Genomic DNA, 122,884 nt, shown 5'->3' on the forward strand with positions numbered 1-122,884 from the left:
GTGAATCAATTATCAACTGAATTAATCAGTGCCAAGTTCACCATCAAATCACCCACTTCAACCATTTGATATGTCATGGTGAGTAAATATTTGTGTGGATGCATATCATTATAGAATATTAAGTAAAATCATTATCTGTTAATTTTACTCTGTGGTTGACTGTCTTAGTGAGGCAAATAGAGAGCTGTTATCTTGTTACAGTCATGCAACTTAAATTTCAAAAATATTTAAAACCTTTATAGCAGCCCAACTTAGAAGGACATCATATTATGTATGTATGCATTGATATTATAATGGGAAAACAGTTATGGCTTATTTGCTCAAGTTGTCAATGTCCTAAAAGAAATAGTAGTAAATAGTTTTCAAACAACCTGGTTTCAATGGCTGTGCTTTTAAATCTAACAATAACATTTATATTTAATAGTATAAAACTTTTTTTTTTTCAGGAGATAACCAAAAAACTATTTTGGGGTTACAACAGAGTGATTTATAGTTTGTTATAATAGAACATGAGATTCTTTTATTTACACTGTGTTGGCATGACAGACACAGTTTTGGAACGGTTTAAATCATATTTAGAAAACAGAACTTTCTCGGTCCATATATTGTTAAGGTCCATCTGCTATTGAAACGGCACAAGTTTCTCTTATTGTGCCGATATCATTTTATCCTCTATTTGGTCTTTTACAAAGTTAAAGACCAACCTTGGTGAAGATCGGCCTTCTAGAAAAAAAGGCCAACCTTCTAATTTACATAGAAGGTAGATCAGGTGGTCAGGAGGGACATCAAGGGAACCAATGAAATACAATTATTGCACAAACATCTACAGTATAAAAGTGACAATCCGATAGTTTTACACTAAACATCCAGAATCAACATCCAAGGTAAGACATGACAAACTTTACATAGTGGGACAGTTTTGAGGTATGATCTCACAAACAAAATGGTCTATGATTCTCTACGAGAATTTTTATGACTTATTCAAGCGGAAAGCTTGAATTATTATTTTATTATTTTATTATTATTTTATTATTTTTGCCAACTACTGCAAGTATCATCACTGTTCATTTCTGGACCTTTTTTTTGTTTTGTTCTTTGTATCAGATGCTGTTCTTTCTGCTGTTGGTGACATCATGTGCTGCCATTCCTCAAAGTAAAAAACAAAAAAACATTTTTGTTGCTTTCTTAAAATAATACACATTAAAGGTTTATATGAGAGCAAGTTTCTCGGATGAGGCTTGCTCTAACTCCTATGTGGGTATAAGACGACACATGAAGACATTTCTAAACCTTTTGAAAAACAAATGGTAAAATTGTGTCTTGCCTGTTCAGTAACAAAAACATTTAGGTTTTATGTTTCAGATTTGCCCTGTGAGCTAACATTTAGGTCAGCTAGCTGGTTGACTTGACCATTCCAGCATGGAGTTGATTTAAAAAAAAAATCCTGAAATAAACTCATGAGATAACGTCATATGAAATCACTCACATGATTCTTTTCCATCTAACCAGAGGTAGTTTCTGGTTTGGACTTTGGTTTGGTTTTTGATCCATAATAAACGCAAAAGGTTTGTGCTTCCAATCTAATAAAATGCTTGATTAGAAGTAAAGTTGACTGTCCAGATGTTTTATATCATCTATAGCAAAGTTTAAGTAGGTCAGTACATTGCTAGGATCTGTTGTCACTAGTTATTTCCCACTGGGAAAGTCAGAAAATACATTTCAGACTAAGTTCTGTTCAGTTAAACATCACTTTTATGTGATGTTTAGCAATATTGCTCTGAAAGTTGTGCTTAACTTTTGCTTTTCAAAGGACTGCCACAGAAAATCATTAAGTCATTTCAAATATCTTACTTATAGTTTATATTTTCTCTTTTATTTTCACACCATGTCAATGAGAAGATAGGTTTAGCAGTCTTGATGTAATCACAAATTTATATTTTCTGGTAAAAAATACTTTTTTGGCAAAAAATAAATGAAATAGTTAAACATATGTTTTCAGAGTGTTAGAAGAAGATAAATGCTGATGAGAAAATGTAAATGGTTCCAGTTCAAAGGGGTTAAACTGCTGTATAGCTTTCAATGCAACTCACACAAGTTAGTATCATTAAAATGAAAATATTTAAAAGGTAAACAAATCTACAACAAGATGGATTTAACAAATATCAGGAGATGTTGTCACTTCAGCTATGAGCTTAAAAAATAATTTTCAGGAGAAAAATAAGTTAATCGGAACCATAAACTTTTATTTTGGAAAGTATTCATCACTTTAAATACATTTTGAAAAACATTGTATTTATTTAAATGTATTCATTATATCATTTGTTTTAAAGATCTTCAAGGGAAGATGTTCACCTTCCCAGAAGAATCCAACACAGCAAATGTCAGGTTGACGACATCAAAACAAGATTTCAATGCTGTGACTGTCTGTTTCAGGTGATTATCGAAATAAAACTATCTACAGAGAGCATGAATGTCTAGAACTTAAACAAAATTCTTCATGTCTTTTGCCTCAATGCAGGTTCCTCACAGACCTCTCAAGAGAATTTACTTTTTTCTCTTTGAGCGTACCCTCTTTTTACAATGGTGTTATATTTAAAAATGAAGTAGGTTCATTTCAAATGTGTGTCAACGGCAAACAAGCATATTTTAGAGGACTGGACTTCAAGCTGAACAAATGGCAGTCGCTCTGTGGAACATGGGAAGCTGCATCAGGTTTGGCACAACTGTGGCTGAATGGACAGCCTTCAAGCAGGAGGTTAAGCAGTAAATCCAATATCAGCGGACCAATTACAATCACTCTAGGACAGGTGCGTTTTTAACGTTTTAGATTTTAAAGACTAAAAAGGTTTTGCTGATTATACACCCTGCACTGGATGCTTCCAATTATTTTGCTGCTTTTTCATATTCAATTGACTGTAAAGACAAAGACTGAAATCCATCCCTTCCTTATACTTCAATGAAAATCAAAAATATTTTGGTCAGGATAGAGAGTCTTGATATGTATATCCTACACAACTTGTATGTTTGTAGAATACCCAATTTCTGTAATTGTGCTGTTTGACTATTGTGTTTATTTTTCTTACAGTATCCCGAACCATATAGAGGTGGTTTTTTTAACGGAATACAATTTGTCGGCATGATGTCAGATCTCCACATGTGGGATTCCAAGCTTCTGCCCTGTGAGATCCAGAAATACATGAATCAAGGTGGCTTCACAACAGGAAATGTGTTGGACTGGAGTTCACTGGAATTCGAGATTACAGGAATGGTGCTGATCGAGAATAAACTGGAAACTTGTCAGTCATCTCTTCTTTGAATTTATATAACACACAATAATTGGTAAATTGTGTGTTATGTTCAAGAAATATGTTATGAAGCAAAAAAATTATATTCTGTTGATAGAATAATTTAATCATCATAATTAGACTAATTCTTACCTTTCTGATCATTAATTCAATCAGTTTATTTCCTTGATTTAACAAATTTCATCATTAATTTATAAATACATTCTCTTACGATTCTTACTCTACATGAGTGGAAAGGGAGCGGGGAGAAAAAAAAAATCTTGCAGAAACCTGCCCCTTTCTCAATCATTACAAAATAAATGTTCATATTAACTAATGGATAAATTGTTGCCACTTCTTTCTTAGATCTTTTCTTAGATTGGTTATTTCCTTTTAACTTCTTCCAGTTTCTTTTTAAAGTCTGTTTGGCTGTGAAAACAACAGTTTGACCTCAGTCACAATAAATAAGTATAGATTTTGCTATAATTTTTATTTTCTTGGGATTTGTGTAATACTGTTTTCAAATTTTACCCCAGAATCAACGCTGAACCATTTTACAAGAAAGTACTTTGGGATTAAACTTGTAACTCAGTACTATATAACATTTTAAGCTCATGGTGTATTTGTGTAATTGTACTAACTTAGAAGATGGATGTTCAAAATGCTGATCATTTTCATTTAAAAAAAATAAATCTTCCGACTAAATAATAATAAAACAATACATTTGTTGCTTCTTTCTTGAATGACAAGTTTCCCCTGAAACCTAAAATATAGTATACACTTGAATTATGACACGGCTTAGGATTGAATACCTAAATATTAAGACACCTTTATACTTAATAAAGACAAACTGGAAAAGGTGCTCACATCAGTATTATTTGATAGTAATTCTGTATTTAGAAAATATATATTTAAAAAAATATATTAGGAATTGTAATACTCACAAACTAAAAATATATTTTCTGTCAGTATGTAAAACATTTACTAGAGAAAAGATACAATGTAATTCACATATATCCATAAAGTTCATTCTAAAGTAGCAGCGTTTCATTTGCCCCAACATCATCTGGAGTTCCCCCACAACTTTTCCTTTTAGTCTCTTTATAATTAGCAGCCTCTCCTTCTTGTTGCCTGGTTCAAATGTTCTTTATCGTGACTTTAACTTAATAAAGCCATTCTTCCCATTTGGTAAAGCAACTTTGTCTAAATACGGCAGGACAGCTATACACAATAAAATGAAATGAGCTGTACCAACTTAATTGAATTGCTTCAATTGGTAAAAAGTAATTCAATTAAGTTTTTCAAACTTAATTTATTCATTTTAACCAACTCAAGTTAACTTACTAAACTGCGTTCCACCTAACTCAATTTATTATGACCATCCAGTTCAATTCATTAAGTTCATCCAACTCAATTTATTAAGTTTTTTTTAACTGAATTTATCAAGTTTATCCAAATATATACATACAGTGCCTTGCAAAAGTATATGACTTCCTTGAACTTTTTAACCTGTTGCAGCTTTTCAGGCTTCAAACATAAAGATCTAAAATTTTAATAATTTTTTTATATTTTTTTTAAATTATAAAAAAATACATAAAAATATTTTTAAAGAATCAAATTATTTTGTGAAGAATCAACAACAAGTGGGACACAATGGTGAGGTGGAATGAAATTTATTGGACATTTTAAACTTATACCAAATAAAAAACTGCAAAGTGGAGCGTGCAATATTATTTGGGCCCTATACTTTCAGGGTTATAACCCTAAACCACATAAAGCACGCTGGACAATACAGGATCTGTCCCTGCTCAAGCTTGTCCAATAATCCAATGTTTATTTATTTTTTCTCCCTTACAGGAACAGGACAGGCATGGTGGATTCTTTGAGAGCAGGCAGTCTTTTGTCGGCACGATGACCGACGTCCACATGTGGGACTCTGTCCTTTCTCCCTGTGAGATTAAGAGCTAAATGGATAATCTGAATTTCAATCCAGGGAATGTGCTGAACTGGAAGGCATTGGAATTTAATACTACTGGAAAAGCACTGATAGAAGATAACCAAATGAAACAAAACACTGTCAAAGATGTACTTCAAACTGGAAAATGTTTATTCTAAATAAATGCAGCTTGCAAAATTACATTTTCTGGTCCCTTTTTTCTTCCTTTGGATAAAACTAGATAAACTAGATTTCAAGCTATTTGAACAGGGCAAATGGTAATCATTTACAATGAGAAATAAATGCTCTTATCTAAGGGCAATTTATACGGAAGCGCATTGCTATCACGCAGGAAAAAAAAAATTCGAGCGCTATCACGTTATAACGTGATACGTATCTAAACGTGATAGTATCTCGTTATAACGTGTTATGTATGTTAAAACGTGATATTTATCTTGTTAAAACGTGATATGTATCTCGTTAAAACATGATAATTTTATGACCAGGAAGTGGCGGTATTATGCTAGGCTAGTACAGTGGCTTACATGAATTGGTCAGGTTTCCTTTCATGTTTGGTCTACAACATGTAGAGATACGGATGCTGCTTTGCACTGTGGTTAAAACCATTAACAGCATGCCTACTCTGAGCAGGATCCTAAACAGAACGGGACTGCACAGAAGGAAACGTCAGTCCGGTCCTCTAGCTGTAGCGGCGTTCCTGACTGTCTGGATCGAAGCTCAAATTGGCTTCCGATTGTAGCTTCTGATTCGGTAAATGGCTAAAGGGAGATTATAACGGAGGCTCAGACGTATTTGATGAACAGTTTCTGTTCAGATTTTTTTTAACAGTACACTTGCTGAACAACGGCAACGGCTGTTCGTAACCAAGCAACCGAAATCAACAGAAGGCTCGATAGTGGCAAAAGACAAAACTAGATCCTGTTAAGCATTCTTCAAAATAAAAGACTTCCTCTCTCCAAAATAAATCATAAATCAGCAAAAGCTGAATGTCCTCCTTTAAGCGTCCTGAGAAACAATCACCTAATGATCCTGATTCATAAATCTCTACTCAGCTTGGCTCCAGCATACTTAAACTTTCTTTTACATAGATCTGTTAATTCCCATTCTTTACGTTTTAACAATATTTTTCTTTTGAATGTCCCACTTTTCTGAACTGAAAAAGGGAAGCAAGCTTTAGTGTGATTGCTCCTACAGCCTGGAATCAGCTCCAGTCTGAAATAAAGATGTCAAAACTGGTTCCACTGGACTTATTTCGAGCAATTCTTAAAAACAGACGAGATTCTATTAAACAGTGTCACTGTTTTTAAATTCTTTTCTACTGTTTTACACTTCTGCATATGTATTAATTAATTTTATTTTGTAACCAGGTTGCTGTGTGTTGCAGACTTCTACCCAGGTCCCTCTTGAAAATAAGATAAGATGTGTATCTCAACGGGGTTTACCTGGAAAAAATAAAAGAAATAAAATAAAAAATAAATTATAATATTTGTCAAATATTGGTCAAAGATTTTTAATATTTGTCGACAAACAAGGAGCAAAGAAGAGACACCTCTCCTTTACCATATAGGTGACTTAAAATAATGTCTTCTAATGAAGACAAAGAGGGTAGATAAAGATTATTGTGTTGCTTTGATAAAATAAAACTCTGAACTTGAAGATAGTTATAGAAATATTTTGTAGGAATATCATGTTTGTTTTTAATTTCTTCAAGTTACATAAATACCTTCCCTGGAAAAAGATCAGACACTTTAGCTATATCCTTAGCAGTTTAAATCCTGCTCTACATGGATGAACATTACATCAGATAGTTGTTGCATTTCTCCCAAATAATCAAGTGTTTTTTGCCAGATCATCATTGTATTTTTCAGAAATGGGTATTTTGTTTGCTTAATTAACCTTTTCCTGCCTGATGAGTACATGTACAAGTCTATAGCAATAGAGATCCAGTGGGACACAATAGTAACCCATGCTGGGGGCTGTCTGGCAGTAAAGTAAAACATTGCTGCCCTGATCTGGGTTGAAATAACATAATAGGTTTGATAATTGTTAACACCCTCTGTCATATGGCAGATATAAGAGAAACAGTTTCAATCTCGGGCGTTTACCATTTAAGTGAAGTTGGAAAAAGTTATATTTAGCTCCTTAAAGAAGAAGGGGAGTGTGGAAATTGAAACTGATTGGAAAACATATAAGAATTTTGGCAATATTGTAATTTTTATAATATTGATGTGACCAATTAAGGAGATGGGCATCTTTAACTATTAAACTTTTAAAGCTAACATACTTAGACACTTCTGACCTGGAATAGATTATTCATCTCTGATGCTACGTTGCATCACTATAAATCGGAATCTGAAAAGTTGTTGGCATTATTATCCCAGCTGATGGATCCTTGTAAGCCACACAAAAAGGCAGGTGCTCTAGGACAAAAAAGTGAAAGAAAACAGAAGGTTAAAATAATAACAAATATTGTAAATGTGATAGGAGTTTATTTCTAATGCACTCCAGATGCAAAAATATTTTTAAATCTCTCATTACTGAGGTTTCAATTCAGATAAAGATTTCACAAATCACAAACTAGGTTTGAAATATTCTGCCATTAGCGTAGATTAGAATAATCTACTCCAGATCTGAAGTGTCAATGTATGTTCGTTTTTAAAGCAGAATAAATGATTTCTCAACATTTATATGTTAAATATAATTTCCATGATTAGTTATTTATTTACAATCATATGTCAAGTCATATGTTAAGTATAATTTACATGATTATTATTCACCGAATTTAACTTGACTGTACACAATTCCAAAAGGTGACGTGAAAAATAATTAAATTCAAAGCTTTATGTATGATTTATTTTGGAGAGAGGAAGTATTTTATTTTGACGAATGCTTAACAGGATCTAGTTTTGTCTTTTGCCACTATCGAGCCTTCTGTTGATTTCGGTTGCTTGGTTACGAACAGCCGTTGCCGTTGTTCAGCAAGTGTACCGTTAAAAAAAATCTGAACAGAAACTGTTCATCAAATACGTCTGAGCCTCCGTTATAATCTCCCTTTAGCCATTTCCCGAATCAGAAGCTACAATCGGAAGCCAACTTGAGCTTCGATCCAGACAGTCAGGAACGCCGCTACAGCTAGAGGACGGGACTGACGTTTCCTTCGGTGCAGTCCCGTTCTGTTTAGGATCCTGCTCAGAGTAGGCATGCTGTTAATGGTTTTAACCACAGTGCAAAGCAGCATCCGTATCTCTACATGTTGTAGACCAAACATGAAAGGAAACCTGACCAATTCATGTAAGCCACTGTACTAGCCTAGCATAATACCGCCACTTCCTGGTCATAAAATTATCATGTTTTAACGAGATACATAACACATTTTAACGAGATACATAACACATTTTAACGAGATACGTATCACGTTTTAACGAGATACGTATCACGTTTTAACGAGATACTATCACGTTTTCACGAGATACTATCACGTTTTAACAAGATACGTATCACGTTATAACGTGATAGCGCTAGAATTTTTTTCCCCCTGCGTGATAGCAATGCGCTTCCGTAAATTTAAGATGTTAACCTAACAGTCGTGTTTTGGGAATATGGGAAGAAGGCAGAAGATGAGTGAACCCGCACATGCAGCCACATTTAAAACATTTAAAATTCATGAATTTAGACCTTTGGCTGACTGAAAATCAAATCAGAGTCATTGCTGCAAAGTAACGATGCTGACTGTCGGTCCACCAGGTGCAGTAAAAGTTTTAAACATGACTAAGCAACATCTGGTCAGATAGTAAATTTAAATACATTTTCTTTGGTAAAGAAAAAAAAAACAACAAATAAAGAAAAACACAGGAATCACAGTGGTCAAAGATATTTGGATGATGACATTCAACAATAAGAAATAATTGAATTAACAGAAGGAATAAATCAGAACAAGAAGATGAAATAAATACAAAATGCAAAGAACAAGTCCAAAATTCAAATAAGAAACTGAACTAGCAGAGGTAATAAAGTAGAACAAGGAAAAATAATGAAAATAAGAAATCAATACAAGGAAACAAAAGAGGCAAAAGTCCAAATTGATAAGGCATCACAACAAAACAAGAAAGTAATTGCTGCATCTCTTCCATTAAACTGGAAAAAAGATAACTCTGCAATTCATTAACTTAGATAAGCAAAATGAGTAAAAACAATGCGACAAAAAACAACAACAACAAAAAATAAAACTGAAATATTCAGACATATGAGAAATATGACATGTAATTCCTTTGGTAAAATGCTATTTAATTTAACTGATGTTGTTCACAAGGTCTTTCTAAATAAATTAAATAATATCCTCTATGTACTGCTAACTTACATAGAAGGTAGGTCAGATAGGGCGGGGATACCAAGGAAAGCAATAAAATATGATTATTCTACCAACAGCTACAGTATAAAAGTGACAGTCGGATAGTTTCACACACATCAAGAATCAGGATCCAAGGTAAGAATTGACGAAATTTACATAGCTACAAAAAGGACTAAGGATTCATGACAACTATGGTGAGTGGACAGCTTGAATAAGTCATTATTTTTATTGAGAGTATCATCACTGTTAATATTTTATGACCTGTATGGTGTTTTCTTGTATCAGATGCTGCTCTTTCTGCTGTTGGTGGCATCATGTGCTGCCATTCCTCAAAGTAAGAAAAAACACTTGTTGCTTTTTGACAATATAATAATATAGATTAAAGGTTTATATGATAGCAAATTAAGTAGTTTTTCTAACTCCTATGCACATATACAATGGAACATGAAGACTTTTTTTTATTATTTTCTATCCCTAATAAATAAAAAAATAAAATAAAACAATTGTTGGTAAAATTGTGTTGCTGTCTCTTCAGTTAACAAGATTTAGCTTTTATGTTTCAGATTTGCCAGTAAGCAAACATGTAGGTCATCTAGCTGGTTGACTTGATCATTCCAGCTAAGAGTACATATTTTTTACAAACCTGAAATAAAATTGTGAGTTAATTTCATATGAAAACACTCACAGGAGTCTTTTCCATCTAAACAGTGCTAGTGCCTGGTTTGGACTTTGGCTGAGTTTTTGATCTGTAATAAACTAGAATAATAAAATAATGGTGTGCTTTGACTGTAATAAAATGCTGGATTAGCCATAGAAAAACAAAGGCTGACTGTCCTGACCTTCTTGCTGTGTATCATGATATCACGTGAGTTCAAGTAGGTCATGAGTTGATAAGAACTGTGGTCACAACTGATTATTTCCCACTGGATCCATAAACAACATTTCACACTCAGTTCTTCAAACACTGTTAGGTGCTGTTCAACAATTTGGTCTGAAAGTTGTGCTTCGCTTTTTTAACTTTAGAGTTAAGCAAATTAGGATTGTTAAGTGATTTCAACTATGTTGTCTTAGGCTCACTGCAAAGTCTGGTGTACTCTTAGAGTGATATTGTCTTTCTCTGTTTCTCAAATATTTTCTCTAAAATATTTTGAGTTCACATTGTGTCTCATTGAAATAATGTGAGTGATCTGCCTTCTCCTTAACATCATGTCAATGAGAAGGCAGATCTTGACAAAACTGCATTGATTTAATCTAGTTGATGAAATAACAGATTTGTATGTTATGGTATTTCTTTTTTTTTTTTTTCAAAAATAAATGAAATAGTAAAATAGATGTTTTCAGAGTGAATTGTCAAAGGGTTAAAGTGCTGTGTAACTTTCAGTGTGACTCACACAAGTTACTATAATTTAAAAAATAAAAAATGAAAGGTTAACAAATCTACAAGTTAAATTTACTCAGTGTAACATCATAGCAAATATGAGGAGATGTTGTCAGAAACAAGTTCAGCAATGATATTAAAGCCTAATTTCCAAGTGGAAACTAATTTAAACAGAACTATGAATATTTTATTTTTGAAAGTATTCATAACTTTAAATGTTTTTAAAATAATGTTTTTAAATTTCTTTAATAACTCCTTCGTTTAAAAGATCTTTCAGGAAAGATGTTCACCTTCCCGCAAGAAACCAACACAGCACATGTTAGGTTGACATCAAGTCAAAATTTACAGGCTGTAACTGTCTGTTTGAGGTAAGAACTAACCTTGGAAATGCACTAAAACAAATAAAACTATCTACAGAGTGCATGAATGTCTACAGCTAAAACTAAATTCTTCATGTCTTTTGCCTCAAAACAGGTTCTTTACAGACCTCAAAAGACATCACTCTCTTTTCTCGTTGGCTCTACCCTCTTTTGATAACGCCTTTTTGTTGTTCAAATCGGCCAACTTAGATTCTTTTCAAATGTATGTAAGGAGCACGGCCGCAAATTTTGAAGGACTGGACTTCAAGCTGAACAAGTGGCAATCAGTTTGTGCAACATGGGATGCTGCATCAGGTTTGGCCCAACTGTGGGTGGATGGAAAGCCTTCAAGCAGGAAATTTACCAGCTCTGGATCCAATATCAATGGACCAATTATTATTGCTTTGGGACAGGTGCGTTTTTAAACACTGTAAATATAGAAATATTAATACATTATGAAAAATATCCCAAATTGTATCAAGTTTATGATTCAATCAAAGTTAGTCACATATTAAAATTGGTGGTGGCTTAGCTTAAACTAACCTAAGAGTGAGCTTGAAGGCGGCTGTGTGCAAACTTGTTAAGCAGAGATTTATGGAAACAAACTCTGGGAAAAACAGTTTCAATCTGAAATACCCAACTTAATTAGGTACACATAGTTTTTAATAACTCATACAATAAGCAAAGGCATACTTGAGCTAATCTGCCCCACTTAAAAAATGTTGTGTCAGAATTTTATATTCATGGCTTATTGGAGACGTGCAGCATAACTAAAACCTGCTCAGCCAACTGTAGCTTCATTGCTGCATCGAAGTCGCTACAACTTCATTGTAGTAATATTTTGAATTACATATCATCTTTAATCTATTCTTATTACTTTAATTTTCTGATTTTAGGGCTTCAAATATTTTCTGTTTCATCAATGATGGATGAATCTATTCCTTATTCTACTTTAGTCAGGGCACAAAGTATTGACATGTATGTTTAATTAAACCTGTGAATCACATTAATTCCCCCGAAAATGTTTATAGAATGCCGTCTCTTGCAGCTTGCAGGGCTGTAGGTGCTTGTGAGTTTACAGTTTGATTATTGTGTTTTCTTCTCTGATTACAGGAACAAGATTCACATGGTGGTGGTTTTGATGCCAAACAATCATTTGTCGGCATGATGTCAGATCTCCATATGTGGGATTACAAGCTTTCACCCTGTGAGATCCGGAAATACACGAATGGCCGTGGCTACGCAAATGGAAATGTGTTGAACTGGAATTCACTGGAATTCCAGATTATAGGAAGGGTGCTGATCGAGAATCAACAGAATACTTGTCAGTAAATCCTAATTTCTACAAATTTATATAGTGCACAATAATTGGTCACTTGTATGACATGAACACAATTTACTCTGTTCTTTATATTCCAACATCATAAATATGTTTAATTCATTACACTAATCATTTTGTCATATGTTGTCAAAAACTTGAATACTGTTTTTTTTATTATTATTATTTTACGCTAGATTCAATGCTGAACATTTTACAAAAAAAAACTTTTCGATTAAACTTGTAACTGAATATAGAATCATTAAGAGCTGATGATGTCTTGTTTTGTTTTGTTCTAAATACTTCCAAGACAGGTGTTCAAAAATCTGATAATTTTCATTAAAATAGTCCAACTATAAAAGAATTAAGAACTGTGAGTTTGAGAACTGAACTACGAATGTCTAGATATATGTTTTTTGTCAGTATGTAAAACGTGAAGTAGAGAAAAAATAAATGCAATTCTCAGATATCCATGAAGTTAGTAGGAGGGTTTCATATGAGAGGCCCCAACATTAGCTGGGGCCATTGTTCCCCTTTTGTAACAGTTTTTATACATATATATATACATATTATGTATTATATGGGGGAGAAAATCATGACTTCTTTACAAGTTGTCAATGTCCGAAAAGGCACAGATGTAAATAGTTTTCAAGAAACCTGCTTTCAATGTCTGTTTTTTAATCTGACAATAAAACTCATAAAAACTCCGGAAATCCCCGTGTAGTGACTTGTGGCATCGGTCAGGTTTTTTGTGGTGGTGCACTATTTGACCTGTAGTGCTGCAGAGACAACTGGATCACTTCCAGATTTGGATGGCGAGCCCAGCCCAAAGGATCGAATGCGCCCGTATTTTGTGACCCGGTGACAGGAAGGACTAAAAATATTGGGTTATTTTCTTTTCTTTTTTTCTTTTTTTTTTTTTTCCAAATGCGTGCAAATTTGGTTTATTTGTGAACGTGGATGGACAGTGTTATATTAAGTTCTGCTCTTTCCTCGTAGACACTGTGTGCTCTCCTCTGTTTTTGCTCACACCTGGGCTGCCACAAATTCAGAATCTTCTGATCAAGCCCAACATCCCTTATAAGTGTGTAGTGTTAGTATTAGTGATTGAAGTAACTTAACCTTCCTGCCATACCCTAACTATCAAGGGTATTTGAAGTAACCTTTCTTGTGGGTTACACATAGGATGCTTCAAATTGACTTTCTGCTTTTTAATATTCAATTCACCAAAAATACAAGGCTTGAAATCCTCATCTCTATACTTGAATGGAAAACAAAATCATTCTGGTGAGAATACAAAGTTTTTATAGGTATGGCCAATAAAACTTGTATGTTTGTAGAAAACCCAGTTTCTGTTATTGTGCTGTTTGATTATTGTATCTATTTTACAACAGTGTTTATTTTTTGTACAAGATCAAGATTCATATGCTGGTGGTTTTGATGCCAAACAATCACTTGTCGGCATGATGTCAGATCTCCATATGTGGGATTACAAGCTTTCACCCTGTGAGATCCAGAAATACACAAATGACGGTGACTACACAAAAGGAAATGTGTTGAACTGGAATTCACTGGAATTCCAGATTATAGAAACGGTGCTCATAGAGAACAACCTGAAAATTGTCAATAAATCAGATTTTTTTTATTTATATATCACACAATAGCTGATAAAATATATGTTGTTTAATTCATAACTCTAATTCATACCTTTCTGATAATACAATCAATCAATCAATCAATCAATCAATCAATCAATCAATCAATCAATCAATCAATCAGTTTATTCACTTGATTTAACACATTTCATCATTAATTTACAAATACATTCTTTTACAACGCTTACTGTACTCGAGTTGAAAGGGAGCAGGAAGAAGAAAAATCTTGTATTAACCTGCATCTCTTTCAATAATTACAAAATAAACTTTCATTCTGTCACTTGTAGTCAAAAACTTGAATACCATTTTCAAATTTTACCCCAGAATCAACGTTGAACCGTTTTACAAGAAAGTACTTTTTGATAAAACTTGCAACTAAGAATTATAGGTCATTTTCAGCTCATGATGTATTTGTTTGTGTTACTATACTAACTTTGAAGATGATGCTGATCATTTTCATTTAAAAAAATTAATCTTCCCACTACGTAATTAAGAATTGTGTTGCAGGTTTGACTCCAGTCTACTGACCTTGGCTGCATGGTTTCTTTGAAAAACTAAAATAACATGTTAAAGATGCATTTAATATAATTTAATTTCCAGCTATATTTTAAGTACATTGTGAGTGATAATATAATTTTGGATATTTCAATTTTTTAGTTTGGAACTGGTTAGTTTGAGCTGGTTTACTGTAGAATTAAGTCAAAGAGATTTGAATTATTTATAATACAAAGATAAATGATTAAAGTAAGAGTGACTTAAATGTGTCATGTTAAACACAGTTAATGAATGAAATTTTTAAAACTCAGTAAATTGAGATGGATAAACTTAATTAATTGATTTGGATAATCATAATATACTGCATTGAGTAGGTCAGATGTAGGATACAAAACTGGCATTGAACTCAATTGTTAAATAAAGTCAAAATGAAAAGTTCCTTTAGGTTAAAGATTTGAAAGTTTTGAGTTAAATGAACACAAAAAAGTAAGTAAGTTTGTTCTGGGGCCACACCATTAACATACACGAGGCTCAGTTTTAGGCCCTATTTGTTTATTTTACAGTCATTGCCTCCTAGTCAGATTTTTGTGAAACTCAATCTTTGTTTCATTGCTTTGCATATTTATATGCCCCTAAAGATGCTAAATGAAGAAAAAAAATATCTGGACAGGTTCATGGATGGAAATATGTTTTTCTACCCATGAACTGAATCATGGATGGATCTAAATTTCCTTCACCTACATAATAAAACTTAAGTCATAATATTTGGTCAAAACATTCTTACTGAAAATCTAAATTAGACTCTTAGGCATTTAGCTCCATTCTGTCTGACTTTTGTTAGGAATCTTAGTGTTATTTTTGATTGCTGTTTAAAATTATACAAACAAGTTAATTCAGTTGTTAAATCAAGTTTTTTTTTCCACCTCTGGCTTTTAGCAAATGTAAAGTCTTATTTTTGTTTTAATGATTTCAAAGTAATCATTTATGCCTTTATTACAAGTACTTTATTGACTGGATTATTGCTATGCCTTCATTATTTAGGATTAATCATTAATACAGTGTCTTCAAGTTATCCAAAATACAGCAGCTCAAATTCTTACGGTATAAGGCCAAAACTGGTCTCTTTACATTGTCTGCCAGTTTTGTATTGGATAGATTTTAATAAGACCATTTTAACAGTTTAAATCACTTCTTAAAATGTAATTTGCTTTTTCATTGGCATTCATTAGAAGTCTGGCACCATTACTTTTCTGTTATAATGTACACCGACTACATAGGGGGCACATGTCCTGGATCTTACTGCTGACTGAAGAACTGTATCTTTGAAGAAAGTTTGAGGCCTCAGAGCTTCAGCTGCACTGAGGCACTGAGGAAAACCAGATGATAGAAAACAAGATATTTATTCATTGGAAAAGTGATAAGAACTTTTCCAGTGTCTATTCACCTGCAGGAATGTGAATAGACACTGGAAAAGTACTGGCACTCAATGAAACTACAAACATTGGGAAAGGAGTAAAACAGATCAAATAACAAAATCCAAAAACACAAAGAGCAGAAGACAAGACCAAGGAACCGTAGAACAGATCAACACATTTCTGTTAAGCAGTAATCAGAAACACAAGCATAAATAACAATGCATATAAAACTTGACACTCAGATAGATACCCAGGACATTAAACAGAATATGGCAGAGATCTTCTCTGTCTGTTTTTGAAGATGATAAGATAGCACCTTAAAACTACCATGAGCCATTGCTTATAAATGGCAAATACACATGTACATCAGGTGTATTTGCCTGACGTACAGGTATACCTTCCTAAAGACGTTTAATGGTCTTGCTGAAAATGTGCTATCTAAATAAAATTCCCTTACCTTACCTGGTTCTTACATGCAATTTGCTCAATATACATTTTCTTCTGTTGCAGTGGAATTGTGTGCCCTGTCTTTATTTGATTTATTTCTCATTTTCTGCATACACATGGAAAGGAGAAACATTTCTAGCTCCTGACTTTATAGCAGTTAGATTTTGCAACTCATATCAAGTTGAATACTAAACCAAGCAGCAAGAAAACACTTCAAGCTCTTTTTATTGGGAGCTAAAAGTGCACTTTCAAAGTGATGTATCTTCATGTGCTAAATGGCTAGACATGCAAAACTTTACAATTCTTACATCTAATCGAATGACTTAATGATCCAGATTTTACCATAATGTCCATTCATGTATTTTATTTTTATTTTTTTCTGAGATCCCAATTAGCATCAGCAGCATGCTGCATCCGCTAGGTCAGTTTACATAAAAAGACAGATTACATTTACAAAGAAATCATATTGAAATGAAGTATTAAAATAACACATTTTGTCTTATGCTATGATGCTGTCATACGTACGGCTCATACATTTATTATCCCATCTCTAACTTCAATAAACACATATGTATCAGTCTAATAAAAGTATTTACATACATCATGTGCATGCTGTACAATTTCATCTGATGTCATTGACAAGCTCAGTCTGAATTATAATAGTGAATATGTAGGTTTGCTGAATATATATTAACTCCCTTTTTACTGTATCCTTGGTATCTTCAAATAATTAAAGTCACTTAAAGAAGTCTGTCCTGGCAGTGATTGCGCTCCTCCTTATGGCTGCTGAGTCCAATTGTAGCGCTATAGTAAAACATCAACATCAGCACACATGTTCAGTAAGAAAACAGACGTTGGATACTTCAGTGGCAACTTTATACAAAAGTATAAAGTTTCTCAAAATAGTTTCTCAGTCCCTGTGAACAATCATATCAGAAAAAAGATATTTCTTATATATGTTGGTGCAATGACAAGATTTACATATGAGTCCTCTGAACTTTAGCAGTGCAACTGAGTTAACCTTCTGGTTAAGTTAATAAAAGCAATTCTGTAACTGATCCATGAGTGTAGCTGCCTACAGCTAAAGTGAGGAATTCGAGTATTTGATTTTTGAAATGAATTATGTTCATGAATCTTCAGACGATTCAATTGTCTTGTGATTGGCTTCAGCCCTAAGAAATAAGCATTTTTCTTATTTATTTTGTTGTTAAAAGTATCAAGTTGATTTTTTTTTTGTATCTACAAGTCTGATTTCACCCACGACTTGGTAACATTAACCTTTGTGAAAGACACATTGAGTGCAACTACATCAACAACAAAATCATGCAGTTAAAGAAAATGGGATCAGTTGGATCCTCAGAAGGTCAATGCTGGTATGAGTGGGTGTTTTTGAATGATCACACAGAAGGATCTCTCAGCAAATAGTTCATCTTGAATATATGCATTGGAAATTGTTGCTCTTCTCATCTCAACATTAAAAGTTAACTCCATTTTACAGTTTCTTTTTTTTTCGTTTGTGCTGAACACAGTCACAACTGAAGGGGTTGTGATATTCTACTATAAATTTGTCAATGCATTTGTCTGCCCATTTCTGTGTATCACTGAAAAACACACTTTCACAAAATACCCAGAGGGAATTTCTTTAAATCTAGTTCACTCTTGCTCACAGATGAGCTGATTAGAATTGCTGGTCAAGAGTCAAATTCACTGACAGGTTTCTGGGCTATTCAAGACTTTACATGGTAATTATGACAAGATTTTCCTCACAAGGGCCTAATAAGGTGCTAAAATGAAGTGAGCAGGAGATGTATCTCAGCAGGAGACAACGTGCTTAGCATGTAAAGAGCTTGAAATTCCTGATTCCAGCAACCTCTTTGTCAGAAACATGGCTCAAACAGAAGACATGTCGTTAAGTTTGTTTTGCGTGGGACATTTACCTTGAGCCATAGAGCAGTACTTTGATGGGAAATGTTTGGTTTGGATGTAATATTCAGCAGACTATTACAGTATAAAGAAACTGTGCTAATAGTCCTAAAATACCAAAAGATAGGCATAGACTTTCAAAGATTATTTCAGACTAATACTCCAATATATATCTCCAATTGGAAAAAAAACTTGATAGCTGGCTGCAACGTAATTAGATATGATCTGTGGGGGAAAAAAACACAAGATCTACTGGAAAAGTCAAAGAACAAGTTTTGATAATATCAAAGAAGTTTTGAATGGGTGTGGCAGTGGGTGTAGGGTAAAACACATGACCCATGTACAAAGAGAGACCTCAGTCCTCAACGCGGACATCATGGGTTCAAGTCTGACCCTGTTGACTTTTGCAACGTGTGTTCGCCCTTAAATAAGCCACTATTTTAAACTAGAGGCCTAGTGTCAAATAAAGGTCACTAGAGCCACAAAAATAGAAAAAAGAAAGATGTTTTGATAAAAAACAGTTCGTTTGGATCTTAAGATAATCAGCCTTGGTGCTCGTCACCGCCTGTCAAAAGAAAGCAGAGAAAATAAGTGAATGCCTAATATAATTGTTTAAGCAGGCACCGAGTTATTACACCTTATCTGATGCACCAAGTATCAGTTCTTAAATAGCCGTGTCAGAAGAAACATTCTGTGGTTGTAGAAAATATATTAATCTATTTCAGGGATATATCAAGCAAAGAAAATGCCCAAGAAGATTTCTGATACGGCTGAAGTTAGATTAAGAACAGGCAGACATTATTATCAGAGCTTTTCCGGTCTCTACAAACCATCTCTTCAATGTGATGTGTGCAGCTGCAACAGAGAAACGTTAGAGGAGTTTGAAAGAGCTTGAAAATAATTTCAGGTCATAAACAAACTCCCAGGCTGTAGGAAATGTAGGGTGGGTAAATAATCTGGAGCAGTTCTTCAACAGGTTTGATCAGACGCTCACACATTCTCCAGCCCAGTTCCCCTGGATACAAACTCTCCAATCCTCCACTGCAGCATGACTGGAAGCCCAGTCGTTCAAAACTCGTGTCAGTGTGGTAATCCAACAATATCCATTCCAATCTAGCATGTTTTTAGACTGTGGTGGACTGGCAACCTGTCTGAGGTGCATACTCGGCTTCTTGACCGCAGTGACAGCTGGATAAGGACACCAGCCCCATCTGCTTACTACCAGGGTAACCAGGTACAGATGCTGGCTGGCAAGATGGATGGATGGATGGATGGATGGATGGATGGATGGATGGATGGATGGATGGATGGATGGATGGATGGATGGATGGATGGATGGATGGATGGATGGATGGATGGATGGATGGATGGATGGATGGATGGATGGATGGATGGATGAGCACCATGCTTGCCTAAGCTGTAAATGCCTGAAGAGAAAAGTCTAATTCTTTTGAAGTTATCTAGATTCTTATTTTTGCTGCCAGCCCAACTACGTTGGACTACAGACTCAGTCAATAAATTAGATTATTTAAGATTTATTTCAGAAGCTCAGTTCAAATATGTTTAAAAGCTACTCTCAATCTGACAAACGAGCCACATCAGGACACATATTGTAACTTATTGCATGTGACTGTGGCAGTTATTTAAAATAACGCATTTCTCAACAGACTGAACTCTTCAATGTTGGATGTGTAACCTTGCACAAACTACTGCTCCGGCAACAGTGTAGCCTACTTGCAAGTTTCAAGGGACCTTCACGATAAATTAGGCTGCCCAGAGAGGGGCTGCAGCAGTAACACTTCTCACCTCACACACCTCTCTTTTGACATTCCCGCTGAATCAATTAAGCACCCTGTGCTGCCTGGGAACTCAGAAAAAGCCCCTTGTGATCATGAAACAGCTTCCTGATGTAATGGAGGGCAACATTTATCTCAGCTGACTGAGATTGAGACTACTGTAGGTCTATTTCAGCAGACACCAAGAAGCACTTTCTTGAGATTCAGTTTGCATACAATGATATTCTGGGCCATAATGCATTAAATCCTGCAATAAACTGAAAACCCTCAAAATGCACGGCTGAAGCTTTGTTCTGAATACTAAGGTTACCCATTTGTTTCAGAACATCTTGCATACTTTCTATGTTTGTTTAAATGTTGTTTGAAAAAACAGAAACAGAAATCGTCTCTGTACAAACCCAAAGTTTTTTCTTGAAGACTTTCTTTCTTTCTAAAATCTACTAATTCACAGCTAACCCAGTCATGGTTGTTCAGCGTGTTGAAAGAAAACATTTTTGAAGCACAAGAATGTGGAGTTGAAAAATTGTTTGGTTATATTATCACCTTACTCTTACATTTGAACCTTGTTTACAAAAAATTTAACAAAAATAAGTGTTTGGTGCTTTGCTCACAATGTTCTAAACTAAGTTCATCAATTAAGATTTGCTGCTAGTTTACTTTACATGTGCAATTTTGTGCTAAAATAACTATTTTAATAAAAATTATGTAACTAGTTTCATCAAAAAATCTCAAATGATTTTACAAAACTTTCACTTTTGCTTTTGACACTTTTAGTCAACATATATTTTCACATTTCACAGACATATCTTCATTAACCCTTCATTAAATGTTGTCCATGCTGCTTAAATTCATACAGAGCTGAATATGAATGTTCCTTGAAGGTTTTACAAATTTGTCAGGCTTCTAACATACACACATTATAAAAATAACGTGTGTATGTGAGCTTGTGTCACAGTGTTTCTGCATGTCGCCACATTGTAATTCTTTCCCAAGGACATATTAGAAGACTTTATCTAAGGCGCTGACACACACATACTCACTCGCGCACAAACGAAGCAGATAGCTTCCTGACACCAGGAAGTAGGCCAATATCAACAGCAGTTTCCTCGGTAATGAGAGAATAAAACAATGTGAGAGGGTGTGAGGGACTACAGATTGTGTGCACTGATAATATTTTCTAGATGCAAGATAACAAGATGTCTGAGTAAAAGGGGTGCTGTGGGCATAAATGAAGAGGAAAAATTCTTCTTACTCCAGACTTTGCACCCTTAACAACAGATACTCTCTGTTCCTGCCTCTCCTCTTCTACCTCTGAGTCATTAGCCTTGGACCAACTCTCGTCTACAAGCCATGTTGTACTTTTTTTTATCAGTCGATAATCTTTCGTTTATCCGGTCCCAAGACTCCCCCTCCTCTCCAACACACACACACGATGTGCCCCACTACATCTATTTCTGTCAACTTGAATGCGCTAGGCCAGTGGTGTCCAAAGTCGATCCAAGTTCAGCATCCTGCATGTTTTAGCTCTGTACCAGCTGGTAGTAACAACCTAGAACATGTCAGTGATCTACTGAGGCCTTTAAATTAGCCATCATTTGATCCAAGTGTGTTGAACCAGGGAGAGAACTGAAACATGCATGACGACCCTCAAGGATCGTCTTTGGACACCACTGCAGTTGGTGCAAAGTGTAGGTAGACAGAGCAGCGCAGCACCGCAAGCATCATGTCTTCTTTCCACTCCTTCATCAGACAGACCTCTGCCCTGGTGACGAGGCAGGTAGCCATCCAGGTAGCCATCCAGGTAACAAGCAAAAGCAGTGTGTTTTTCCTCCCACACCTTGCATGTGTTGGAGTTCATTCAATTTTGTCTCTGTGCTCCACCAGGTTCGTTAACCAGTTTCAGCACCCGACCAGAATTTACCCTTCAGTGTAAATTACCTTAAGAAATAATGAGATTTGGTTATATTTAAAAACAGGCTTTAATGATCAAATATTACAAGCCATGCATGTCATTCAAATGGAACAGATACAGAGTTACATTCACCATCCAGCGCTGGGTGTCACTTAGCAAACCTTAGGGATGCGACCAAGTGAGGCTGAGATTGAAGCGCAAGTTTATTCTTCTCTGCAATCTGTACCCTGCCTAAAGGGTAGTATAATCATTTTCATCTGTTTACGTATGACTGGCAGCAGTCACACATAAACATGGTTATGGAAGCTGCAGCGGTTGAGTGTAAGCAGATAGAAGATGATAAGAGAGACAGAGGAAAAGACAGAATCCATAACAGATGCAAAAGTCAAAACTTTACTTGTCTCAATTTTGTCTAATCAAAGCAGCCAATCAATAACACATTAACTACTAAAACACCTGGTGTTGGATATAAATATGTATATTTATTTAGAGAAGAATGCTTAAAGTAAAAGAGGAAACAAACAGTTCTGCTTGTTCATGACAGCACTACCTACTTTTTTGTAATACTTATCTTTCTTATTCTCTTTTTTTTTCCAAAGCGGATAAACGATACACTGCCCAAGTAAATGAAAATAACCAATTTTGTTTTGTTTGTCTAACATCTCACTATGGTAATTTATTACATGTTGTCACCCAAAATATATAACTGTTTACACATTGAAAACATTTTCCAGCAGTTACTATATGTGGTTAATTGAATATGTAAATTAAATAATAAAAAAAGTATCTTGTGCATACTCTGCCTTTTGAGAACAAAGTTCAGAGGTTTGTGGTTTTTATTTCATCCATCTCCTTTGGCTGAGTCCGTTCCCAGCCTTGTCGAATTCGGGTGAGGGCGCGGTCCACACAAGGAAGGAGAAGAAGTAACTTGAGCACCAACACCACAGAAGGTACGATCAGACAGAGCATGTAGCCTGGAGGCGTGTACCATTTGTAGGTTGAGGGGCGAAGAAATTTATTCCAGCCATAGACGTAGCCGTGAGCCGTGCAAATGAACAGAGTGAGATGTCCTAGTTTAGACTGGAAAAATGGCACATGTAAAGGTTTTATTTAAAACATTGCAAGAAGAGAAGGACATTTCAGAATACAGATGTTTTCACTGACATGATGACAGAGAGACCACAGCAATCAAAAGTGTAAGGTTACATGCATGAAGCTGGTGACTGGGTTAAAGGGCTTAAAAATAAACTTCATATTAAAGTTGCTACAAAACAGGTCTGCAAAATGTCTACAATTAGCACACTTTTAAAATGAAATTTATTATGAAACACTTAGATCAGAAAAAAAAATCATTTTAACATGCTTTGCTTTTGCTTTTATTTTTTATCCCTAGTCGACATAATCTCTATTGATTTAATGTAATTAATTCCATTTTGTGATATTATTTTCTGACAAGTTTTTTTTTTTATATGATTTTCCTGAGCAACAAGTCACTGATATTTAATTGACCTAAGATAAAAATATCCCCATAAGCTCTCCTAATGACCATCACACAAACATCAGACATGAATTTGCACTAGGAGTTGATTCTCAAACCAGATTCCTCCGTGTTTTTCCCAACTCTGGGTTATCCTGCTAAAATAAGTGCTTGTGCTAAGACTTAAAAAAAAAAAAAAATTGGAGCCATTTGTGTTACAAGGTATGTGGGATTTTTTGCTCAAGTCAAAAGTTACACTTGGGATTTGTAAAGTTCTTGTGTTAGAAATATGTACAAAAATCTACACCACAAGATACAAACCTTTTTAACATCACTATTTCTCATTTTCTGGTTACTTTAACAGTAGTTTTACTTCTACAACAGCCTGCTTTAGATGAAAACAGTATAACTTATAGATTTATGGATCAATAGAAGCCCAGAAAGCAAAAAGAAATGTTCTTGCAATTCTAGAGACAATTTATTTTTAAAAATGTCAGATTTATTTTTTATATTTTTGCAGAGTTGCATTTGTCTTTGTTCACCCATTTCCTCTATTCAAGAAAAATATATTTCATTGTCACATTCTGAAATTTACTAAGGTTAACATGTTTCCTGAATGCATTTATTATACCAGCTGCATGCCTGTTAAAAGTATGTATCGAACCCGAAACTGTCCCTTAGAACATCATCTAATATTTACTCATCCAAATGTTAACCAGCACACTATTGCAAATCTTGCACCAATTATGTCTACATCTCAAAAGGCTCCATAGCATAAGTGTCACAACTTAAATATTTCATTTATACTTCATGCTATACACTTTACGTGTACCACTGCTAAAGAAGAAATACTGAAGTGCTCCACAAATGCAGCAGTAACCCAGTAATAACCCTTTCTAATCTAATTTTAAAGCATGCTCTGTCCACACTGATGAAGATTCACTCACGTCACTGTTCTTAAAACAACTGCAGTGAGAGGGAAGTCTGACATTGATTTTGCTTGACTCAAGGAGTTAAGCAAGGAGAGTGCAAGCAAATAATTGTTTAACCAATTGGGGACAATCATAAAATTAGCACAACGCTTTCAAATTTGAGGCCAAGATGATTAGGCAACCATCGGATACAATAGAATATGAGACAGTGTCATCTGCACAACTTTTTCTGTCCTGCAGATGAAATTAGTAACAGATTGTACTATTTCAATTTGTTTTTCTCACAATACACAAAGACAATGTAGCATCATGAGTTGAGCACATACTCAAATATAGCAGCACTTGCTGTTTCTTCACAAACTGGCCCATTGAAAGTATATTATCATAGGCCAAAATAATTGGCAAGCTACAAAGTTGTGTCACAGATTATTTAATTTAATTAAACAAAAATCTATTCTTGAAAATAATGTTTTGCCTTTTTTGAAAAACAGAGAGCGTAAAGATCAATTTTCTGAAAAATGAAGGGGCAACTTTAATCAATGTTTATTATTGTGCATTATTTATATTTTCCATTCAGAAATCAATAGTGAAGCTGGTGTCAAGGTTAATTTTTCCATGCATTTCTGATTATCTAAAATGTGCTTAATCATTATGGTAACATGCTCTACAAACAGTCTGAGTGCCCCCTAGTGGTCAGACAGTTATCAGCTGCAGAAAAAAGGCCAAACACTGTTGCAGTGTCGGCCACTTCAAGCATTTAGCATGCCAAGGAGAGTGTAAGATAAGATGAAGAAATGTCATTATCAGGTCGTTGCTGCAACATTTGTGCAGCAAATATAATGAGTTGTAAATGTAGGTGGCTTTAAATACAGATTAAATGTGTTTTTGCAAAATATATTTGCTTCAGACTCTTTGATTTAATGAATAAGTAATTTTAGTGGTATTTTTCCTAGAAATTTAAAGTTGCATGTAAACTTCTTTTTCTATTGATAGTATCATTTAGTGCTAAAAAGTGGCAGAAGATGCAGACTAATTCATTTCACAATGACAAATTTTACATAACACCAGTGGCCTTATTTGAAGCTCAATTTTGTGAATTACTTGGACGACCTGCTTCCATTCAGAGCTTTAGTTTTTGGCTGCTGATTTTCTCACTGTAAGCTTACAGTGAGCTCAGACAGCACAAACAAATTATTTACATTGATTTTAATGATGATCAGGGCTTATCTAACTTAACCTGTTTGAAACATCAAACCGCTCCATTGTGTGCATCAACATGCGTACAACCTTCGAGGCACACAAACCACGTCTTTAATAAATATTTGCTGAAAATTGCAATCTCAAGTGTAATGTTTTTCACAAGTCTTTCCTATAGATCATAAGGGTTATTTTGACCTATGCGTCTTTCTGTGGGCCTCATTCTGGTGTCTACTTATGGATCTGACCTTTACATAAATAGGCTTGTGACCTGTATTAACAATGTCCCTGCTGGGAATTACACCAGGTATCATAATTCTATTTAATGAATAACTTAACATTTAAAATCCCAGGCGAAAGTCCACCAGGCTTTCACTCTGGGAAACGAGCGCCAGCTACTGCTTTTGGAGAATTTTAATTGCTATCGTAAAAGAAGTTTTAAAGTCAAAATATAGCCCTCTACAAAGGCGCTTTAAGATCTTTTCTGCTGATTGATTTACTCCACCTGTCTGATAATGTTCGTACTCGTAAAGCTGAAGTATGCACTCACACACGCATTCACGTTTCCAACAGAGCTCTGACCTGAATAAAGTTGAATTCTCTCCAGCTGAGAGAGCCGCCTACAGAGGGCAAGGATGTTAGCCCTAACAGGACGAAGAGGAAAAATCCCAGGATTCCCAGCGATATGAACGAGTCTGTGCCCCACGCCTCAGTGTTATCGAAGTAAAATGGGGTGGTTTTATTGTTCTTCATCTAAGAAAGAACGAGACAGCAAAAGAAAGAAAGAGGCAAAGGAAGAAAGAAGAAATCAATGCAAGTTTTATGCCATGTTATTCTTCGTGCATGACTGTTAAAAAACATGATAACTGGTTTGGACCAGCTTGCTGTACCTCATCCACCACCCCTGAAATGAGTTTGTGCCTGACAGAATAGCGAATAGGGATGATGAATGTATAGATGGCGTGCAGAACAGCAAAGCCAAGTGCAACAAGACCCATCTGCTTCCTGCAAAGCATCCAGCGGTCCAGCCAGTTCGGGAAACGCCTGGAGAAAGAAAAGCCAAAGGCAAAATACTATCTAATTTAACACTACAAAAAACAACATGCATAGTATACCACATTATCATTTTATTATTATTTCTGTGATAATCCGACCTGTATTTGGTCCCTCTGTAGAGTTGAAAGAAAGCAGCAATCGCACCAGGCAGGTAACAGAGAGACAGCATAACAAGAGCCACAATTGGAAACACCTAGAACACAACTTCACAAAACACCCTTAAGAACAACAACAACAAAAACAATGACACCAGAAAAGATTTAATATCAAGGACAACTCACGACCTTGTTGGCCAGGGACACCATGATTCGATATGAGATCTCGTTTTTCTTTTCAACATAAGCATAGATAACATCTCTAATGAGCAGGTAGAAGAAGAAGAAGGCGGTGAGGCCAACAGCTATGGACAAAGGCAGCCTCCACTCCGGGAACAATTTCAGGGGGAAGTCCTCCAACTCTCTAGCTGCTGTCAAAGAGCCTTTATCCAGAACAGTGAGGCCCAGTTTGGTAGCCAGGTGTGCCACTGCCTGCTTTGCTTCTCCACTTTCTCCACACAGGAAGACCTGCACACAGTTTAGGTAACTTCAGAAATATGCAGAAGGAAAAGTATTTGGAAGACATTGTTAGAAAGAATTTAAATACCAAAAAATGAGAGAAGTATTTTCTGCTCTTTTATTCTCACCACAGTTTTATTCCTATGATTTTCTTTAAATTTGCAAACATCTAAACAGATTGCGTGTTTGACCAAATGTCACTGAAAGCAGTTGTTTTGGTTGACAAGAAATGTTAAAATTAGATTAAATTCAAAGACTTCCATTCGTTTTTTTAATTCAGTGAATGTAATTAGTATATAGTAGAAAGCTTTTATTGTCCCAAAAAGGGGTAATAGTGGAGGCCGTAACAATATATTGACTCAAAGAAGAATGAGGAAAAACCTCTATAAAAACACACAGCTCCAGTTCATTACATCCACACCGAGACAACCTTGACATAAAGGTAATGGCTGTTGCCAAATATAGAATGATATTAATTGAATGCATGTTCTTCATCCACTTGTATTTTAAACTGTGCTGTTCCAAGTAGGAAAAAGTATCAAAACTAAGAGCAATGTGACTGTGGTATAATCAAAAACTAAAAAAAAAAACTCAAGGTGTTTTCTGTTTCTGACTTTTTGTCAGATGCCTGCTTTACTTCTCTTTGTGATGCTGACAGCATGTGCTGCATGTCTGCAGGGTAAGACACATACATTTTGCTTTTAACAGACAAAAATGATGAGAATTTTGAACATACTTCCAGATAGGTCTGTTTTTCACAAAAAAAGATTTGACCGATAGATGAAGGTTTTCTTTGAAATGATCAATTTAATATATTTATTATATTTTTAAAATTTCATGTGTTTATAGATCTATCAGGAAAAATATTTACATTTCCACAAAAACCTACACAACCAAAGTGATGCTGAATATATCCACACAATTTAAAGGCTGTGACAGTATGTCTCAGTTAATGTAACAAAATGAATTGCATGAGGAAACCTGAGATAGAAGTAACATGAACTGTGTCCTTATTTGTTTATTTTGCTTCTTTTTCTTTTTTTAATTTCTAATAGGTCCTTTACAGACCTCAGCAGAGCCCACAGTTATTTTTCTCTGGCCACAGCGTCTTTACATAATGGTTTACTGATATTCAAAGAAACAGCTGTTGACACAGTTGGCTCGTATGTGGCCAATCAAGTAGTACATTATGTAGTGGACTATGAGTTGAACGCCTGGCACTCTGTTTGCTTCACATGGGACTCTGAATCTGGATTGGGTCAACTGTGGTTTGATGGAAAACCTTCAGTCAGGAGGTTCATCACAGATCAATCAACCACTTGTTGTCCTTGGACAGGTATATTTACAATATTAACAAAAAATGAAAAAGATCAAGAAGCTGATGTCCATGCATAGAATGTTCTTTATTGATATTCTGACTGAACGCTGTTCTTTGCTTTCAGGAACAGGACAGCTATGGTGGTAAATTTGACACTAAGCAATCTTTTGTCGGCATGATGACCGATGTGCACATGTGGGACTACGTCCGTTCTTCCTGTGAAATCCAAAACTATGTGGACAATCTGAATTTCAGTCCAGGCAATGTGCTGAACTGGAGGGCCCTGACGTTTGAGATTACTGGAAGAGTCCTGACAGAAAACAAGCAGCTGACCTGCCACTAGAGCCATTTAGTGGGAAAAGGCCTCATCAAGTCTGTTTCTGTGTAAACTAGAAGATTGTGCATGTGGGAAAACAGGATGTGTTTGATCAGGGTGAATTTCTTTACAGTTGCAATCAAAGCTTATCCAAATATGCAGAAATTGTGGTTTTCTCATTATAATTCCATCTGATCTCTTCAACTTGATAAATTAACGCTGCTGTTACTAGCTCTTCTACCAGTGCTAGTAGCAGTCCTAGTAATAAAACAAAAAATACCAGAGCAAATACAACAAAAGCTCTCAAGTCCAACTGTATCCAGAACATACCTTACAAATAAAGTCTGTCTGAGGACTGACCCTTCTTTTGTTTGTCTCTCTGTGTTTTATGAGTAATTTTTGGAGCCGAAGCTAATCTGTATTGCTTGACTCTGTAAAGACACATGTCCGCTTCGTATATGCTCAGGATTTAATCCCATTTTTAGATCTCGCCATGCTGACGCTTATCATTTTTACCTCCCGGCTCTGGGATAAGATGATTAAGTTGTTTGTAAGAAACTGAGCGCTGCAGAGTGTTGGAAAGAGCAGCCTGACAGGCGTGTGTGAGAGTCGGAAGGATAGAGCACTTTTCCCCAGGTGTGTGTGTATAAGTGGACTGGGCAGTCAGCCATGTCTGCCTACATTACTGCACCAGTAACAGCAGGGGACGGCCGACAGACTAAATCTCCATCTGAATGTAAATGTGACAGCGCCACAGCCCCGCTGTGGATCTAATCAAATTGCTGGCCAGGGAATAGTGCACATTTACAAGCATGTATGTGTGTGCATGAATACATAGTGTGACTACATGTGCAGCAAGAAAGAGATTTGGAGACACATCTTGTGTTCTTTACCTGTTTCCAAAGAAAACAGAGGTGTGTGCGACGGCGTGTGTCTGCGTGTGTGTGTGTGGGGGTGTGTGTGTGTGTGTGTGCGTGTGTGTGCGTGTGTGCGGGTGTGTGTGTGTGTGTGTGTGTGTGTGTACACATATGAAAAAAACTGTTTGTGCTAAAGAGGATTTGAGGCAGATTCAGGTTTGGTCTCTAGAGGTTCCAGCATGTTTGTGTTCCTCATGAAACAAACTAAAATGAAGGTTGCAATAAACACTGGGCTTTCAACTTTCTAACATAATAAGGTGTGTTTGCGTGTGTGTGTTGTTGTTTTTTTTTGTTTTGTTTTTTTACATTGTCCTCATTTTCTTTACTCCTCAGATGGAAAGTTGATACAATCAGTTATCAGCAGGAAGGCAAATGAAATAAATTCAATTTCCAGGTTGTGCACAGTGTATGACGAAGTAATCTTTTTTTTGTTTTATGTTTACAAATCTGAGAGGCACTTTTCCCAATGTACAATAAGCGATGAAAGCAGGCACTGTTTTTCAGGTTTGATGTCAAGTGTTTCTCATCATGAACAGATCAAGTTGGTAATCTCCTCCCTGTTACTGCTCTGTCTTTGTATCTTTCCTTCCTGTCAGCTAAAGTGCTTCTTAATGCCTAGCAGCTTCCTGGTGTTGTTTCGCCTTGATCCCACCGACGTTCTCTGAAAGATTACTTACTCCTTACCTGTTTTCCTGCTAAAAGTCCATTCTGCAGGGCCCAGGCAGACAGCGTGTTAAGACCTTTCACCACAGCAGCACTGGGAACCAGCCTGAAGAGCACACAGCATTTTACTTTTATTGGTTTCAAAGGAAATCTGTCTTAGCACTTTCATATGTTCCTCGAAAGTTGCAGTCTGGTAAGTAAAGGGCATGCTTCGAAAGCCTTTAATGTTTTGTTTTTCTGACATAATAATACATTTTGTACATCATTTCTTATCATTTCAATTGAAGGCTGTATTAGGACACCCCCATGTGTTTACCACATAAAATGACTAAAATCCCACACAAATGTCTGTCACATCGGGTGAAAATGGCTACATTACAACATCCTTACACGGCATCGTGATGGAGGCGTGGCCTGTTTAAATCACAGACAGTTTTTGTTCCTGACTTTTGATTTGCAAGGGAACACCGTGGTAGGAATAAGACCTCATAAAGACGATTATGTCATCCTATGAGCCTAGCAAGGAATTTGAAAAAGGTTTAAAAGAATCTGAAATCTCATTTCTCACTGCATGTAAAGGACATTTTGAGCAATCGCCAGCATGCCCACGTTTAACCACCATAATAACCTGAGAGCAGAACAATAAAATGCTCAAGCAAGTCTCCAAAAACTAAAATGTCACATGAAAGTCCACGTCTGTAAAGTCAGAAAGAGACCGAACAAGTTCAGCTGCCGAGGATGGAGTGCAATGAGTTAAACGTTTTACATTGAAGCCAGAGTGAAGTTTTACAAAGAGTAAGCAAAGGCCTTGTAATGGATAAAAGAATCTAAACTTAAATTATTTGCTTAGCAACAGGGATAACAACTGTCTTACTGTTACAACAATGTACAGTCCTGAAATATATTTGTTTTTCTTCTGCACTTTGTTTGGAGTTTATTACCTCTGCATATAGACAGCATTGGCTTCTGGGTACATGCCTTTCTTCAGGTTGTTGCTGAGATCCACCAATACCTTCAAAATAAAATACATTTAAAAAGTTTGCTTTAGAAAAAAGCCACATTTGGTTGATCATAACAGTTCTAAGACCAATAAAGAGGAAAAAAAAATCAAGGAGAGTGAAAACATCTGATAGCCGCTGGATATAAACAATCAAACTACATTGTTAGTTTGTGTTCATTTACCTTCCCTTTAAGATGATGCTCCATTGTTGTCAAGAGTTCGTAGTGTTCACGGTGAACACAAATAAAGATCAGGTTAGAGGACTGGGCTGCTTCTGCATGGGTCATCACCTGTACAAAACATGTATTCAGCTCTTCAACACATAATTCATTACATAATTACATGCAGCACACACACATGCTTGTCCCCTTTCTTCAGTTTTTGAGAGAAATCCTCCATCTCCAGTGATGTGTACCTGAGCTCCCTGCGGCAAAGGGCCACAGCTGTGTGGTCTTCTGCTGCCATACACAACTCCATAGCCAGACTGGAGCAGACGGAGGCCCAGAGAGCGCCCCAGGTCCCCGGTCCCAAATATGCACAGCAGCTCTGGCTCAGGGCCAGCTGCCACGTCCAGAGGATGCAGCGATATGCCGTTTTGCTTCATCTCCTCCTCAGACTTGCCTCTCATCACGCTCATGTTTGGATGTTTACAGTCTCCATGCTGTGCAGTTATACTCCTGTGGAGTCTCACCTTTACTCCGCCTCTCCCCTTTTCCCTTTGACCTCTGTCTGCATGACATAAGAGGCATTGGGTTTGTATTTATTACACCTACAATCAACAGATAAATGCACGTGTGATGGAGTGTGGCAGTGGAGCAGCCTCAGTTTCAGTAGTTTTCTTCTTATTATTCTGTCATTATTATGACGTCATAATAATAATAATATAACTATAATTATAACATCTTGGTTGTTTTAAACTGTGCTACAAAACAGCACGATTTTATAGCAGTAAATGAGGAGCATGCAGAACCCTCTGCACACTTCAGTGAAAATATTACCTACAGACTCACCATTTTCTTCCTTTTAGATATTTATCCCTTCTGAGAAACACAGACTGCGTTATCATCCTTGTACTGTCTGATTTTCATATTTCACATGAGTGAAAAAGAAAAAAGAAAAACACTATTCTTCTGCTTTCCAGGGCTGCCATCTTTTATATCTTCTGTTTCCACACTAGACACAGCGCCATGTGGGAGATCCTGGCCCACGTATTCATTATCATTTCAAAACCTGCTGTTCCAGCCAAATGGCTAAAAAGACAATTTGTGCAAATTCAGTGTTTCCCTGTCCCCGTGGCTAAAACAACTGCAAAGATGCGACACCGACAGACTCAGCAGAGCAGAAATTAAGCCTGGCATATATATATATATATATATATATATATATATATATATATATATATATATATATATATATATATATATATATATATATGTTACTGTTTTGCGTGTGGCTGTTTTGCTTTGCATTTTGTTGCATGCGCCTATAAGTTTCTGGTTGCGTTAGGGTGTGAAGCGGGTCAGAACGATCAGAGAGTGAGGTGTCAGCTGTGATGTGCTGCACCTGGGAAGCTGGCTGTGCAGAAAGGGCGACAACCTGGCTGTAGAGACGACACACAAAATCACATCAAATTTACTAACTGTTTTGCACAATAATACTCTTTTCCATAAAAGCAGCAATCACGCTTTACATATACATCTCCGCCAATGTTTATGGGCGATAAACAGCCTACCTCCGGAGGTTTTACAGTCGGGTCCATAACTAAGGCATTAATGTCTACCAAGGGGGATATTGCAGCAAAATGAAAAACTCTTTTATGCCTAACTTTTAAGGCATTCATTCAGTTGTTGTGCTGTTAGAATGTACCTGATAGTACATCCACTATAATGACTCATTTACTTGCTTTGCCTCTGGGGAAACTCCTTTTTCTTGATCCGCTCGTGTTCTTTCCCACATTTCAGTCTTTCAGTGCAGTCACAGCAACACTTTCCTTCCTCTATAGCTATTGCTGTTCCATTAAGAACCTCTAAAATGTGTCCACAAGATAATATCTATTGAGTCAACTATGTAAATGTATCCAGAGATGTTTGTAATGGTGTCATCCGAGCCCATGGCCTCTGCCTCTATAATGCGTGTGCAGATTGACTGTTACCTTCCCTTGTCGCTCCCTCGGGGTTTCAAATGCTTCTCGACATGTGTGTCGATCTGACTTCAAAATTAAATGCTGATCAACGTGCTCAGTCCAGACCCAGATCCAGTTGAGAATCTGTGGAAAAGCTTGACAACTAATTTCAGCAGACGCTACGTTAAGTCTGGCTGCGCTGTTTCGCAAAGTGTAGCGGGAAACAAAATCTGTCTTTGGATGTAAATGTGTGTGTTTGGATGATGGATCACAAAGCGTTGAATGTAATATCTGTCACACTCTATATTTGGTAAAACATTTTGAAAAATTCAATACAAAATGTAAAAGTAGCAGTGGATACCAGCAGGACAGCAGTGTTTCCCATGTAACTTCTACTCAGGTGTAGGAAACAGATGGGGGGAATCTTAAACTATTTTCCATCCATTTCTTCTTTGTTATTCAGGAATAACCATAGACAACTTCAACTTTGTCACTAAGTCCAAACTTTGGAGAGTTTGGGCTTAACTCTCGAAAGTTAAATGTCAAATGATCTTTTTACATTTAACAATTATGCACTCAGTCATTATAAAACATTCTCACACTTCAGAAAAGAGTTTCAGTTTGAGATTCATTTGGACAAACCCTAAACTCTGATGATTCTCTTTGCGTTGTTCTGACTTTCATTAAGAACCAAAAAGCATGAAAATGACACATTTATTTTGCAATTTCAGGAGACCAAAATGAAGACTACACTGTACATTTGCAACACACTTCGACTGCACTGCCAGCAAGAAACAGGTCAGAGCGAGACGATGTGCCGCTCATGCATAGTTCTAGTCGGAAATTATTTGGGAGATTCCAGCTGTTTCCAGCCATCAGAAGACACTCAGAGGAATATGAAGTGCAGTTGTTAAGACAGCTTCCAGTCAGAGCGTGCATATAGCGGATAGCTTCATCCTGCTACAATGGCAAAGGAATGGCCTGCAGGACGCATGATTTTTGAGGAATTTCTGTTTGATGATTGCTGCTGTGCTACTGCATTGAAAATGTGCCTCAGATGTAAGTTCTAACTGAGCTCAGGTTATGATCTTGGTAAAAAAAAAAAGAAAAAAAAAGAAAAAAACTGATAGAAGGAAAGGAATGTAATAAAAGATACTGCACAAAGTACAAAAAAAAGCACAGAAAATCTCAGAGACTGGGGCACTAAAAAGAGACACTACACGAGACTGAAATTTCTCGAAGTAGAACAAAGACAATTATAATAGCCAGAAGTTTCCAAAGCATTCACATTAATATTCCATTAATATTCTATTAGTGGCTTTCTAGACAGGCAAATTGGGAATGGTCATTATAAAACACTGAAAACTGCTTTAAGGAGATTAAGAAACAGTCGGATTAAAGAATATCTTTTTTTTTTTTTGTGGATACAGTACTTTTCTTCTAAGAAACTAATTAGCTTGTGTTCAAATGATTGTCTGAGTTCATTTTCGATGACACCAAAGAAACTTTATGGCGCCTTCCGAAAGTGTTCATGCTCCTTAAACTTTTCATATTAAATTAACCCTGCAACCTTTCACAACATGCAATGAAGTGGAACCAAAAGGGTGGTTTATAAAAGTCCATAAAGTAAGCTGTGCATTTGTATTTTGTCTCATTTCAGTCAAGGTTCATCAGTATGGAGCTCTATACAGCTTACCATCAACCTTATCCAGCCTCTCTGAAGAACAGGAACAGCAATGAAGGTTTTTGATTGTGTGTTTTTTTCCACACAATTAAAACAACAATGTTTACACAGAAGTCATGTCAGACATGTGGCCTTGTTTATGAACTAGGAGACATCGCATGCCAATGATTGCTCTGGTTTTTGTGCTACTATATCAATGGGGGGCTTAATACAAATGCATGCCACACTTTTTAGATTTTTGTTTGTAAAACCATGATTCCTTGTTCCTACCACTTCTTTTTACACTATCCTGTATTGGTGTATCACATAGATCCCAATTCAATCTCAAAGACTGTTGATGTAAGGTGATCAAATGTTAAAAAGTTCAAGTGATGTGGATACCTTTGCACGGTTCTGTGCATGTTCACAGGCTGCAAATGTAAAATTATTGCTTCCATTATCAGTAACAAGCATGCATGCTGCACCGAGTATGCCGACTCATCCTCTATATCTGCTTTAGCGGTTTGAGCACAGGCTGCACATTTGAAGTCGAGAACCTTATCTGACAGGCCAAGCAACAGGAATCAGAGGCGGGAAGAAGCTGCATAAAACTTCAGATTTAGAGATTTTCTTCTTTTGTCCTCTGCACATCGTTGCCGAATTACATAGGCTTGCTTGTTTTGTTTTTTTTTAGGGTTCATCCTTTCAAAAACAGGGGAGAAAGTGTGAATGCCTCCACAAAGATGATGCTTGGAGAGAAGGCTTTGATAATCCTTTTGCTTCATCTGACTTCTTCACCTTCACTCACCCCTCGTGTCTCTCTTCTTAAGGACGGGGAGAGGATGAAACTGAACAGTCCTTTTTTTTGATTTGTGCTACTATGAAAGCCACGATTAAAATCTGCTACATATCACAGTCATCCTATATAATGATATCTTTGACAAACAGCCGTGGCCTGCAAATAGCGCGCGTCCACGCAGCCCCTCCTCAGAGGAGGAGGCACAGCCCATTATGAGCCTGAAATATGCCTAAAGAATTTTTCGCCTCATCTCCTCAGCCATGCTTCCAGTCAAGTGAAACAGCTGACAAGGTAGAAAACGGCTGACGCAGAAGTCTGATTCTGTAAGGATGAAAACCCCACACGTATCAGAGGTGCAATTTAAAGGTCTGTTTTTTGGTTTTTTTGTTGTTTTTTTTAAGGATGTCAATGCAGGGTAAAGTGTGGAATAGGCACCATGCAATTTGCACAAGTGTAATGAGCAGTGAGATGATTAATGGTGATTAGGTGAGTTATTGTTTGAAACTAAAGCGGACAATGGGATAAAAATTGCTCGAACGAGCAGAGAAGCCATTTGTTCTCATTTCCCTTCAAATATCCTTCATAAATTTAGTGCTTTCAAGAGGCTATGCTCTCAAGAAACCATAATCAGTGAAAAATAAGCTCAAGCCAGGAGGCCTGTTAGGAGAGCAGCATGGTCAGTTTAATCAAGACCTACTCTCTTAAGTCAGTCTATTCAAGTGTGTCAGATCTATAATGTGTTTACAATCCAGTCTTAGTCTTTTCCCACTTGGTCACAAATTCCAGTAAGAGCCACATTATTTCGAGGAAAACCGCCATGATTATCAAAAAAGGAACAAGAACCAAAACAATAAAAATCCAACAAGGCCAAGTGAAACTGCTAGCATCAAAAGCATTTCTTTATCCATATAAGATAAAACTGTTTTATGGCCATATTGGAAAGAAAGCCGCTCTAATTTTCATGTTTTTATTTTCAATGTCAGACTTTGGGAAAAGTCAGAGAATGTGTGTCAAAAATAAACCAGCTGAGAGTTTTTTTTTTTTTTTTTCTTTTGATCACTGAATGAATCTTGTCAATTTTACGCTGGATAAGACCTGACTAATGATTGGTTAACTGGAAAACAAACTAAATACTTAAAAAAAGATCAAGTGACTACACTTTTCCTCCGTAGAGCAAAGTTTTGCTCATCGGAGGAGGTTGACTGCAGAAAGGTGTGGAGCTCTCTTTGTTACCTTTATGCTTGGGGCGTGATGAGTACCGAAGCGGAGCGTGTGTCCCCAGGTGGTCTGTGCTGTGTGTGAAGGGTGTGTGCGAATACGAACATCCCTCAACCACATCACTTTGCGTCAACTATTAGGATAAACAGACAGAGTTACTTTAATTTTGTTGTCAGTGGTCAAACTGCTAGATAAGCATTTCTATAATTGTTTTTATGATATATATAAAAAATAATTGCTATGTCTGTGCCATTGCTATCAATTGAGCATTTCAATCTACACTGCTTCCTTAACTTGAATTTCAATTTAATTTGAAAACTAACTGCCAAGCTTACCAGATGGTGCAGTGGTGTTTCCTGGTTCTTATTCTCACTACTGAGGTTTGCACCTCTAACTGAGTTGTTAAGATTCTCTCCTCTTTTTATTGTGTTGTTTACCATTCTACCTTCTGCTGCTGTCAGTGGATGGGGTCATTAAGATTTTTGGAGAGGTTTATGGCTTTTGGTGCAATACTAATGCTAATAGGTTTCCCTGTGATGTGAATGCGTGTGGTGGGAGAGGGGGGGTGGAGGGCTGGCAATACCCTCACATTATCCTGTTTTGTGAAAGAATACAACCAAGCACGCTGCCAGTGCTGATAAGACACAGCAGATTGTTGTGCATGCTGCTGTCTGGAGTAGGTTTTCCACTGGCATGGAGATGTACTCATTGTCTTCTACAGTAATCTCTTACAGCTGTACTGTTATTTCCCATTGTTTGCATCTCAGTTATGTTCCATTGTCTTGAATATTGTAATGTTTTGTATCACTAAACAGCTCACGGGCTTGCTAGCAGAGATACGAACATTTTTGCAGATATATTAGTGAAAAATAATGTAAAAGAGTGTAATGTGAAATGTTCATGAACTGCTAACCTCTTTTCTTTTTTTTCTTTTTTTTTTACACAGTTTTCATTATGAACTTTCTACAGTAGTTGACAAATAAATTGAAGAAACAGAAATATTTCATTGGACACTGAGTATTCAATCTGGAGTTTTCTTTTACAAGTTCACTGACATGCATATTGAGATCTAATGTGAATGTGTGTGTATACAAAAAAAAAACATAGGACACGTGTCCCTGCATATCCTGTCTCCATGTCTAGCAGAGAAATATACTTATGGAGAAAAACAAATAATTCACAAATTGCAGTAATGAAGGTTTTAAGCAGGATAAATGTGTGCAGTTATATGTTGTATGATTGTATGCAATTGCAATCCATTTTATCAGGTGGAGTCGTTTGGAGAAATGCAGAAGCGGTAAACCAGAAATGACAGCAAAAGATGGGGAGAAATCACTCAATGTATAATGCAATGCGCCTCCATCTGCATGCTGAGTGTGTGTTTGGGTAACACACAGACTAAACCATATTAAATGTCGGAGTACGCTGACTAACTCTTCGTTGTTATTCATTTACTTATTTAACGTATAAAATCTAACTAGAGAGATAAAAAAAAGACGTCTATGAGGGCTTGTCTTTCGGTTTAAAAATGCATGTTGCAAGTTTAAAAGCAACAATCTTTTTTTAATTAGCAGACGAAACTTTTAAATCCAAGTTTAATACAGAATATTTATCTCCAGATCGTCTTTGGCTTGTGACAAAAATAAAGCATTCATTTCTATAATCTCGTAGATTTGTGTCTGAATGTCTCATTAAAACTGTTGAACCAACGCACACATGGATTGTTAAACTATGAAGATGCAGAGCTTCTCACTGACACACACTTTCCCATCGGTTTGTGTGTGTTTGCTGCTTATCAGGACCACATTGCCGCAGTCCAAGCAAAGACTCCCAGACCTCCTATTCTCCAAACAACTCGTCTCGCGCTCCCAGGAGGAAACACACTCCATTCCCAACCCAGCAGAGAGACACTGCCCAGATTTGCTTTCTGGGACAATTAAACTTCAGGTTGCAGCTCAGAAACAGTGTGAACTGTCCACTTCTTCTGCTGCTGAGATTCCAAAAATGGTGCTGATCTGTAAACACAGACACAATCAACTCATCTCAGTAATGACCAGAGCAAGCTACCAGAAGCAGCTCAAATTGGAGCAAAGTAAAAATAAAAAATAAAATAAAAAAGTCACTCTGGGAATTCAGCTGAAGATCAGCAAAACACACCCAGTTTGTTTCTACTGGTAAGTGAGCAGGTCACAAACATGAACCTTAACATTTCCTTAGATTTTTAAGACTTGTCAAATATTATATTTTTGTTTGACTACTAAAAGGCACTAATTCAGATTCTTATAAAATCTTTCATATGGCTTACAAAGCAATAAGGTTTCATTTTAGAGGTTTCTTCAGCCTCACACCGCCGCATCAGCAATAAAAGTCTGGAAGCAGCTGTTCACACACTGGGCCTGATTCACTCGGATTCAGTGGAGTCTGATTTTATCTCCAGATTTTTTTTTCTTACATCTTTAGATTTTTACTGCCTGTTCTGCCTCAGCATCTGGTTCGTGAAGCACATGACACTAATTATAAGCAGCAGGAAAAACTCTATTAAGTTCTGTAAGATATAAGCAATATGAACTATTTTTACAGTCATAATACTTTCAACAATCTTTTAAAATGTTGTTACCATTCTTTTCAAATCCAATAGACATAAGATGTTTTGTTTTAATGGTCAAAAACTAGCGTCATGCAAATATTGAGTAAGAGAAAGCAGCACTGAATTATACTCTCCACGAATCCTGTCAGTGTGCAAATGACTGCGTTAAAATATTCCGGTGAATAAAAATTGACCTACGGTGCAAGGATACAGATGGAAAAGTGGTGGCAAGTGAGAAACGCAATTTAGATTTGCAGCAGTTGGTCTGTATTCCTGTGTGAGTGCATGTGTGGGAGAGAGAGGGAGAAACAGACATAAAAAGCACAAAAGGAAAGCCAGTTTGCTCGGCATGTGTAGGTTAATTACTGCGTGACCACGCTGAGAGCATTGAACTCTGACTCGTGAGGGGTCGGGGATTGTCTTTTCTGCATGAAAGAATATGTATAATTACTGTGAGTAGGCTTGCTGATGACCTTCGCTTTCACCAGAACACATTTCAGAAACATATGTGAAATAACATAAACTATTCCAGTAGTGAAAATATTTCCATGTATTTTTATCTTTTTCATTTTTTATCCTTGAGTCTACAAGGAAGCCATTTTAAATAACCATCATTTAAAGTGTCGAGTAAGTTTATTTTGTTGCTTGTAGTCAATATCATTATTTAAAAAATAAGTGCATTCTTTGAATTCTGTGGTTTTGTGTCTCAGGACGTAACGATTTTCATGCTGTGAGGTTTTAGACAGACACTAATACAATCTCCAGTCATTTCCGATGAATAATCCAAAGTAACATTTTTACATTATGTCATAATACATTTAATTGAACACGAAGCAAAGCAGTTTTGAAAAGCAAACTGCACTCTGTCACATGACAGGTTGTAAAGCCACCTCTTAAAAGCAATCACTTAAAATATAAGGCCTTCTGTTGGATCTTATCAGTCTCTTAAATCGTTTGTGATAAAAACCATTGCACTCCTCGCAGCTTATTAAACTGTCAGTGTACAACAATCTTGTTTCTAAATACTTGAGTCACGCTGAGGTCTGGACTTTGCTTATTTCATTGTTTTGTTTTCTTACACGTCCTCTGGTAGACTTGAGATAATTTTGCTGTCACTTGCCCAGTTTTATGCCATGTCCACCATGCGTCATCACATTTGGCTCTAGGATAAACTGGCATCCAGGTTGGGAATTTTAACTTAATGAGAACAACAATGTTATTTCACCAGCCAGCTCCTTACAGTTTGTGTTTTTCATATGTTGTTTTTAGTTTTGGCTAAATCTCATGTTGCACATTTTATCCAAACATTTAATTCATCAAAATTACATTCTTTATGGGGTTTTTTGTTGTTTGTTTGTTTGTTTCATCTGATGCAACTTCGTAAGCCTAATATCTTTTGATGCAGAAAAATAAGTATTTGTTCAGTAAATCAACTGTCTAAAATTTAATGAATGGAGAACAAACTCCATCCATCCATTGTCTATTCTCACTTATCCTTGTAGGGTCACAGGAAGTCTGGTGCTTATCGCCGGTTGTCATTGGGCGAGAGGTGAGGTACAACCTAAACAGATCCCCAGTCCATCACAGGGCAACACAGAGACACACCACCACCGCCTATGCACACACAGAAACACTGTCGTGAATTCTCTCTGTCTTTTAAACGTGCTTTAATTTCTTCGTATTTTAACACCTCTGCTGTCTTTGTGAATCACTATTTGTATGCATAGAAGTGCTCTGTAGCTAAGTTTCCTTAGATCTACTAAAGATTTTTCACATTTTTTAAAGTCTTAAAGTTAAAGAATAATGGATCCATTGTTTCTAACTGCATAGGATAAAACAGAGAACGACTGCAAGCCCCCAAAGCACATCAGGTGATTGTGTGTGACTGTGACAGAAATTCTGTTGTTAATGACCTTCTCCTGTCAAGTCTGCTTGGAGTTAGTTATTTTGAGCAGCACTTTGCCGTTCTCAGACTATTAAGCCTCTGAATCTTTTGTAGAAGATGAAAAATTGCTGTTGCACACTCTGAACTTTACAGCTACACTAAGGTTTCAAGCTGCATATCGTTACCTAAAGTTCAAATGATTACGGTGTTGACATGCTACGAGTCATGACATCGACTTTGAGGTTTGTTATTCGTTTGTTTTTTTTCGGTTTTGTGATAATTATTAGTCTTTCGTCGTGTTTTATTTAGGCCATTCTATTTGTACCTTGCCGTGTTTACGTGGCTTTATGTCAATTAGTTATTTTCCCTCAGCTCCAGTGCAGCCAATAATTAGACTCTGCTGGGTTGAATTTCAGTTATCCACTTCCCCAACATTTAACAATCTCTGTTTAATCCCTCCTTTGTCAGCTCTTCCTGTTTCCTGCATTTTCCTTGCCACGTTTCTCCTTGGTGATGATGCTTTTTGTTTTCCTCCACTGTATGTTTGCTTTCTCATTAAATAAGTTCAGCATGATGTCGCCTTTTTCCTGGTGGCATTTGGATCCTCGGCATCAATACCGTGTTGCACTGAGTTCTCTCTGTTTTAATTTCAAATTAATATGTTTGGAAACCGCATGTCCCAGAGTTTTGCAGAAAAAAAGTATTTAACACACGTGTTACTTCTAACCTAGAATACTGCAGTTAAAGACAATCTTTATTTGATTTATTCACAATTTATGAATGAATGTCAAAAGTTATTTATCCTCTTCTCAATTATTAAAAGCATTAAAAGCCATCAGATCCTTCTTACACAAGTGGAACGGCTTTTTGCATGTTTCCGCTGGCGTATTAATATTTATCCGGTGCTCTAGTAATGACCAGCTTTGAGGTTAGAAGGCCTGCTTGCCATCAACCCAGTCTTTACCTTTCTCAATCAGGCTCAAATCAAGACTTTGAATGGGTCATTCAAAAGCATTAATAAGTGTTTTAGTCAGAGAAACATTTTAGTAACTTTAAAATATGATTTTTAACCTAAATCTGGAACGAATGTGGATGGGCTTGAGCTTGACTGTAAACTTATTTCCGCACAGGGCCGGGTTGGTTTGGACAGCCTGTTTTCCTTTATACATTAGATCCTCATTTGAAAGCTGTATTTTGTATTTATCAGTTATTTTTGACTCATATTAAATCTGGTTTTGTGAACTTAAACATCTTAAAAAAGAAAGAGAAAAAAATCTGCGAGAGAGCTATATCTCACATTACATTTCTGCAATGAACTGAAATAAACTGTTCTTTTATTTTGTGCTTTATGCAATTCCAAAATTTCCCTCTTACGGTGAAATTCATAAACTCCTAGAAGGACTGACACCCGTGTTGATATTTTCCTCCTGTTAATAGTTTCTAACTGTGGAATGGTAGATCTCGTAAAAGCATGTCTCAAAATTGTCCTTTTATCATTTCCAGATTGAGGGCAGGAACATTACATTTTGATTTCTGATGCTTTAAACCACTTTGAATTGTGTTGCAATGGGTTCTGGTTATTTTTTTCCTGCAGTAAATGTGTAAAGACTGAATGTTGCAAAAGCTTACACATGACGCATACATTTGCATGCAAGCTGACCTGGAGTCATTAAAACACCTTTAAATTCACTCGAACTAAAACTAAAAAAAATTAACCTTGAGTTGCGAATGACAAGTTTATTACTTTTAAATATTATTTTTAAAACGCAATGTGACTCGTGCGATTGATTATAAAACATTTTCAGGTGTATTTCATTCCTGCTAGTAATTTAGCCCTTTAGCTTTCATTTTCTGCAAGGCAAATAATGACAGTGGACCATCTCACATGTTTTTGTTTGCTAATGTGTGCTTGCATGAAAGTGCGTTAATGAGGACTCTAATCCTCTCAGCTTTGTTCAGGTCACGTAGGCTGTCAGGTAGCTGCAGGGATTCAAAGAGAGGGTCAAAAGAATTTCTTTGTGTCAGCAGAGGGCCATAATTAGTCTGCAAGTTCTGGAGCCGTAGATTGACACCGGAGTATTTGAGTGTGTGGGTGTGTGTGTGCGTGTGTCTCACTGCATGTGTATTTGCACCTTTTTTTTTTTTTTTTTTTCATAGACCAGACTGCATTATATTTTTGCTACGATGTATGGGTTGCACAGCCTTTTTTTTTTTTTTCAATACAACACAAACATGTTCATGCACACTCTGTGAAAAAGCCTCGGGATCCGATCCACCCTCTCCGTGTCAGTTTGAAACTGGACATGATTTCATTTGACAAGTTATGACAGAAACCAGAACATGATATCATCATGGCCGAGATAGACTGACTGCATCGGTAATACACGGATGATGAAACTCACATTATGCAAGAAATGTCATGGTGATGTTCTCATGGTGTTCTTTGTGGAATACAGCTTCTCTGTGCTTCACTTTATTGTGACATTTTAATAACTCTGAACAGTTGAATGCTTCACTCATATTAAAGTGAACTGGAGAGTAAAATGGATCAACTATTCATCACTTCCAAGACTCTTCTGTCCTCAAAATATTTTACAGTTCCAAACAAAATTTTAACGCTATTAAGAAACATGCTTTTTTTTTTCTTTTACAAAAGACAATAACATAAATCACAAGACCATAAGTAGAATATGAGATGTGGCATATTATAATAAGCGGACACTGATCCTCTGTGTACAATGCAGAAATGTTTGCATTGTTTGAAGAGGGAAACAAAGACAAGAGCCCATCTTGATTGCAGGGAGGCAAGGTTTTAAAGGAGGTTGCAGAGTCCAGGTGTCTCAATTACTACCATTGTCTGCCTCCACCGGCTGCTGCAGCATATAAATAGCACATATAGATTGGAGGCAAGAACAGGCCAGCCCATACAACCAGCTGCAGCTATTACATAGAATACAGATGCTCCCTGCAAACGTAGTCCCGGCTTGGGGTGATAACGTCTTGCCTCTCGTCCAAACACTTTGACTTCTGCCTCCAGCTGATGCCAAAGAAAAGCAAAAGAAAGTTTTCAGCAATATCAAACAAAAGTTCATTCTTAAATGTAATACATTGTAGTTGCTAAAAAAGTAAATTTGTGGGTCCTGGACTGTGTATATTCATTAGGGGGCTTATTTTATTTTATTTTTTTAAAAGGAGGTTTCATTAAGTTATTAGTAATTCTTCTCTCACCTGTTTAAAAAAACAAAAAGTTGTACATTTCTAGGACTTTGCAGAGAAGGGGAGAAATCTCCGGTACGGTGGCCGACAGGTGCAAATGCGCAGCAAAAGAGAAAACATGCAAACAAAAGAAAAGACACCCCCCCGAATCAAATGCAGCAAACAAAAAAGAAAACACCCCCGAATTAGAAAACACCCCCGAATCAAATGCAGCAAACAAAAAAGAAAACACCCCCGAATTAGAAAACACCCCCGAATTAAATGCAGCAAACAAAAAAGAAAACACCCCCGAATTAGAAAACACCCCCGAATTAGAAAACACCCCCGAATCAAATGCAGCAAACAAAAAAGAAAACACCCCCGAATTAGAAAACACCCCCGAATCAAATGCAGCAAACAAAAAAGAAAACACCCCCGAATTAGAAAACACCCCCGAATTAAATGCAGCAAACAAAAAAGAACACACCCCCGAATTAGAAAACACCCCCGAATTAAATGCAGCAAACAAAAAAGAAAACACCCCCGAATTAGAAAACACCCCCGAATTAGAAAACACCCCCGAATTAAATGCAGCAAACAAAAAAGAAAACACCCCCGAATTAGAAAACACCCCCGAATTAGAAAACACCCCCGAATGAAATGCAGCAAACAAAAAGTGTTGAAAACGGAAGTGCTCCAGACCACTATGGGGAGTCTAACAAAAAATAGCTGTGTCCGAATTCAGGCTCTGCATCCTTTCAAGGGCCCTGAGAAACTGATCCTTCGAAGCATAGACATAATAAAAGAGTACACCCTCCCCCCCACGATTGGCTGCTCCGGCGCAAATACACTTTGCTTTGCTCAACCAAAACAGCAGAAGATGCCTTCAGCACTGCGGAATATTGTTGATCGGATCGACGGACTACTGACGTGAGGGCTCGACAGACTTTTCGCAAGTAAGATGGACATATTACTGTGTATTTTTGTGATTAGAATATTACTATACTGTATTTATGTCCACTGGCGAAATACCAGCTAATGCTAGCTATAGTGCTTGGTGTTCAGCCCCCGCTCTGACAGCTAACCGAGATTCCGTAAATCTTAAAATGTTTCAGTCATTCTCCAACATTTAGATTATCTGATACAAGAGCCTACTATAGAAATGAAACAATATTATAAAAATCATAACATTCACCAGCAAAGTTTACACAGATGACAATGGCTATTATTTAATTATTTAACTCAGTCAACGTAAGATAACTCGAAAATGTCCCGTTTTTGTTTTGAAGGTTTCCTACGACGTGAGGAAGAAGGGAGAGACAGATTCACTGCACAGCACGGATGAATCTCGTATCGGATTTTGGACCCAATCTCAGCTGCTGAATCACTCTTAAACCAGAACTCGTAGGCTGGAAAACATTATATATATATATATATATATATATATATATATATATATATATATATATATATATATAATATATATGTGTGTGTGTGTGTGTGTGTGTGCGTGCATAATCATGCATAGCCTAATGTATATTATTCAGTATTAATGATTATTTATTTATGTTTGTATACTTATATAAGTATGTATTGATAAGACGAGAGCGGTCCATTAGGCGTCTGTCCTTTTATTATGTCTATGTGAGAAACGGCCCGATCTACAGAAGACGGGTCCTTCGAAGGCCACGAATATGGACGACCAGAAGAGAGAAGCTGTAGCCTCCGGCTAGCTGCCTAGCCTCCATCTCGGCGTTATGTTGCTTAGCAACCGTGACAACGTGAAGCACAGAGCAGCGAAGGAAAAAAAACGGACTCAGTTGTTTTTTACTCTTTATTTCTGTATTATTCTTCACCTTTTGTAATAAAGGTTGTTCCATAGTAAAAAGAAAATCTGTCTGATTCTAAAATGTTTAATGTATACAAGGGATATTATTCATTTTCAAATACTCTCCAGATCTCAGGTAGTAAGACATTACAGTTAAATAAACTATGTTTGAAGGCTTAACTTTAATCAGTCAAACCCATTTGCTCAGGAATAAATTAAATACTTTATTAATATCTACATGGAGCGCCCGGCCAGCTGACAGCTTGCGAGTGAAGCTGGCTGTTAATGCAGCGGGAGAAGACATCTCCGAAAACGTCGGAGCAATATTGGAAGTAGGTGATTTATTAATGAACCGAGCAGATATTTCAGATCTATACATCTACATTCTCGCCTAAAAACATTGTAAAAAATAATTTTGTGTAATTTTAAGTGTAATACAGCAAAAATTATTTTGTCGCCATTGCTGCTTTTCTGAACACCCGCTTTAAAGGATGCAGAGCCTGAATTCGGACACAGCTATTTTTTGTTAGACTCCCCATAGTGGTCTGGAGCACTTCCGTTTTCAACACTTTTTGTTTGCTGCATTTCATTCGGGGGTGTTTTCTAATTCGGGGGTGTTTTCTAATTCGGGGGTGTTTTCTTTTTTGTTTGCTGCATTTCATTCGGGGGTGTTTTCTAATTCGGGGGTGTTTTCTTTTTTGTTTGCTGCATTTAATTCGGGGGTGTTTTCTAATTCGGGGGTGTTTTCTTTTTTGTTTGCTGCATTTGATTCGGGGGTGTTTTCTAATTCGGGGGTGTTTTCTTTTTTGTTTGCTGCATTTGATTCGGGGGTGTTTTCTAATTCGGGGGTGTTTTCTAATTCGGGGGTGTTTTCTTTTTTGTTTGCTGCATTTAATTCGGGGGTGTTTTCTAATTCGGGGGTGTTTTCTTTTTTGTTTGCTGCATTTGATTCGGGGGTGTTTTCTAATTCGGGGGTGTTTTCTTTTTTGTTTGCTGCATTTGATTCGGGGGGTGTCTTTTCTTTTGTTTGCATGTTTTCTCTTTTGCTGCGCATTTGCACCTGTCGGCCACCGTACTCCGGAGCTGTGGAAGGTTAAACATATTTAATGTGCAGCCAAGAACAATAGGATTTGAACTCAAAATTGTCAGACATGTTTCCATCATGTATGTCACTTATTTCCTTAACTGAAAAACACCACAAAAAAATGATCCATGCTTCAGCTTCTATTGATCACCTAAGTCAAGCAGCAACTTGTCAATGAAATATGGCAAAATCTAAAGGGTAACCAGAGTTTTGCTTCATCAATGCAGCTGGGAAAAAGCACAGCAACATTCCATATTTGACGTCATTGTGCAAGATACAGCTGGGAATGCCACATTTAATGCAAAGACATATAAGTCCACTGCCTGGACAGGGGTCATTTTTACATCTACCAGGGGAATAACCATAAAAAGAAAGGGTGCATTTCCATGGGAGGCAGCCGAGTCACTAAACACTCAAACTCCATTAGTGTGTGTGTGTGTTACCAGACGGGACTGCTTTGTGCCAAGCTGAGCGATACCAGAGAGCACCGCTCTGCTGGTCGCAAACATGTAATGCAAACATGTTAAAAATGTTTTAACTCGAAAGTGTGAGGTTATTTCAGTGTGTCCATTTAGAAGAAAATCCAAACAAAATCCACATCTGTGTGATTCTGAATTGAGTGCCAGCTGATAACATAGATTTTCAAAAACCTCAAATTGTCCTTTCAATTGTTTTCAACTCAAAAGTTGTGACTGGCTGCCATACTGTTTTCAACTGAATATCAACAAGCATGTGATGTTTGCTGTTTATGCTCAGCAGCTAAACAAGCCAGTTTTCAAAACTCAATCACAGTATCATTGCCTTTCCTTTTCTACAACATGATCAATGAATATATGAATAGACTGCAGCAAAGGAGCAAACCACTATTCGTAGCAATCAGCACCTTCAAGCATGAGCATGATTTCAAGTGCTAACCTTTATCCGATTGGCTAAAATGAGTACTTATCAATCAGCTCCTTTGATCACAGCAAATCTCTCAGCCTGTGTGTAATAAATTTAGAGCAAAACCAGTTCTGTATTGAGCCGTTACTGTACAGGATGCAGAATTTAGCTGTCAAATATGAAGTCAATCCACATTTTGTAGCACATTTAAAAGTTTCTTTAGTCTTTAAAGGACTTTGAATTGAAACAGCGGCTGACTAGTCTCAGCTATGATGGTGGATCCACCTGGCCACCACTTTGCATAGCAATATCAACAGTGTTCAACAAAGGAAAAAGCAACTGACTCAACAATAGTTTCGATGTTTACTATCTTATTATGTTTTATAATGTTTTATCCAATAGATATGAATAAATCCCATTTCAGTTGTTTTAAATAGTTAAAATCTGCTAAAAATCAGTCTGACTAGCTGTTAGTTGACCACTCTGAGGAGTTCTTTCATTTTCTATAAGTTGACTGTGACGTGCCATTTAAAGGTAAAGGAAGTATTACTGAAAATTATTTTTGAAAAATCTATTTTTGAAAAACAGAACTACAGAACTGCAACTCAAACAAGGTAGTGGTTTCAGTTCAGACAATTGGCAGACGCTCGCCACACTCCAATCCATCACAGGGAACACTAATTCAGCACTATTTTTTAATTTATGTCTGATACTGCATTGCTGAATCTGATAAATTAATTTGCATATAAATGACATTGAAGTGGCTGATACAAACGTATATTGGCTTGACAGTTAGACAGGTCACACGGCAAGTTCAATCTATCATCCAACTGAATTTTAAAAAATCTCGATTCAAGCAATTTCAACAAGTAAACACAGAAGAAACAGAGCAGAACTGCATGGATGTTAGCACATACTGTTAATGAAGAGAAACAGCACAGCGATCTATTTCTGCTGACTGCGGCTCAAGAGTCGAGGTAAATATCAAGTCATTCACACCTTGATGACTTATTTTAAAAGGCTTCCCTTCCATGTATCCTTGTAGAAGAGAGAATCACTTGATTGTAGATTATATTCTGATGCTATATGAAGCATTTTTCAGGCATCCCTGTGGAGTTTGCGCCACAGTGATGCCTTTTTCCTCTTGTTTTAACGCCTCACGCTGGTCTAGTAGCTCGTCGTTGAGGGCAAAGCAAGAATGTCAGGATTTCAAGTTATGTTATTCCCCAGCAAATGTCCACTGCAAATACACAGTGACACAGTGACTCCACAGTTGCTCGAAGGAAACAGAGGAGAGATCGTTTTATAAAAAATGTGTAAAGCAGTAAAGAAAGATGATTTCCCCCTCCATAATTAGGCAAGGAAAGATTAAAAAAAAAAAAAGTGTGGTATCAGCATACACTTCTATCAGGCAGCTGATGAGGGAATATAAGCTCCGTCCTATCTCTGCCTCTCCACACCAACCTCTGCTTTCCATACAGGAGTGGCAGATAATTAAAAGATAGAGCGATAGCAGAGAAGGCCACTGGGGCCTCATCTTCTGTTCTTCCTGCTCTGACATAATTAATATGGGGGCTTTATGAAATCATTCACATGATTCATTCATTCTTTTTTTTTTTTCGTAGACCTTGCCTATGCCATCCAAGAAAATTTAGCAGCGATGTGATGTCTGTTAAAAATCCCAGGAAAGATAAGTGGTTTAAAACAGAATATTTTCCAGCACAATCAGGGCAACTATCGGGGCAACTGCTTAAGGCACCTAATTGAGAGATTCGTTGTTTTATTGTTTTATCAATTTAATCAAAGGAAACTCCCCAGTAGGTAGTTATTTGTTTTAACCCATATCACTCTATTAACAGAGTCATTTTGGGTTGTCATGTGAAAACAAAAATCAAACAAGGTTCTAAGTTCATTTCATGTTTACATGAATCATGTTTTAAGCTTTCAGGATATGTTTTATTCTCTCTTTTCCAAATAATTCTTCTTTTCTTTTGTTTGAGGAGAACCCTTTTTACCCATTGTATTATTTCAGTGAGGAAAGAACCTTCTTTGTCTTTGTGTCTTTTCAGTTTAAAGAATTGCTTTGCAACATTAACACTTCTTTGCATGCAGGGCACTGGCAAATGCAACTACTTCAAAGAAGTTCTGAGGACAATGTAATGATGATTCTTCATGAGCCAATTTTTCAGAGAAGACCTGAAGGCACGTGGGGCTTGACTGAATCTCTTTATTGCACTTCCATCTTCCGACAGAGATGCCTAACCTCGCATTGACCCAAATTCAGGTAAGCTGAGGCAGTGAGTTGATTTGAAGATTTAATGGAAAAATATGAACAAAGACTTACGAAAAACCATGGGAGCACAGGGAGCCAGAGGACAACAAAAACATCAAGAACCAACAAAACCACAAGGAGCATGACTGCTGAACAGGATCTAATGGGATACAGCAGGAGAACAAAGAAGAAACCAACGAGCAGGAATGAGAAAGAGGTGGTTAAATACTGGGAATGTGAATCCTGGAACAATAGACCGGGCTAATTGACTAGCAGGCTGCAGGTGTGAGGGGAGAGAGCAAACAGCTGGTCGAGAAGAGAGAGAGAGAGAGAGAAAGAAACAAGACTGATTTAATAAAAAGAAATTAAAGAATACAGAATATAGGCTGTGTAAATGCTCTTGTTGACTATAATGGGGGCATATTTACTGCGGCGTCCGCTCTGTGGCGAAGCAGAGACGCAAGCAGTGTAAATCGGGGGAACATTTGGGGTGAGCCGAGTACTCTTACCACTCATGGACCATGGTCTCACTGAGAATTATTTTTAATTTTAAATTATACTGCTGTTTATTATTCACCAGCAAGAGAATCTGCAAGAAACGAAGGAAAAGTTGAGCTCAAAAACGTTTTCTTGAAGTAAAAATTGAGTATCACAGCGAAAGTCTGATACTAGGCAAGGCAAGGCAAGGCAAGGCAAGGCAATTTTATTTATATAGCACCTTTCAGTCAAAGACAATTCAAAGTGCTTTTACAGAGAAACAATACCAATCAGACAAGAAACACAAAAAAAAATAAAAAATAAAAATAAAATAAAATAAAATAAAACTTAATTAATTTTTATATATGTGTATATGATTAGTGAAGCATCAGTATGACAGGAATCTAATTGCAGACCCACAGGCCAGATACATGTGGGTGGGAGAAAATATTCTTCATTTTGAAAACTAAAACCAAAAAGCATTGAAACCATGACAAAATTCAATGAGAATATCAAAACCTTAAGAAGAAGAAACAATGTGATTTCAATCTGGAAAGACTCAGACGAAGAAAAAGGAACAATTAAAAGATTTAATGACAGCAATGAATAACAGTTCTTTGGCGCTCGGGCCCCGGCAGCTGATCTGAGCTGAGATTTGATGTGAACTCGATGAACATCCCGAGAACCGATTAGGGATGCTCTCCCCCGGGGCCCGACACTGGTGGTGGAGGTCTGGAAAGGGTGCCATCGTGGAGAGCCGAAGGATGTAGGTGGAGAAGGGGCGGTGGTGGGTTGAACGCAGCTGGGAAGCGGCTGACGGCTTCGGTGTGAATCCGTTTATGCAGAGCTTGATTGATGATTGGACACGCCAGGTGAGGTCCAGAGCTGAGGTCGGAGATGAGCATGACGCCGATGGGCGAACGGAGGTGATGGAGTCTTCCAGGTTGAATTTTCGCTATCAGCTACATTTCTCCCAAACAACTCAAGCAGGTCAAGCAACAAATTGTTCTGTCATTCTATCATTTTGCCCCTCTCAAGTCATGTTACTTTAGGCTCATAATAAAAAGAAGAAATTTGCCTTCAGGTTATAGAGTTGGTGCTATGAGAAGGTAATCAGTTTCTGGCAAAGAAGAAAGTGTTGTAATTTGTGTGATACAGTTAGTAAAAAAAAAAGGAAGTAAAAAAAAAAAAGGAAGGCATAAAATTGTTTCTTGTGAGCACTATCAGGAATTTCAAACTGATAAAGAGGCATGAATAAGTGAGGAAGGACAGAGTGAAAGAAAGCATAGCACTAAAAAACAGTAAAAAAAAAAAGCTTGAAGACAGTGGCGATGAACAATTGTCAAGGTTACAGTTTGGCTACTTATAAATAAAATCTAACAGACTACATGTTTTGGAGAAAATGTGATATTTGTGCATCTTTTAATTACGTACTGCTGTGAAAACCCAAACACGAATGGCAACTAATGCTTATATGAATCAACTTAAATACTCGAGTAGGTGACCATGTCTCTGGAGGTGTCTTAGATCTTTATCTCCCAGAGTCTTGACATGGCCTGAATGAATACAACAAAAGCAGTTTTCATATAATATTAATTTATTGAGAGGAAAGGAAGCTACACAAATGATTCTGATCATATGTGAAAGTTTTGTGAAACATAGTAAAATTCAAAAAGAGACGAGGTCTGTCAACCTGGAAGGGATACACACAACGTCGTCACCGGGCCATTAGGATTCTAGCTGTGGTGGATCTACAAGTAGATAGACAACGCGTCCTGAAGGTCACAAAAGAACCAACAACACCTATAAGACCTGATCCAAGTGTTCAGTATTCAAAGAAAGAGACAGGGACCGAATTGCATCCGTCGGAGAGTCCCAAGGATAAAACCTCTGCTGAATAAAATCTACACAGATGTCCATCGAACATTCACAAAAATATATTGCTAATCCCCAAGAGTTTGAAGAAATTATCACCTGAAATGATAAGCCGCAAGTGGAGGTTTTGGAAAGTGTGCTTCCTGTTGGCTCTGACATCAGAAATATGGTTTTGCACAGAGCTAATTTGGTTTGGATAATTTATCTCTACTAATACATGAAATCATCATTTAAAAAAGTATACTATTTGCATCTATTCTGTTTATCTTTGTTTAATGTTAGTGATAACAAGCAAAACCAGAAGAAATTGCAAAAGAGCGTGTAAAAGGTGTCACCAACTGCTTCCTACATTTTAATATAATTACAATCAGATGGTGCTGACAGATGGTGGATGGGGTAAAATTCAGATACATATAATTACATCGTTAAAATGTATAAATAGTAGAAGATGGAAAATACAGTTTGGAAAAAACATTTCCTGCTCTTTGTTGCAGCCAAGAGCAAACAGAGACATGACATCATGTGCATCAGATGCAGCTTGATACGGTTTGTTCTGGTTTCTGTTTTATCACCAGCCAAACCCAGGCTGGAATAAACCGAGCTTTGGTTGGAGTTTATATCTAATGTAAATAGGGGTTGTATACCAGTGAGTTCATATCGTCCTTTGCTGTTTCACCAAGGTCAGTGGTGAACCTTAAAGATTGTGAAAGCAATTAAAATTCCCAGATAAGCTTTCCGTGCTGATGAGATTCATGTAACACGTCCAAAGTCTCTAGAACAGCAGCTTGATACACTTTGTCACTGCGATTCAAGCAATAAAAATAATTTGTCCTGAACGACCTCTCTTGATTTAATGTTTGACCATAAAACATGTCTGAGTTAGAACATCAGAATCAAATGGGTTTTTTGGAGGAGGAGCACAGAGAAGATAATATTCCAGTTACTCATTTACTGATGGAGATAAAGAAACAACTACATCAGTGCTGCCATGGGAACAGATAAGTTTTCTATTTCTGTTTTTGTGTGTGCGTGTGCGTGTGTGTGTGTGTGCCTTTGTTTGTAATACCTTGTGGGGATGATTTTCCTGACATATCCTACGTTGTGGGGACCAATTGCTCCTTGTGGGGACCAGGCTCCGGTCCCCACAAGGGGAAACCCTGTTTTTGGGTTAGGGTTAGGAAAAGGGTAAAGGTCAGGTTTAGGCTGTAGAAATAAATGGAAGTCAATGGAAAGTCCCCACAAAGACAGCAAAACAAACATGTGTGTGTGTGTGCGTGTGTGTGTGTTTCTCAAAACCCATTGACCATCTCTGGTCCCCCTTGTCTCTTTCTCCACAGCCTCCGAGATAGACAGATCAATATGCTCAAAAACTCACTTCTCACCATGTCTTTTTAAGTGCCTTCATAGCTCCTCTTCCCCTTCCTGTCGTCCCACTGCCATCCCAGATGTGCCCCATTGTAATCCCTCTCCATCTCCCTGGCTCTCATTTGCTCCCTCTACTTATTTTTCACTCTCTCTTTGGGCGTGCACTCTCTTACAGGCATGATGTGTGTGCGCGCGCGCGTGCGTGTACGTGAGCGCGTGAGGGAGGGAAAGAGAATGAGAGAAAGCCCTACAAGAGCTTTTCTAAATCCCAGGTAAGAGCAGAGATTTTCTGAGGGAGAATTTCATTTCAGCACCTCTCATCTTGCACAGTGAGCTGGAGGATAGGACTCTCCCAGTTATGAATCCAATAACCATTGTGTGTGCGTGTGTGTGTGTGTGCCACGGACGTGTGTGTTTGGTCAGGTTTGTGTGTGTTCCAAAATGGTTGCGGTGTTGGTGAGAGGGGCGGCTAGACAGAGCCGTGTTTATAGGATTGGAGGTTACTCCCATAAACTCAAAATGAAGGTCAAAAAGAAGAGTGAAGAAACAGACAGCTGGAGGATGAGAGTCAGCCAACCTGATATTTGCTTCTGCATGAACATATTTATGTGACTAAGTGGGGGGCAAAGGGGGTGGGCACAGAGTCAGTGTGAAGGTGGTATTATAAGTCACCCTCACAATCTCCACATCTTTACCTTAATTTTTATGGTTTTGAGGTAAAAAAAAATGTGCTCCTGCAGTGCCGTGCAAACATATCCCCAGGCACAATCTAATCTTTACACATTTTGTCACATCACAACCACAAACCTCAGCTGTTATATTTTATGTGATAGAACAAGACAAAAAGAAACGGAAATACCAGAAGAACCATGGCGTTCAAGGACAGAGCAGATGCCCCCTATGAGAAGGCCAGTCCTCCCAAACTACATCAAGATTTATAATTGCTATGTGACAAAGTGTGAAAATGTTGATGTGATGCAAATACTTTCAGGAAGCACTATATATGCCCAATTACAAACACACATATATGCACCCTGCAGCTGAGCAGAAAAGAGTGTATTGAGTTAGAGAGCTGAGGTCAGCTTTAAATCATTACAGGTCACCATGGTCGGCCTGGCTACCAGATTAGATTAAAGTCTAGTTGACAGAGCGAGCCGAGCACATTGTAGCACGCATACACACACACGCACACACACCCACACACACACACTCGGGCACTGAAATAAACACAAAATTGTATACCCAAGCTGCACATTAATCACTGTGACTCTGGATGTAATGTGCTGTGATGTAGCTTTGGTTTTCTTCTACAGAAGTCGAGGCCATTTGCTGACCTCTGATCAGTAAACAGCCGTGCAACAGATAAAAGCAGAAGCTGTCCCAGAGGAGCGTACTGTTGGGAAAATCAGCCTATTAGGAAGTTGAGGAGACTGATTAGATTAAAGCAAGCCGAGATGGGTCACGGTGCCGGTCCTCTGGCTCCAAAGCGCTCACCACCAGCGCGACATGCACCGTGGCTGAGCCGCCGATCCCGTACGTCGCTGTGCTTAATTCTCAGGGAATTATGTTCCTTTTCAGAGATTAAGAGATATTTGTGAGCAGCTGGATGGAAGAGAGGATTGAATGGATAGAGAAGCAGCTGCTGTTTGTCTGCTCGGTGTCTCTGCCTTCCAGCACCAGAACAACACTATAAAGCTCCTGTGTGGGCTATATGTTACTGCAAGCAAAGTCAGCCCCTATATCCCACTTTGCTGCATCACTTGCACTTCTCCCTCTGTAGTTAAAGAGAGCAATAAATTGAAAGATGGAAGATGTTTATCTCCTTCCCACCCCGCCCACATCCTCGTGTCCGGCTCCTTTCTCTTTCTTTCCACATGCTGCCCGTCGTGCTCCGCATATGTGACCTTCACTGCCGAGTTTGCCATTTGCTGCCAAGTGGATCTTTAACTGCTTCTGCGAACACATGACCTAACCTCCTCTGACCCCGCTAGGCGCTGCTTTGCCGTGGCTGGCAGCCAACAGAACAAGGGCACGAAGCCAGGCCAGAGAAGGACTCCTTCAAATCAGCTTGGAGCACAATGATAGCTCTCCTCCCTTTCTATCAGTTCTGCTCTCTTCTCCTTTCCTCCTCCACAAGCACTGATGTAGAGCTGCAAAAAGCTTTTGCGCTTCCTTCTAACACCAAATTTAATCCTTTCTGCCATTTCTTTGAAGTACAATAAGTGTAGATGTAAGGACTCTCGAGCGTGCTCACACGTTTGACTAAAAATTATCCGAATGTGTTTCCCGGAACCCTTCTGACTCAATCAGAGGGCGCAGCAACGGGTAATATCTGTTGGTTACCGAGCGGCACTGAAACTCAAATATGCAGTCTAAAAAGTTTAATATTATTGCCACAAAAAGAAAAAAATATATTCTAAAAATATACTTTACAGTGCTGAACAAGTGAGGGATCTACTTAGCCAACATGCAGTAACAAACACAGTACAAAAAAGAATGAAAAGAACCGATGAGAATATTGAGCGCATAAAAAAAAAAACATGACTTTGGGCAATACTTGACATTTCAACAAAACATTATTCTTGGTCCGTCTAGGAGCTGGATGTGATGTCAATCTAAAATCTGTGGAGTGTGATACAGACCGAAAAAGGACCTAATTAGAACGCTGAGGCAAATTCTCTACTCTAGCCCTAAATTAAACTTTCATAATTTATGGTGCGCGCCACAATTTGGCCCACATTTAAACGCAGCAGTTTAATACCTAGAAGTTCATTCATATGTTCCTCATAAACAGTTAAAAATTTATAAGAAACACAAACGTCATAAATCATGCAGAAATGTCAGAAAGCATAAGCCGCAACTAAAAGACATCATTTCAGTCAGTATGAAAAACACGGGCGTCAAAAGCTTTTAATAATGAAACGCTAACATTTATTCCAGTAAGTCCATAAAGAGTCAGAATATGTATTTTTTACCATTAATATCAGCTATTAATATAGCTGTATTATTGTTTTAACAAACAAGGGAAAAGCTGACAATTTTCCAGGAGACAGTAATAGACACAAGCCGCTAGGTTAATGCAAACGAAACTAGCTGTTCATAGACATATTAATGAAAAGTTGAATGAAAATGAAAGGCCAAAGTATGCACAAGACACGAGAATGACTGCAACCTTGAGCAGATTGTAAAGTAAAGCCCATTAAAATAATTTAACACAATGTGAACTATATATAAGCTGTGAACTCTCTGGTTTACGGAAACTAAATTGAATGTGTCTTCATGGAAGATAAATAAGTCATTCAGCATGAGTCTCTTACAGCAGCAAAACCTCTGAACCACTAGTGAGTGTTTAATTCACCAAGTTGCCCTCATAACAGAGATGATGCAGCACTGACAGGACGTCTCCAAGGCCAACAAAGAAAGGAGTTTAACCTGGATGTGTTAAAAAAAACAACAACAACAACAAAAAAGTCAGTTAATAATATAGGAATGAAAATAAAGCCACCAGACAAAAATAGGAGTTCCTGGACTTTTGTGTACAGATGTGAAACTCCTGAGTTTGATTCAGTCTCATTTCACTGGTAGGAATATGCTCAATGTCTTCATTTAGAATGACCACAAACATATGAAACCAGATAGAGACAATGTGTTATTTTTAGACCAACATCTGTCCGCTTTTGCCCAGGGAATATACATTCAACCAAAACATACTCAACAGGAAAGTGACATAAAAATATAGTCACTCAGTTCCCTCGTTTTCCTCATCTTAGAAAAAGTACTTCTGGACCAGTGTTGTTGCCTTTTTGCGTTTTCACATACAATAATAAACTTTACAACCAATTGCGTGAGAAGAATACTAAATATTATGGAAGAAATCTTGGGAGCAGAATGTGCTTCTATAGTTTGAGTCTTTCTAAAACTGTAGGTCAAAAATGCTAATTAGCCTGCAGGGAGGAAGCCTGAGGGAGGTAGAGGGGCAGTGGAGAGGTGTGGGAGTGAAAGAACGAGGTGAGGGTGGGCAGAGGGTTTTGAGATATATGAAATGAACTTCTGTCAAAGTGCAATAAAACTTCCCTATGAATCATACCCCCACTGGAATGTGGCACGGGGAGTTTGAGCAAATGCATGCAAATCCAGTCCGACTCAAAGAGAAATTGACACACATAAAAGATACACACGTTCCCTTCATTTGCATGAGTGTGAGTTGCGGTCCTATTCATGGCATCGGCACAGCGGTGCGACTCGATGATCCCTTTCATGATACCGTTTTGTTGCAGTTCCGGGGCTTGTGAGATTCAAATCAGGACGGACTATATAGAAAAGAGTGACAAATTGACCACCGCTCACAGGGTTATGGGTCCACTTCAGAAGCTAAGTTTCTGGCTTTGAGAGACGGGTCCTTAAGCCCACTCTGGCTCCCCCATGTCTCCTGTCTGCTCCATCTCGGAAGAATCACGTACAGAGCTCCTCTCCTCTTCTTGTCAATTTTGTCTTCTCATTTCCTCTTTCCCTCTCGCTTTGCAGACGGCACCCACACAGCTTCACCGTGTAACCGTAACTAAATATAAATCATCCATTCTTTTTACGCTTTCACTCCGTTATGTCTACCACCCTTTCTCATTTGTTCTCTTCATATACACCCCACTCTTCCCCTCCTCCCCAAAACTCACTTTGCCTTATTTCCTGTCTGTCATATTTTCCCCTTTTTTTTTTTTTGCTCTCCACCTTACATAAACATAGCTCTAATAAATCGTGCACTAGTAATTACATAGAACCCACCGGTAAATTTCACTTCCATTTACATTTAGATTAAAGAATATTTCACTCCCATCAATCTGCGGTACCAGTCGGCGCTGTGCATGGCCATGCCCATGTGTAGACACAACAGTCTGTGGCATTTTTATACTCTTGCCAGTCCGTGTACGCACAGCCGCGGATATGAAAGCCAGCTCCGGGATGCCCTCAAATATAAATGAACATAAAGTACATGAGAGAGCACTCTCATGAAGATAAGTTAGACGTAAATGGCACACTCTCCTGCCAACAGAGACAAATGCACCAGCTGAGCTGTGCATCTAAACGCTCATGAGCGTCTAGATGCACAATGCACATGTAACAATCAAAAATGAAACGCTCGCATGCTTCTCTGTGTGCAGAAAAGTGTCAGATAAACTCGTCAATGATGGGATCATGGAGTCACATGTGTTGTATCTACAAACTGAATGTAATGCTTGACATTAGAACGCTGAAAGTCAATGATTTGATGCAATCTGCTGGGCTTCCTTAGAAACTTTTTAAACCAATTTGAATAATAAACTGGGCAAACCATACTGTCTGACAACTAGGATCAATTGGAATTCATGTATGACTGAATTGAAAGGATTTTTTTGTAAGCGCCTACAAAATGACATTTGTTAGAAATTGGAAAATAACTACTGAATACATCAACATGTTTCTCAGGAAATGTTTATTCATAGTAAAGAGAACCAGTAAAAAGTGTTTTTCAGTGTTTTTTTTAATCTTTTTTATTTTCTAAATTATCCGAGATATAAAAAGAACACAAAGAATTATGTTTTGAACAAAAAAAGTGTTGAAAGTCATGAAGAGGAGTTGTCAATATGGGCTAATTAATGTCTAAATCAGGGGTCAGCAGAAGTCTCACAGTCCAGCAATGTTTGGATGGATCCCCGCTCCAATGCACCTGAATCAAGTGAATTGTCACTGACCACTGATTCCAAAATGCCAAGGAAGCAATTCAGGTGTGTTGGAGTAGGGATGCATCCAAAACTTGTAGGAGAAATCTACACATACATCGCCCAAATAATATAATAGATTGGTTTGAAGTTAGGAACATCACGGCGTAAGGGTGCATGGGAAAGTGCATAAAAAATGACTCTAAGAACCATAAAAATGTTAAGATGGCTTACTTGCAAGAATGGGTCAAAATCCCATCTTGAGACATCTTGAAGTTATCAACAAAGAAGGTCTTTTTTTACTATGTATGAATATGTATGTATGTATATATATATATATATATATATATAATTTTTTTTTTTTTTTTTTTAAACTTGCAGTCATCGTTGACCACACAGGGAGAGTGATACTCCTCAGGTGGCGTTTTCACCATGACGGCGCAGTGGATTTGGAAGAGAAACTAACTTCTAGGGTTCCTCACCAGCTTACCATTTCGTAAAATAGCAGAAGGCATTCAGAGCCAACCTCTTTCACTGTGCATAAAGACAGCTATATGAGCCAAACACCAAAAGTATAATATTTCAAAGAATTATGAGGGAAAGGAGACCCAGAGGCAATGACTGGGGAAAACAGATACCACCAAGATTTTTCCCTTTCCTTTCACTTTTTCTCTCTGTTTTTCCCTGACTCCCACTTTCCTCTTCTCCTCTCTGTATCACTGCATCATTTCTAACAGTAATGAGTGCATGAGGAGCAAGGAGGGAGCAAAGGGAGGGGGGCAGTACTTTAGGGAATTAGAGTGTTTAAAATACACACAACGGTTTTCCTCAAGTGGATGATCAGTGCAAATAAGCCCCGTCACACCTTTTCCTCTTGGAAACACAGGCACACACACAGGCAGGAAACCCAGCAGGTGTTAAACCAGCACGTAACACGGCTTCATACTGTGTGTTCTCAAATCCCTGACAGTTTAACAGCATCATTATCAAAGGAGCTCATTTTTTCAATCACCATCAAGGAATCTTTGGAGTTGTCTTTTTGCATCACCAGATTGCTCAGGACACAATTTCTGTCCTCACAGGCACGCTGGAAAAAATAGAAAGTACATTATCTAGCAGTCCTTAAATGTATTAGACATTAAATAAAACATCTGTCGGAAAACAGTTTGTTGGTAATTTCCTGTGTGAAACTGGTTTCCTTTTTCTTCTGAGGGGGGAAAAGTTTTTCTTTTCTTCTTCTTCTTTTCCTGTTTTCTAAAGAACCCGATGAGAAGAAAAAAAAAAAGAAGAAGTTTGTTTTCCATCCAACAGACATCTGACACAGTGAAAACGTATCTGCAGGCATTCACATTAAGGTGCTCTTTTGCTTTCATCTGTGAAGGGGGTGAGTCCATGGCTGCAGGAGTAAATTACAGCAACAGCATGATGTTAGAGAGTTTAGAACTACAGAACAGCAGGGCGTCGTGAAACCGATCACTTTATACAATGTAAATAGTACAAATTCTTGGCTTAGTTGAATGAAGACGCTGTTCAGGCCTGAATTTAAGGAAGGCTGTTAAAATAAACACTGGCATGTTCTGACAGACACGCTAAACGATCAGTAGGGAATTTTCTGCTTTTGAATAATTCAAAGCTAACCTAAGTATGGAATCGTTTTTCTTTAGCTTTAGCACGATAACCACCAGTGCTGTGAGATAGAGGGCCAACTGAATGCATCACTCTTGGAGTGCTTCGCAAAATATGGAGCTATAACATGTTGCACATCATTTCACCATCCTCAATACTCTAAAGAGAGTTTGTACTTTTTGGGCAGGCGGCAATGCGTAGGTATAGATGACATGTTGTGAGTTTGATATTTCTATTTTTGACAACTGCACAGTATTGTTTTTAATTCCCCCGTGTGCAACAATAAAGAGTTTGTCCTGGTATGTCGTGGTAAAAAGAGAGCTGAGGCAAAAGGCGATTTATCGGTCGATCTATGTTCCTACCCTCATCTATGGTCACAAATTTTGGGTAGTGACCGAAATAATGAGATTTTGGATACAAGCAGGTGAAATAGGTTTCCTCCACAGGGTGTCTGGGCTCTTCTTTATAGATAGGGTGGGAAGTTTGGTCATCTCGGAGGGACTCAAAGTAGAGCCGCTGCTTCCCCACATCCAGAGGAGCCAGTTGAAATGGCTCAGGCATCTGGTCAGGATGGCTCCTGGACGCCTCCCTCGTGTTCCAGCCATGTCCAATCAGGAGGAGACTCAGAGGAAGACCCAGGACACTCTGGAGGGACTATGTTTCTCGACTGGCAATGGTATTGTTTCTCTTCAGCTGGGAAAGATGAAAAGCTGAAAGATCACAGGTTTATCTCTGAACATAGATTGAGCTGAACAGAGGACAATCCTGCAGAAATAGAGAGACAGTGGCAAAGGTTCACCTTTCAGTGGGGCTTTCAGTTTCAGATGAAAGTATAAATGTGTAGATGTCACAGTCAAAGTCCAGAAAATCTGTGGCAAGATCAAACCTGACAATTTTAACCTGCTTTTGCAAAGAGACAATGATCTGGCTGTTTAAAAGCTGATAGAGACCCACCCCAAAAGACCGGCATCTGTAATTACAGCAAAAACTGATTGTACAGTATTGACACTGGGGACTTCAATAGAAATACTTTAAATACTTAATATTTAAATAAACCAATATAGAAAACTATCAAGCATATGGAGTGTCAACAGTTGCAAGAACCTTATGATTGCATGTTAAATAAAAAGTGATTAATCTGGTCAGATCACCTCCTTCCTTTGTTTCTTGGTCATTTCTGATGTTCACGTAACCAGTGAAGTTACTACTGGCTGTTTTCTCATCTTGTTTCTGGTTTTTTCCTGCTGATATTTGTTTTTATTATTATGTCTGCTACATAGTTATCCTCTCAGTCTCAAAGACGTTAAATGTTCTAACTGCACAATGCCACTGAGCAGCTTAAAAAATATTTTACTCTAACATTTTAGAAGACATTCATATTCAGAACTGTAATTCACCATTCAAATCCATTTAAAAAGACATTAAAGTAAATCCCCTGAGGTTTAAAAGCTATTTTGGTAAAACAATTTTCTGAGAGCCAAGAAGTCTAGGAAACTTTTTCACCAGCATTTTCCCCCCCGACCTTTCCTAGAGGATCCCCAGCTGTGCTCAGGCCAGCTGGAAGAAATGATCCCTCCAGTCCTGGATTGATCTGGGCTCTTTGCAGCTGATTTGAGTCTGCCTGCATGGGCACTCACTTTCAGATGCAAAAACATGACACGTGTTTGGTATTAACAAAGAGGGAGGGGGGAGAGTAATGAATTAAATGATTTCTACTTGTCAGGAAAAATACAAAATATATATTTTTTTCATCTTTTGTGTCAACATCAGCATCCAACAAACTCATGACAATGCATGAAATGTGTCAAATTTTCAAAGCTGCAGGCGTCAATTCTTCACAGACCCTGCTTTCATTAAAATAGGACTATGAAAACATCTGCAATTCCTTCCTGAATGTTTCAGTAGACGCGTGCTAATCACTCAACAACATATGTCCACATCCCCCCCTACACTGTACAAACATCTCTGCCGATCTGTAAGAGGGAGATACGACACTTGCAACAGTCCTGTGCATGGTGAATACGGTGGACTGATGCGCTCATGACTCAGTTTCTGCACTGCATTAAGAAGTGTAAATCCCACAAGGAACAAACCTCTCATGTAGGAGGACATCCAGATTAAAAACAGCGCGGCCACATGCTTTCTCATCATAGCAGATCAAAACAAAGATGCAAGGCAGCTTTGAATGCTGTTGCTCTGAGGCTTATTTATGTAATGATACAGCCCACAATCCGGGCTGGTGAGAGGTGGCAGAATCTGGGGCCTAAAGGACCAGATAATAATTTGTCAAAGACTTGAAAGACAGCTGAGCAAGCGGCTAGATAAGGTAAAGAGAAAGCAACGGTTTGACCGAGAGAGGAACATTACTGAAAATAAGAAGTTTGCCACAGAGCTATAAGGATTTGTCGCTGTTTTAAAGTGTATCAGATGCAAAACAGTAAAACAGATTAAAAGAATAATTAGGAAAGTTCAGTTTTGGTTGCGGAAGAACGCCAGAACTTTTCTGTTTTTGCTCTCCCTCCGGGTGGCCCATTTTCACAAACTCTCAGACTGAATTGATAGCTGTGCTAAATCTGTTGAAAGTTGGAGGATGAGTAGCCTCTCAGAGTCTGACATTTTTGTTAAGATGTATTGCATCTCCCCAGCAAGTGACAAGTGGCTCAACCTTAAATAACTTCCTGGATCTGATAATAAATTACGAGTGATGCCAACCAGAAGTACACAGTGACACGCAGACGTATCCATACGACTTGATGTTTTTCATATTTTGTTATGTTAGAACCGTAAACTTCAATGTATTTTATTGGAACTTTATATGCCAGATCAACATTAAGCAGAGCATAATAATAAAACAAAAGAAAAACGTGGCTTTCAATTGTCTCTACAGATACAAATCTAAAATGTTTTGTCACTAATGCTCAAGAAAAGCATTACCCCATCATTATGCGCTAATCTCCATATGTAACCATGACAATATCTTTGTTCGGGATAATCCAGTATTGCTTTTTTTCTCCACATCTACTGGTTTTCTTCTAGATTAAACAGTTCAATTTTTTTTTTTTTTTCACCCAACCAGAGCACTTTCTTCCACCTGTTTGCTGGATTCCCCACTGGCAAATAACAAACTAGAATTGCTATCGGTGTCAACAAAGGAAATTTGTCTCCTCTTAAAGAGCAACAAATGTTTGGAGTTCATAAATAACATCAATTTTTCCCACCTGAGCCGTGGATCTCTGCAGATCCTCCACAGATCCCTTAACTTTGTAGGCTCGTAGTTGCTCCATCTTCTTTTTGTTTTCAGATGATGGATTTATCTATACTGAAAATAAATTACAGTAAGTGGATTCTGTTTGCTAAATATGGGACTTCCAAAGGTGTGTGGGCGAACCAGATTAGGTGTATATTACTAGCACAACCTATCAGCTTTTGTAAAAACAAAAATGGGACAACCACTGTTTTCACTGAACTTCATGTTTGTGTATGCAAAATGAAAAAAAAAAAAAAATTAAGTGCTTATACTTCTTTAAGGTCCCTGGATTTTGTCCAGGGTGGTTACAGCGTCAGCCTGTTAGTGAAAAGAAAAAAGGAAGAGAGGGAAAAAAAAAAAAAAAGCGATGGACTTTTTTTTTTTTACCGACTTTACTGCTGGAACACGGAGCTGTCCGTTAGAGTGAGCACAAAATGAACTTCAGTCCTGGGCTGAAATTGCAGGGTGTGACACGCAGAACGGTTTCAGAACCACGTTGGGGTGAACAGCGCCATGCATCTCCGTCTCCGAGACAGCTTGCCAGACTCATCTGCAGCTGGTTCCGAGCTGCTCTTTGACACAACCCGCTCGAAAAAAAAAAAAAAAAAGATAAAAAAAAAGACCCTTTTATCATCACTAAGGCTGCAGCAAAGCGAACCCTGTCTCCACCCTCTCCTCAGTCCGGGGATGTAGCCCAAACAGTGTGACGCGTTTGCTTTGATTGAGGGCATCAAACTCCGATAAGGGGGGGAAGAATGCCACACACTAAGATGATGTCGGCGAGAAAAGTTTCTTTGTGCGCGAGCGATGGTAAGCAATGGTGGGGGTTGGGGGGGGGGGGGCGTGATGAAAACATACTGGTGGAAGAAATTGGCGTGTGCAAGGAGGTGTGTTTGAGAGTTACTCAAGCACAACGTGGAGCCGAGTGATCCCCCTCTATCCCAGACCCACGCTTCAACTGGGGCTGTATATTATACAGCAGAAAGGAATCAGGTCCAGAGCAGCACAAACACACACACACACACACTGGCTGGAGAGAGAAATGGGAGAGAGAGAGAAACAGAGAAAGAGAGAGATGGTGAGAAGGAGTGTGTGCGTGTGTGTTTTGGAGAAAGAATGAACCACTTCAACCTGCCTGCGCGGCAGCCCGATAATAACTACCAGGCTGTTCCTCTGGATGGATTTACCGTCCCTCCCGCCGCGCACCGCAGATTTTCGTTCACAAGACACCTGATTGTGAAGCCAATCAATACAGAGGGGAATTAGACAAGTAGGCTATGAGATATTTTTTATTTATTTATTTTTTTTTCAGCGTTCTTCGCTTTTCGATGTGCGTGGAATTTAAGAATGCGCACCTGCGGAGAGTCTCTGCTTCCCTTGTTTTCTCTCCTCACTGAGAAGTCCGACTTGCGAGCTGTCGCAGCTATAGGCTACACTTTACTGGACTGGACAGTGGAGTGGGCATGAGGAGGCAAGAGGAGGGTTGAAGAGGAGAGAGCGAGTGTGTGTGTGCGTGTGTGTGTTTGTGTGCCTGGATGAATCCATCTCTTTCCTCTGGCACTCCACAGGCGCTCACCCATTTATTCCAGCCTGACCGACGGACAGCATGCCAAACGCAGACTCCAGCGGAAGAGTTTGGTAAGTAAAGACATCCTGGTTTTTTGGGGTTTTTTTTTAATCTATTCCGTTTATGCCCCTCTTCTTCGAGGAGTAGAGGCAGCTATCCCACAGAACGCTATCATGCCCCACGTTTTTCACTTCTCATCAGAAAACTGGAGTGAGACGTTCACACCTGCAGCACCCCCGGGCAGGACCGGGCATCGTCCGCATCTCAGATCGGTGGAGGAGGAACCGACTCCCACTCGTTTAATGGGCCCCAAGCCTCGAGATTCCCCCGGGATGGCGTGTAGTGCGTGTTACTACCTGGTTATCAGCTCCACTCACCTGAGCAATGGACACTTTCGGCGAGTCAAGGGTGTCTTCAGAGGACCACTCTGTCCAACTGGAAGCAGTGACTCACCGGTAGGAGAGCATGCTGAGTGGAGGGAAATGTGCATGTTTTATAGTCTTGTTTGTGGGGAAACTTTTTTTTTTTCACTACTTGGGCATGTAAAGTACTCTAGAGTAAGTAAGTGAGGCCATCTTCTGACTTTTCTTAAATTGGAGGGCTGAGAGATGGAAGTTTCATGGATTGAAATGCATTGAGGGGGGAAAAATGTAAAGGTAATTGTTCTTCTGACTTTGTGCCCTGTCCCGTTATCTAAAGGTGCTGTCTATACGTCCTTACAAGTTCTGTATTTCACAACTTGCAAGTTCAATTCAATACAATTTCGCCTCCATTTAAAAAGATATCCAGAACTCAGACCATAGTAGTACTTCAATTACATTTAGTTACATATTAAGTTTGCACTTTTGTTTCTTCATTGCTTCTTCCATCTATTTTTATTTTCATAAGCACTTTCCTACTTTTAAAATTGGGCTGGTCATTCAAAAAGAAATATGTATTATTATTATTATTATTATTATTATTATTATTATTATTATTATTATTATTATTATTATTATTTTAGAATTCAACCCAAAGTTTCTTTGTCATAAACAAAACTGATTATCCAAGTTTTGCCTGAATAGTTGGATTTTGATAGTTAGCTGAAACCCAGTAACTTTTTTGAGATATACTATGAGAAAGCATTGAAATTACGTAGCTTACGCATTGTAGCACAGAAATTATGGATTGAAAACCATTAGCGTAACTTATTTTTACCTAGTTATTCTACAAGTTAAGTCAAATTTATTAAGTCAGTTCAGGTTACTTTTTGACACTCGTATTGTTCTTAAATATGAACAATAATGGGGATTTACAGAGACTGCTGTAAAAAAAAAAACAGACTTCATAATGCAAAGTCTGCTAAGAAACAAAGAAAAAAGATGAGGAAAAAGTATGCAATTTTGATGTAAAAAAAAAAAAAAAAAAAGTTGCAGGAACCCCACCAGGGTGTCCTCACAAGAAACTCCTAAAGTTACCTGAAGGTAGGAGAGATAAAAATAAGAATAAAAAGCTCATCAGACCCAGTAACACTCTAATACAGCTGCAGGGTAAATGAGAATATTTTTTTGTGCACAGTGATAATTTCTTTTCCTGAGCAATAAAATAGCATTTTTCCTCTTTTTTTTTCCCCCCTCCACCCGTCCTTTGGGTGGAAGGCAGAAGACTGGAATATTTTTTATTTCAAAAAGAGGAAAAATCGTGTAGTCAAGCATGAAGCCATTGTCCGCTACAGTCCTTTTCCTCTCCTTTGGGAATTAAATGAGTCAAATCACATTACTTCTGTGAGGAGGAAATGAGTTGAGAAGACAAAAATAGGCCTAATTACCTCTAGTCTATTGTTTTGGTCTGCATTGTTTGTCGAGTGTGTGCAAGAAAGAAACTCTTTTTTTGTGTCGACGGGAAATATTAGCCACCAAACTTGACTGTGTCCAGCGTGCAAATCTGTGGTCTGTGGTGTAAATCTGGAGAAGTAAAGCCCAAAAGAAGGAAACCTCCAACCCCCCCCACCCCCACCCCCCCAAAAAAATAGCAAGATATTTTGAACCGTGTATATTTAGGTGAGTTGCGTGTTTGCGTGAATGTATCTGGGTACGTCACAAGTAGATCCAGGAGCTTCTCGGAGGGTCCTGGGTAATCACATATTATTCATGAGCTCTTAATGTGAGATGAGACAAACTGGCACAGCTGATGACAAGTTTGATGAGAAAGGAGGAAAGAAGCAGCTGGTATGTGTGTAACTGCGCGTGTGCACGAGTATGTGCGTGAACACTCGAGTTATTACCAGTCTGTCATGTTCTGCCCGCACTGACTGTGTGATGGGAATGAGGCGAGCGGTGCAGACGCAGTCAGACTGACGGAGAGACACGCCAATAAGTCACATTCACAACCATCCCGGCAAACTTTAACACACTCTCTCAAACACACACACACACACACACACACGCGCGCGTAAAAGCGAGAAAACGATATCTAGTTAGACCATCGGTGCATATCAAGTCTTTAGATGCACACTGCACAGTGCATATCTCACTTTCTGCAAATTAGGGCCCGTGTTTGAATTTCATCATTCCTATCACCTGTCTCAGGGCTCCTTCATCTACTGGAAAAACATCAAAAGCTTCTTTTTTTTTTGGCTGCTCCTGCAACAGTGCCTCCTCTCTGCCTAATTTATCAGAGAAAGTCAAATTTCTAAACACTTGTGGCTCAGTGGCACATCTAAATTTAGAGGAGGATGCAAAGTTTTCAAACAGTTTGCTAATTCCCAAGTTTATGGAAAAGTTGTTTGAAGCTTCTCGGTGCATCTCTGAGATGAGGATTCCCTTAAAATGTGCCACAGTTTTTGTCAAATCTGTGCTCAGTTGCAGCAAAACAGGAAGGTTTACATTTACAAGGCCTATGGCATTCAATTTCTGAAAGTGTCACTAGATCATTATGTCCAACACTGTATACAGAGTAGACATTAAACATTGTATTTACATCAATCAGTTAACAAAGCCTTCCTCTTTCGAGGGGATTATGATGCTAAAATGTTTGTCGGAAAGGGTTGTAAACATCAGATATCAAGTTTTGCCACAGGTTCTTTGACTAGACCATTCTAGCACAAAATAGTTCTTTGATGAAACCATTCTAAAAGTTGCTTTGACTGTACTGCACCGTATGTTTAGAGTTGTTTTCCTGCTGGAAGATGAAAGTTTGTTTGTGTTAAGCCTTAAGGTCTTCCGCAATGTTTGCCCAGTATTTAGCTTCATCCATTTCCCCATGATCTCTGACTGGATTTCCTGCTCTTGCTTTCAGTTCCTACTGAAATAAATTAAAGTTGATAGTTCTAACATGTCAACATTTGCAAAACTTACAGGAAACTCTCTCAGCTAACCCAGAGAAATATCTTTATTGCTTTTTTTTTTCTTATACACAATTTAAAAACCAAAGTGGCCATTAGTTATTCAAAGAGCAATGAGAGTTATTCCAAATCTCTGACTTTTCAAGAACAAATTTTTAAAATGTCCCAAAAATTAGTTAAGAAAACAAAATCTTAGCAAAGGCTGGCAAAAGGGGATTTCATATTGACAACCTTTGATTGTTTTTAACTTGTGTGCAAAATATTTTCATTGTGAAGAGTGTAAATTGTTAGATAGAAAACACAAGACGTAAAAGTGGCGATCAAGCAAAACCACTGACGTGCGATACTTAAAGGAGCTGTGGATCTAAAGATTCTCTGTTCAAGGCCTGACCTTGCTTTGCTTTGCTCGACAAAAATGCTGACATCCTTCAAGGGTATTGCAGGCTCAACTGTATTTGACCTTTGAATGAAAATACAAATTTAAGCCACGTCTCATACAAATTGCTCACTCTGTGTTTTCCAGGTGTTATTTGTTTTAGGAAACATCAAAAGACCTGTCAGAGCTAATGAAGCAAAAATGTAAATAAGGGAAGTTTCCCTATTTGTAAAATGCCGGATCGGTAGGTATGGAAGGTCAAAAGGTAGAAGAGAAAAAGATGCTTTCAGATTTATCTGTATTAGCGTAGACAAGGTGCGATATATGAACCTGTCAACATGATGAACAGTCTGTGCTTGTGGTCGAGCAGTCGAAAAGTGACCCCTTGTTTTAGGTGAAGTGAGGAGGAGTGATTTTAATGCATCTTTTCACGGCGGCTAAACGTGCTGAGTAGCGTCTTTTTTGCCGCCGTGGCTCCAATTCTGGAAAATGCTACAACAGACAGTTGCTCTCTGATTTGTTGAAGTCTCACATCTGGGATTTGTCAAGGATAACTTCATGTATTTTTGATAAGATATTGCAGAATGAAAAAAAAAACAAAAAAACAAAAACAATACTGGACACTAATAAGTGCTGAACATCAGCCATTTTCCAACTCCAGGACATATTCTCTTGTGTATGTTAAAAGTGCTCTGTTATGTTATTTAGTTACCCTCCCTGGAGTGTGCTCTTTGGTGTCAAGGGCAAGTTTTTTTTTTTGCTCATGACTGCTTTATCACCACTAATTAGTAATTATTCTAGGTTTGCGCAACGTGTCTAAATTTTGGATTCTGTATGTGTATTATCACCTAATCATCAGTAGCGAGTCATTCTTCAAACTCTCATTAACACTTTAAAGGATTTCTTTGTTATTGGCGTCGGCATTAATGGACGACAGGAGGCGATAGTAGAGAAAAAAGGTGTTGGAAGAGGGAATTGTTTCAGGTCCAATGGATTGCTAATTTCAGACAGATCCAACCTGATATGCAGCCAGCCATTTTTTGTCACCATTCTCTCTTTGGACCCTTTCTTCCGAGACAAAACCCACTTTTTCTCGCTAAAAATGGGAACAATTACCAGCAGCAAATGGTTTAGAATATTGAACATTTCTTCAGACATCAAGGCTCTCTGCAATTGTCACACATAATTATCACATTCAGCTCAAGTCAGTGTCGATGGAAACTAAGCCAATTGTTTCTTCACAGATGATATGCTGTTGTCAGTTGAACTCATAACTTTCAATGTTTTGTTGTCATAAGTCACCAGTCATGTTTACATCAAGAATTGTGGAGCTAAAGCAGCACAGAAGGTCTTAGCCACCAAAATGGACAAAGGTGCTCTATGTTTCATAACAGATAAAATATGGTGGAGGAATTGCATTCTAAGCTAATATTTTGAATTTATTTAGAAGATTTAAATAGCCAGCAATTCACTGAATATTTAATTAATTTGAATGTAATGAGCTTTTTTTTTTAAATTTTTCCTATATTAGGCTATGATGCCCTTTGGTGGCATAAATGGAGAAATGCATTTGGCTAAAATCCACAGGTGTGTGTGTTCCAGTGTGTATTAGAAGTGTTGAAAGGTGTGCAAATATCATGATGATTTTTCCCATTCACCTTTCTGTTTTTCTCTGACTTCATTTTTAAACACCTGACAGCTGAAAAGGTCTAACTTTGAAGTATTCTTCACTCAGTTAAAGCGTCAACTCTGAAAAGTGTTGTCCGCATGACCTTAGATATTATTACTGATTAGATTTGATGAAGTGGTCCATCAAGGATAAGCACACCTTTCTGTCCTAAAGATGAATCGATGTCTCTAAGTCTGTGATGTGAAGATTTTCTGCCATATCCAAGTTGAGAGCTCGCTGCCTCAAGGAGAGCTATTATGGTGGCGCTCAGAAAAGAGATGTATTTATATAACCCAATCAAAGTGGTTTAGGCACCTTATAAGGATGTTTTTTGCGACATCTCCAGGCAGAGGTGTTTCTGAAATGTCCCACACAGACGAGGCTTCAAGCACTTAACTAAAGATTATGACTCAAGATTGACTTGGGAATGCCCAGGAGTCCCTCTGGAAAAATAGTAGTTGTGCCATATAAAATAGTTCTGTTAGAGGGAATGGGTCAAAATACCAGCAAACTATTAGAAACTGTGTGGAAGGACACCCAAAACAACACTTATAAAATGTTTAAAAGGCAATAATACAAAATACTAAGCACTTTTATTTAAAGGTCTCTTCAGTTTCCCCGTCTCTTTTTTGTGGCATTACGCAAATAAGTCATTTTTCTATCTGACCTAAAGCAGGAAAAGTCTGATTTAACTTTAGAAAGTGGGAGGGAAAATTGTGTCTGTTTTCAGTGTAGCCAAAGCCAATGGGTAATTAGACAGTTTTATTTTGAATTAGTTTCCGTTTAATGGCAGAAATCAGTAATCAAATCTAGCCATCGAGGTCTAATTTTTAAATTTGGTGTAACCAAAAACAATGCCAATAGAAGGGCATTTAAATAATGCTTTTGCTAGAGATTAACATGATTTATGAATCAACAGATCTTTTAGAAGTAACTGTTTGTAATCACCAAAGTGTCTTAAAGTAGTTTAAAGTTTTTCTCCAGAAACTTAAATGAGACGTTTAGGTTGGCGTGACGCTTCCACCTGGACTACGGCTTGTCATTTCGACAATAAGCTCAGACATAAACAAAGTGATCGCAGCTTTTACATGCTTACAGTCATATTCTTATTTTAAACACACTATGTGCTCCCACTAGGCATTTTGCAGTCAAAAGATTGAATTGGTGTATTTCTTTGAGAGCTGTCTGGTCAAATAATAACCACATAGTTTTATGGATGCTTTTCTGCATACGAAACCCTAACAAACCATGTCGGTTTTTTTCAGTCAAATGAAGACCAGACTCCCTATTAGCATGCCTTGTGTCCACCCTTCCACCCCAGACCTGTTTGATGTACATTTTACTACAACTGCTTGAAGAGTTTCAACTCAGAATGTCATACAGTGTCAAAGCGAGTGGAAATGGGGCTTGTGTGTGTACGCGTGTGTTTGTGTGTGTCTCCCCCTCTGCATTTCTCTGTTGTGTTCTTATTGGCTCCAGAGGGAGCTAAGCAATGTTTATGTAAATAAGGCTTCATTTGAACATATGCCCTAAACAATTACCTTGAAAAAAAACTATTCAGCAGCAAAAGAGACTACAATGTTCAGAGTGAGTCATGTTGCAAGCTACAAATATCAGGCCACTTATGAAGGAGCGGAAACAAGCAGAGCCAACTAGAGGGCCATTTGGGATGGCAGTCTGAGCATCTAATTGCCACTTTTAATTAAAATCATAATCATGAGTGATTGAGGATCAGTATCAAAAAAAAAAGCTCTCAGCAGAAAACCTGGACATTCATTAAGTCTTCCTCCTGTTAGCGACAAAGTGAAAAAGTCTTGACTTAAAAGGTAGAAAATGTTTAAACCATAAAAGCCCAGAGACAGCTGCTAAATAATGAGTAGTTACTGTTTCACAGTCAACACCTGTAATGCCGCACCACCTCACATTTATAAAGGCTAATGGCAATGCACTTACATGCTCACCAACTTGGCCAGAGGGCCATGGAGGAACAGATTGAGAGAGCGCAGGTAAGTGCTACTGAATGCTAAAGTCCTGTGTGACTGCGCCGTTCCTGCTGACCGCTGCAAAGTGCTCCTGCTGATCGCGGCTAATGTCCTCCATCACCGCACACACTCAGCGCTTTGGAGATGGCATGTAAGCAAGTGTGTGTTGGGGAGAAAGGTGGATAATTTGGACAGATGGGTGAGAGGGGATGATGAGAGAGAGGAGGGGAAAGGGCAAGGATGGGGGGGGGGGAACGACAGTTGGCATCGGTATTAAAACCCTCTCAAGCTTTTATTGGCATTTCATTTAACTAATGAATTAATTAGTGCCTCATCGCATAATAACCTCTGCTTGATAAGTGAACTGGTTCCCCCAGAGAGGTGCTGTTGCTCCAATTGTTTTCCCTTTGCTTACTTCTTGTCAGCTTTTTTTTTTTTTTTTCGCTTTGCTTTCTATTTTAGTATATTTTCACTCTGGTTTACAAAGTTTTCTAACTGTTTGTGCTTCGTTATATAACTTTTGAAAATAAAGTTGCTGTTTGAGGTGATGTAACCTGCAAGTCTCTCAGCAACAACACAGCGTGCCCTGAGGCAGACGCTAGGTGTACAAACATCCTAAACATCATCCATATATAGTTGTATTTTTGAATCGAGATTGTTATAAAGATGGTGGTTGATCTGTATAAGGTTTACTGATAAACAAATCCATATTTATTTTTGTAAAACAATGCTCACCTCTAAGCATACTGATATACTGAAAGGGAAAAGTATAATTTGTCTATGTCGATATTCTGTTTTGTACTGTTCTTAGCAAATCAGTCTGAGCTTGTTTCTCTTTTGGAGACAAAAGAGAAATGACTACTCTTCTCCTTGTTCATAAAAAGTCAGCATTTATATCATACTTATAAACAGTGCTCATTGGTACATTCAACAGAGGACAGAGTTGAGGGAGGTCTGTCTGCAGGTGGAACTGGATCGGAGAACAAACCGGAGATCGGCTGCACCTGCGGCTTGAGGTGTGTTCCTCTGGTAACAGACCTGGTACCGTTTACTTATATCAAAGTGATGGAGGGGCTGCCTGACCCAGAATGGAGCGACAGATTTAGGCTGGATGTTTTCCCCTCTCTGCCAGCAGCACACCAAGCTTTTTGTGGAGCAGCTTTATGAACACAGAGTCAAATGTTGCGTAAGTCACAGTGTAGCTGATACAACTTGGGGGACACACACACACACACACACACACACACACACACAAGGGTATGCTTACTAATTGCAAGGGCAATTATGCGTAAAATAATAATAATAAAAAGGTTGATGTAGCATTAATATTAGGCTACATTTTTATTTCCAAACAGGCCTATTTTGGAGGAAAACAAATCTGGCCCATAATGATGGGAGATATTAGATCTGGCTGATTGTGTTGTACTGTCTATGGTATAATGCATATGTGTTACATTCTGGTACTTACTTTTACTTTCCCTTTTTTTTACTCTTATTTGTACTTTTTCTATAGTTTTTGTTATTTTGACAAAAAAAAAATCCCTCTGGGAATCATTAAAGTAATCTTGATTTAATTTGATAGTTGGAGAGCCCAGTTCTGAGTCCCAGCCTCTCCTGTGGGCCCTGGACAACTGACCCTGCTGGCTCCCTTGTCTATTTTTGTATTGCTGACAAATTCAGCAATACGATGCACTTTAGTTCTTCTAAGGTATAACACATCTTGATAAGTACGTTCACTGTTGTCTGTCCTGCAACTTAAAGCAAAATCAGAAAACTCTTGTTCTTGTGGATTGTGTGCAGGCCCAAAGTCTTAATTTGACGTAGCTTTAAATTAATCCCATATTTTCTAAAAGTGCTTTGTTGAGAATGTTGTCAAACTCGTGTTGTGATTCATATTTACTCTGTTTGGCCCTCCCAAATAATTTGCATCGGGTATCAGGAGATGAGCGTAGTTGGGAAGATCTTCATATAAAGCTACTCTGACTACTACGTTTTTTGAAATGTTCAGAAATTGTAGTATAGATGAAGATATCTTAGTCGTTATTGCAATATTCGTGCCAGAACTTGTTCTTACAACATAAAAATGTTAATAATTATAAAAAGCTTAGTTTATAAAGGACTTTTAATTATGTTAAAAAAAATTTACCTTTTCAACTTTTAATTGATTATTTTAAACTATGACAACAAGACAAGCAGACAAACCACCTGTCATACCCTCTACCCCCCTCCCCCCGTTGCAAATAGTAAACACATAGCAGATGGCAATCTGTGGTGAACCCCCTAATTGGAAAAATTAAAACGTATCTCTCTTCAATTTTTCCAAGGTTACCAGTGCATTTTAGGCGATCGCTTTAAAGTTATTGTTAACCTTCCGAGATCAAGCGCCCCAGTATCTTTCTGACTTGTTGGAAATTCACACTTCTGTGGATCTGTGGTCATCTAGCCAGAGAATACAAGGAGTTCCTCAGACCAGGGGGATTTGTACTGTCAAAGGAGCCTTTCTCCAACAGTGGAGTTAATTTCCCTCTCTTTTTAACACTCTCAGTCCTTATTTCTTTACAAAGAAGAAGCATACCTTTTTAATCAGATATACGGAGCTTTTATACAATTGCTTTTCTTAATGTCTTCTCTACAGTCTCGCGTCTTTCATGTTATCTTGATGCATTTTATTATATTTTTTCTACATCACTTGTTTTATATCAGAGACATCTACTATAGTAAAACAAAGTTACCTATTTAGGCTGATATACATCTGTGTATATCCAGCTATGATCATCCACTTGTTATTATCTGTCAAAGCACAGAGTATTTCTTGCATGACTTTCTTACCCACTGCAGTTTGAACAGTGCACACTGTTCAAACTGCATATTCTTAATTTATTTATCCTTTTGCAGATTGAGGTTGTAATATGCAATGCATTACTAGGGAGTTTCTGTCTCAAGATGAGAAATGTGGCTTTATGAATACAAAATAGTGGTCACCTGTTTTATTTTTGCATGTGCACAGCATATTCCCAGGGAAGCACTCTAATAGCCAGCTTTATTGATCACTCTGGTGGAAAAAATAAACTTGCAGTAGTTGCTACTCTGGTATCCTGCAAACATTACATATTCACGGTCGCTAACGTTATAGCTAATTTATCAATTTACCCCTTCTAAAAATGCTTATAACATGCATAGCTGTCAATTTTTATAGTTCAAACTCCCAATATAATTTAATATGCATTAAGCGGAAACCAACTCAGCTGACATGTACGAGCTTCCTTATTTCTGCTTTTAGGGGACACAACCAATCAGTGTCAAGTAAAATAGAAGTCGCTTCTTCAAATAATTTGGAGTCAAAGAACATTGAACTGCAAATAGTCGGGGATACACTCTATTTAAAAGAGCTTATGATGACATGCACTCTGGAAAGATTCTCAGGATCTATGGGAGCAAAGCAGGCCCACAGCAACACAGATCCCCCACCATACTTAGCAGCAATCAAAAGGTGCTGTTCCACATGTTCATCGAATGTTCACGCCAGACCCCTCTGGAATGTCTGTTACCAAAGAGTTCAATCTTAGCCTCGCCTGCAAAGCAAAAATATCCAGTCAAAGTCCCAGTGGAGTCCAGAAAATGTCATGTTTATGTTTATGCTGGTGACGGTTAAGCAGGAAAGACTTTAATTATGGAATAACTGCTTAGCAACCAGTTGCCTTGTAGACAGCATCTGATCCTTAGTGAGACTTTTGTGACCTTAGACTTCACAAGATTTTTTTTTTTCTTTTTCTTTGCTTATTATTTATCTTTTGCTCCTCAGTGTGCATGGTGGCAAGATAAATTTGTGTCAAGAAGTTATTTAATTTTTTTTCTCTACTTTGCTAAACAAAAAAAAAAAACATGTCCTCTCCTCCTGAACAAATGTGCTCAAATATAAAACATTTATGACTTTTTTTTTAACTTTTTTTTGGACATTATGATGGTTTATTGGCAGATTTTTTTTTTTTTTTATCCAGTCTGTTTTGAGATTTTTCATATATCTCTCCCACGTGGTCCAATGTGAGTGGAGGGTGCTGCATAATGGCCACAAATATTCATGACGGGTTAAACTGACTTGCATTGGTACAGAGTTTGTTCGTGCAAACTTGTTTGGAAGGACTGAGAGTTGGCTGGATTTTTCGACATGAAAACGTGAAGACAGCCTCAGCTGATTTAAATATTTCATCATGAAAGGTCCAAACATCTTCAAAGTTTTAGAAGTTGCATGAAGTACATGTCAGAGCTTTGTGGATAAACTTTGTGGGACAGTTGATTACTGACAGCACCAAGTCAGTGCAGTCATGGCAGCTAAAAACCGCACATGTATCGACGAGAAAGGTGAAAATAATCCATTTAAGCAATTCAAACACGAGCCAAAATTAAAAATCTACATTCAGGTTATTATCACTCCATGTTTTGAAGCCCTTTCTGTCATGATTCACAGTTGTGTTTAAGCTCTCCCTCATGTTTACATGTAGATCAAGTTATTTTTTTGGCTCTTTTTGTTGAGTTTCTTCGGTTTTTCTTCTATCTTTTCTATGTGTATTAGTTTATTTTCACAATGTCAGCCTTTAGCGTTTGCTTAGTTACATCCTCTGTGCTTTCATTCAAATTTTCCTGTAATTAGTCACTCATCCTTCCCACAGTTTCCTGCTGCTCTGCCTTCTGTTGCCTGTACTCACCTGGTGTCCATGTTACTCATTAGATCTTCACATTATTTCAGCTTCTTGGTTCTTTGTCTCACTGCTGGGTTCTACTGTTGCTCTGGTCCTGGGTCCCATGCTGATTTTCCTTTAGTCTCGGTAAGTTTCAAACTTTAAATCCTGCATTCAACTCCCCGCCGTGCGTCTGAAAACATCCTGCTGCCATTTTGGTCCTTTCCTTCTCAACTTGCCTCCAAAACACGGGACTTTCTGGTGGGAGTGCAGGCTCTCTTTAAAAGCCTGTAACACCTTAGCAAATCATAAATATAGTCATAATAAGTGTAGACACTGTAAGTGATGGAAGGTCAAAAACCAACTTCTACCTACATATTAATTTATTTTAATTTCAAATTAAAAACGTATGTATTTTAGATGAGTGCGTTTTATTTTTCTGCTGACATCCTTGACAGAACCTCGCTCGGCTTTCAGCCTGCAGCAACGCCTCTTCCTCCAGACGGGGGGCACGCCACCCACCATCGGTACTGATTATAGAGGAGTGCTTCAGTCAACCTCTTCAAAATAATCCAACCTAAACTTTACAAAGCGTGCATTCCAGTGTTAGATCTGTGCGTTGAGCGACACACGAGCTGACAAAACACTTGCTCATGCACGCTGGCGGCAGGCACAGCAGATGGCCAACCTCTCGTTTTGCACATCACCTCAGGACAGATGTTTGTCTGTGTGGTCATTAGTGATCACAGCATCAGATAATCACCTGGAGACACGCTAGCACATAAACACACACACACACACACACACACACACACTCGCACACAATTAGTGAGTGTTTGATAATTACGGGATGCTCGATGAACCATCTGGAACATAAACTAAGGCAGAGATTAACTGACTTGCTCAAAAGACAATCACAGACCCAAAAAATCTGATGGCATCGAGAATATCGTAAAATTAAGTAATCAACTGAAATTAAGTAATAAAAAAATTCTGAAGAGCGTCTGTGTTCTTTTATTTTCTTGAAGCCTCTCGTCCCAGTACCCTGAACTGTGTAAATGTTTCGTTTTTTGTTGCTTTTCTATCAAACTATCATTTGCAGTCATCATCTATAATTTTCCACTTCCATTTCTCTAGCCAGAACCTTTGCTCTCACGTCTTTCTTCTGACACCTCTCACAGCTCTCTCCTTTCGCTTTTCATCTCATCTCTGAAGCCCATTCATTTTTTAGCAGGTCAAAGGTGCAGCTGTTTAGGCCTTTGAATCGTCTGTGCGGATGTGTAGGTGTGTGTGCGTGTGTGTGTGTGTTGTGTGTGTGTGTGCGTCTACAGTATGGCTGTTTGGGTGTGGGTGAGGAGACTAATATTGAAGTAGCAATATTGCAGAAAAGTCCTTGAAGGAATGAAAGGGAAGCCAGGGTGTGCTTTATTTGATGGTCAGTTTTTCCCGCTCTTCAATAACCTCAATTTTCACATCTCCATTCTGCTCCTTCTTCTTCCTCTTTTCAGTCCATCTGGAGTCACGCCTTCACATGGTAACGGTCGTGGAGATTGCATTTATAGCTCCATTAACCACAGCTTGCATATTTTGATGTGCCTTCATGCACGCCCAGGTGTGTGCGTTGCGCATATTTGCATCTGTGTGGTTCCACTGCCCGCATATCTCCACCACCGCTGACACCCAGGCCAGGGTTAAGAGCAGCTCAGACAAATTAATTATCTCTTCTCTGGAGGAGAGATGACTCACAGTGCCTTCTGGCAGAGCAGGAGCCCAGGAAATACTCCCAGCCTATCAGAGACCGAGGGGGGCTCCTTCTGAATAAAGCAGCTTGGATTTCTTTCCCGGCTCAATCTTCACATCACATTTTTCTTCCACTTTGGATGTGCATGAGGATTATTTATAAAAATGAATGTGTCTGAGAGAAGTTGAGCAGGCACTGCATTTATAGATCAAAGCGGTGAAGGAATTTTAATGCATATGAACAAGTTTTACTTCTCTGAGACCGAGTTCGTTGACATAACATCAAGGCTTTTATGTTCTGCATTGCTTTGCCTTGGATAGAAGAGGCCGTTGTGGCAAGTATTACTGCATGCAGGAAAACTCGCACACAGGAAATAAATAAATGGAAATTACTTATTTACTAAATGTGGAAACTCGCATATCCACTGCTAAACCATTGAATACTGCATATTTTCAGTTTAAGTTGCTGTGCAATGCTAAAATTATGTAAATAAGAAGCGTTCACCTATGCTCCACCGCAGTAAAATGTACTTACCCTCAACAAAAATGTCAGATCAATAAGAAAATACATATTTACACAATGTACTGTTAAGCTGTATAGACGCTCAGTCTGCACTGATGAAGATTTAGTCACCATGGTGTCCCTTAATGTAGGGAATATCTACTCTCTTATCAATTTAGCTAATTCTTTCTCTCTCTGTGTCTCTCTCCACACAGGGAGGCATCAACACACATATTTAATTTATGACACAGGATTTGATGTTTCACAAAATGCTTTTCATTTTTCCACATTACGGTGAAGCAAAATTCCTGGCAACGCAAGAAACCATGAGGTAGCGTTTTAATAACTTGAAAATAGCTTTATAAAATCTCATTTCAAAACAATCACAACATAATCTTTTAAGTTTTAGGACAGTTTTATAAACTAGTCTGAGATCATGTTAAATACTTGATGCATTAAGAAGTTAAATAATGAGATAAACACATGAAATCCTCCTGAATAAGAGGTTCTTTCGAATTTATGCATTTATTTATTCCAGGGGATTTTGCTGAATCATGAAGTGAAGCTTTTATGTTTCTGCTGCTTCAGCCGTTTTCTTGTACTCGGGATGCTTCATATTCCCTTCTGACCTCTGACCAACTTCCCTGAGTAAAAATAGGTGCTGCGAAAGTCAAAGTGAGGTTCAAGGATTCACAGCAATAAAATGGGCATAACGGTTACGGTTAGAAATGTCTTTGCATCTAAGTCGATATTATTTAGTTAATTTAAAACTGAAGAGGAAAAAGGAAATAACACAAGCAGAGCAGAATTATATGTTGCGTTATGATATTGCATGTGTTACCACGTACACTCGGTCTAGCATGGGCTCATTTTCATGTATCAAAGCAGATAGGACCTACTAGGACATTCTGATGGCAAAGGGCTGGTCATGCCTCAGTAGAAATAAATCAAATTATACAATTTTTTACCTCCACCAGCCTCGAGAGCCAACATAACACTAATAATTCATGCTGTTTGCTTCTACCAGTCTTCATATTACCCGCCATGGTAAAAAAAAAAAAAAAACAACCTGCTGCAATTACCATGAGATGCAGTGCTCCTATGTTTAGCAGATTGAAGATGCCAAGAGCTCAGCTTAGGTTAGCGCTGTGCAGAAATGTCCTGGCTGCATGCTGCCAGGATGGCAGGATCACAGCGGTCTGCAAGCAGCCTCCAGCTACCAGCCACCAGTCCTTGGCAAACTCTTTTTGTATGGGCAGGGTGCCTGACTCTGCTGTCTGTTTGTGTATGTATGTTTGCAGTGATTGCATTTCAGCGATTCTTTTTTTTTTTTTTTTTTTGCTCAAGTCTGCTTGGTGGCCTTCTTACCCTTGCTGTGAGGTATATTCTTAACCCTGTGGTACAGGATTAGTCATAACAGAGAATGGGAAGACATAGAATCGGCAGGAGGGAAGGGGGGGAAAAGGGAGAGAAATAGCACAAAGATGAGAAGCAATGTGTGGGTGGATTGTGAGCAAAAGCATATGCATGGCATGGGTACTCATCAGTTTACCCGAGATTCCCTACTTTTCCACTTCTGCAAAAACCCAGAGGCATGGAGTATAAACACAAAGTCTGTAAGATTCTGCTTTTGTCTGCCTCTTTTCATTTAACAAATGATATAATTCTACATATGCAACACTTGTCCCATCTAAAGAGAAACAGGAAAAAAAAATATATCGTAGCATGTTGACCTTCGTGTATTATGTTGTAGTACCTAAGTGCTTTTCATGCAAAAGTGCCAAAAACCCTTCTTTAGTTTTTATGCAATTTGTTGTCATATAACCACAATCTTTGCATTCAGCTCCCCTGAGTCAACGCTTTTTAGAACATTCATCAGAGTGAATATACTGTTGGTTTTTCAGTGTAATTATAGCATCTGAAAGCTATAAATGTGAAAGAAAATCATTAATGTCTGTCTATTCTTATTTGCAAAAAATATTAAAGATTTAGTGAGATTAGTGAACATGGCCTCTTTTTATAACAAAAACACCCTTGGTAGTTTTCCACTACTGTACAGATGGGAGAGATATTAAAATAGCAGTAAAGCTGAATTTTGAAAGAGGAAAAAAAATGTTTCAAATCTACTGGCATAATTTGATTGATTAAAATATGAAGTGAATTTTGTTCTTAATCAGAACAAAATTCTGATTAATTGTAAAGGTAAAAATGATGAAGGGGAAAAGTGGAAGATGTTGGAACCTGACCTCAAAATTTTATATGGACGCCTTGCCTTTAAGAGTTAGAGATAACCACAAAAAAATATGACTGATATGTTCATAAATCTTTCACACACACACACTCACACACATACAGCAGTGCAGTGCCCTTTTCTGAACACGTTGCTAATGCATTTGATTATACAGAATATAAAGAAATTGTTATTAACTTGTATTAATAAGAGTGGGTACTTTTGTCACATATGATCCAGCTGGTTTTAAACCCTGACTAGTTTTGGTTTATACTGTTGTAAATCTTTACTCGACAAAGTTTTTATGTCAGATGGTAGACCATCTCTGTGTGCCAGAAGACTAAACCTTTCCTAAACCTACATCCAGACTAAAACAGGAATAAGGTGGTTTCAGCATGTGGCTCTATTTGTCTGGAACTAGTTGCTGAATATTTTGGCTCTATGCACACTTTCAATGAGTTTTCAGAGGTACCATATTAACTTCGAGGCAGGACAGCCAGTGTGTACGTTTTTGAAAAAGTGGAAGTTACTCCTTTTACAGAACGATGAAAGAAAAATCTACGAGCTTTGCATGCATAGCTGAATGTGGGTGAGTGTTTGCGTTTATGCAGCGGCATGTGAAAAACAGCAGCGTGTGATTTATGTAAATGAGTGTCACCGGCCGAGAAAGGAGGAGGAGGCAGAATTCCCAGGCCTGATGAGTGGCTTAATGATTCATCAGCCCAGGCTGAGGCAGGCATCAATAATGGATGACAGAGTGGGTCATGCAGGATTGCTCGCCCCTTGATTAAAGCGCTCCACCGCTAAACGCCTCACTTCCTCCCTATTCTTACCTTCTTTCCATGGGGATAAATACAGGAGATGTGCTGCACACGCACGCCGTTGCACGCCTGCACATCTGGTCGCACACACACACGCCTTCCTCCTCAATCTCTGCCTGTGCAGCCTAATGTCATCTCACCTCTCACATGCTTAATAGGCTCTCATCCCTTCCTCATCTCCTTACCCTGTTTCTTCAACCTTAATCCAATCTTATTAAACGTGAGACAGAAAGAGAGCAGCGAAAGTGGGTAAGGAGAACATCAAATGCGTTTGGTCTAAACGAAGAAGGAACCTTTCTCCTTCGAGATAAGAAAGAAACACAAATGTTCATGGCCTCTTCTTCTCCCACAGACTGGAAAGAGTCATTCCTCCCCCGTGTCGAGCTGTAAGCTATATGTGGCTGTTAGTGCGACAGGACAAATCTCTGTCTATTAGGAGATATAAACCTCTAAACCCTGAGCTACGCTGCCATACATACTAATGCTGCCATGCCGACGGTTGGCGAGAAGTTAGAACGATGGTGAAGGATCCAGGAAAAGAAAGGCTGGCAGGGAACAGAGGAAGATTTAGATCTGAGAAAAACTGCGCACAGCACAAGATCCTATCCACCACCGAGTAGCAGAACAGCAGGAAAGCAAAAAAAAAAAACAAAAAAAAAGGCCCTACAAAGTTGGGACAAAAATTCATACAGTCTGCGTATGTGTGCCTGCAAACAGTTAATTTCCTCTTCAGAGGTGTTATTAGTCACCCATGCACTTGTGCAATCTGCCTGGAACAAGATCACTCACCTTTATTGGACACACTTGTGTTATCCCCCTGATAGAGCACAAATGAACCACACAAAGAGAACAAGCACACAGGCACAAATGCTCACCCGCAACGCACCCGACGGCTTCAAAAGAATCTGCAATCATAAAAGCTTGAAAGGGAGCAATCATTCCTCAATTCAGCGGCATCAGCAACCCATCGCTCGCTCTCATCCGTCCTCGCCCCTCGCCTGTTAGTTTCCTAGTTACTGGGACTTATATGGGCTGTAACAGAACCGTGTGTAATCTTCGTTTGTGTTAGGTCTGCTCTTGAAAGCTGTGGCTGTCACAAAGTGATTACCTTTACTTCTTAACCTGTCTTTTCCTCTAATCTCATAAAGCTCAAACTGCGCTGTGTTTACTTTGCTCACTTTCGTTCTGCTTCAGAAACTAACTTTGCAATTGTGGGGAGGAAGTAATCAATATTTTTTGTTTAATATTTAGTCTGCATTATTATCTTAATAGAGATTCTAAAAAGAAATGAAAACTCAGATGTTTTTAGACTTGAACAAAGAGAGCTCACTGCTGGAGAAACTAAGGTGGATATATTTAAATCATAGAAAATATAGCTGTATTCTGGCAACATAACTGCATAAGCAAAGCCACTTAAAGGCATTCTCACTACATTCAGTAGCTGTTTGCTTCCAACACCCACTGTAGCTGCCTAACAGCTAATGCTAAATTAATTAACTTTTTCTTGAATGTCTGCAGCATTCACTCTCTTACCAGATTGTACTGTCAGCATTGTATCTGAAGGTCGATCTATACTGGGGAACGCATCCAAAAAAATAACACAAGGCATTTTACCTGATCCAGTTAGATGTGACAAGATCTGTGACTATATTTTTAATATTGTCATATTGACACTAAAATAGCTACCAGAATCCTGTCCAATAATGCAATGGAGAAACGCATCCCGTATCTGTTAGTCAGAAGAAAGTAATTAAAAATATTTCTACTGCTAAAACTAATGGCAATAATTATAGCATTAGTACTAATTGGGACAAACTACGGTTTTTAGGTATGCATTTACTAGATACCAGTTGAACAAACAAATTAAAATATGACCAGAACTGCTGTGGGTACATTTTCACTTACTTCATTTTCAGTAGCTTTGTTTTTACATAGGGAAAATCAGATGTAATCACACTTCCAACCGTTTTTTCTTCGTAAAATAAGTGACTGCAACGTCTATTTGTGGACAACTCAAAGTTCTGAGAAATGCGTTGTGATGGGCTTGTTTTTGCTCTTCACAGGTAGCCTTGTCACTGAGCAAAATGATTATCAAAAACTAATGATTTTCTGAACTGCATCTGGAACAAAGTTGAACTGGTTTGATGGAAGGTTTGATGTCATTGTAAGATTTAAGTTCCAGTGCTGAGAGGGACCGCAGTGAAAGAGGTAATTGGTTTGAGCTAGTTATAATCTCAGCTCCTAATGGAAACATTTAAAAGAGAAATGGACTCGAGAATATTGGGAAAGCTCTAATGCAAACTGAAGTGGGTAACAGTGAGCTGAACAAAAGTGCTAGTAACTTCAAAAGCAGCCCCTGCTCAGCAAAAAGGGGCGAAACGGATATCGACTTTTTGATCCAAGTTATTTCAAATTTAGGTTCTGTTATTTTGGGTAGAAGAAGAAGCAGATATTAACTTTTTTTTTTTTTTAGATATTGTGTTGTATCTTAAGCATCAGTGTATTTTATAGCTCATATCTTTAAATTGTTACATAATTATACAACTTCCATCTACACCACCAACTATGACCAGCTTGTCTATATTTCCACCAATATACAGTTTTCTAAGTGAGGAAAGTGTTTACTGGTTGATGTCCAGGAAGTTTTAAACTACATGGGCTTTTTTGCATGTGACTAAAATGTTTCATTTCCTTCTGGTCAGTTTAGAGCGCCTTCTTCCATACAGTTGCTTGTGACATTTTTAAACGTACTTTCTTGTCTTTCTCCCATAAAGTTTGGATTTATAGAGCATCCAACTAATAATATCATCTAAGCCGTGGATCTCTGAAACCCTTCCAGATTTCCCATGGATATTTAGTCTGTGCCTCTGCTAAATGCTCTTCTAATAAAGCCAGACAGTTTGACAAACAAGTCTTGGCATATTTGCAGTTGGTGAAGTTTGAAGTGGTTCTTAACGTCATCACTGATCTGTCAACCTTGGACTTCATGATGCTGTGTGTCCACTAATGTTTCCCAGCAAATCTCCAAGGCCTTCACAGAAGGCAGATGGCTACATTAGATTTTATTAGGGGGGTCAGGGTAAAGGAATACTTTTATATATGTGTAAAATTTTTGAAACAATACAGAGTTCCTTTGTGTTACTCCAGTAACCCCAGTAAAACACAGCGAAACACACTTCAACAAAACATGGAGCAGCAATTAGCATTTTTGTAAAATTGAGAAATAAAATGAATTAAAGTCAGAGTCATCTTACAGCTCTTCAAGTGCTTAATGTTTCCTGAAAAGTTTGCAAACTAGCACTGCAGTCTTTTTCAATGCAATTTGTCAGACTACACTGTGATCACTTATTGAAGCTGTCTTTGAGCGGCTTTTCTGGACAGACGGGAGAATGAGGTAACTCAACAATGCTGTAAATCCCTGTTACTGTTTGTTCGCAGGGGTTTTCAATTGTGTATGTAATTTAAATGTCAAGAGTGAATGCTCCATATACCTCTTTTTTTATCTGCCAGCTGGGAGAGAAAACGTTTAATACTTGAGGTGACATTTACCATGAACGAAGAGCGGCTCGATAGGCACTCAGATGGAAGGACACATAACTGACAAGTACTTTTAGAGCTCTAAAGAGAAAAGTGGATACGAATCAGAGAATGGGAGGAATCCGCAACATAATAAAAAGGTAAAAGTGGTAGAAAACGAAAGAAAAAACACCTGAGGGAATGGGAGGTTTTGTGATGGGAAAGACAAAAAGTGAAAGGATAATAGATGATCAAATACTACTAATCTGTTCATCGAAGATTCTTCTTACGCATCCAGTCCTTTAGAGAATTTGTGTTAAGTCAGGGCAAAAGGTGGACTCCTTGCTGCAAGCTTCAGAAAATCCAGTGAAAAGCACAAAGTTCAACCCAACTTACATTAGTCCCACCATACTTCAGCGAATAAGTGGTAGGAACTTAAACTTTAAAGAGAAAACAGAGGCCGCAGCCAGAGCAAGGTCACAGTCGAGTCGCCGTGGGATTTGCGCAAACACATTCTTTCTTTCGTAAATCTATCCAGCACATTTCTCCCAGTAAATTAAAATGTCTTCAGGTATCTTTGTTTTTCTTCAAGTTATTCCCATTAAAATAACTTGACTTGTCCTACTCAGGCCAAACAGTCGGCTCAAACCGTGTTCAGTATGGCAGGAACATGGGGACAGGAGAGAGCAGGGCATGCATGTCGAGTGGTGGGCATATTTTAAATGTGTCACAGGGTAGTTCGGTTGTCCAGTGCATGATTAACTCCGAGAAAACAAGTTAGCCCTATTGAGTTGAGAGGAGAAAGAGAGAGGGGGATGAAGGCAGCGATGGGTGGTGAGGTCGGCACCGTGGCTCCTACGGCCTTGCAAGCGTGATGGACGGGGAATTAAATTTTGATTGCCTGCTGAGTGATCGTTTGGTCAGGCCTTGCGACAAATCCTAGATTTACGACTTCGGCTAGAAAGCGGCGCAGTTTGTCGATGCTCCTGGCTTTCTGTTGTCGCCTCCAAACAAAAGCAGTCTCGTTATTTTTGACGAGTATTCGATAGTTATTCTCATTTTCTTTTGTATTTGAATGCAATATGCTGCAGATGAAACAGGGCTGTGCTGCTTTTTTTTATTCTTAATTGAAACTACGCAATGTATTAAATGCATTCAGATTTGATTTATAACCCCACATAACTCTGTTTAATTAAAAGTAAATGCAACACTTAGCATGCAGTGTGTAAAGCTGCTGTCACACAGTTTCTTGTCATTTATGTTGGGATAACTAAAAATGCTTTATACATGGATCTAAAATGGAGGAAATAAAAGGATACTTTTGTGAACCATCCGGTCCTGCCACATTTTTGAAGTATGTTTTGATTGTATCGCGCAACGATTTTGTTTACTGGGATGAAGGATGCCAATGTCACATTTTTAACCACAGCCCTAGACAATTTTAATCAGGGTGTCCCAAATGTTTTTCAATCCCTAACTTATTGTTTATTACATTTGGGTTCAAAGCAACAGTGTACATTATTTACCCTTGAGATTATCATTACTGTATCTACACTGGAGCTGAAAAAAATTGCCTGACTTTGCAAGAATCATGGCAAACAGCTTGAAAAATGTATCTCAGTGGCCAATGTTTAGAAAGAAAGTTTGAAATTCTGAAAACTGTAATGCATCCGTCTACTCAGCAATATCTTTACATTTTGCATCTATAAATAAAACAAGATGTTTCTGGCGCGTGGCCGTTCAAATGTTAACGTTACACTTTGTTACATCCAGTGTTGCTGGAATCATAAAAGCAGCTTTGAGATAAATAAAGCTTTGAGAAAGTGAAGTTAGAAAAAGGTATTTCACTATAAAATAATTATAAATAGTATTAATTTGCTGATAAAGCACTACCACTTAAGATATCCTCTCCAACCTGCAAGTATCCCCCCTTCAATTAGCTCTACCTTTAATCTGTATAGTTTTTTATTTGTGCTCTTGACAGAGAAGCTCAAGTGCAAACTATATATAAAAATGTATCTGGAAATATAAAAACTACTTTTTGAAATACTAACTTTTATGAAATAACATGTTCATTTCAGAAATTAGCAATGGCTTAAACTGAACGAAATATTCTCCCAGGTAGCCTCCAGTCAGGAAAGCTTCGACAATTGCACTGCTGTACAGTTGTTAAAACAAAAAACAAGGCTTAATCTGAAACCAGGACCCCATAAAGAAGTGAAACAAAGAGCAGGCGGAGCAACTGGTCTATATTTACACGCTTAGGGACCAGCCAGCTGATGAGACACAGGTGAAGCTGAGCAATGCAGAAAAGGCAATTCAAATGAAATAAAAAGACACAAAGGGAGCAGGAAAACACTGGAGACACACAAACAGTGGTTTTTATCTTGCAAACTTCCACTTTATTCAGCTTTCCTTTGGAGGCAGCTGGATTCTCACTAGAACAACAATCACAACATGCTTACTGGGCAGTTGTCTGATTAATGGTCCTCAATGGCAGGAATGTTCTGATTTTGAAAAACAGCCAACAATGATGACTGTCTAAGACAGGGGTCAGCGATTCCAGTCCCCGGGTGCCAGTGTCCTGCAACGTTTGGATGCGTATCTTCTCCAACACTCCTGAATCAAATTAATAGTTCATGACCAGGCCTTTGTAAAACTTGACAATATGCCAAGTAGGCAGTTTTAGCCTCTTGATTCAGCTTTATTGGAGTCGGGAGGCATCCTAAAGTTGCAGGGCAGTGGCACTTCAGAAACTAGTGTGAGAGATAACCATCAATCACAGAAAACACAAATGCCAGTGCCGGTGTCCATCTCACTCTGTTTCTGAGAGGGACAATGATTGGTTAACAACCAGGTCTAAAGAGCTTATTTCGTAGATGGAAAAGTACAAATACTGGCAAAAGGTAAAATATTTAAAAGCTGTGTTACTTTTCTTCAGGTTGGGTTTTGTAAAGCTGTGGTTTATCAACTTAAACTGTTAAATGTTCATTAATCTATCTCAATAAAGTCTGTTTACATTAGCACTTCATCCATTCACTTGTATGATAGTTTTTTGAAGTGCTTTGGGATCCTCTGGAAGAGTTATACAACCACAGACCATTTGCCATTCATCAAGTGCAACCCCCTTTCCCAAATATTTCCATGAACAACTTTCCAGATGTTTCTGTGCCTCACAGTAGCTGGCCAGAGAAGGTAGCTTCCTCCTCAAATGACCTAAAAACTGTTTATACTGCCATCACCGTCTGTCCTCAAAAATCCTTAAGAGCCTCATATGAAGACATAAAGACGAAAAGTGAGGAGGCCCCAGGAGAGTGAAGAAACACAGACATCTGCCTCTCACATCCTTGCTTGGAGATGCAACAAAGAAATGTAAATGAGAAGAGCAAGAAAATATGTTCACAATATAAAATATCTCCAAAGGAAGGTGTTTTTTGTTGTTGTTGTTGTGCTCTTTCCAACTTTGTGACTTTTCAACTCATTTGACCTGGAAACGTTTCTCTTTTTGCTTTTGCGAATGATCCTCGAGTTCCTCACCCCAAAGACATGAGGACACCTGCAGCTTCCGTGGGAAACACAGGCGTACACTGCATGGTGGTCTTCTATCAAGTGACATGACATGTAAATGGCACATTTCCACTGGCGCCCATTTTTTTTGTCACTTAAGAATGATGCGATGGGACAGAGGATTTAATAATTTGACAGTTTTGGTTTCTCCATCTGCAGATCTCTCCTCGCTCACACACAAGCCGTTTTCAGGCATGAACACCAGGGACTTGCAGAGTATATGCAGAAGAAAAAGAGAATCTCTGTCTTCTCTGCAGTAGGTAGTTCCATATGCAGTCAATAAAACGAGATTCTCTGCTGGAGATGCATTCCCACAACTCTTCTGAGTGGCATCTGGGATAAGTTCACAAGAAGCCGTTGCGTTTTGTTTACTATTTGTTGAGAATGGCAGCTGAGGCTCCCCAAAGATTTTTTTGTCTTATGCCTCCATCAACATCACATAAATCTGGACAAATTTACAATATCAGTAGCTTAGAGGAAGGCAACATTAGAACAGGGGAAACAGTGTGAAGCGGCAACTCCTATCAGCATGCACACTCACTCCTTCAATCCTCCTGAGGATTTTCAGCTGTATTCACCCATAGTCTTACTTGTTCAAATTCCAGGCTTCTCGCTTGGTAGTGCGCCATCCAATTTAACTGCAAGATGTCCAGAATGAATTCCTGGAACTTGTGTTCATACATGCAGCACGCTGGGAGCCTGTCACAAAAAATTTAGCTTTGCTTTGGATGTTTGATAATGGTTTTATTTAAGCTACTGTCACACTGATCCTTACTGTAGTATTTATGCTGGAGTAGCTAAAATCCATCTTATGCTGTGAGAAAAGAAAGAGCATGCTGTGCTGCCTCTTTTCAAGTCTAATGTTTGTGCCTTTTAATGTGACTCCATTTTGTATAATACAGATATATTGGGATGAAGTTGATAGTTTTATGTCAGAACATGGTATGTTATCTTTGCTTTAGTGTTAGTCTGAAAAGTTTTGTCCATATTTCAGAATCTGGAGATAAAAGTTAAATAAATAAAAAGTAAAATAAAAACAGAATATACTTGTTCCCATGTGTCCAAATCAAGTATTAGCTAAATTAATCAGAGTTAGTCAAGGTAAATCACCTGGAGGTGAGTTGAACTTTTTGGAGTGCAGACAGAGCACATGCATAGCATAGCTTAGCATGTTGCAACATTGGGTCATTGCTGCAACAGTTTTATATATATTACTTGTGTCTGTTGTTAAGCAAAAGCTTTTCTGTAAGCCATATTTAGCACTATGTTCATACTGGAAGAACATTCTGGTATCTCTACAAAATCTGTGGCAACCTGTCTTAGCTGGTGATTTTAGCCATTTTTTTATGTGCTATTATTACTAAAGTATTTGAAATGATATGGTTCAACAGGTAAGGCTGAATATACTATAAGTAAGAAGTCTTTTTGACCTGTATCTAGATGCTAGAATCTTTTTTTTTTTTAAGATTGTAGCATTGTGGGGTTTTTTTTATCTTAGTCATTAAAAGCAACATTATGTTGCATGCCTCCATGTCTTTTTTCTTTTTTCTCTCTTTTCTTTAAAAACAAAAACAAGTATATTCACCAAACTTCTGGTTATGGTCACTGAATGCACTTACTTTGACCAAATTCTTAATTGAGTTAGTAAACAATCACACCCACACAGACACACAAACCCGACTGCAAATAGACCAGAACACTGACTAGAGCAGTGGTTCTTAACCTTTTTTGAGGTGCCGAACCCCCCAGTTTCATATGCGCATTCAGGATGCAGGAAGACGGATACAGATTCATCAGGAAAGGGTTGGGCAGATCGCAGAGGCGTATTACAGGCAGCCGAGGGAGATGCATTAGGGCTGCAAATATCAGCTCATTAACACTCTGCTATCCTGCTTGGCACTCCGTGTCTGAGTGCGTGCATGAGTATGCCTGCCACAGATATCTTCAGGTTATTACAGTAACGAGCAATTTGGCCTGTGGGTCAACTGTCACTAACTTCAAAAAGAATAGCACGAAACCTTGCTGCTCTGCCAGACTCCTGTGCTGTCACAGCCTCTCCACTTGCGTGAATAAATGTGTCTGACAGAAAGTATCAGAGGAACGCTTTGGAGGCAGGTGGGGGTGAAACAGCAAATGCGCTCGGAGACGGTTTTGTCGTCGCTTCAGATGGAGTTGTTTCTATTCATTACAGTGCTGAAGGTGGAGATAATTAAAGACTTAATTGAGCTTGATAAACAGTTGTGAATAGTTTATTGAATTGTTCTCAGAAGGCGAAGTGGTAATTAGAAGTTCTGTGAATTGACAAATGTCTCTTGTTTACAGGTTGTGTTTGTCAGACTCTTCTCATATTTTTTCCCCCGGTTCCTTTCAGCTCAGTCTTGATTTACAGGATAATGACAGACAGATTTTTCTGTCCAAAGCAAAGTGACGTTATGCTGTTAGTGAAAATGTCACCTGCTAAAGTGCCTGGTTCTGGGACTGAATTTTTTTGAACGGTAATGATACACGAGCAGGTATGCAACCAGAGCCTATGCAGCAAATAAATGGGGTCAGTATATATTCCATTTATTTAACAGCCAACTATTACAACAGCTCCCTGTAAACGGCTTATATTCCAGCAGGCATTTGAATAAAAAGCTGCTAGGTGTCACTGCATCCTCCCCATTTGGAAACTAACATCCCACCAACAGATTATTGTTAATGTGTCGAAGGAAACATTAACATTGAAAGCATTAATATCACAAAAATAAAGGGTTTGGGAGGAGCAAGCTTTTCATGACTGCTTTTGGTGAATTGACATTTAAATTGGTAGCTGTGCATTAAAGCATGTTTAATGCACAGCTTCTTCTACATCTATGTCAACACTAGTGTATGCCCCTCCCAAAAACGCATCCATACCATTTGGGACTTATGTTCTTGAATTATAATTGAACAAGTGGCAGCTAATTGTGCACCACTAAGATAAGCAAATAATTCATCTAAAGTCTTTTTGCAATCTATTAGGATACCAACGTGAACAGATACATCTATGCAACACCTAGCATTTCTGCAGCACTTGGATAGGTAATAAAAATGGGCAGACAGAATTTAAATCTGACATTGTGAATTAGAAGGAGATTGTGAATCTGACGTAACGTGTTCTCGTAATTTGATGCCAGATTTATTGCATTCTACAACTAAAGCAACGGGGATGTTTGATTTATAGAAAGGGAATATTTGTATCTAAGGGAAGCTGTATCATTAATCACCTGGTGCCAGCATTTTGGGAAAAGACAGGGATAAAGCTTGAAGCTGAAGCTGCTTCGAGGTCCAGCCCAAGGTGTAAGTGGACTTTTTTATCTGCTTAGGGGCCCTTCTTATTTTTAACAATTCTACATCACAATTCTGGCCATATGACATAAAAAGAATAATAAAGATTCATTAAAAAAAATATTTGAAGCAACAGTTAATGAGAGTTTCAAACTTCTACTTTTATAACTTCCTGCCCTAGCTGGCTGTGCTCCAATGTTAATGCTGGCTTGTGGAACAACAAGCTGTGTTTTATTCCTGTTCTCTGGAACAACGGTGTGGCTAACAAACTGCAAGCCCCTCCTAGGTGTTTCTCAATTCCCAGGTTAATGAGCACTATTGAGGGCATTGGCGGTAAGCTCTTACAGAAAAAAAACAAAAACATATGTATACATACATATAAAGTACACTTAAATGATACATTTAAATCTTAGATTGATACCAAATCCACTTCAGGGTTTACAGAGAGACATTGCAACTGCAGCTTATTCTAAGAATAGTTTCTTCAAAAGTTGCAATGTTCATAAAGATCTTACTGTTTTCTTTTCTACCCCCTGTTTTAGAAGTTTTATTCAGTGGAAGTTTCTATATTTGAGCAGAGAGAATTTGTAACCATTGGCTGTGTTCTTCCAAACTCTGGATCTGCATTTATTATGCATGCATGAGTGTTGTTCTGTCCTATTTTCCGCTAGTTCTGCTCTGGTTTGAATTTAACACTGAACCAAGAATGCAATTAAAACCCATGTTTGGGTGCTGTTAACAATTATACCATCTGATCAGTTACATCCCTGAATGTCCAAGCCAGCATATTTAATAAGCCTGGAGAGGTGCAAATCCACATCCTTCTAAAAAAAAAAAATAGTTGTACTCACCATTTCTCTCTGAATATCTTTTTACTTGTAATGACACTCTAATGAGATTCTGTGTTTATCTAGAAATATCTTATCATGTAATTGGTGTAAATGTTGTTTTCTATTTGTCCTCCCTGCTCTCTTCATCAAATAAAACTGCTTCGCTCTTCTCAAGTCACATCTAATTTGCGTTAGGGAACGGTTTTAATGATCTTTCCCCATTCTGTGTCTCATCCAAACATCATCAAATTAAGGAGGCAAAATGCTCTCAAAATACTGTGCCGCAGTAACTATCTGTCATGTCAGACCGCAGAGCGAATCCTCACAGTTTTTCTAAGGTCGGTCCAGCAATCCATGAAAAATACTGTTCAATATTTAATTACAGCCAAAAAGAGAGTGTCCAGTGAGATGAGAGAAGCAATTTAACTCAAGAGTAGTTGGCTGGTGGGAGCCATGTTAATTGTTTATTTAGGCTTAATTGATTAAATCATAACAATTTATTCACTCAGTCATGTAGACTGGAAAGGAAAAGGTAACTCAACACTTTTTTTCCTCGCTGATATTGACTCGAAGGATGAATATTAAACGCTTTTGTTTTAATATAAAGCCAGGAGTTAAACTTTATTATACAAAAAAAGGAAAGAAAGGACAAAAATTGGGGATGTTTATACTTTCTTTGCTCCAAAATCTTCACATACCTTCATCTTCCTTAAAACTAGCATGGCATAGCATAGCGTTTTAATGCTTCTAACATTTTACAAAGCTAGATTTAGCTTCCCAATCGTGTTTTTTGAGCTTGAACAACTCCTTTATATTTTATATTCTTTAGAGCTATTTAAAAAAAAATCAGAAGATCTGATTGGATCCATTGGAATCTCATGCTAGTTAGGGATCAAAGCAAAAAATGAAGTGTAGAGATTTTCAACGTTTTCAAGAAAGACAGGAAGTAAAACCAAAAGGTTGCAATCTAAATTGCATCAGTTTTGTCAATCAGTGTCAGATACTCTGTTTATGTAAATCTGTTCCTGTGCCCTGCTGAGGTCTGTTTATTAAAACACTCATTCACCAGGCTCATTGTTTAAAGAAAAACAACCATGACAGAACAGAATTATTAGTAATATTTTATATACAGGATTCGGGAGGTAAGGCCTGCAGTTACATTCTTACTTTTAAAAGTGGTGTGTTGTGGCGTTGATGACATGTTAGGTAAATATCATCTCTCTATTCATAATACAGAATGCTTAAGGCAGAAGGGGCTGAAGTAGAGCCAGCAAATTCATAGAGCTTACACATTCCCCTAACCACAAATACACAGGTGTACCACTTATTCAGCTGTCTGTAATGCTTTCCTAAACTTTCCCCAGTGAATAAAACTGTGAACTGACTTCCCAAAGGCTACATTTAGTTAAGTCTGTATTATTGTTATTATATTCCTGTAAAATGTTCAAATGTTACTTGGAAATTGGTGGAGTCGGACATCTACAGTCGTATCTGTCAATAAGAGAAATGGTTGACATTACAGTTCAAAAAACTGTTTATTTGTGATAAATTGCAGTGATTTTCAAACCCGACCCACAAAATAACAGCGTCTCAAAAGTTGTGACCTTTGCTTTCTGTTCAATAAGCAATGTTAGACATACAGTTGAGTAGAGGTGTCATGACAGCACAAACAGCATTACTGTGCTGGGTTTTTTCTTCTTTACTGTGTGGAGAATCATGTCAACATGCTTTTTTATTTTATTGATTAATTTCTGAGGGAGATCTCAAAACCCACTTTAGGAACCAGAGATACAGCGAATTAAGATTCAACGAAGCTTCTAAACCATGTGTTTATCCGTTTTGAGTTGTTGATTTTTCCATTGTCAATCTTGATTTTGAGTTCTCTTTAGGATTTCATTGAACAATTTCATCAACAAAACTGAGTGTCTGCTGTCAGCACCAATATTAGATACCTACAAGATGAGTTTCACAACAAGGATAAAATGCAGTAGTTAGATAACTCTAGAGACTCTTCAAAGCTTTTAAGATCTCTAATCTTAAAAGGTCAAAATTATGTCGAAGAGTGTAGCTAAGATTACATGACATAATTAGATTTTAAAATCTAATTGGTTAAAAGTAAAAGGATCAACCATCGGGAAACTGTAATAAAAGAGAGAAAAGAAGGAAATGTATTAGATCTTTTTCAGCAGGTGAGGAACGCAGCGCTAGAAACATTGAAGGAGAGGACGCAGCCGAAGCCAGAGCCACAGAAAGTCCTAACAATCCTGAAGGATAAGACATTAGTATCAAGAGAACAGATGATTGCCACAGCACGGTTTTTGCTCAGTGGGGCCCAAACAGGATCCCGCTCAATGGGGGATCTGAGCAGTGTAAGAACAAAGATGCCGAATTCAGAACCAGAGAGGGAATCTACAAACAGCTGCAATAAATTTCCATTAAATATTTTGATGGATTTGGTCATATCATCGCTCTGTGTGCTCGGAGTACAGAGACCGTCTATTTTCAGATAATCAGGATCATTTGATTGACGATACGGTACTTCAGCCTGGCAACATTTAAACTATTTTTCTAAACGATTCTCTGAAACATTGGATGTTGCAAAGCATTTGATGTGTGATTCTGAGCCTGGAAGTGTCCCTTTTATTAAGGCAATTTTATATCAGTATAGGAAGGATGGATAGATGGATATTACAACTCTCAAGTATTTCTTTTTTAACAACCTTTTAAATCTTTTTTTTTGTTTTTAACAACTGCATGTGACCTAAGAGATACTCATATATAAAAAAGAGATATATTTAGTCAACTTTTGGATTGATGCTGAGACAAGCTTCCTGGATACTTCAGGAGACATTTGTGGAAATGAAAACCTGCCCTTTGGAGTTCAAACTGATATGTTGCAGGCATTTAGCACATATCCTCTCTAAATGTTGATTATCAGCGCATTTGTGTTAACATGGTGAAAGAGCCATGTTCAAGATGCCTCTGGTCCCGATGAACCTACCGAGATAAGGAGGCGCATTTATCTCCCAAATGAAGCAAAGGTTTCTGGTTCTGATATGAGCTGGGGCTTTGAGATAAAAGAAGATGGTACTTCATGAGATGAATGACTTCGGTTTTGCCTGGAGGTTTCCCCAAGGACCCCTTTGAAAGGCAGAACACATAATACTGTGTATCCTTATCACAAACCTCTTTTTGTAAGTCCGTGGGGTGGAAAGGGATAGGGATTACACCTCATCTTTACTTGTAAGGGCTTAGCATACAGTGGTGCTTCACAGTTTGCAAACCTTTAAGGAATTACTGGTATATATTTGACCTAAAATATCACCAGTACTAAACACCTGAAAAGCAGAAAACAAACCCCCAAAGGACAAAAATGTTATTCACTTTATTTTTAATGTTACTTTTATACTTTATAGTTTTTATTTGATTGTTGACTGTTTCTGCCACAGCTTAATATGACGGTTCAGATTACACTGAAATCAAGCTATAAAGTTATAATCTATAAATGTTCCCTGACCTCAGGCAGAAGGGTCTCATTAACGTTAATTTGTGGAAAATGTAAATTAATACTCAGAGTGGTAGAAGGTATGAGCTCCCAGCTTTAGCTCATTTGATCAAATTTTAAAAAACTCAAACTGAAACTGCCAACACACTGCTTTAGTCCAGATAAACACGACATTGCCAAAGGCCATCCTTCCAAATCACTGAATTAACATGTTCCTATAACTCCCATGGCCACACACGCAGACTGCTTCTGCAAATATTTGCGAGAGACTGGCTTTGCTCTCTGGGGGGGTCAGTGAATACCATGTTAGGATGCCACGTTTAAAATATTCCCAGTCATAAAGTTTCATTGCAAGTAAACATCCCACCATGACCTTTTAGTGGTATTATAACAAAGTGGGAGCAACTTCATGCGGCCTTGAAATTACAGTATCTCAGGAAAGAAATTATCTCAGGAACAGTGTGTAGAGAGCTTGATGGAGTGTGTTACTATTGCCGAGCAACTGCATCCAAGCCATACATCTCCAAGTGCAATGCAAAGTGACAGACAGAGGTGTAAAGCACACTGCCACTGGCCTCTAGAGCAGCAATCTATCTGGGAATCCAATAGATGTGTCTCTGGGCCGACATCATATTAAAGCCTTTGTAATAAAAATGGCAGGTCAAATAAAGTTCACATGTATGTAGAGAGGCAAGTGACCCAGTGGTTTCTGTAATACACGATCTCTGTAATGTCACTTATAAAAGGATGTAAACATTTATCAATGCACACAAACAGTGAAGTAGCCATATAAAAAGCCTGTGTCCTACATGTTTCAGATAAGTCTCCTCTCCCACACAGTTAAGGGCTGAATTACCTTCTCTGTATGTCACCAAAATCTGCAGGGACCACATAATTAACCACTCATTTGATTCAGGTGCGTTAGCATTTAAAATAAGCATGCAGACTCTTACAGACTGGAGTTAGACTCGCTTGCCTGATGATATTTGTTTTATAAAATAAGAATGTAAAGACAGCACATCTTGAATATATGCAGTGAACTTTAATGATGTAACTTATAATTATTGTAGATAATAATCACAAATGTTAAAGCAACATCCCCTGACAACACAGGCGTCAAATAAGCAACTGTAACCGAGGTGCTAATACTAAGTTGAACAAAATCAGGCACAATAAGTGGAAATTTGTCCTTAGCATGTTCTAAATACTGTCAAAACCTTTGCTAATGACCAACTATGATGTTTTTGTACTTTTCACTGCTGCTGAATTATCTTCCTAACCTCTCTAACAGCACAATTAACTTCTTATTTTTACTAAAAATATTTTAGTTAGTTCCTGTTAAGTAGTTATATCCTGAATCCACCACCACATCCCATATTACTGAAAGATTATCAATCCTGAAAATTAAAATAAAATTGTACTTAATTTAGTTTAAATTAAATTAAATAGTGCTAACAGTGCAGTTATGAAAATTCCCAGAAATACATCAGCGTATTTTTGTCTCTGTGAGCTTTTGAATAATATATTGTGTGTCATTAGTTTCCTGCCAACGCTTGCAATGACTGACTGATGATCTCAGTAAAGCAAGCAGGAGCCGTTCTTTTACACATCACCTGGAAATGTTAAATGACATCCATCTTTTCAGATACTTTGGTTAGGGTCAGTGATGACTCTTAGTCATGTCACTTTCAGAAATTAAAGTGTCATTTCCTCGACAGACTCCAGATAAGAAAAAAAAACAAGTAATATTGAAGCAGATTAACATTCAGAAGCCTGCAAAAATAATCAGAAAACATGACACATTCGATGTCCATTCAAGCCTGCAAATATATCAACGTAGCTTAGATGAGAATAGATTTACACTAGTGAGGAAAATTGAGGTCAAGATTAATTTGGCTCTGGCATTTCAGGTTGACAGACTGTGTATTATTGGACAAGCTTCAGTGTGTGTTAGGAAGCTCCTACTGCTGATGTAGTTCTATAAATGGGTTTAAGCGCGTCAGCGTGCGGGGTAAGGGTTAGAAATCACAAGACGTTTGCGTCTTCAGAGCCAATTAAAGTTCTCATGTTTGATTCCAGTGTACACCAGAAAAATGGTTTTCCAGGGTGCCTCTGACACAAACAAATTATTCTTGAGTGCACACACACACATATACACACATTTCTGTTTTGATGCCTTCGCACCTTTTCTTTTTTTTTTTTTCTTCCACGCGTGTGTACACTCCTCTCTATATTTCATTGTTAAAAGTAATTATCCTGACAGAATGCAGGGAAGTGAGAGGACAGTGTTAAAGTATATCCCGAGGAAAGGCCAGACCAAAAATACATCATATTCACGTACTTCTAGGAAGCACACATATGCATCTGCACAAACACATGCATTGTTTCTACCTCATCACTGCCGTCTGTCTCCTGTGAAGGCAGCTCTCTGTGATTGGATCATTTCCTGGAAGTGACTTCAGGTCAGATCAATATCGTGGCACACACATACACACTTCAAGAGATAAAGGATCGATATGTGTCAGTTCCACCAGGGTTGATTTCAGTCTTAAAGAGTCCTGTCAGTCCACCCCTTCTTTTCACCTATTATGTGTATAAGAAACTGACCGACAACTTGATCCTGCCAAGGATCAAGCTGTCTTTACCATGATGTGTGTGTGTGTGTGTGTGTTCGGTTAAAAAGAAATGGATAAAATGTGTGTAGGTGTTCTTGTTTGTGGCAAAAAAAAAAGGATTTTGTACTTAAGCTTTGTAGCTTTGCAAAATGTAATACCCGAGAATTTAAGGTTTTAGAAAATTCTGTTCAACTTAATTCAGTTTATTTATACAGCAACAATTCATAACACATCATCTCAAGGTACTTTATTAAAAAAGTAATTCTGCTCAATCATGTACATTCCAATTAATTCTACTTATCAAATGGTGTTTAAGTTCAGTTCATTATTCAAATTACCTTAAAAAGTTTTCTGTCTAAGGAAACCCAGCAGTAGACAGTAGCAAATCGCTTGCATTATGTCACTAACTCTGTAGCAATCCCTCCTACCATGCATGTATGTAGCGACAGTGGAGAGGAAAACCTCCCTGTTAAAAGCAAGAAACCTCCAGAAGGAGTTTCTAGCTCTGTACAAGCAGCCATCTGCCATGACTGACTGAGGGTTTAGGAATACAGAGCAGAATATTCAGAAAAGCAACAGACTGACAGACGTAGTAGTTAATTCTAAGTTAATGAAAGGTAAAAAGTTTACATAGGAGAGAGAATGTTTAGTTACTGGCAGCATTATTTCAGCCAATATACTCCAACAGGAAAGGACCACAGCCAAAACAGAATGCCAAACCAGTGCAGCTTACATTAGAGACAAAAAAAACTGAGAAAACAAAGTTCAACATATGAATTAACAGCAAATAATACAAATTGAAGAGTAGAAGGAAGTAGCAGAGTGAAGAAAAGTGATAAGTTGGTCTGCCAGCAGCCTAAACTTATAGCAGCAGAGCTGCAGAGATAGCTCAGGATAATCTAACCCTTAGATTGAGCCGTGAGCCAGGCAGAGCTGCAGAGCACCGTCTTTCTGAACTGCATCCACTTCCCCGCCAGATTGGATAGTTAGAACCATTAAGGTCGCAATGTCTTGCAGCAATCTAAAAGTAATTTCAACATTTTAAATGTCCCCACCTTTGAACTGAACTTAAAGGTTTTCCGTAGTATTGATATTTCCAAATCTGTTATCATTTGTGGCAGATGAAAGTAAAATAAAAAAAAAAACTAAATAAAGCCACTTTCTGTCTTCTAACTATTTGCACAAAATACATAACGAACATCTGTCCTGTGTTTTGTCTGCAAGACACATTCTGCAGCTGCAAATTGTCAACTCACTGCAGGCTGCCATAACTGACTCTGCCTTAGTTTAAAACTTCAGTAACGCGTCAAATTAAAAAAAAAAATATTTCCATTTATGTCTTTGAAACATCAGATTATATACATTTTAACTGCAACTATTTTTTGACTAATGGCCTAAACTTCCAGAGTATTCTCAGTTGAAACCTGAACAGTCGCATAAGACAATGGAGTCTGGATTCGCAGGTAGATCGGTGGCCTCAGTCCGATATCCAATCTAAAAATGGCCTCAGTATCGAGTCCAAGACTGATATCCAATTGGATCAGCCCCATCTACAAATGCAACATAAGCTGTTTTGATTCATCCTCTTGAGGCATCTAATCAGGTTAAGACAGAGATTCACACAAGTCTGCATCATAAACACAAGCTGTTTGAACACTCAAATACACAAACCCATCTTCCTCAGGCATTTTATTCTACAAGGTAACAAGATTGCTTCACATGTACAAAATATTTTTTGGTACATAACTGTGCCCAATTTCTGGAGTCTGAACTGGTGTTTACTGAAGTCAACTGGTGCCAAAAGAATCTCTCACTGAATGACCCAGGCCTTCACAAACAGAAAAGAAGAGCACCAGGAAGTAGGAAACATGGAAACAGAGCAAATAAAAGGGAGAGGTGAAGTAAAGAAAAAAATTAATTGACTGAAAGGAGGAGCGTAAAAAGAAAAAAAAAAGACTGGGGAATGTGAGGAGGAAGAGAATGGACAGAGGGAAGGAAAAAAGGGCAGAATGAGAGAAAGAAGTGACAACCTCAAATTAAATTCCCATCATGTCAGTGTAGAGCAGAATTCAATAGTGTTTATTGGCAGCCCCTAGCCTCAGGGAAATTACATTCTGAAGCAGAGCATGGCATGAATGCACACACACACAGCTCAACACATGCATACACACTCAGACACAGCAGTACACAAACAAGTGCACACACCTATTGTACACAGACAGCACCGTGCAAGGTTCTGGGTCCAAGAAGACCTGCTGGCTGAGGCAAGCATGCAGACAGGCAATTTATCCCCTCGGGTCCATATGCCATTTATACAGCACATGTGTGACTGTGTGTACGTCTCTGTCCTTGTGCTATTCTGCCTACCCGTTTGTGTGCATTGAAACTTTTTTCCTTCATATCCAAGATTTTCCCGCTGTACAGAAGTCTAAATTGTACCATTCAGATGGCTATGCTTCCTGTCTATCCAATGCTATTTCCTCCACAGTCGGACTCTCCGTATTTGCCATCACGGTACATACGGAGGTTTAATATTATTGTGGCTGTGTTAAATGTCTACCCCCAGGCTCAAGCTGCCATAAGCATGGGGATTCGGCGTCTTTGCTCAGCCTCCAGCAGTGCCAGTAAAGGCAACTCTCTTTAATAGGATGTCGTTTAACAGTTTTATGCAGAGCTCATGTAGAGGCTATTATTGCTGATGTCTCTGGGATGCAGATTCGCTGTAAATGGATAACAGTCTGCCATTCGCTCCACTTCTCGCTCTCTATGCCCCTCTAACCCCTTGCGCTCTCATTTTGAACGTTTCTATCTTTCTCCCTCCAGGAGTGCACGGAGAGGGCTTTGGGTTGCTCCGTCGAGGATCTGAAATCGCTTTTCTACTGCGAACTGTGTGACAAGCAGTACCTGCGTCATCAGGAGTTTGACAACCACATCAACTCCTACGACCATGCGCACAAGCAGGTACAGAAAGATGCACCTGACAACACTTGCACTCGATCTGGCAACATATAGACAAACAAACAGGCATCTTTTTTTGATTTCCTAGAGTAGAATTTGGATGTGTTACTATAGCACTTTTACATGCTGATGGAAAGCTGTGCTATTATTATTATGACAGTCTGCCCCATTGGTTGTTTCCCAGCAGAAAGAGTGTGATAACTGTAGCGCTTCTTTCTCTCTCATCTGCTATACAAAGTGTTGAAGAATTTATTCTTTGGATTTATATTTTGATACACCGATTGCTTCGTTTTGTATTAATCAGGTAAAAGATTTGCTCTGATGAAAGAACTCTAAAAGAATTAACTATAAAGTTGTTGAGATGCATCAAAAACATACAAGACTTAATCTTGCCATATCAGAAATACTTTATAAGTGTACTTTACTGAAATATTTTTGATAACTCAAATTTTCAACCCTTTAACAGGAAAAAAACCCATTAAGCTATTGCTTCATATAAACATTAATCCCCTTTAGGTCTAAAGCACATCACACTACAATCTTTAGTTTCCATCCATACCTGCATCTCTTAATTGTTTACAGGGCGTCCGTTCTATAGCTGCTTACAAAGAAGGGCAACTCCAACTTTAGCACATTTTTTTGCATAAATCCCAGTCTTATTTTATGAGCTGGCCCTTTAACCGAGATCCAGCTCTTCACCATCTTTCATAATCACTCTGCTGGTTTGTCCTATTTTCTGCAGAACACAAAGAGAAAACTTTAGTCTTCTCTTCTGATGAGCTTGAGCTGGGGGAAAAAAAAGAGCACCAAAGAGGAAACTGTTAAAGTTGAATGAAAAATAGTTCAAGCAATGGACAAATAAACAATTATCACAACAACTGGAATACAAAAATATAATTATATGTAAAGTTCTTAAGCCACAAGTCTATTACACAAGAATATTCCCTTCTGCCCTTCAAGCCCAAATTTTAAAACAACTAATTGCTAAGCATCTAGTACACGAGAATGCGTTTTATTTATTCTTCCCTCACTTTATGCTTTCTTGAAAAAAACAAATAATCATTGTTAAATATACCACGTTGTTGTTAATCGTGGTTAAAGCATAGCTTTGTTATTCTGATTTGGACAAGTTGAAGCCAGAGGACCATTAGACAAAGGCTCTCTCCTCCTTCTACATCCACTTCACCTCCAGTTTGGACTAACAAGCTGAAGGTTCTGCTGATAGCCCATTCTCCTAAAGCTATCTGTTGTCAAGCCAAGACACATACTTGCACGCTAAAGCGCTCAGACATGCACTTACCCTTGTACACTTGTCCGCAAACACAAGGCGATCTCTCAACCAAGCCAAAGCGCTTCCCACTTCTGAACGCCCACACTGTGCATCATGAAATAAACATTGAGTAGGGGGCCGTTCCTCCTTTGTCATTGTTCTTTGGAAATGAATTGAGGCAACTGCAGGCCAATGTTAATGCTTTGTTTTAGCCGACGGCAGGCACATGAAACGAGCTGCATGCGGCACTGAGCTGACAGCAGCTAGGGGTGCTGTGTGAACACACACACGGACACGCACACCTCCACACACACACAAGCAGAAATAAGAGGATGCATGTACACTCTGCCTGCAGAGCAGACAACAGATGAAATTCTAGCTGAAGACAGTTTCCCTGCAGGAGTATTGGCTTTGGTGAATGGAAGCTGATTGCGTTTGCTTTGTCTCCTTTTTCTAGTCATCGATTCCAGGGTAAATATGTCTGAATGCAGGGCCTTATTGGTCTCTACTGCTGATTATATGCATTGATCTTTTATACATCGCATTTATTTTTTAGGGGGAAAAAAGCTATCAGCCTATTAGCATGTCTCCTCTAATGCCTTCCAAAACCACCCCTTATGTTCTCCAAGTGGATTGGAACCAACTTTCACTCATCCATAGTTGAGCATTTCTTAAACGTGTTGACACGACAAAACAAATACAAATTAACATAAATATAAAACAATTCTGGACCAGGAGAAGTATTTGAAATGAATTTGTCAAATTTGATGTTTGATGATGCAAACAAATTCTTTAAGAGACAAAAACCAGTAATGTATGTAAATGGTTCCATTGTGCAATTTTTGCCAAATCCTTTGAGTTCTATCACTGTGCCCATATTAAATTATTTCAGAAGTCAGAAAGGTGACATACTTCAGCCAGATGGCTAAAGAAATAATGAGACGTTTTTATTGGAGAGCAAAGAGTCTCGAGGTTAACCTTTAGAGTTACAGCAACTACAAAACTAACATTTTTTTTCCACTTTAACAGTTGAGGAGTGATAAAAAATAAATAAATGAGATACTAAAGATGTTGGAGATGTTGGAGGTCCACCTCCACAAAAACTCCTAAGGGTTCCCCGTCAGTCGCTGCTTTAAGGAACAAAAGGTTGTGTAATTAAGTGTATGATTATGCAGACTTTAACAAAAGAAGTACTCTTTTGTCCTTACCACTTCCTGTAAATCTTGTGCATTTTTTTAAGTTGAGGAAAATTCCAGAAGAGCATTGCAAAAAACAGATTAACCAAAAGAAAAAGAAAAAATAGAAATGTAGGCTTTATCCTCAGATGTTGCATTGCACATAAGTCGTGACTAATTGTAATAATGTTGCTTTTAATATCTATATGCTTTTTTTTTAAGAAAACACCAGATGTTTGTTTTAAAATTGTCCATCAAGTGTAGGTTTTTAGTTTTTTTCTTTAACCACCTTACTTTCTTTCTCTTCTTTGTCTATTTTAGTTCTCAATAGACTTCATTGGATTCTACTGATTACTAAAGGACTCTGTGCTTGCAAAGTACTAGTTTACCTGCTTTGTTTTTGTAAGAGAAGAGCATTAGGTATTCGTCCTCATATATTTGTTCTCTCATAGACTGGTCTATTACCGATTGCTACAAACAGTATTAGTGCAGAAACGCAGATCTTTTCTTTCTCTTTTCTTGCTTTTTTTTTTTTTTTTTTTACCACAGTCGTTCATCATATACGCCTCTTTAATTTAGCATGATTAATAATACCCACAGAATAAGCTTGGCATCATAACCGCTCACAGCCACACAAATGACGAGCATCCGCACCGCTCAGGCATCCACATGTATCAGAGATCTAAAACCCGCAGTCCTACTGGCACACGCATAGAGCTATCCTCAGTGAGTGCAGAGTGGGAGGTTAAGCATCACTCGATAATGTAAAAAGACACCAGCTTGTGTAAGACTCAGCTGAGATTAACCTGACAACTGTCAGCTCCTGCATTAGATCCAGCTTGCAAAAAATTAGTGAGTATATAAATAAATCTGATGAGTGAGGAGCTAATCTGATGAGTGCATGTGTGCGACACGTATTGTATGGGCAGATAATAAGTGTAACACGACCTAAAAGTACATCTGGTGTAATCTTGTTGGAAATTACACCTCAACATTCAATTCACAAATATATGAGGTAAACAAAGCCTGAGTTCACAGGGAAGAAAAAATAAAATATACTGGAAAGCAAGAGAAAAAAGCAGTGCACAAGGTTGCATCTATTCCCAAACTCCTGAGTCGCATCCCTACCCTTCAAACGTACACGGAGACAAAAAGTCTGTGCACACACACACCTGCCAAGCATGGATAAAAGAAGGATTAAAGCATGTCAGAAAAGGAAACCGGAGTGAGGGGCATGAATCATTGTTTCCCTGGAAGAACCAGTGCAGCCATTGCTACAGCCTCGCATGAACACGCAATCTTGTAACACACAGTATCACCCACATAGATATGACCAAGTTAATTGACCTACCACATTAGAAGAAAAAAAAAAAAAACACTTAATTTTGGCCCCCCCACCCTCTCCAATGTCCTCACCCCCAAACGCCTCTTGCATTTGTTGTATCTGTGTTTGACATTATCAAACAAGCAGAGATGATGCCTCATCTCACTCCCACATACAGATGTTTGTCAAAGCCCTTTTGGCAAAACATTGTAAGTCACTTGTTCCCCTTTAGCACTTCTATTCAATGTGCAGGAATAATGAAGGAGTCTATTTTAAGCCCTTCACAATCCGTAAAAACCCTGAAAACCTCACGGCATAACATTTTAAGCAAGCATGTCTTTTTTTTTCCTCCTCTAAGAGCACTGAACAAATTATGTCTTCCCCTCCAAAAACAGTTTTGATTCTCCGATATAGCTTTAAAATGCATTATGGAGCAAAGTGACCTTTTAGAGTTTCACTGCCTGATGTAGGCTGTCCTCGTGTGAAGGTAAACCATTTACTTTCTTATTTTTAGGTAAGCTAATCATATAATGAGAATACTGTTCTTTCCTCAGGGGAAAAATGAAAGGAAGGAACTCTTTTCTTTATATAATTAGTCATATTATAGCCACAAACTTCAATGTATTTTGTTGGAATTCAATTTTAAAGACCATCACAAAGTAGTTCTAATCAAAAAGCAGAAAAAGGATACATGCTTTTATTGTTATTATTTTTTTTGTTGTTTTTACAAATAAAAATCTAATTAAGCTTCAAGTATTCAAGACTTTCACTTTGATAGAATTTAGGGCAACCAGTTAACTTTAGAAGTATGTTATTTAGTATTTGTTATTTAATCTTAGCATAACTACAGTTGGTCTGTTGCCATTTGTGATTTCATAATAAAGTAGATTTGATTACATTGTGTTATACCTGATTTAATATGGACTGTATGTAACTGGTTCTGCATCAAAACGAGAAGAAATTAATTTCTTAGAAAATAAAATACCAAAACATGTCAAGACTTTAAGGGAACAAAGCCCTGCTGTTCTGCTGTGCTCCTGCTGGATTACTTTACATCTGAGTTAGCTTCAATTGAATGTCATTTTTGTTCTGCTTTTCATAAATATTTTCTATTCTGCATTTGCCATCAATTTTTATTTTACAGTTGTGGACTTCTTCAATTGTCATTTTATTTAAATTTTTGATAGGCATTTTTGAGAACAACCAACACATATTTGTGGTCGTTTCCAAAGCAGTAATCGGTGGAGCAATTTTCTTAAACTAAGCTGCAAAGTGGCTGATTATTTCATGTAAAGTTGTGCGGTTGGTTTAAAGCGAGTAAAATACAAACGAAAGTCGTTCAAAAAGCCCAGAAAAGTGACTCCTTCTTGTGAACTCTTCACACTATCAAACGCTCTTCGTTTGGTAGTGTTTTGGGCTCAAGCTGTGTGTTAAAGGAAAAAAAACATTTTTTTCCCCAAGCTGAATGAAGTTAATTGCCCATGAGCTTTGGGGGAGAACATCTGCAAACAGAGCTCGCCGACAGCTTTGAAAGACAGCTGCATGCAGAGAACCTCCAAAACTAATTTCTCTCTCACTCTTTTCCCTCTGTCATCTTCATTCCTCCCCTATCACCCACCCCCTTTATTTGTCCGCTTCCCGCAGAGGTTAAAGGAACTGCAGCACAGAGAGTTTGTTCGCAACGTGGCCTCAAAATCATGGAAGGACCAGCGCAAACAGGAGAAGGCTCTCAGGCGTCTTCACCAACTCGCACAGCTGCAGCAAGAAAGCCAGCGGTGAGCGGGAGGAATGTGCGTGTGTGTGTGTGTGTGTGTTTGTGTCCAACTGCAGCAGTCTGTGTGTAATGAGACCAGTGGCAGGAGTCCAGAGGGGTTAGAGTGCGTCACATCCAGTCAACGATTCTTAGACTTGATGGATGCAAGCGAAGATTTGAGAGCACTCAGCTGGCCTAGATAGGCCACAGGTGAAGTAAATATAACATAAAGACACATTCTTGCTGACACGTGGAGAGTGGATGATTTGTAGGTGAAGGAGATGCAGTTTTTTTTTTTTTTTAGAGGAGAAAGAGTAGTGGAACAACTTAAAATTAATGATATTGGCGAACAAAGTGTATAAATGAAACTTGCCTGCGGGTTTGAAAGTGTACGTTGCTTAATAATCATCTTGATTGTGCTTATTTTCTTTGCTATTAAATTGGGGGGGAGGGGAGGGGTTCAGAAGCAGATGAAATACGTGGATGACATTGCTAAAGAAAGAAGAAGAAAAACTTTTTTTTCTACTTTTGTTTTTGTCATTCATGTCAGATTAATCCCTTGAGATTGCGTCAGTATCAGCATCTGTGCTACAGTAATAGTACATACCATAGCTATGCAATGTGCACAATTATAGTAAAATGTTTTCCTTTATATTTCTCTCCATAACATGAATAAGCTGATGAGTCCTTTAGTGAAGGCCGGTAGATTTAGTCTGGGTTCAGAGCATATTTACATGTTTTTATTTGCATCTTTATTTTTCATAGCTTCAAACTGCATTTCATTAGCCTAATAGCATAAATGCCTAAGTCTTATTTTTTAAATTGGGACTTAGGCAATTATGCCATTAGGCTGACGATTTGTTAAAATATGAAATATCTGTAATTAACCGCACTTTTAGTTTAGATTAACTCACAAAAACTATCAACCGTAACTGCCAAACCTGTAGACTCCCCAAATCATTTAAAACAACCTGTCTTACAACACGAAGTAGGCCAAAAGCAACACATCCTGCACAAATCTAAGACGAAAACATTTGAGACCACATGAAAAATAGACTATCATCTATCAGTTTGGAGAAAGTTTTAAAAGGCATTTCTAAAATATGGGACTGCACCACACCACAGTGAAAACAATTGTCTGTAAATGGAGAAAATGTTGAACCTTGATTAGCCTTACCAGGAGCAGAGAGCATCAATTACTCATCCAAAAGATCATAAAATAACCTAAATCATTGCCGATATTGTGCCATTGGACGTTTCACAGGTTGACCCCATTCACCACAAGTACAAAAGAATAATTAAAAACAACTAAATATTACTTTAGTAATTTACAAAGCTGAATCTTCAAACTTTATTTAGTTTATACATTAATGGCTTGAGAATGTGAGAAAAACTGCAGCCACTGCTATTTTTCCCTTTGGAACAAACTGCAGTGTTCCTCGTGGATTTGCATGCTGGGAATTCTCCCTTTTTAAATGCATTAAATGTTTTCTTTTTAACACAACCGTACATCACAATTGAAAAGAGGATCTGCGTAATGTTGTGAGCTTTTTGTACCTCACAAAAAAGCTCACAGCATCTAATATATGCATTCCTATGCTTGTTCATGATTGAGTACAGCAGGCCAAACATTAGCTAAGCTGTCCTGAAGTTGCAAGGGTGTGCTCTGGTTTGCTTTTGACGTTTCACTTTGGACATTAATGACCTTGTTACCTTCTAATTTAGAACCACAAAGAAATGAACTGGACTGCACCATTCTTCCAGAGTTCTGACTTAAAATGGTTCTCTATCAGTTAATTCCATTTTATTTTAATGAGTTGGTGCCTATAAAGCATTAAGGGTATTATCCATCTGCCTAAGTCAATGATAAACAAAAATACCTCAAATAGATTCTTAGAAAGAATAATTCTTAGAATTATTTCTAAGGTTGGAGTGAAAGTTTTTTTTTCTGAGACCTCAACTCCCAGGCATTTGTATCTGCTGCAAATTTTTCACTTAAATATTATACGAAAAACATTTTGTATATTGTCAAAGATGGGTGGAGGGGGCTTTGTTTTTAAATGGGGGGTATTTTGTAAAATTGACTTGTTTGAGCTTTACATCATGTTATAATGTTATTCCCACATGAGAAAAAAAAAATACCTGGAGTGTTGCTTTCATTATTTTATGCTTGCTTGAGAAATTATTGAATATCCTATGGCAGCCATTCAGGGGGTGCTTGCTCTCAATGAGCACTCCTTTTCCACACAGCTCTTACTCTAAGCTGTAGTCTCCAAGTCAAGCTTCAGCCTCACCGAGCACCCCAACCCAGCAACCCCGCCACTCAGCTCCTTCAGACTAGTGGCAGCAGCAATTAGCAAACACTTGTGCATCTGCTGAGTTTATCATAAGAATTACTTCAAAGTGTAACGCTCCTAATGAATCTGTAAATGGCTTAATGGACAAAATAAGAGCAGAAGCTTCTTAAAGAGACAGAGGCCCAATTTCAAGGCTTTAAATTGCAAAGTCAAATTTCTTTTGAGCTATGTTTGACATGTACAGCCTTTTTACAACAAGTGAACGCAACATAGTTACTTGATTGTGCTATAAAATGGTACTATGTGCCTGGAAAATGCATAATACTGCCCCTCTAACTTAATGCGCATCAGGAATCAGGAATAGGAACCGTGAACATCAAGTAGCATTTAATTTCATTCAAGAGGCTCTTAGATTAGATTTTAAGCAACTGTTAAGTCATATATGTTGATAAAAATGAAGCTGTAAATAAAATCTTTTTCTGTTTTTTATCTTGTTGCAGAGTTCCAAGAAGGACTTATGGGCTAAGGCGTGCAGTTAAAGCTGTTAGTCAGATGGAAGAAAAAGATGTGGACCAAAGAAGTTGCAGCTCAGAGGACAAATCTAAAGCCTGTGACCAACTCCAGCAAATCACTACTACAGACTCCAGGACTTTCAGCCATCAGTCTGATGATTCTTGCCAATCTCTTTCACAAATATCTTTAGCAACAGCTCTACGAGAGTCTCCACTGATCCATTCACCATCTCACACAGACTCTCCAGCATTGCATCCACAATCTTGCCACAGCTTTTGCCCCCAACTGCCTTCCCCTACACCAGGGCAGGTGGGAAGCAGGCTCGGAGTGTCCTTCTGTTTCTCTCGGAGAGGGCCCAGACTAGAGCCTTCTGCCTCCGTCTTTTCCGACCAGGAGGAGGAGGAAAGAGAGAAAAGAAATCAGATGAAGGAAAGAGTAAAGGCTATAATGGAAGATATCGGCAGGGAACTAGGGGAAGCAGTTGAAAGTGAAAAGGACAAGTCCAGCTCAAACAGTGTCTTGCTAAGGGACACGCAGCCAATCCCCGGAGAGCTTGCCAGAAAAGAGGAACAGATGGAACGTTTTCCTATTTCTGCTGCAGCCAGTGATAATCACAACCAGGACTTATTAGACTCACAGTCGCAGACCTCAATGACCGTATGTGGCACTGCACTGGCGGTGTCTCACGTGGACACCAAACAGAAAGACAGAGTTGCAGAAAGACACCAAGAGACACTGAGAAAGAGGGAGGGAGGTGATTTTCTATACGTGCAAGGCAAAGACGGTTCAACCCGACTGAGATGGCCTGTCAGTTTGCTTAAATTTACCAAGACTCAACCACAAATCTCCTACAGCTGCAAGCCGCTCTGCCCAAATCTTCGACCTGCAGAAAGACTCAGTGAAGATCTGCAAGAGTCGCAACAAAAACTGTTGTGTGTTCTTTCAGGTGAATTAAATCCATTTGTGCCATCTGTTCATACAGCAGATGCACATTCCTGTTTGCAAGGACAAGAAAGACATGAGATTAGAACACACAGACAGGGTAAAAATGAGCAACATATCAATGTAGAGACAGAAGCACATCTGCTCCTTGAAAACAAAAACCTTCCATCACCTGAAACAGAATCAGACAAAGGAAGGTGCATGCTAAGTGAGGAAAATTGCGAGGGGGTAGCCCCCCATCCATTTGACCCTACTCAGAGTGACAGCTCTGACACAAACTCGCAGAATCCTCCGGGAGGCAGATTAGAGGGTGCAGGAGGGATCAGGAAGAGAGCCATCACAACCCTGAGCTGTAAATTAGAGTCTGTCACCCACCCTGGCACACAAGGGATGTGCATCAGCCCGTCCAGGTGTGAATGTGGGAGTGAGACAATACACAAGTCTGCCAGAGCACCAGAGTCGCATGTGGGTGTCCCAAAAGTGTCACCCAGAAAGAGGAAGACCAACACAAAGAAACACAAACTGGTAAAGAAAAAGAAGAAGAAGGATAACAAAGAAAGGTCCTCAAACAACCACCAATTAGCAAAGTGCAAAGTAAGGAGTGTTGTCTCTGCAGTTTGCAGAGCAGTAGACACTGAAGAGACATGGGCAAAGAAAAGGAAGCAAAGAAAGAAAAGGGTGAGGAGGGTGGCTGGTGCAGGCAGCGACTGTCTCCTGGGGAGATGTGTGGCAGAGCCAGTATCTGTCTCTGTCAGAAAGAGGAGGTCTCATAGGAGCCGCTGTGGTAAATTCAAGTCAGAGCTGGACACTGAGCAGAGAGAACCATACAGCGTCTTCACTAGGCTCACAGACACAGTAGGGGAGAGAGAGCGAGCAGGAGATACAGCCGCTTTTCCCTGGCGGTCCCACTTCTCCTTTCGTTCCTTCTCGCCGGGATGCAACTCGACACCGTTTTGGGAAAGGGGTCACCATGGCAACCCCAGGAGTTTCATTGACTTCTGTTACCCTGACAACAGCTGTGGTAGCGGCCCGATGAAAAAGAGAAAACTCTTCCACAGGGACAGAGAATTCATTCATGGTGAGAGCAGGAAATCAGGGAGGCGCTCAGGCTGCAGAGACAGAGGTCTGACTTCAGACCCCCAACAGAGGGAGTGGACAAGAGGTGCTTCTGCTGGAGGCAGTCAGGAGGGCAGGTTAAGGACTGGATGGAGCCCAAAAAATAAATCAGCTGAGTGGGATCACGAGAGAAGGCTTAACCCAAGTCCTAGCTGCTGGAGCAAGAGACATGAGAAGCCAGAGGATGTAGACTGGGACAGGAGCAGCATCGACAGGTGGACTTTTGGCAACAGTGATAGCTGGGAAGACAGGGAAACAAGCAGGTCCATTTCATGCACCAAATCAATTTGTGACAACAGAGACAGCCCATGTAGCACATGGAGGTGTACAGGCTCCAGGCGGTCAAGTTCAAGACACCTCTCAAGCCCTGAGTGGTGGGCAAGCCAACATCCATCCAGCTGCCAGATTGCAATAGGTGCACAGGGCAGTAGATGCCATAGCCCACGTTCCTGCAGCCCCTGTAGCAGTACCAGCTTGTCAGAGCTAAGCTGTGAGTGGAGCAAAAGCAGTACCTGCTCAGGAATCACTGTAGATAGATTGTCTGTCAGCTCATGCAAAGCATCGTCAATGTTTGCAGACACCTCCCTGGAGACAAGGAAGCACAGCAACCCCACATTCACTCCCTCCATGTTGTCAGTTTCCCAGTCATTCCCCCAGATATCAAGGCTAAAAGGGCCAAACCTCAATTGTGACAGAAATCCCTTACTGCTAAAGGAGACAAGTTCGCAGGTAGACCACTTACCCTCTGCATCCGATGCAACTAGCATCTCAGACACAGCTTCTCCAGAGTTACATCCTAGTAAAACTCTGCCACAGACAGGGTTCAAGACATTGAATTTACCTCTCATTGGAAAACTTCCTGCAATCCAGAGAAAGGCAAAGGAAAAAAAGGATCTGCTGGAGAGGAGTCTGGAAAAGAAGAGAGAGGAGGAAGCTAAGATCCACGAGGCCCTTGAAACAGAGGGTGTCAGTTCAATATGTCCTCTGAACACTGCTGAGTCAAATCCCAGCAGTATCCAAAATCTCTGTCTGCAGGAGATTAGGACAGACGACAAACAGACAGGTGTAGAGACCACTACACCAATCAGCTTTTCAGCAGAGGAGATGGACAAATATCGTGTCCTCCAGGAGCAAGCAAGAGAGCACATGCAGAAAGTCCTGGAAAAGATACAAGAAAGTCCAGATATTCACACACAGACAAGCTACACACATGTCACACGGACAGAGAGCTGTTTTATTTCACAAGAACAATACAAACCTGTCCCCCTGCACAGCCTGATGGAGCCTCAGCTGATTCATCCAGATTTGTTGCAAGGACAAGTTCAGCACTCATTCCATGTCAGTCTCCCACTCACACAGGAGAGCTTTACACACCCTGTGGCTCTGGGCGTTCCGAACCCCAATCCACTTCCACCTTCCCCTGCTCTCTCCAACCTTCACCATATCATTTTACAACACACAGCTCTCTCTGTGGACCCCAATGTAGCCTCAACTTCTAGCACATCCACTTCTCTTCACCAACATTCTTCCCCACGCTGTCCTTCCCTTCCTCATCCTCTTCACTTTACTCCTTTCCCCATCACTTCCCTGCTTCCCTCAATCTTGTTTTCCCATCATCCCATTCCCCTCCTCTCACATGCCCCAGCTTTCCACACATCCCCTCTCACTCCACTGTCCCCAGTATCCCTGCAACCCTTGAACTCGCGGCCTTTCATAGACCAATCATGGCCAATGCCTTTTCAACAGAAGGCAATATGAATTTCAGAGTTGCTGCCATGGTTATTAATCTCTCCTGGCAGCAAGAGGACAAGGGGGAATGCTTAAAGAAAAGTCTGAAATATTTTTTATTTCAAATTAGGCATTTGTTATTGGTTTCCTCGTATCAGCGCCAACTCTTACTCACATACGCCTTCACAGACACACTTCTATGTGTGCATATACACCACAAGTATTGACTGATTTCAAATGAAAATTTGTTTCTCCGGTTAGCCTCTGCTCTGCTGCTGCTGCAAGTAGGAAAAAAACAGACTTTGATTCTGTGCTTTGACCATCATTTCTCATTCAGGCCCAGAATAAAAGGAAAAGGTACACCTGGTATTCAAAGACAAGCTGGGCTTGTGTCATCCTCTCTTTTTCCTCCAGAGCTACAGGCAGACCAGCTGCCTTTTGAAGTACCCTTCAATCCAGGGACAGGGTACAAGAGAAAGTGATAATACTCCCTGCTTATCTCCATTTCATACAGGTTATCTGGGTTAGGCTGTGACTTTCAACAAACAGATAACATACCAAGGACCAGAGGGGGATGTGGCACGGCTATTTTAACCTTATGTGAGCTCTCTGTGAGATAGGAGTAATCCTGTCCTAAGACAAATTTACATCATGAAGGACACAGATTTATACATTTGAAATCATTAAAATAAAATATGTCTATACACTGATTAATCCCCACTTAATGCATTTGTTAATAGATGTCCTTTTACAACTTAAAATCTGAGACATGGCATTTTCTTTTTGTCACACTGCATTTAACAGTTCATGAAGCTGATGTTATATTAAAGTGTGAGTGACAATAAATGGACTTTCATGCTTTTCCAAATTCTGTCTGACTCTTGCTGATCATGTCATGTTTTACAACATCTATGTCATGTTTGCCCTCTGACACAGAAGTCCCAACAGTCTTATAACACACAGTAGCTAGTGCTGTTCTCCATTTACTTCAGAAATTGGAAGTCTAATTGGCAGTACATCCAACTTCAGTATGTTTTGGTTGCAAATCCAAAGAACCACAGGATTTGCTCATTCTTTTGCTTAGTGAGTAGGGTAACACTCGTGGCACAATATGCTAATCTTACAGGGCTGTATTTAATGCACTTAAACACAGCAGTAACATATTGAACTATAAATAAGAATCTGATCTGTATCCAATTAGAATCCTAATTAAGACATTTTTAAAGAACTGGAATAAAAGTCCTTGAAGCTCAACTCCACTTTAGACTTCATGTAAACTGTAACTACAGTAAGCTATGTGGTCACAATTTGCACACCAGTTAAAAATAAATCAATCTATTTTCACATGGACACCTTAGAAGACTGAATTAAAGCCATGCCCACTATTGTGTTGATATACACAAACTGTTTCCAACAAACAGAGAAAGCCTTGCAGCATCTGGCTCTGCAATAATATTCACAGTTAAAGGAGAGATCTGTTCCACATGGTTTGCTCAGTTTTTTTGGCGAAGGATAACTATATAGTGTCCAGCTGAAAAATTAGTCACTGCATTTTGTGTCTCAAAGCAAAACTCTAATTGATTAAGTAGAACATTCTTTGCTGCAAGCTGTCTGCATATTGCTAACTGAAAGAGTACTGAAATGTGCCATGATCCAAATTACCAACAAGCTATATTAAAAGAAAGCATAAACATACCAGCATTAACCTACCATGTCAGCAACCTGCCCATGAAAACATCAGCAGAGTCAAGATATGAATTTACAGAAGACTGTGACTGTTGAATCAGATATATCTTGAGAAAGAAATTATGACTTTATTGATAAATTCTGGAGTATGAATTTGGGTTTAATTATCGATGTTTGAAATTTTGACACAACTGGGTGTTCCAACGGGATCACATGAAGCTTCTGGAGTGGTTTCAATTTTAGAAACAAATGATGAAGCAATCCACATTTTAGAAGATGTTGTAAGAAGAACAATAGCTTACCTTTCTGAATGTAGCCTGTCTTGCAATGGAGCAGCAAATCAAAGCTGTCCTGCAGAAACTCCCAGTGAGACAACATGTCTCTAGCTGTCAATAAAAATGGACAAGAAAGACTGCAGTAACTGGGATGTCAGTGGCGGTGAGTAAACTAAATGGGACACAATCACAATAATGATGCAGAGCATGCAACACTGATGAAATGCGGTGAGTTGCTTCATTGCATTTTAAAGCTGCGGAGGTTTCAAGCATATATGAGAATGATTTAAAGAAGTATCATACTGGGGCTCTGTATCACTAAATGACTGTTTATGATTTACCCAGATCTATATTAAAAACAAAATCTTTTGATGGAAGATTATACACGCAAATCAGTTCTGTGGTGAAACATGCTTAAAACGCAACAAATATACAATATGCAAGGTTGTTACCACCTTTTATGTGTGAGTCAACCAACTTTTGGTTTTGTGTTTTTCATTTGAAGCAGTATTTTCCTCTGACACCTTGTCACATGGTGAATGTGTACAGAGCCAACTACATTTGTATCATCCCTGGTAAAAAAAATAAATAAAGGCTGTATTGCAGTAGTAAATCTTCCACTGAAAATTGTAGAATGATCTAACTTTTAAATTGAGTGAACTAAATCAATGAGGAAAAAAATCCATACAAGTAATAATAGTATTTAAACAATCACTGTAGATACAATTATTGACACCCTTCTGACAGTAGAAGCACTCAGTCCTCTCATAACATTCCACATTGTTGGAGCATGTAGGAAATAGAATCTTTGACATTCCTCTTTGGAGAATCTCTCGATTGTTCAGAACCTTGCATCCTTTCTCATGATTTCTTCAGCTCTACTCAGCTTTCTTTAGTTCTGGGAACTGAAATTGCCATGAGAAAAGATTAATTTTGTGTCTTTTTGAAGCATTTCTGCACAGATTTGACAACATATTATAAATCAATATGACTACTAGCTTTTAGTTTTCAGACAGAATCTACCTGAGTGTTAGAATCCATTTCAACAAGGTTTCAAGGTCCTTTGGAAGAAAAACATGCCCAAAACAGTCGTACTTTACAAGCATTTTTGTATCCCAAGCATAAAAGAAGTCATGGATTACAAATTAGAAATTCGAAGCATACGGTTTAGCTTTGTTACCCACCAACCTTGGATGGGCTGAGGTTAAAGTGTAAATTTTGTTTTTCAATGTTTGACGCTGCGACATAGAAAAGATGAGACACACGTTGAGATTCCTTTAGCATCTAACAGGAAGGTTTAATTATCTTCTGTGCAATGAACAATACTGAACAACAATGCATATACAATACTCCATGTATCAAATACTTCAGGCATCACAGAGTAACTATTTGATTCAGAACATCACAAATGGCTATAATATGCCTTTAAACCAAACGAGAATTATTTTAACACGCTCCATTGAAAGATGTTAATTTTATGAAATGACAAAATCTGTTCACAGATGGCTTTTAATTCTCTAAACAAGTTAGTGCTTTAACTCCAATACTTTGTCCTTGTTTCTCAGAATGTTTTGTATTTTTCATCAAAAATAAAAATATATGAATTTACTTAAAACCATTTTAAATAGCTTTTACTACTTTTATTTTGCACAAATAAAACGTACTTTAACATTTAAGCATTTAAGCCTTTAATTGTATTCATTGTTTTAAAACAATAACAGTGTGTTATTTCTTACACAAAAACTACAATTTAACCACATTCCTTAATCTAGATATCATAACAATATTGTTTCTCTGGGTTTTTTGCAATAACCTATGAAGAAATGTCAATGTTACAAATAATGACACTGAAATAATGTCCATAGTGTGGAAACCGTCTGAAGAAGTAAAACATAATACATTCAAAGTTAATTTAACAGTCCCTCAGCTGCCCCTCTACGAGCTCACACACGTACAAAGGCCGCTAGCATTAGAATTAATTAGCTTTCAGAAACATGTCCCATTTTGTACACAATGCTAATCACAAAATGAACAACGAGACTCACGAGGTGACACTCGCTTTCATAACCTCTTCAATTCTTAAAAGATACCAATATATATGCATGAAAATATTTTTTTACTGACCAGCGATAGAGAAAGGATAAAACATATTAAGCTTCGTGTAAGGTTTATTCTTCTTCTGTGCCCGACCTTCTCTATGCCACCAATGCGACATACGCAACCTAGCGGTTTAATGTGGAATCGCACTGAATAACTGAAATAACGCTAAAGAAATTAAGGATAGTTGCGTATTTTCATACTTAGTGTTTTCATTTACTTATAGCTTGTTTTTACAGTTACATATATTTTAAAGATATTAACAAGGCAATAACAATTGTGGCACCAGTGATTTTGATTTTATAACGTACAACTGTTAGGTCACTTGAAACTGTAGAATTGTGGAAATAATCAAAGAAAAGCATACATTCAGAAAATAGGTCAAAGCACTGCATTCACTTGTAAAAATGTTGATATTTTGGTACCAATGAATCATAAAGTTTCAATTTAGAAGGTTGTGATACCTATTTTCTATATTTAGACGCAAAGGACAACTCTGCCCTTTTACAAACTAACACATTTTGTATATGGAATGTGTCTTATTGCCAAACATTAAAGTGATTTTCTCTAAAGAGAGATTTTTCCGGCCTCATTTCAAGCTGCTTAAGAACAGCAGAAAATACATTAAATGGTAGGAAAAAACCCAACCTTTTGCATCATTAATAATATAGATGAGTTTAATTCTTGTATCTCTTGCCAAGGGTTATGGATGATGGTAACTGTTGCTATGCATTCAAGCCTGGTAATAAAGCTGCTTGCCAAATAGTTGATAGCTGCAGCGGCCGGCTCCAAGGGAACAGAACACAGACAAGAACAGAGCGGCATCCAGATGGCGTACGGACTCAGACTACCCAGAGTGCTTTGAGAAATTGAATTGATTTTCCCTCCATGATATCACTGAGCGCAGCCTTGCACACAGTTTTAGGGGTGGGTATAGCAGAGAGGGCGATATTAATGCAGACAAAAAGACAAGGCACAAAATATGTACTCCCTGCCTGGAGGTGGTGGCAAAAAGTATTGCAGAAATTCTGTAATTAGAGCCTAAGTCTGTTTTCTCCTCCTTGTGACCCTTTAAGTTTGAGACAGAGAGCCACTATCTCTCTCAATGGGACAAGAAATCAAACGGACTGCCTGAAATATAGAGCAGTAATAATTAGCATGTTTCAACATAAACCTCTACATCATATATATATATATATATATATATATATATATATATATATATATATATATATATATATATATATATATATATATATATATATATATATATATATATATATATATATATATATATATATATATATATATATTCAACCCACTGTTCAGTCTCTGCAAGAGTTTCATTTAGAAATCCACCATATTTGTGCTGCAACTTTTCTGCGCTCTCAAACTGATAATAAGGAAGATGATACAAAATCAACTGAGTGCTTCTTTTTCCCCCTCTTCTCTACACGTCATAGGAATTCAAATTACTGCAGCATTCTAAGAGCAAATGCTGAAAAAAAACAGTCACATTAGTCAAAAAAAAAGGGTTCTTTGGAAGAAAATAATAAGGTGGCGCCGAGAACTTTTATTAAAGAAGAAAAAATCCAGCTCTCCCACACTCTCGCAATGCGGTCATGTGGAAATTAGTAATCACAATATCAGTGTACTTCCTGTCAGTGACTGATTAAACCATTACCTAAGCCCCAAGATTTGCCCCCTGGTGAGTTCATGTTTTGCTGCTGCGTGTGCACGCTCCCAGAGAGCAGGTTGATTTATGATGGAGAGGAAGCAGTTTGCTCAATCAATCAGCTTCTGAGAACTAATGAGGAATAAAAACTAAATCTGGCACTCAGTCAGACACATCAGCAGCCCCAAAGAGCTCTCTGCTTGGGCAGAAATTCTTTTTATTGGCACCACATCTGACTGAGTCTGCAGTGTGGAACGCCACGGATTGTAATCAGGAAAAAGTGCCCCTCACTGTGACTGAGGCTATCAGCTTA

At 38.3% G+C, this 122,884-nt stretch overlaps 5 protein-coding genes across 5 annotated transcripts; 4 read left to right on the forward strand and 1 right to left on the reverse strand.

Annotated features, from left to right (window-relative positions):
• Positions 1-855: 855 nt before the first annotated feature.
• Positions 856-4,003, forward strand: LOC106928462 (serum amyloid P-component-like). Its single transcript, XM_088014136.1, has 4 exons — positions 856-1,153; positions 2,331-2,433; positions 2,519-2,807; positions 3,086-4,003. Exons 1-4 carry the CDS (start codon positions 973-975, stop codon positions 3,314-3,316), a joined length of 804 nt encoding a protein of 267 aa, XP_087870262.1. The 5' UTR covers positions 856-972; the 3' UTR covers positions 3,317-4,003.
• A 4,776-nt stretch (positions 4,004-8,779) lies between these two features.
• On the forward strand, positions 8,780-12,701 carry LOC106928461 (serum amyloid P-component-like). Its single transcript, XM_088013777.1, has 4 exons — positions 8,780-9,923; positions 11,236-11,335; positions 11,442-11,739; positions 12,440-12,701. The coding sequence occupies exons 1-4, from the start codon at positions 9,875-9,877 to the stop codon at positions 12,656-12,658; spliced, it is 666 nt and encodes a 221-aa protein (XP_087869903.1). The 5' UTR covers positions 8,780-9,874; the 3' UTR covers positions 12,659-12,701.
• Positions 12,702-22,967: 10,266 nt separating this feature from the next.
• On the reverse strand, positions 22,968-32,470 carry LOC106903488 (metalloreductase STEAP4-like). The gene is made up of 9 exons (XM_088013703.1): positions 32,133-32,470; positions 31,900-32,007; positions 31,659-31,729; positions 30,739-30,823; positions 27,234-27,512; positions 27,048-27,142; positions 26,784-26,937; positions 26,476-26,646; positions 22,968-23,367 (listed from the first exon to the last, which is right to left on the reverse strand). The coding sequence occupies exons 1-9, from the start codon at positions 32,352-32,354 to the stop codon at positions 23,107-23,109; spliced, it is 1,446 nt and encodes a 481-aa protein (XP_087869829.1). The 5' UTR covers positions 32,355-32,470; the 3' UTR covers positions 22,968-23,106.
• Positions 28,128-29,164, forward strand: LOC106903489 (serum amyloid P-component-like). Its single transcript, XM_088013704.1, is given in 5 exon segments — positions 28,128-28,182; positions 28,353-28,448; positions 28,555-28,807; positions 28,809-28,839; positions 28,946-29,164. Coding segments are annotated over 5 exon segments (654 nt in total).
• Positions 32,471-66,377: 33,907 nt separating the features above from the next.
• Positions 66,378-116,868, forward strand: znf804b (zinc finger protein 804B). The gene is made up of 5 exons (XM_014967355.2): positions 66,378-67,173; positions 67,304-67,557; positions 104,586-104,723; positions 110,134-110,264; positions 113,040-116,868. The coding sequence occupies exons 1-5, from the start codon at positions 67,071-67,073 to the stop codon at positions 116,866-116,868; spliced, it is 4,455 nt and encodes a 1,484-aa protein (XP_014822841.2). The 5' UTR covers positions 66,378-67,070.
• The last annotated feature ends 6,016 nt before the right edge of the window (positions 116,869-122,884 follow it).

Source organism: Poecilia mexicana, unplaced genomic scaffold (assembly GCF_051168715.1).
Source record: "Poecilia mexicana isolate PSO_F unplaced genomic scaffold, ASM5116871v1 scaffold_16, whole genome shotgun sequence".
Classification (NCBI taxonomy): domain Eukaryota; kingdom Metazoa; phylum Chordata; class Actinopteri; order Cyprinodontiformes; family Poeciliidae; genus Poecilia; species Poecilia mexicana.

Coding starts and splice junctions, on each gene's coding strand:
- znf804b (XM_014967355.2), top strand. CDS start 67,071: ATGAATCCATCTCTTTCCTCTGGCACTCCACAGGCGCTCACCCATTTA. Junction 67,174..67,303: donor GACTCCAGCGGAAGAGTTTG/GTAAGTAAAGAC, acceptor ACTTCTCATCAG/AAAACTGGAGTGAGACGTTC. Junction 104,724..110,133: donor ACGACCATGCGCACAAGCAG/GTACAGAAAGAT, acceptor CGCTTCCCGCAG/AGGTTAAAGGAACTGCAGCA.
- LOC106928461 (XM_088013777.1), top strand. CDS start 9,875: ATGCTGCTCTTTCTGCTGTTGGTGGCATCATGTGCTGCCATTCCTCAA. Junction 11,336..11,441: donor GCTGTAACTGTCTGTTTGAG/GTAAGAACTAAC, acceptor GCCTCAAAACAG/GTTCTTTACAGACCTCAAAA. Junction 11,740..12,439: donor TTATTATTGCTTTGGGACAG/GTGCGTTTTTAA, acceptor CTCTGATTACAG/GAACAAGATTCACATGGTGG.
- LOC106903488 (XM_088013703.1), bottom strand. CDS start 32,354: ATGAGCGTGATGAGAGGCAAGTCTGAGGAGGAGATGAAGCAAAACGGC. Junction 31,730..31,899: donor AGCATCATCTTAAAGGGAAG/GTAAATGAACAC, acceptor TTTATTTTGAAG/GTATTGGTGGATCTCAGCAA. Junction 27,143..27,233: donor TGGTGTCCCTGGCCAACAAG/GTCGTGAGTTGT, acceptor GTTGTGTTCTAG/GTGTTTCCAATTGTGGCTCT.
- LOC106928462 (XM_088014136.1), top strand. CDS start 973: ATGACTTATTCAAGCGGAAAGCTTGAATTATTATTTTATTATTTTATT. Junction 1,154..2,330: donor ATGTGCTGCCATTCCTCAAA/GTAAAAAACAAA, acceptor TTTGTTTTAAAG/ATCTTCAAGGGAAGATGTTC. Junction 2,434..2,518: donor GCTGTGACTGTCTGTTTCAG/GTGATTATCGAA, acceptor GCCTCAATGCAG/GTTCCTCACAGACCTCTCAA.